The following is a 121,896-nucleotide window of genomic DNA, read 5'->3' on the forward strand; positions in this document are numbered from 1 at the left end:
TTAGAAAAATTTTCGTTTTGCTTCAGCAGCTTACTAGGCTTAATGCTATATCCAAAAAATTAGAAAAATATTAATTTCCAGCCACTGTCATCTTGTTTTCCGTACAAAGTATTTAAAATATTGAATACAAAAATCAGAGAATGTCCAAATACGGGACAAACTACGGGACACTTATACGTCCCGGGTTTCTTAAATAAAAAACCCGGGACAAGCTGTAGAAATACGGGTAAACCGGGACGGATGGTCACCGTACATATAGTTGATAAAAAAGTTTTGTGATTCCTAAAAAAAAAAATTGTTCGGTGTGAGGTATTCATTTGATATAATTCTTAGAGCTGTTAGCAATAGTCCAACTTGAAATGTGAAACGAACAAATTTTAATATTGTTAATAGAAAAATGTGAAAAATATCACATTGGTCAATATAATATAGATAAGGAAAAAAATTTATTTGACCCAGATTACACTTATTAACAAAGATTACTAGTTTTTTTCTTTTATAATATTTGTCAATAAATTTGTCACAGAATTATTAAATGATGAACTTTGCGCTTTGAAATTTAAATAATTTAAATGTGTGCGTTTTTTTTAAGAATCAGAACAGTCATTTAGTGCCAAACGAACAATTTTGAGAATTACTAGAAACTACTGAAGCATTGTATATGAATTTTCAACTGAAGATAGTTAAGCCAGAACTATAATTGACTGAAGCGCCGGATGAAACGGAGGGGAGCGCTGCAGCGCTCGCAACCGGACTCGACGAATAAAAACTTATAGAAAATACAAAGAAAACAACAACAATTGACAATCGACTATCGACGCCATGAATTATACCTTTTTTCCCATTTAATAATTTTTTATTTAAAATAAATTTCAATTAGCACATGTTTAGTTCATTTCCATTCTATCAATGCTAAAAAATTTAAGGCATGACGTCCCTCCCTGCATGCCCTGTATACGCCCCTGCACGAACATGTCCCGAATGTATCCCGAACGTGTCCCGAATGAGTCCCGAACGTGTCCCAAATGTGTCCCGAATGTGTTCCGAACGTGTCCCGATTGTGTCCCGAATGTGCCCCGAATGTGTCCCGAGTGTGTCCCAAATGTGTCCAAAACGTGTCCCAAATGTGTCCCGAATGTGTTCCAAACGTGTCCCAAATGTATCCCGAACGTGTCCCGAATGAGTCCCGAACGTGTCCCAAATGTGTCCCGAATGTGTTCCGAACGTGTCCCGAACGTGCCCCGAATGTGTCCCGAATGTGTCCCAAATGTGTCTCGAATGTATCCCGAATTTGTTCCGAATATGTTCCGAACGTGTCCCGAAGGTGTCCCGAACGTGTCGCGAACGTGTCCCAAACGTTTCCCGAATGGGTCCCTAACGTGTCCCGAATGAGTCCCGAATGTATCCCTAATGTGTCCCGAATGTGACCCGAACATGTCCGGAACGTGTCCCGATTGTTTCCCGAACGTGTCCTGAATTTGTCCCAAACGTGTCCCGAATGTGTCCCGAAGGTGTCCCAAACTTGCTCCAACTGTCCCGAATGTGTCTCGAAAGTCTCCTGAACGTGTCCCGAACGTGTCCCAAATGTGTCCCAAACGTGTCCTGAACGTTTCCCGAGTGTGTCCCGAATGTGTCCCGAATGTATCTCGAATGTGTCCCAAACGTGTCCCGAACGTGTCCCGAATGTGTCCCGAACGTATCCCGAAAGTGTCCCGAATGTATCTCGAATGTGTCCCGAACGTGTCCTGAATGTGTCCCAAACGTGTCCCGAATGTGTCCAAAACGTGTCCCCAACGTGTCCCAAATGTTTCCCAAATGTGTCCCGTACGTGCCCTAACGTGTCCCGAATGTGTCCCGAACGTGTCCCGTGTCCCGAATGTGTCCCAAACGTGCCCCAACGTGTCCCGAATGTGTCCCAAACGTGCCCCGAACGTGTCCCGAATGTTTCCCGAATTTGTCCCGAATGTATCTCGAATGTGTCCCGAACGTGTCCCGAATGTGTCCCAAACGTGTCCTGAACGTGTCCCGAATGAGTCCCGAATGAGTCCCGAATGTGTCCCGAATGCGTTCTGAATGTGTCCCGAACGTGTTCCGAATGTCTCCCGATCGTGTTCCGGGTGTGTCCCACATGTATCCCGAACATGTCCCGAACGTACTGCATACGCCTCTGCAAGTCTCCAAAGTTGACTGAAAAGATTTCATAAAAAATTACTTACTTATAATGGCGCCAGATCTTTTTGTTCATGCAGCCTAGGCCCTAAGGCCTATTTCTCGTCAAGCTATGCTCAAGTAGCACACTGGTGTATAAATTGGTGTAAATTCATTAATTTTGGTGTAAAATTGAGGAAATTGAAAAAATATGGTGTATTTCTCAAAATTAGTGGTATAAAAATTATACCACTGTCTTTTCTGTGAAAAATTTCAACATTTTTTTAAGATTCTGTGCAAAAAATACACCGATATTTAGCTGTTTTTATAATATACCATTAATGGTGAATAAAATTATTCGATTCTGAAATCAACCAAAACGGTATATTTTGTACACTCTCTTTGGTGTAGGAAGCACACCCTGTGGACATAAAATTCACCAGAATGCATAAATGGGAGACGCCATATTTTTCAATGGCCGGCATTTAAAAAAAGAAAACAGCAATAAATTTTTTTTACTATAATAGTATATTTATTGACCTAATTATCCCGTATTCTTGTTTTTTCCATTCGGTATATTATATTATAAAAGAACTCTTCTAAAAAAATGTAAAAACAACAACAAAATTATAATTTTTGAAAAAACTGATTTTTAAAATCGAACAAAAAAATCATTAATTCAGTGACATTTTTGAGGCGCTTGATTTTTAGAGGGGGTAGTATCTAAAATTAGTAGACAGAATGTGTTTCGTTTTTAAATTAGGCAAACAAATTCATATTTAACCATTAGTTTCTTATGGCAATATTATGAAAGTGAATAAAAGTTCATTTTCATTTATTTCATAAGAAATGGTGTGAATTAGAATTCATCAAACTGTTTGAGGTAAAAAATAAACTTTGGTTCAAATTTTAAATTAGAATAATTTAAATTGTGTATTTTATCCATAGATTTATTGTGTATTTTTCAATTTCAAAGGGATAATTTTCACCAAAAACGAGATCATTTAATATACCACTAGCGCCTTTTATACACCAAAATCGGTATATTTTTTTAACCACCGGAGTTTATTATATACGAGAAAATTGTGTATTTTTTATATTCAAAATGCATATCACGAAAGTGCAAAAAATACACCAAATATTTTGGTGTATTTTAGACTTTTGTGCTACTTGAGTGTAGATCAACTACATCAGCTACATTGACTACATCGACAACCATACATTGAATCTTGGGAATTATTGTTTGTGGTCGGAATAATCCAGAAATACTAAAATTTTATCCATGAGGTTCGATGGGACCAACATATTGAAGTTTAAAATTTTTGATGTAGCCAGCTGATGTAACTGATGTAGCTCGACGAGAAATAGTCTTCTAGCCCTAACACCGACACATGTTAAGTATTCCTATCTAGTATTCTCCTGTTAGATACGAAGGCTCATTGAGTTGATGCGTCGCGTCGGTGTTCATTTAATCTCCAAGTAACTCAGTCGCCTAGAGTATAGTCTCCATGTCAGTTGCTGCATTTTAAGGTCTCAGACCAGGTTTATGTCGCTTTTATATGTATACATAATAAAGATCGTCTTCTCCTCTCTCCACCGATGTACACTAGAGAGAAAATTACTCGAAGAAACTTACTCTAAAGATTATCATCCGCTTTCGCTTTTTTTTTGTCAAATGTGTTCTACCTTCGCAGAAAACCGGCATGGTTAGAGCCTTGTAAAGAGGTTTTCTGGAAATAGGGCATTAGTATTTAAGTTTCTTCTTTGCTCTTGTACATTCTTTGAATCAGTAAGCAAAACCAAAGTTTGCTTCAATCGCAACTTGGTCAATTTGGTTAATAGTTTGCTTACCTTGATTCCGCAAAGTCTCCATGTTAATATTGTGATGTAGGAATCGAGGAAATATTGCTTTTGCTTGAGTCATAAACATTTGGATCATCCATATCCAAGGCTTGTAGTAAGCTCATAATAAGCTTACTCGGATAGTTGCCCCAGGGAAAGGAGGCGCCAACTTCTAAGGTATTAAATGACAAGAGGTTGGTTTAACCATTTTACCAAAAAAAAACTTTTGAATGAAAAGCCTACGATACTAATGGTCACTATTACTCCAACAATCTCTTATAATATTTCAGAAACTCAAAACACCACAAAATTTGGTTAACCCAAATCTGAATAATTAAATTATAGAAACATAACTGTATATTATGCATAAAAAGTTAAAAAACCAAAACACAAACCTAGCTAAAAGGAACTTACATTATAGGGTTATCAACCCCCGTAATGTATAGTAGGGCTGATAATAATTTCGTGTTGTGTGGTACAGTTAAGCACCAGGCGGGTCTGTACAATTTACACAAATCTCTGTAACCCTTGACAAAAGTCATGACAAAATAAACGGATACATGTGTCAGCAATAGTTTTGGTTAGTCTGATAAACATCATCTATGTCCACTTGAATTGAGGTGCTACCTTTCTGTGAAAAAGCAATGTGGCACGACCCTCAAAACAAACCTCCCCGATTCTCGGTAAGGGTAGATATGAATCAGTACAAGTAGACTGATAAAATCATGATTCCGAATCAAATGAATGTCAAATTCGGTTTTCGTCAAACTCATTGAGTTGTCACCACTCAATGTGCAATGCGACTTACAATGCAATCATCCGCCAACTCAAGTAAAATATTATTTTTCCTGCTACTACACAAACTACTACCTTCCCTGGGTTGTTTATTGAAATGATTTTGAGTAAAAAAAACAACAACAAATAAATAATATTTGCTGACACATGTAATTCAATTAATCAGGGACAGGTAGCTATTATTGCCAGAAAGAGGATTTTGTAGTCGTGGGATAATGTGACATATGGGCAAAAGACAACAATAACATACGCCTTCATACCGGCACAATAACGTATTCGTTAATTGGTAAAGTAATCACCAAATCGATAAGAATCAGAATCAAAATATTCTAAATAAATGCGAAATGTAAATTTAAGTTTGAGTAGTTAAAAAATTATGAAACGTTTAATAGAGCAGGGAAAGCGTACTTTTCCTAAGCAAATCAAAAAAAATGAACGATTGATCTTCCTATCTAAGAACTGATAGCAGATTTCTTGCGCGAGATGTAACAGATTCATACAAATATTACAAGAAGGACCCAGTGGCGTATTGGGGGGGGGGCCTCAATCCCCCCTAAGCCTTCAAGATCATGTTATTATTTTGCTGATTTCATCATAATGTAAATGATTAACTGAAAATTTTTCGTAAATCTTAGAGATTTAGGGGCAGTTCAGATGCTCGGCCCCCTCCAAATACTTATATCTTAAACGGTTGTTTTTGTTTGAGTAAGAACCATAGCTGATGTTGAGGTTTGGGGTAAATTTTTGTTCGGATTTTAGTGCAATTCGGAATTTTTCACCTCAATTTTTTAGTGGGTTCGAGCCCTACCTCAGGCAACATTCTTTTCTTTAGCCACACGTGGGATTATATGAGACTGGTTTACAAGGGTTTTGTTGCCGAAACAAAAATATACTTTTCTGAAGGTTTTTGGTGTGCTGAACTCGAATCCGAAGCCAGAAACAACTAATCAGCTCCCGTTTTCGAGATATTACCGTTAGAAAATGCAAAAAACGTTTTTTTGAGTTCTTTGGACCTTATTTTTTTGTATAAGGAAAATTGTTTGAGCATGTTTAGTAATGGTTACTATAAGAACTTTCCATCTTTCTATACCTGTTTAAAATCTTTTCAATATCTTTTGTATTTCCCGAGATATCTTAAAATGAATAAAGTGGGTTTGGCTTCATATATCATAAAGGAGATAATGACGTTATAAAATTTATAAAATACCAAAAAACTGAGGATATCTCGGGCAGTTAAAAAGATATCGGAAAGATTTAAACAGATTTAAAAAGGTGAAAAATAGTTCTCATAAAAACCGTTACTAAATTTGATCAAACTATTTTCCTTATATAAAAGAATAAGGTCCGAAGTACTGCATTTTCTTACGGTAATATTTCAAAAACGGGAGCTGATTAATTTTTTTTGACTTCGGATTCAAGTTCAGCACACCAAAAATCTTCAGAAAAGTATATTTTTGTTTCGGCAACAAAAAAAAAAAGTTTAATTTTGTTAACCAGTGTAATCATCTTATTCTCACTGTACCAACAAAAAATTCTAGCTTTCTATTAATTCTAATAGCATCATGCATTTAAAAGACCTTAAGTCTTACAGGAATTTTCAATGAAACTGCAAATTTTGGGAAAAATATATACTATTAAAACTTATTAATCCAGTCAAATAAGGGTTTAACCTCGGAATGAATGTTAGTAGAAATTTTTTTTGCTCAATATCTTCCTTTTGCCATTCTATAACATATCTCAAAAGTCTATAAAAATCTCATGTCCGCTTGTCGCGATTTCAAGGTCAAATCGCGAAATGGAGATTTTCAAAATTAGCAAAAATAGGCTATGGTATTATATACACATATGATACATGATTTCAAGGTATTTTTTAATGCTGATTCCAAAAAATCTAAAATCAAGACAATCTGACGTCTCTGGAAAAAGTTATACGTGTTTTTCATCTGTCAACCCATATTATTATAACAGTTGCTAACTTACTACCGAAAAACCCTTAAAAGTAATGGTAGCGGAATCATATTTTGCATGAGGGTTTTCATATCCATTATCATTAAGAATCAAAACAATGCAATGCAAAAAAACATTTATATCTATGACAAAACGGTATTTTTTGAGAAAAGGGGAAATTTTGGGATGTGCACTAAAAAACATCCTGGTACAATCTTGGAATAAGTGCTAATAGGCTAATTTTTTTTGTTTCTATCTTTGTTTGGATATTCTAAAACTTATGTCAAAAATCTAAAAAAATCTCATGCAAGTTCTAATTTTCCAGGTTAAACTAAGTTAGGTGCAGATTTAAAAAAAATAATAAGAAAACTTTAGATTCTTATATGTATACCAACATAATCCATATCATTTCAAGGTATTTTTTAACGCTGATTCCAACAAAACTCACAAACAAATCAATATGACCATCCCTGAAAAGTAATGTACCTTATTCATGTTGATCTGACACAAATATCTGAAAAGTAGTTTTTCAAATTTGTCAAATCTGCACCTTATCTTCAAACCAAGAAAATTAGAACTTGCGGACATGAGATTTTTTTAGATTTTTGAGGGTAGTTAAAGAATATCCAAACAAAGATTAAAATGAAAAAATTAGCCTATTAGCACTTATTCCTAAGATGAACAAGAATCTTCTTTAGTGCATATCCTAAAATTTGCCCCTCCATCAAAAAATACCATTATTTCGTAGGTATATATATTTTTTTTGTAATGGATTGTTTTGATTTTTAATAATGATGGATTCTAAAATCTTCATGCAAAATTTGGTTCATCTACCATAACTTTTAAGGGTTTTTCGGTAGTAAGTTTGCAACTGTCATAATAATATGAGTTGACAGATGAAAAACAGGTATAACTTTTTCCAGAGACGATTGTCTTGATTTTAGATTTTTTGGAATCAGCATTAAAAAATACCTTGAAATCATGTATCATATGTGTATATAATACCATAGCCTATTTTTGCTAATTTTGAAAATCTCCATTTCGCGATTTGACCTTGAAATCGCGACAAGCGGACATGAGATTATTCTAGACTTTTGAGATGTTATAGAATGGCAAAAGGAAGATATTGAACAAAAAACAATTCTACTAACATTCATTCCGAGATTTACCCCTTTTTTCTCCTTATTTTACTGTATTATATATTTTTTTATTGTTTTGTAATATTTACTTGTTGATAATTTAATACAAAATACATAGTAAAATTAAAATTAAAAATTATTCATCACTGCCTCTTTTTTTGCAACCTCATTCGCTTAACGCTGTACCTAATTCATTTTTCTTTTAAAATTTGCAATAATGTCGCCCATGTTTTGCATTTCACTTACAAATTTGATTTGTCTCGCAATTGTCTTGTTATTTTTTCTTTTAACTTCTTCTTTTTTTCCATTAAAATTGCCAATAAAATTGCATCCATGTTCAAAGCAGAATTAATTTGACTTTAGAAACTAAACCAAAATGGATCCTTCAGTTTTGACAGTTGGAAGCAATTTCGAAGTTTTCAAAATCGATCGAAATGAAGACGTAATAGGAATAAATCTGTAAACTGTTTTGAATTCAGCACATGACAAAGTTCGAATAAAATAAAGTGTTTTTTAAGGATGACTCAACAACTTGTTTGGGATACGAGAACTTTAAAAAAACACTACTTTGAATGTTAAATGAGGAGACAGTAGTTCGAAGCTGTCGATCAAGCGTATTAAAATGCTACTTTACCTACGGTGATATTCCGTCCCGTTTTTCCCGGGACTGTCCCGTATTTCTATAGCTTTTGTCCCGGGTTTTTATTAAGGAACCAGGGACGTATAGGTGTCCCGTATTTTTTAATTTGTGCCGTGACTGTCCCGTATATCATCTTTCTCTGATTTTCGTATTAAAAATTTTAAATACTTTGTACGGAATACAGGAAAGCAGTGGTTGACAAAATAAAAGTTTTTCTAATTTCTAATTAGTTAAAAAAAAAAAAATCGACAATTATTTATTAATTTCCAGCTTGTGATTGTCTACACCAGAACAACATATCAAAGAGGAAAGAACCCAGCTAAATTTCAAAACTTTTAAGGACATTTATTAAAAGTTGAATTTATTGCAAGACTTCAAAATGCTTCAAATTAAAAAGTTAAGAAACAGCTTTCACAATTCCCTATTATAAACCCGTTTTCTTGATTTCTGACTTCCTCGTAAACGACTTAAATGATTTCAACAAAAATGTTAACATGAAATAGTTTAAGAAATCTTGATATCAAAATTAGGAAAAATAATAAAAAACTGTTTTTTTTTTTTTTGAAAAACCAATATTTTCAAAAATTTTCAAAATGATCCAACGAATTTTTTATTTGTCCTGGGGGGTCATTCCGTATCTCGATTATCGTCAGACGTTAACGTTTGGACGATAGAGTTGCTTCACGTTAAATGAAAAACGTCAATCGTTTTGACGATCACGTTTTCGCTATAATTTTTTTGCTTCACGGAAGACGAAAACCGTCTAAGCTTACACGCCAAAACGTTAACGTTTGGACGATAGCTAAATAGCTCACGTTTCTTTGACGTTCTGACTAACTTTTTGTATTTTTTTTCATTATACATATAGTTTGTAATGAACTGTAAATTGTAAATTTTGAGTATACACTGTAATTTGACCGCGTGTGTTCTTCTCCTACAAATTGAGTTCAAAATGTTTCGCCGCAATTATTTTTTAATTTTACAAAGTGAAAATGATAGGGAAAATTTAAGAAAACTACAAGTCCAGAGGATGCGAAGACAATTAAGAGATAAATCAAATCCTTTATCTCTTCCAAGCCACATGTAGGTAAGTACTACATTAACATATACCACATTTCAATTTATTAATATTCATTCAAACATTAAAGTTTTATTCAGCGTTTTCGATTGAATAAAGAAGCATTTATAATGGTGTTTGATACAATACATTTAAGCGAAGGTTCTCGGTCAACATATGTACCTCCAATTTTGCAATTATGCGCAACACTTGAGACCTTGGGTGGTGGTGGCTATCAATGGTTGACAGGTGATGGTTTTGGAGTCGCTCTAGCTCAAAGCACTCTTTCAAAAATTGTTACAAAAACCACAGCCATTTTAGAATCGCAGTTATGTCCTTTATGGGTCAAATGGAGCATTTAGTTAAAAGGTGTATCGGTGTGTATAAAGGTAATTAATGTTTTTTTCAATGAATGTGATTTTTGAACATTTATTTTATCTCGAGGTCGATGGAGAATCCTATTGGAGGAAAGGAAGAGTTGCTACGACCCCAAAAAAATAGCCATATTTGCAAATGCTTGTGCCGCCCTTCACAACATTTGTGTCCACTGCATATTGCATTACCAGAGGCAGAGGAACACTTTCCAAATTATAATTACAATGAGGGAGAATTGAACGCTAGGGGAAACAACCAAATAAAACAGCTAGCCATCAGAATTAGAAATGATATAAAAAACTCGCTTTCAAATTGAAAATTTTATTTAAAACAAAATATTTGTACTTTTGACTTAAGACTAAAAGGTACTTGAATGAACAAAAAAGTTACATAAACTATAAAGGAACTTCATATCTTTTAAAACGAAAAATTAACTAAAAATATAACATTTCACAAAAAAAACTCACATAATGTTCAAAAAATAACATTTAAAATTCTCTAAAAGAACTTATAACAATAAACAAAACAAAAAAATAGTATTTCACAAAAAAGAAAATATATCACAATATATACACATATATGCATATCATTTAAATTATCCCTTTTTGAGTTGTTGCTCCGCAATTTCATTCCTCCTTTGCAACAATCCCAAAACTTTGTTTTGGAATGAGAGCTCTTGCTTGTTTGTCTCTTGCAAAATCATTGCTATATTTTCCTGAAACTCCCTGTCGTGTTTTATTTGAGTTTTTAAAAGATCTTCAATGGAAGGTTCGTTTTCTTTTCTCAATTTTGGTGCTCCCGTTCCAACCAACTGAGCTGAAGTTCTAAATTCGAAATCAATCCATAATCATGATATTAAAAAAATTCAAGCAACTTACATTTTGCGGTTGGTGGTGAGGAGAACTTCGGGTTTTTCCAAAATTCTTTTTGGGCTGTCCATCACCTCCTGCAAAATTTGCTCTAAGTCATCTTCCTTCTCGTTGGTTACTGACGAAGATGGACCTGGGATATCTTTTGCCACAACCAAATTTGGTTTATCTGGAGCACCAAACACTTAAGATGTGCTTTCCGATACCGCGGACCGAATTGATGTAATTTGTATTATCTTTTCCTCGTCTTCCGTAATTGGAATTTCTTCGTTTGGTCCTCCACCGGTTTTGTTGATTGATAATAAATTCTGGCTTACTTTTTTTTTGCCCGGTACACAGTGTGTCGTCCCCTTATGATAAATCACTTTTTTTTTTGTTAAAAATTAATATTTTTGCTATTAAAATATAATTTAGAAGTGTCAACTCATATGAAAACATATTTATCTTACAAAATAACCCAGGTTATGTATTCAAAATAAGCTCCGAAACATGAGTACCTCGGAAATCGAAAATATTTTGAGGAATTTATGGGAATCTTTGAGAGTATATATTTCACGTTTGGTAATTGTTTGAAAAATTTTGTTAATGTTATTTTGTTTATTTGAGTGTTGTTGTAAAACGTATAACAAAAAAAAATTAAATTTATAAAATTATATATGAGTTATTAAAATTTCTTTGATAAATGGCCAAAAAAAAAAAAATTTAATTTTTAAACTTAATTTAAAAAAATACTTATTAAATCATATCGATAATTTTTTTATATTATTTTGCCATAGGCTTATACTTAATATTGGCAAAGTTTGGTCTGCTTCTGTTTGCGATTACCAGAGATATTCACATTTATGTGCTACGAGTCAAGTACTCAAAATAATTCATTTTTTGAGAAACATCTTCAAGGGGATCACAAAAATGAAAAAATCGATGTTTTTAATAATTTTTAGCCATACACAAGTAACAAAAAGCTGTTTATGTAATTAAAAATATTTTAAATATTGTTTTCAACAAGAAAAAAATTATATTTTTCTGCATACTAGATTTTTAATATAATTACTTGACCCGGCCACGCTCTACTGTGTATTATAGCGTATTTACCAACCTCGCCGATATAAGAATTTACGAAACGGCAAATAAAACGTTATTTCAAAATTTGAAAGCGATTGACAAAAAACTATTCGAGATTTGCTATGAAACGCAAATAAACATACGATTTTTTTGTATAGAGAATATAAACAAAACAAGTTGACTTCAACTTAAGATTTCTTAAGGTAGAAAAAAGATATTGAAAAGATTTAAACGGGCTTTAAAAGAAAACATTTAGTTCTTTTAGAAACTGTCACAAATTTATTTAAAATAAATCACCACGTTCAAGAACATAACCTCAAAAACTGTTAAAAAACGACATTTCAGATTTTCTAACGGGAATATTTCAAAAACGTGATATGATAGAATTTTTCTGAGTTCGGATTCGAGATCAGCACACCAAAAACCTTACGAAAAGTATATTTTTGTTTATATATAAAAAAAAAATTAATTTTGCTCACAAGTGGCTTCTTCAATAAATGTTAATTTCATAAATTATACTAAAAAAAAAAGTAATAGGTTGTTTAATTTGTTAACTTGTAATTTTTTTTTCTATTCCTGCCATAAAAACACAAAAAAAGATATTAAAACTCCAAAAACTTAGCTGCAAGTATTTATGATAAACTTTTGTATGGGCTCGACACACTGTGCGGTATTTGTAATCGGCCCACACCTTGAAAAGCACACAAATATACACTGAAAATAATAAATTTCGTAAAATTACGAAAATCGTTTCATACACTACATTTTCGTTGGCCCAACGAAACTTTCGTTGGCTCAACGAAAATATGTAATTTTTCGTAATATGAAAACCTTCATCAATTAATGAAAACGTTTCATACACTTTTTCTCCCTTTTTAGTGCCAAAAAATCCAATTCAATGAAAAGATTCATCAATTAACGAAAAATTTCATACTCATTTTAAAAAATAAAAATAAGAATTTTTTCCTTACTTTATTAAAGTTTTAATTAAGTAACGAAAAAAATCATTAACTTATGAAATTCAACATTAACTAACGAAAATCTTCATAAGCTTATGAAAATTCTTCATATATTAATGAAATATTACATTGGCTTATGAAAAAATACATCAGTTAACGAAAAAAATCGTTGCCTTACAAAAAAAACGTAGACTTGGGTGCATTTCTGTTTTAATGATTAAAAATTGAATCTTGCTTTATATAGTTCACATTAGGTTTTTGTTTAAAAATCTATGTAAGTTGAGCTGAATATAAAAAATATTTGCGTATTGACAAGGTGTCTCACGATAAGTCGGACTCATCAGTTGACTTAAGTGAGCTCCACCGGGTCGAAACGCCAATTTTTGGTTTGGACTATATTAAATTAATAATTTAACAAGTCCAATAAAAAAAAACAATTAATACAACGAAAAATTTCGTTAGCTAACAAATATTTTTTCGTAATTTAATTAAAATGTTCATTAAGTTTACGAAAAAATTCGTTAGCTAACGAAAGTTCTTTCATAAATTAATCAAAAAATACATTGACTAACGAAAAATATCACCGTGGTTAATTAAATTTTACGTTAATCGATGAACAATTTAGTAAAGTGATGTAAAAATTCATTAACTCTCGATCAAAAATTTTTATGAAAAATTTCATTAAAATACTACAGTTTTCGTTGATTGATGAAGTTCTTCATTAACGTATGAAAGCCATTTCGTTGAGCCAATTAAATTTTTCATCGGCTGAAAATTAATTAAATTTTCGTTGGCTCAACGAATTTTTTCGTTGTATTTACGTAAGGATTTGGTTCAGTGTATAAGGACCGGTATTAAATTGTAGATATAATTTATTACCTTTCGCCATGCGTTAACATTTTTGGTGGGCAACCCATGGGCATTAGGCATCTCAGCCAGTTGAGCCCATAATTTGTTCAAATGGGCTTTCCCTTCCAGCGAAATCGGTTTATACCCCTTTTCCAAATCGGGGTGCTCCTCCATGAAATTAATTAAAGTTTTTAGTTGGCTCGGCGTAACAGACCTATAAGTTATTAAATAATTAAGCAAATATCAAATATTATACAAATATGTAAAAAAAAAAAACTTACATTTTCCAAATTCTTGGTAATTTACTGGTACGAAACACAACACAGAATAAAAAAAAATCAAATTATCATTTTGACATTTTATATTTCAATTACAGTTTGAGAGTATGTAAAACCTACAAACCGCTCTCAAACTGCAATAAGAAATAAACGTAAGACGAAACGAATTTCGCTGAGTTACATGAAGCCCTTTTTTATGCCTTAGCGACCAAGCGACGACTTTTTATTCCAAGCGACCTTTTCACCAATTTCTTTATAGCGACTTTTTTTTTCTAAAAATTGTATTTCTTTTTTACCTCTCAACATTTAGAGCTTCAATTTCTTTTTTCGTTCTGAACGTATTCTGAACTTGTTCAGAGCGCGATCGATGGACTCAGAATAAGTTATCGCTCTCTGAGCAGACCGAGTTGAATGCTGAACAAGCATTTAGCAAATAGAAAAAAATTTCAAACAAATAAAATAATGGTACAAGAGTGCAGTAGTCGGTCTAGTTTTTTTATTTTAATTTTAAAAAATTTACTTAAGGGCTTGAGAAGATAAAAAAGATTGATATTTTTGCTTTTTTTTGATGAAAACTGATTGGGTTCAAAAAATTCTAGCTCTTTTCGTAGATGTCGTGCGGACATGGTTGATATGAATATTTACAGCGGAAACAATAGGCTTTCAGATGGTATAAAATTTATATAACAAAAATGGATTTTTTACCTTTTCGTTAGAAAAAATATTAAACTTTTTAATGGCGTAATTTTTTTGTAAGTTTTTCATATACAAAAATTGATATTTTAAGAAAAGAAAAAAAGGTTTTTGATTTAACTTTTGCTTGTAAATTATGATAGGATTTAAAAAGGTTATTCCGTTTTTTCACAAATCATAGAGTTATACACATATATGTTAGGTCTTAATCTTTAGTTTAAGTAGGTACTTTACTATAAGATTTATTATATCTTATAATTTTCCTTACAAGAAAGTTGGCAAATAAATAATTTTTAGATCTTAACAAAAGCACACGACCTGTTTTCTTATGACGTTATCATGCAAAATCATCGTCCGTAAACCAACTTTACAGACAACCACTTTTTAGTTTCTAATTTTGTTATTTTTTTTGTTGTTAACAAAAACTTTGTTTCAGGACAACTTGTGTTTATTTTTCTATTTAAAAACATATCAAAACGGTTTAGCGACCTTTTTTTTCTCATATAGCGACTTTTTCGACAAAAAAGCGACTTTTTTCAATTTTTTAGATTAGCGACCTTTTTTTTCTGAAAGCGACTTTTTTAGCGACCTTTCAAAAATTTTCAACGGTAACGCTGAATTGTGGACGTTCACGTTCACGATTAACGTTTTGACGATCAACGTTTTGGAAATTACGGAATGACTCCCCCTGGGTTTGGCTCCCAGAAATATGGTCACCGTAACAATACCACTTTCACTTCACTCTCGTTCAAAGATAAATGAAAAATAAAGAAAAAAATTTCGTAGGTTCATTTACCCTCTAAAAAATTTTTGAAAAATTTTCCAGCTACCTCCAAATTTTGTTTCCATTTTCGACAAAAAAAGAAAATCGTAAGTAGTGCAAAGCATTTCCACGGAGAATAATTGCTAAATAAATAAATGAGTTTTTTTTAATTTTTTTTCGTCTATTTTTAACTTTAAAATCGATTATTTCAAAAACAATTGGTTGACAATATTCATTTAAGAATTAGAATTAAATTTACAATTCTGCCTTTCGGAAATGGTATCACTTATAACTGTAAGTGTTGCCGTTGTTTTTTAATAATTTTTTTTTATTTTAGTATTTTTTGTTTACAAAATTAACCCTCCCTCCTAAAGGGGGGGGGGGAGATAGACCCCCCTCCCATAATAAAAAAATGATTGTATTGAACTTCTCTACAAAAAACCGTTATCAAATCTAAGCCAATTTCGAACTGATTTTCATAAAGAATACCTCGTTTCATTTGGAAATGAATATTATTCAAGAATATATTTTTAAAGCAGCATGTTGTTTTGAAAATATATCCTTTAAATTGATGTCGAAGTTGAGAAAATGACAAAAAAAAAATGGAATTTTTGAAATTTTACACAATCACATGTTTATACATTTTTGAAAAGGTATAATTATCTTCTATAAGAAACTATAAAAAAATCAAAAATGGGTAAAAATTTGACGAAGCTAGAATTTTTTCAATGGGTGAAGGTCAAAAAAACCCCTAACTCCAGATTTTGGGGGTATTGGGGACTTTTTAAATACCGTTTCGTAATCAGTGTGACTAGCTCTACAAAACGTGATATTTTGAAACCCGATTTTTGTAACACAGTGTAATTATAATTACTCTGAATTTTGGTTCCAATTACCTAGTTGCATTATGTTTTATAAATACCGTTTCAATGTTTCCACATACGAGCGGGTGGGTCAAAAAGTTCGCAAAATGAAGGGATTGGATTGGAGAAGCAGTGGAAGAATTTTTTTTTCGTTATATTGTTAGGACATTCATTACAAAAAAGAAAAAAATATACCAAGTTTGGCTTTGTACGCCTTCAGCAGTGAATGCACCTTCAAATCACTACTACTACTTCTACAGAGTCCTGAAACAAGATGGATCTTCTTTATGTATTTTCGTTTCCGTTGGTTTATTCAAAAAGTAAGAGATAAGATAAGTTGGCAGAGACCAAGTTCTTTACGATATTTTGTAGGCCAGTCGCCTTTTTCAAAATTCCAAAAAACCCTCTTTGCCTTGAAGAGTTAAATCCAAGAAATGTATTAGTATCCGTTTGGATTTATACCTACTTAAAACTAAATTTTTTCATTCGAAATTTTTTATGAAATGTTTCCTTTTCTACTTGTACATTCGTTTTTGTATTTATGATCATTAACAAAAGAAAAACTTAGGTTTCATAAATATAATAAGTTCAGTCATTTTAACCTTTTGGTAAGTTTGTTGAGCAATACAAAAAATTCACCCTGTTTATATTTTTGCACTTTGAATCAATCATCAAGGTAGGTATATGTCTCAATCTATTTCCGGGTACTTTGTGTACTTTCTTTTTTATGTTGGTTAGTTGGAGGATCATTGAAACTTATTCAAGTGGAAGTTTAATGATGCCGACACGTGACAAAACAATACGGACACGCCCTTAATTTGTTTACAAATCACTTCAAATCTGTTATACGCACGAGTACTTCATTAATGTACATAAACCATAAGTTTATACAGAGGGTTATAAAAAAAAACATACATAGAGAATATAAAGTAATAGGAGTAGAAAACAGTCAAGTTGGTTTTATTGCAGTGACATGCCTCGGGGATCAACCACCAAATCCTATAGTTGAATAGAATGCCCGTGGGAATACGCAATATTACCCTAATAAAATGATAATCGTGTGTGTAACGATTTTCTTTTATTTGATGGCCGATTTACACATTCATGAAATCCACTGGCATTGGTGACAAAAACCTTGAAGGTAAAACTTTTATGAAATTGTAAGCCTAGGTGGGCTAAAATTTCATTAGAAATTTTACTTTTAAAGCGATTTTTCTGAAACCTTTTTTTCGTTTATCAAGCACACTGATAGTTGAGAATAAAATTATAAAACATCAACTTCATTGACGTTGGCTCCGTGGCAGCGGTCAACGCAGATCACGAATTTGTGTTCTTGCTCCAAAAATACGCCGCTTATCACATTTCGTAGGCCTTACAAAACAGTTTTGTACAACTGCTTTAAATTGCGATCGCGTCTCGAATTACCTCTACGTGTCGGTCGCCAGCAGAAAGCATAAAAAAACCATGGCAAAATTGCTAATGAGCAATTAAACTAAAACTCGGGTTTGATGCAGATATAATCTTAAAGCTTAAAATTCGCGCCGCTGCGCTGCTGCAAAGAAGATCCTCCCAATGACCTCTACAAACGAAAAAGAACAGAGGGCTCCTCAAGAAATACAGTGATATGCAGTAGCAAGAATGAGGTTGGAAAGTTTTAAGCGAAGATTAACAGAACATCTCTCTTCAACGCGCCTTGGACCCTTTTTGGACGCGTTGTGGACGAGTTTTGGACGCGTTGTGGACGAGTTTTAGGCGTATTGGAAGCGTCTCAGACATTTTGAATGCGTCATGGACTTGTGTTGGACTCGTTTTGGACGTGTGTTCGACAGGTTTTGGACTTGTTCTGAAAGCGTTTTAGGCGCATTTTGGAAGCGTCTTCGTTATGTTTCAGCAGCGTTTTGGAAGCGTTTAAGACGCGTTTTGGACACTTGGTCATTTGAACTTTTTATTTGAATTACCTATAGGTATTCAATCACTCTGCTTGGAAATCAAGCGTCTTGGACAAGTTTTAGACGCATCTCGGACTTGTTTTAAAAGCGTTTTTCACGCGTTTTGGAAGAGTTTCAGACGCGTATTGAACGCGTCTTGGATGCTTTTTGGACGTGTTTAAGACGCGTTTTGGACGCGTGATTTATACGAGTTTTGGACACGTTTTGGTCGCGTTTTGGACGTGTCTTGGACAAGTTTTGGAAGCGTTTTGGACAGGTTTTGGCGGCGTTTTAATCACGTTTTAGACGTGTTTTGGATGCGTCTCGGACACGTTTTTGACGCTTTTCGGAAGCGTTCTGGACGCGTCTTGGATGCGTTTTGGACGCGTTTTGGACTCATCACTAAGATGCTTGAGCCCTCTGAGCCTCAACTTGAATACGCCACTGTTCAGGGTTTCAAAATGGAAAAAAAGGAGATTAACATAATAAAACCGTAGGACTCTAAAATGTTTAAGGCATTTTAACACTCGTCAACTACATCTTTTATTGAGTGGAAATTAGAATAAGTTTATTTTAATGAATATTTTTGAACGCACGTGAGGTGTTTTGTATCTCTGGGGCACCTATGTCTTTAGGTCGTGTACCATAAGTGCAGCTGATACAGTTACGCCGCCGCTATGTCGCCCCAACCTAGTTAGCAAGCTAAAGCTGATGGTGCGGATGGCCTATCATCTACCAACCGATGCTGTGTAAGTACGGTGACCATATTTTTAAATTTCAAATAATGAACTTAAACAAAATTTTAACCGAGTTTCTAACTACTGTTTTTTTTTTTATTTCAAAAAGTTACACAAAAACAAATCTTCCCAAAAATACAAGTTCCACATTTTTAAAATGTTGAAATTTTTGTTTAAAGCCTCCCGTCCAACTTGCAAGTTGCAACTGTTGTCCTCTGACTTATTTCAAATAGTGCAATTTTCACAAAAAAAAAAACAACAGTTTTGAATGCTCGAAAATCGTCAAAAGCCTCAGGTTCACAAGGGTTAAAATCGCATTACGATTTTTGTACATTCAGTATTCAGAAAAGTGGGACACGTTCGCATTATCATTTTGTTCCAAAATACTGAACAAAAAACGAACAGCTTTTGAAATAATGAACATTTTTAGGTAATTCATAATGAACATCCCCTTCAAATAATGAACAGTTCATTATTATAATGAACGGATGATCACCGTATGTATAAGAGAATAAGGCAAAGGTATTGACTGGACATTGACAAGAGCGAATGAAAATTTATTTGGAGAGACAAAATCTTCTAGTAGTGTTCGGTGAAGCTTTCATCGATCGGTGGATACTGGATACTGGACGAGAATACTCAACGACGAACAATACGCGCCTTACAGGGACATCGACCTGATCAGATAGCTGAAAATACAGGTGTCGAGCAGAAGTTGATAAAATCTTTTATCAGTCTGCTGTATACAACTGGACCCGTTGACGAGGTTTTTGGTTTAACCAAAGAAAACATTTTTTTTTGCTGCATACTTAGGCCCATTTCACACATAGCCGTGAACCGGTTAAACGGCCCAGATAGCCGGTTGCTAGATACACGTTCTTTTGAGTGCCTTCACACGAATAAATTGAAAACATATGAAGAAAAACCGGCTACCCGAGCCGGTTACCCGGTCGCAAGCTATGTGTGAAATAGGCCTTAGCCCGAATAGCACAAAATACGATTTGCAACAAGATTTTTGTTGCATTTGTATCATACTGAGGTTATCTGAAACGAATGCCGTTGTAACTCAGTTTTATTTTTGTACCCAAAAAATTGTTTGAAACTTTTTTATTCGAAATGCTGTTTATACACCGAAAAAAAAAACCAATATCAATTTAACATTTTTTAAATATCAAATTAACATTTCTTAAATATCAGCCAAAAATGCTCTATAAAATGTGTTTAATGATATTTAAAATGTTAAAACAACATTTTTATTATCAGGATGATATTTAAATGTCACATTTTGGAATTTTTTTTTGATATTTTATTATCATTTTTTCATATCAATTTCTCATTCCAAATTATTGAAAAATATTAAATACAAAATTTTTAATGTGTACTAATTTAAAGGCGCGTTGTGTTTTTTCGAAGTAAAATGTATGATTTACTGATAAAATTTGATCGGCACTAAGATTTTACTTCACATAGTTTGGGAGAAAATAACAAAACAATTATATCACCTATAATAGAAAAAATAATATGATCATTATTTTGTAAAGAATATTCCCTTTCAGTAATGTTTTGAAAAAAGAAAGAAAATTCTTTTAATAATAAAAATAATAAAAAAGAAAAAGAAAGAAATAGGTTTCATTATAATAAACTAAAACGTAAAATCTAGTCAACATTGATATTTTAATTGTCAAAGTGAAATTTTCACTGTCCACTTAAACGTAAAAAAATGTCAAAATGATATTTTAATTGTCAAAGTGAAATTTTCACCATCCCATCTGAAATTAAAAAATGTGAAAATGATATGATAAAATATCAAAATTGATATTTTAATTGTTGGACGACTTTTATCACTGAAAAATGTTAATTTGATAGCTGTTATTATCAATTTTTTTTTTCGGTGTAGGTTTTAATTAAATTCAAACTTGTTTCTTTAAAAAATCAGATGTTGTTTAGATATTATAAACAAGTCTCCAAGTTAAAAGTTGGTAAAAAGTTATATTTACTCTTATTCAATTTCGATTTTGGTTTCTTTCAACTAAAATGTTGATAAAACCTTTATGCAGCATTCTCTTATAACAAGTGAGTAACTCAATTAAAATCTTTAGTTTTGAATAATTTTAAATACATAAAAAACGATTTAAGAACATCACTCAAACTATGATACTAATTAGAATATTTAAGGATGGAACAAAATATTTAAATAACATTGGAATGGTTCAAGTAGTTGGTAAAAGACAAATTAAAATCATTTTTTGTACCAACACTACAATTTTTAAGAAAGCACTAACTTTTTTATTTCCCTTTACAATCTACATTTTATTCGATGTCTTTAATCAACAATTATACTTGAACTTCCTTATTGAGCGTTAGGGTGGGTCGATTTAACTTAAGTTTTTTTTTTTTTTTTTGACTTCGGTCATTTATAAAAAGTTGTCACTGAGTGTAAAATATGAAAGAAAAGTTATATTTGACTTTTAATTCTCACTCTAGGAAAAATCTGAACAAATGCGTTATGAATTAAAAAACATGAATTGTTTAGCTCTCCATTTCCATAATTAGTTAAGGTATTTGTTAACAAAAAAGAATTTAAAAGTTGATTGTTTTTTTTTTTTTTATTTTTCACTCAGTTAGACATACCTTTTTGATAACATTCTATCAATGGTTTATATCAAAATATTAAAAACAAAATCGATCCACCCTAGTATACAGGCATATCCCTTCTTAAGTGGTGTTTTTGTTTTATTTTAGTTATTGTTCCACAGTTTAATGAAACAAAACAACCAACATACAACAAATAAACGGTCATAGAATTAAGCACTTAATCGTTGTTGTAACATAATATGTAGTGTATACAATTTCATGTTTAAATGTATTTATTTTGTTTTTGTTTACCAATAGTTTGATTAAACATATGCCAAATCAAGAACTGATTCAAATATAACATTCAAACATCAATGTAACTTAATAGTAAATATGATTTTGTATCTTTGTCATTCAGGGATGTTTCTGTTTTATGCTGGTTTTTCAATAGTTTTGCTTAGCAAATGTCAAACTAAGAAAAGTTTTCAGATACAAGAATCAAACATCAATGTAACTCAGTCGATTCTATGTTTTGTTGTCTTCTTCTTTACCCAGTGTTTTTTGTTTTATTCTGGTTTATTAACAGTTTGGTGAAACCAAACTGTCAAGGAACCATTTTTTTTTCATCTACAACATTAAGATATACAGTCAGCGTCTAATGAAAGTTTCACATTAATTGGTTTTCAAAGAAAAAAAAAACCTTCCTAGCTATTTCAATTATTATTGGTACGTACATGAATTTATTTTATCATATTTGTTCAAAACAAAAAAAAAAAAAAACATATTGCAGAGCAATTCCTCTCAAATATAAGACTATTATAATAATAATTATTATCATGCGAAATCATTTAGCACGTTTTCATACAAATATTTAACCGGTTTAATGTTAAAAAAACCATTAAGTAGGAACACATGAATAAAACTTCCAAACTATTAAAATAAAATTAATGGACAAATCTAGACAAAAAAGTATTTTTTTTAACTTTTTACTGACACTGACTGTAGCTCAACTGTTTTGTTTTTCGTTCAAGAGTTTTTACTACACTTAAGTTTTTGAAAGTTTGGTTTAACAAATATAGAACTAGAATTACAACATTTTTGTATGTAGGTATTGAAGTTGAAACAACAACGAGTTCCAAATGATATTATAGTTATGTTTCTGGAGCTCCGAATTATAGTTTTTGTTAATTCCATTTTGACCGATGATGCTAGTTGTAGTACTAAGTTGTAAATCCATGGAAGCAAAACGAAATGTTATTATATGCCAGAGTTGCCTAAGACAATAAAACAAATTTACAGGCCAGAAAACAAAAATTGTAGATTTCTGGATGGAAAAACAAAAATATTTTAATATTATTACAAATACCAACATAATAAAAAATTCAATTTTCACATATAAAAGTCATATCTAATTTTGATATTTTTTAACAATTCGTTCCATATTTCAATAGATGCCTAGAAAGTCAGATGTTTTTTTAATCGAAAGTGATTGCAGCCATTTTGTTTTTTATTAATTTAATATTTATTGTGTTTTTAAAAAAGATGGCAATCAGCATTTGAAGGTTTAATGTGACTTAAAATAAAAACACACTTAAAGTGGAAAATAGGAAAAATGTAAACAAAAAATACCCATGGCAAGCCTGACAAAGTATAAACTATAAACTAGCATATTTCTCTGTTGCACCAAAATTGTTAAATGGTTGAAAGGGATTGTTTTGCAACATTAAGTTTCTATTTTGTTCAAGTTATATGTTTAATAACATGAAAGTTTTAATTTGAAATTCTCTTGTTTTAGTTTGTTTTCTTGCAACAAGCGCCATTTTGACTTCCATCAAAATTCGAAATGATTTAACGTGATGAATTTTAAAATGATTTTTTATATTCTTGTTGCTGTTTCATATTAAATTTCAGTGGAAAGGGATTTTTATTCCATTTTCTAACACTACCCAGTGTTTTTTCGACTTTTATACCTAAATACAAAAAATTATTTTTTGTTAATTTTCAATTTATTTCTCTAATTTTAATAATTTATGTGGCGCGTGAATTTTATAGAGTCAAAACATTAATCTTTATGATAAAAATAGTAATCGCATTACAATTTCCGTTCATAAACGACTAAAACCTTCATTTTCAATCATAATTATTATACGTATTATATTGATTTAATACTTTAGACTTTTATCTTTTTTATAACATCGTAAGACATAAACATTTTATGAGAATTAGAATAATAACTTTTGGGAAACTTTTTAGATGTTTTCGAAAACAAACACTTCATTTAATTATAACAAATCCTAACAAAAATAATAAAAGTCACTACTTTCTTTAACATTTCTACAACATAAGTAAAGCTGATGTTCGACTTCATTCTTAGTTGCACACTTATTAGGTTAACTTTCATGAAACAGTTTTTATTTCAGAAAACACAAATAAGACCAAGAAATAACAAAATTTAACCTTTATAAAACAGAATTGCCACAAATTTGTTGCAAATCAAGAGGGGAAATGCGGCTGTTTGGGTTACAATATTGTATAAGAATATGTTTCTGAAATTAATGGAAAACAATTTGATTGTTTTCCTGGAGTTACATCTGCTATATTAAAACCCATCTGTGCTATTCGGGAGGGAGCTTTTGAAAATTGTTGAAATACAAAAAATGTTAACCTTTCAAGTTTCAACCTATTTAATAGGTAGCTGCTATTTTCGGAGATTTCCGCCGCTTAGAATAATAAATGAGGTTTGTAAGTTCGCTAAAACTGTGTTAATTTGGCGGCATTATATGTAACACCATTCCACCCTTCAATACTTCCTTTATGTAATATGCAGATATATGTATGATGGTGGAGGTAATATAATATACATATATAAATATAGGTACATTCCTAACAAGGTACTTATCCTAACAAATAAAATCTGAAGGGTTTTGAGTAGGTACATTGATGGTACATACACACGAGTACAAAATTCTTATAGGTATCAAGGTAAATATAAACTTACCTAGATAGATATCTACCTAAGCTGGAAGATTTGCAATTTAAAGAAGAAACTCTGCATTTTTTCTTGAGATAAAAAAAAGAAACCACAGTGCTTCCTTGAGATAGAAAGGTATCCCCTACCCTAAAACTTGAAGTAACATTTTTGTGCAGATACCTACCAATCTTATATAAAAAAATAACAACAACAAAAAAATAGTAAGGAAGGTACCTACCTTAAAACATCTTAGGTAGGTACCTACCTATCTAAGGTTACAGGTACAGCATACCCTTCCAATCAGATAGCTGTCGGTTTCACTTATATATATCCATTCTTCCTTCCTCAGGCAGAGCATTTTAATCAATTAATAGCATCAAAGAAACTTTCATACATACCTATATAAGAATATTTTGTGAGCCAATCTTTTTTCGCTGAACAAACGCATAGGTCAATACCCAAGTATTTATCTATAGATATAAGTATCTTATAGTAGAATGTATGTATAAAAGCTAAAGGTACCTATACGAAAGTACGAGCGTATAAAACCGGCTATGCAAACAAACAGTTATTATTTGGGCTTCTTGACTTCGAGATGGAGCCAGAGCAACGAGATTCGAACCCGATGCATAGATGCGTGTTGGGAGAACCGTCCATATTCGAAGACATCATCGCCATCATCCCACCTCCCGCCCGCCCCACAACACCCTCGCACCCACCATCAGTCGTGTCGGCTGTGTTCACAAATACCGCGTGGAGCGGTAGCTGCGGTTCACCAATAACCATCTATAGACGCAGCTACATCAATTTATTTATTTTGTGTTTTATTCTTCTTTTTTTTTATGTGTGTTTTATTATTTATTTAGCTTAACAAGCACATTGTTCGCCATTGCTGTATGTGCTTTGTAAAAAGCAGTATCTACATGCACATGGATTCAAGTTACCAAGAAAAATGCAAATAAAACTGGATGTTGGCGAAATGCCCATTTTTGTAGCAGCTTTAACTACCATTTTCTTTCGTTCGCCCGTTTGCCCGTTTTCGTTCGTTTATTTGGCTTCCTTTTTGACTTTCTATCAATACACAGATCGAAATATGAAACATTGCAATACATTATCTACATGGTTTGTGTTTGTTGTTTTCTATATCTATCTTGCTCTCTCCTTGTCCTTCAGGTTAATTCTTTTTTTTTTTCTTTCTTTCCACTAACCACGCCTTAATTGCAATGAAGTATCCGCTAACCCACAGCGAATCACTTCAGGCAACCGCTACCAATCACCATCCACCTTAAATAGAACGAACCAACTATACTGATTAAACAGAGATAGCTATATGGTAGCCAAGCAAGTAGTTAGTACATAATCACACCGATGCGCGACGCCTCCCATTTTCATTCGCTTTCTCGCACCAAGTATTCGTCTTTGAAGTCCGGCGGAGAACGCATGCGTTTTATGTTGCTCTGTGATGCTCTCACCGAATTGAATTCGCAGTAAAAAAAAATACCCGTTAGTGAATCTTGGTTGCGAGTCGCGAAAAAGATACGTTGCTTGGTTTTGCTTTCAGCAATTTACTGTCGCGCCGTGATTGCAACTGTGAGAAGTGCTCTTTATAATCACAATCGCTGTCAAAAATATTTTCAGTGTAAATGTCAAAAAATATCTATATTTCAATTATTATTCTTCCAGTGTTAATGCAATGTTAATAGAAATAGAAATGAGAAAACAAAATATATGCTGTGTGTTTTGTTTGTGAAACGATGCGGTGGTGCTGGTTGCATGTTGTTGGGTGTATTTCACCTTCAGTTCAGAGTTAACCTATAAATTATTTTCTTATCAGAGAATCTTAAGAGGACGTCAGGAACCCTCAATTGACTGTTATCTCTGGTGGCATCTATTTAATGTTTTGTTTCACTTTCAACATATTCGGGGACTTCGATCCATTTTAAGTTTATATTATACTCTGCCATAAATTATAGTTTAACTATTGTCCTCGGTGTGCTTAGAAGCAATATAATTATAATAGTTTTGTTTTATTTTTTTGTTGAGACGTCAGTTTTTGTTTTTATTTTATGTTTTGTGAACTTTATACATGCCTACCTGCAGTCGGTGTCTGCAACGTAAAAAGGAATTAAAGAAGTAATAGGTCGTAAAGGTGTTTTCGTCGCAAAGTCTAAGGAGTTATCTTCTTACGTAGCCGATTTACTGAATTGTGTTGTATAAGTGCGATTTGATCTAGATCTGGATAGGTCAATGCCGAGTTCTCAATAAATAAAGTCGTTAATTAAAAAAAAAGTGTGTACCCACCTATCTTGATGAATGAAATATATTTCAACCGGGTAGTAATAATGGGATCATAAAAGTGCAAATAAAAAAAAATCGGTGTCTATTTTTGATAACTTATTTATAATCGGATGAAGATCAATTTAAACATAAACGAAGAGAAAATTGTTTTCAACGGATTGATAGCTGCAACTTATTTGGAATACGATTCGTTGATTAAGCAGTTGTTTAAACAAGAGAAGCAGTCGTGCACGCTCTTCAAAAAGAATCGTTGGGGGCTACAAAAGTTATACTTCAACAGACGCACATGGGCGTCTGTACTGAAGAGCGCCCTGTGATGCATTGGGTAAGCATTTTTAATTTTTTTTTTCAATTGATTATTAATGAAGGCTAGAACCATGATTATTCAATAACGAAGGGTTAAATAAAGGTTATTATTTAACCGTTAAAGATATTTGCCTGCTTAGTTTTTTTCCCGTTAAGCTAGTACGAGCTTGCGCTTGATATTCACCCTAATTCTGAATGAAAACTCCGGCGGAAATGTGTTCAAATGTGTTAAAACAAAAAGTTAAGCTTTAAATAAAAAGGGGCCATTTTGCTAATTTTTAAAGAAGTGGGGCCAAGGGGCCCGAACTTAAAAAAGGGGCCAAACGGCAACACTGATACCAAGCTCGACTTCAATTTGCTCAATTACAATATGGTTGGAAACTTGACTATTGGAGGCAAGTTGTAGAAGACTCTGCATGGTAGCGATCGTAAATGCTTAACATACAGAGAACCTGACAAGCAGTTTGCCCAACGATTTTTTTACGAAGCCATGGATTACGGGCGAGTATTTGATACAATTTATTTCACTTGAAGCCTTGAAGGTAAAAGCAAGTTCGTTTCGGTGCATGATCGTGAAGTATGCTTTAGTTCGTATGTACCGATCCGATAATTTGGTGGATCCCATCGTTTCGGTTAATAACAATATTTGGTTCTTTTGTACGTTAACGCTCGATACATACTCCTTTGGCATGTTGATATTCCCTCGATAAACTCCCAGCGTCTAACACAGACTTAAATCCTATGAAGTATGGAGATGAGCTTAAGCGAAGTGTTAGAGCCAGAAATCTTAAACTATCAACAGTACTTAAATGAACCTAAATATTAGGGACCAGTTTCAGCCAGCATAGAATACACGATAGAACCATCGTAATAATACCGTTAACGATGTCGAAAGAAAGAACATACACCATGCGATTGACTTGATTTCTTCAATTGTCAAAAAAGAGGAAAAATTTAGCACTGGAACTGTACTACCCTCAAAAAATTCAGTTCCCTTCGTGAGCATCTTCCCCTTCACTCCTCATCCCTCTTGCCTACAAACTCACTACTTAGGCAATTGAGAAATCACCGTGTAGCCAGGAACTTAGGTATTGACTTTTGGCAAAAACTGGCCTATGTAGTTATTGCTAAGCCTAGTACGCAGCTGTAGCGAAACGAAATTTTCCTTACAAAATTTCGTTAACGAAATCTTGAACGAAATAAAATTTTTGTTTTAAACTTATTTTCTGATGTTTTTTCTTGAATTTTTTTATTTGTATTTTTATTATTTTTACTTTGGTATAATACCCGATGGTATTTTTTCGTTAAAATGTTGGCTGTTGACTTTGGAGATTTCAAAATTTTTCGCTTCAGCTGCGTACAAGGCTTTAAGCTTTAACTGCCTGCCAAGTATTTGAGAGAGTATTTTTGAGATACCAAAAAAACACACCTTAAAATCAATGGGTTTTTAATTGGATGTGAAACGTATAAGTGTTTCCTAGCATAGTCCAGTGCATTTATGATGTTCATATATGGGCGATACAGCAGTTTGTACCACCTCCAAATTTTTTTTGCTCATTCGATAGAGCATTGGCTGGATATCATTACCCTGATTTTTCGCACTCGCGAAATTCACCTTTCGGCTTGGATTTTAGTTTTTGTTGAATATCTCGATTTCTATTTATTCTACATAAAAGTTGTGTATACAAGAATCGTAGGCAATTAAATTTCGCGTCTTTCATGTTGAGAACACTTTTTCGATGTTCTGAATAAAAAAGTTACAAGTCAAAAAAGTAAAAAAAAACAAAAAAAATGACAATTTTAAAGATTTGAGCACTTTTTATCAAAATTATGAAAAAACGTACCGAGACAAGATTATTCGCCTTAAAATTCTCTACAACTCTGCTATACAACAAATAAAAATATGAACGGGAAGAGTGAATTTTTAAACAAAAAATAAAAATATGAGCTGTAAATGGTTTTTAAACTCAAGGTGCCAAACACATGGGGAGTGGCAACAATAGACGAGTTTACCCTAAGTAATTTCTATCAATAGTTTTTTTGTTCTTTCAAATTAAATTAATTTTTTTTTTTATTTGTTTCTGAGTTGTATTTGCTTCGTCTTCTTTTTCCAAGTATTTTATTAAAGAGTCCAACTTATATTAATTTTGTTTGAATTTTTTTTTCAATTTTGTTTTATTTTTTTTCCTTGTCACAATTTTTGCCGGCAGAATAATGCTTCGAACATTATTTGTCCGCGCAAAATCAAGTGGAGACTTTTTCTTTACAGCGGCTCCAAATATTTAAATTTTGCGCGTGAACTGCGTACTGCTTGGAAAAATATTCAAGACAAAATTTGCCCCGAGAAAAAATTTGTATGAGAAATAAAATTTTTCCCGATCTCCGTACTAGGCTAAAGATATAGCATTCGCACTTTTATTTAAACTAAACACAAATTATTTAACCTTTTCACAAATATATTTCACCTTTTAGCAAATATATTTCACCTTTTAGCAAATATAATTAAACTAAAAGCAAATCAATTAAACCCAAAAGCAAATATAATTAAACTAAAGCAAACTATTTAAACTTTTAGCAAATCTATTTAAACTAAACGCAATCTGATTAAACCTTATCTAGAAAAAGCTTTTGGTATCGAGCTATGAAGAAGGGATTAGAATTTAGAAGCTGTCCGTAGCACTAAAATCAACGAAACACCCCAAAAACCACAATAAAACCCTATAAACAAAATGTGCATTTCAGTTAATATGGAAAAATCTAACAACAAAAGAAACTCCACCTAGGATTTGATGCAGTTTTGAAGAGGGGTTTATTTTCAGTGTAAATCTCAGTTTACTTAATTTTTTGTTAGACATCCGTGGGACATCCGCTATTTAAAAAATTGCGTTACTCTCAATATCTCGAAAACGACTTGTTGCACAGAAAATTTGCAGATTTTTTCGGTTCGAAAATACGATTATCTTTCTTTCTCCCATATCTCATTTCCTCATGCGAGCTATACTTTCTGAGTTACATCGCCGTAAAAACCTGTGTTTTTTAATGTTTTTTTTTTCCGAAAAAGTAATGTTGAAAAAAATTAAAAGTAACATGCTCTAACCCTTATAGTATAGCCCATTAAAGAAAAAAAGACATTTTCTTTAATCGAAACATAAGCACGACGGACGACTTAAAAGAAAGATTAACAGGGACCATAACTTGGTTTCAGTTATTGAAGTAAAATTGATAAAAGTAGATCACCCTAGCAATGTTATTGACATAATTCTACTTATTCCAATGCCAGCAAACTAGCTAACGTTGTTAAAAAATATTATCACTAGATATCATTTTTAATTTTAAAGGTGAAATAAATTTGTGTTTTGGTTAAATAGATTTGCTAAAAGTTTAAATAGTTTGCTTTAGTTTAATTATATTTGCTTTTGGGTTTGATTGATTTGCTTTTAGTTTAATTATATTTGCCAAAAGGTGAAATATATTTGCTAAAAGGTGAAATATATTTGTGAAAGGTGAAACTAATTTGTGTTTAGTTTAAATAAAAGTGCGAATGCTATATAGCATTCGCACTTTTATTTAAACTAAACACAAATTATTTAACCTTTTCACAAATATATTTCACCTTTTAGCAAATATATTTCACCTTTTAGCAAATATAATTAAACTAAAAGCAAATCAATTAAACCCAAAAGCAAATATAATTAAACTAAAGCAAACTATTTAAACTTTTAGCAAATCTATTTAAACTAAACGCAATCTGATTAAACCTTATCTAGAAAAAGCTTTTGGTATCGAGCTATGAAGAAGGGATTAGAATTTAGAAGCTGTCCGTAGCACTAAAATCAACGAAACACCCCAAAAACCACAATAAAACCCTATAAACAAAATGTGCATTTCAGTTAATATGGAAAAATCTAACAACAAAAGAAACTCCACCTAGGATTTGATGCAGTTTTGAAGAGGGGTTTATTTTCAGTGTAAATCTCAGTTTACTTAATTTTTTGTTAGACATCCGTGGGACATCCGCTATTTAAAAAATTGCGTTACTCTCAATATCTCGAAAACGACTTGTTGCACAGAAAATTTGCAGATTTTTTCGGTTCGAAAATACGATTATCTTTCTTTCTCCCATATCTCATTTCCTCATGCGAGCTATACTTTCTGAGTTACATCGCCGTAAAAACCTGTGTTTTTTAATGTTTTTTTTTTCCGAAAAAGTAATGTTGAAAAAAATTAAAAGTAACATGCTCTAACCCTTATAGTATAGCCCATTAAAGAAAAAAAGACATTTTCTTTAATCGAAACATAAGCACGACGGACGACTTAAAAGAAAGATTAACAGGGACCATAACTTGGTTTCAGTTATTGAAGTAAAATTGATAAAAGTAGATCACCCTAGCAATGTTATTGACATAATTCTACTTATTCCAATGCCAGCAAACTAGCTAACGTTGTTAAAAAATATTATCACTAGATATCATTTTTAATTTTAAAGGTGAAATAAATTTGTGTTTTGGTTAAATAGATTTGCTAAAAGTTTAAATAGTTTGCTTTAGTTTAATTATATTTGCTTTTGGGTTTGATTGATTTGCTTTTAGTTTAATTATATTTGCCAAAAGGTGAAATATATTTGCTAAAAGGTGAAATATATTTGTGAAAGGTGAAACTAATTTGTGTTTAGTTTAAATAAAAGTGCGAATGCTATATAGCATTCGCACTTTTATTTAAACTAAACACAAATTATTTAACCTTTTCACAAATATATTTCACCTTTTAGCAAATATATTTCACCTTTTAGCAAATATAATTAAACTAAAAGCAAATCAATTAAACCCAAAAGCAAATATAATTAAACTAAAGCAAACTATTTAAACTTTTAGCAAATCTATTTAAACTAAACGCAATCTGATTAAACCTTATCTAGAAAAAGCTTTTGGTATCGAGCTATGAAGAAGGGATTAGAATTTAGAAGCTGTCCGTAGCACTAAAATCAACGAAACACCCCAAAAACCACAATAAAACCCTATAAACAAAATGTGCATTTCAGTTAATATGGAAAAATCTAACAACAAAAGAAACTCCACCTAGGATTTGATGCAGTTTTGAAGAGGGGTTTATTTTCAGTGTAAATCTCAGTTTACTTAATTTTTTGTTAGACATCCGTGGGACATCCGCTATTTAAAAAATTGCGTTACTCTCAATATCTCGAAAACGACTTGTTGCACAGAAAATTTGCAGATTTTTTCGGTTCGAAAATACGATTATCTTTCTTTCTCCCATATCTCATTTCCTCATGCGAGCTATACTTTCTGAGTTACATCGCCGTAAAAACCTGTGTTTTTTAATGTTTTTTTTTTCCGAAAAAGTAATGTTGAAAAAAATTAAAAGTAACATGCTCTAACCCTTATAGTATAGCCCATTAAAGAAAAAAAGACATTTTCTTTAATCGAAACATAAGCACGACGGACGACTTAAAAGAAAGATTAACAGGGACCATAACTTGGTTTCAGTTATTGAAGTAAAATTGATAAAAGTAGATCACCCTAGCAATGTTATTGACATAATTCTACTTATTCCAATGCCAGCAAACTAGCTAACGTTGTTAAAAAATATTATCACTAGATATCATTTTTAATTTTAAAGGTGAAATAAATTTGTGTTTTGGTTAAATAGATTTGCTAAAAGTTTAAATAGTTTGCTTTAGTTTAATTATATTTGCTTTTGGGTTTGATTGATTTGCTTTTAGTTTAATTATATTTGCCAAAAGGTGAAATATATTTGCTAAAAGTAGAAATATATTTGTGAAAGGTGAAACTAATTTGTGTTTAGTTTAAATAAAAGTGCGAATGCTATATATCTCGAAAACGACTTGTTGCACAGAAAATTTGCTGATTTTTTCGGTTCGAAAATACGATTTATCTTTCTTTCTCCCATATCTCATTTCCTCATGCGAGCTATACTTTCTGAGTTACATCGCCGTAAAAACCTGTGTTTTTTAATGTTTTTTTTTTTCCGAAAAAGTAATGTTGGAAAAAATTGAAAGTAACATGCTCTAACCTTTATAGTATAGCCCATTAAAGAAAAAAAGACATTTTCTTTAATCGAAACATAAGAAACTTAAAAGAAAGATTAACAGGGACCATAACTTGGTTGCAGTTATTGAAGTTAAATTGATAAAAGTAAATTGCCCTAGCAATGTTATTGACATTATTCTCAGCAAACTAACTTACGTTATTAAAAAAAATATTATCACTATCATTTTTAATTTTAAAGGTGAAATAAATGTGTGTTTTGGCTAAATAGATTTGCTAAAAGTTTAAATAGTTTGCTTTAGTTTAATTATATTTGCTTTTGGGTTTAATTGATTTGCTTTTAGTTTAATTATATTTGCTAAAAGGTGAAATATATTTGCTAAATGTGAAATATATTTGTGGAAAGGTGAAACTAATTTGTGTTTAGTTTAAATAAAAGTGCGAATGCTATATTAATTTCAAGAATTAATATTTTGTATTTTTGCATGTAACTTTCCGCCATGGTACCTACACTATCTCCAAAATAGCTATGAAAGAAAAATCCTGAGGATTTGTAGCGACACTTTTCTTTTACTGTCAGTGGCAAAAATACTACAGTAGAAAGAAACATCATTAATATCTACTGCATCAGCATAGAAAGTGAAGAATTCAAAACAGTGTCTGTATTATAGAGGCCCATAGCTACGGTGACCATACACAGAGAAAAATATGACCCGCTAAAAACTAACAGATTGCCATATTGTTTTACCGTCCATACATTTCATAAGGAAATCTTATTAAAATCAACGATTAATAAGGTTTTTTTAAGGAGATTTCTTATTATTTTTATAGAGAAAATCTTATTAAAATTTGACTGAAAAGTTGATTTTTTTTGCAACTTAGCACTAGAACAAAAATCGCGATCAATATTTTCATGGCAGGTTGGTTCAGGTGGTAAGGTGGGCGACTAATAGTTTGAAGTCTCCAGTTCGATTCCCAGCCTGGTCATCGTTTTTTTTATTTTTTTGCAGATTTTAAAACAATAAGGAAAACCCGATTGTTTTAATAAGGTTTCCTTCTTGGATGAAAACCATAGAGAAATCTTATTGTTTTTGTTCTATTTTATGTGGTCTATTTTTCTCTGTGTATTTCTAGAAGCGAAACCCGGGACAGATAAAAAATTCGTTGGATCGTTTTGAAAATATTGATTTTTCACAACAAAAAAAAAATAAAAATTTTATTTTTTTAAAATGAGTTTTGTTAATTTCCTTATTTTGATATGAAGATTTCTTAAATTATTTGATGGTAGCATTTTCATTGAAATTTTTCAATAAAAAAATTTTTTCCTGATATAGCTTTTCAACTCGACAAATACAAGCTGGAACTAAACAAAATGACAAAAAAATTTTAAAACTAAAGCCTAGTCTTGAAGTGAAACGAAAATTTTCATATAAAACCAGCACGACGAAATACGAAAATATAGTTTTTCGATGCACATTTACGCAGCTTAACCACCGAAATTCTTTACTGTGCTAGAATATTTGGAGAGTTTTCAATCGTTTTTCACTGACATTTAGCTGTCCAAGTAATTTTTCTTACTCTAAAAGAGTTTTTTGACTTTGGAGACTTATTAGAAAAACTTTTATTTAAACCAACCAAAGACTGTTTTTTCTTGTTTTCCGTACAAAGTTTTTAAAATTTTGAATAAATAATCATTTTTATCAAAAAAAAAAAAAAACCGGCTTCCATGGATCGAAACTAGGTTTTATCGTTTTCTCATAGATTCTATAGCCAGAACTGGACCACACTGCAAGCACCTCCTCCTTTTTGGAAGTCGGTAAAAAAAATGAGAAAATGTGGAAATACGGGACAATCACGGGACAAATTCCAAAATACGGGACACTTATACGTCCCGGGTTTCTTAAATAAAAACCCGGGACAAGCTGTTGAAATACGGGACAGTCCCGGGTAAACCGGGACGGATGGTCACCGTACCCATAGCCAAAATAAAAAAAAATTAACGAATTGGTAAAGTATATGTAGGTACATTATCCACCCATGAGGACCCGAAGTATCTCTCAAAGTAAACAAATTAACCAGGAAATGGGAATTAACATCCGAGGTTGACATTAAAGCCTAGTACGCAGATCGGGTTAAATTTTAGCTGAGGTTTTCCCCCGTTTTTCTTGACTTATTTTTTGTTAGATAAATAATAACAGACAAAAAAAGTGCTGCTGTTACTTAATATGTGATATTCTAGCTGAATCTGCGGAAAACTCGGCTAAAACTCTTAAATAAATTTAAGCCTGACTAAATCTTCTGTATAATTTTGTATGGGAGGTAAAATGAATCTCTTTTTAAACTTTATTCAGGTTCTATGTAAAATGATCTTCAAATGCGACTTGATTTTTTGTATTAACAAAATATCGAAAACCACAGCAATTTGATGAGCCCCCACGTTAATCATGTCTTCGAACAAATTTCGTCAACAACGAAAAAATTGGTATAAATGATTGAAATGATTCATAATTTATGCTAATGGAAAAAAACAACAAAGTTAAAACAAAACACATTTTTTCGAATTTTTGATTTTTTATTGCAATAAACAAAATTAAGAGCGATTAACCTTATCTTATTGATGTCATTTAGCAACATAATCAGTCTTCAAATATACATGCGTCAGCAATTCATTCTCGATCATTATCTACCTTCCTAGATCTCTTCATTTTAATATTATTTAAATTTTCTAATTTCTTAGTCAAAAAATTAGTTGAAAGCGTGAATGTTGTTTCGGCTATTAGAATGCGCATAATAAAATTAGAAACAGTAATAATTTTCTTGCTAAATCTTTACGAGTAGTTAAAAATTTAACTTGAACTTAAATTGGCAATTTGCTATGTCACTAGAATCAGCGTTGCCACAAAGTGCCCGATCGGGCCATTTGGCCCTTTATTTAATATTTTGGCCCTTTGCCCGGGCCAATTAGAAATGGCCCACGAATCCAAATTTAAGTAGATTTATCTTCATATCGTGCTTAGTAATAATTTGAAGGTTTTACAAAAGTAAATATAAATCATCGCGATGCATCGCAACTACAATGTGTTTCCACCACAAATAAATAGGTATGTATACTGAATTCATTAATTTATCGCGTTTAGTAATTTGATTTTTCTCACGTCAGTTCTTTTTATTTAATTTTAAAAAGTGGTTCAAAGCTAAAAGATGTCTTTGAACTAAAAGTTTAAAATGTACATCTGTAATTTTTTTTTAATTTCTTTTATAAACTAATAAGATTTAACATATTTGTGGCCAATAAAGCCCTTTTAAATATTTATCAGGCTTTTACATCCTAAAATGACGTTTGTCCCATACAAAAAACGTCATTTAAAATTTTAAAAGCCTGTGAAATGTTTATGAAATGCATTAAACAAATAAAACAGAATAAATACAATTTTTAATAAATTGCAATTTTATGTATTAAGGAAAAGTTTGTTAGTTAAATATTTGGCCCAAACTTTTGTCAAATGGCCCTCAAAAAATTTCGAAATGGCCCTCTCTGCTTTTTTCTTCGCGGCAACGCTGTTATCTTCACTTGAATATTATTTTAATAAAATAACCTTTAAATTACAAGCTAAAAGCTTGAATGGTAGAAATAAGAGAAGTATGAACGACAGAATTAGTTTCACTAAATGTTTGTTTAAGTACCTACTAATAATTCTTCCAATAGGAAGTAAATTTATTTTACGCTAGTTTTGTCACATTGATCTTGAATTAGAATGGCAAATTATGACGAAAAGACCCAATTACCATGGGAAGATTATTATTTGACTCCCAATTATACTTTTTTTTACCATTTAATCCTTCCTCATGTGTATCTTATTAAATAATAATCTACAATATTTACATCCACAAAAACAAATTTATTTTAAAAAATAATAAATTATGGAAAAATCTGTTGATTTACTTTATTTATTTCACATTGAATAACATTTACCGTTATCATTATATTAACGAAAAATTATTCATCGCACTCCATTTCCGACGCTACATCGTGTGTCGCCCAAGAATTGGTTTTTCGTATTTACAATACATAGGTTAACAACGGCATATGCGGCAAACAAACATTGAATAAGAAGTACAGGAAGGGGTGTTTATCCAAATAAGTGAAGCCGCTTTTTATTAGTGTGAGTTGTACAGATGCACATGTATTGGTAAAGGGTCGGAGTGCAGATATATTGTTCACTCAAGGGGCGCCAACAGAAATGTAACTGGTCTCGTGAGAAACTTCCGTATAAATGCTATTTTTCATCATAATTATATACGAATTTTAAACTGTTTTGTTCCTCAACTAAAAACAGACTGAAAATTCTTTTAAAATCATCAAGAGTAGCAGAAACATTGGCGGTCAATGATTGCATCGCCTTGTCATCACCAATAAGAGTGAGTTCGCCCCTGGAAAACGAGCTCTAAATTTGACAGATTATATAAAATTTTTGACAGTTTATATAAATTTGTTTTTTTTTTTTAATTTTTTTGTGGCTTCACTCGCCAACTCTATAGGTGTGATATACACCCCTTCCTGTACTTCTTATTCAATGCAAACAAATCTAAGGGCGACAATATGGACAATAACATAGCCACACGGCTACTGCCCACCCGCATATTAGGTGAGTTTGTTGGTAAGAGGATCAATGAGTGAAGAAGGATGGTAGTCGCCTGAAAATCTTAAGTTTTTAGAAGGTTCAGTGCCGGTTTGTTCATGTCGAATAGCGTGGCATTTGTGCTTGAAATTGCGCGAAATTCCCCAAATTATCGTTTTGATTTTTTTTCCCGGATTCGACCGATAAGACCAAAATTAAAGCAGTCATAACTAGGGATCGGATTTCCATGCGAATGCATGTTTTTTAGGAACACCTTGGAAGCATGGCAACGAATTATGTATACGAATCAGAAGATTTCCTTTAAAATGACATTCAATCGTTAGTGCATATTTTTGCATATTATACTATAAATGCATATTTTGCATTTATTTTGCATATTTTGGAAATAAATGAATGTATTTAGTGCATATTTTTGCAAAAATTGGCAAAAATAACGAAATTACACGCTCGAAATTTTTGACTAAAAGTGACTGAAAGTCAATTGAAAAAAAAAATCAAAAACGTAAGCAAATGATGTGCAAAACTGACAAACCAACGTTGTCCAAACTCATAAAAAACACGACCAAATGATAAATTGTGCATTTTTTCTATTTTTAAGAACATATTTTAAGCGCATATTTTTCGATTTTAAGTGCATGAAAATCTTATCCCTGGTCATAACTAAGGAGCGCTCATAAAATTATTCACAAGTGGTCTCAACCACTCCTTAATTGTATAAATGTGTGGTGAGCAATCTTATTATGAGCGCTTGAAGAATACCAGCCTTAGCCTCTAAAGCAGGTGTAGATACAAAGTTCCCCTAAAACTCATTTGACCCTTTTGTAAAAATTTTTGATTGGAAAAATTGGTGTGACTAGTGGTTAACTAGTGCTTTTCTTGATGAATAAGGCCCAAAATTGTTTTTCGTAGGTCTCCTGGGAATCTTTGCTTTCCGAGGAAGAATTCTTCCCTAGAGATTTCATTTCCAGCTCCATGATATAAGGGTTCAATCTAGGATTCAAAGTGAACTACGCAAAAAAAAATAGTCTTTTTTTTGTGTATTTTTTCGTTTTGTACAGATTCATGGCTGATTCTACTCAGTACTCGTACTCTTGTGTTTCTTTATTAGCTAAGACATAATTTGACGCAAACAAATCAGTTCTCCATTGATTTGTTTAATAGGTAACGGGAATTTCAACTTTTAACAATAAATGCCCTTATTTCAATATTTATTTGCGAAATGTTTCCAATTTTTTTTATGAATCTGAGCCTTAACATGTTCAACAGCTTGATACATGCTTAAAATAAGCAAAAGGTATTACTTTACCTTACCAAAATTGAAAAAGAATGCTGGTCAAAATACTTATGCCGCTCAAAAAATAGCACTTCTAATACAAAAAAAAGCTGCCTGAAAGCCAAATTTCACTCATATGACTTACTTTGACCACCATGAGATTCACTATAACATACTTAATAAAAATAACCACTAACTTTACCTATATTAAGTTTAACCGTAAGAAATTATTCTTATCAGATCGAGAATTGTAAAGTAGTCAAAATAATTATGCCGACGACTGTATACATATGTGAGTAAGAGTAAAAAACTCTTTTTTAGTAAAATTCAACTTTTAGCGAATTATATCAAATTACTATATTAAACCGAGTACCAAGATCACCAGGGAGACTGTCAAGACCATTGCACATACATTTTTGATGGTAAAAATGAGCACTAATGGTATAGATCAGGGGAAAATTGTTTTGATCACAGCAGATGACAGGAAGGGTGGAGAAGAGAAAAAAGAGTTGGTTTGGAAACAAAACCGGATTTTTAACAATTTTGGCAAAAGTAGGTACCACTCTTTTCGAAAAAGTTATATTCATATATAAATAAAAGATTTAAAACTTCTATTTCGACCACTTTTTAACATAGCCCCAAAAATATTGAGAAAAAAGTCGAATAGAATTTTTGGGATCTATTTTTCAGTAAATGCCAGTAAAACTAGTTTGCCGTCGCGATGCGTTGGGGTTTTTTCTACCTTTAGCTATTGCAAAAATTATAACTTCGTCGGCAATTTTTACCCGATAAAAAAAGACACTCAGAATTTTCTTTGCAAAAAATATTCTTATACTTAGTGATTTCATGTCGAATAGCGTGGCATTTGTGCTTGAAATTGCGCGAAATTCCCCAAATTATCGTTTTGATTTTTTTTTCCTGATTCGACCGATAAGACCAAAATTAAGATATTGAATACCTTATTTTTTGAAAAAAAAAAATGCTTTAAAGAATTTGTTACAAGTTTTGTGTTTACTATCGTAAATTCGTGCTTCCACTTAAATCTGAGTTTGTAAGCGATTCAATTGATTTCAAGGAATTTTTTTTTATAGAAGCAATATCTTACTTAGAACTTCTGAGGACACATTTTCAAGTTATTAAAAAAATATAACTCAGTTTTAATTTTTTGAAAAATATTCAAAGTTTATTTCTTAACTCGCCAATCACCAATGGTGCGCCCGCCCCAGGTCTCACAGACCGGGTTTTTCAACAGAAGATTTTTCAGAACGTGTTCATATTTTTTCTTATAAATATATGCTCCTTGACTATAAAACAACGATATTAAGCCAACATAACCTCATTTGTATTAATAGCTGTGTTTTATTTTCCTAGTGATCCAGATCAGATCATGAATTTATTTGCGAAACAAAAACAAAACAAAATCCTACTTTTGTTGTAAAGCTAATAAAAACAATGATCTGATCTGGATCACGAGGAAAATAAAACACAGCTAGTATAGGCACAAATTCACAAATTTGTTTTCTTAGAGCAGTCAAAATAACAAATCTACATTTTTTTTTATTTAGTAAAAAAATAAAATATTGATTAATGAGAATTAGGTTTTTTTGTCTCTCGAAATTAGGAAGTTTAATAAAATAAACTTCTGAAAAATGAAAAATCGTCTAAAATGCTCAAATTTTGAGATAGACCAACTGCAATCGTTTGTTCACCTCGAGTCCTATGTATATACGTTTTCAATTTTTGCCCTGAAAATCCCCAAAAATAATTATTTTTTCAAAAATTCAAACTGACGTTTGTCGACCTTGAGTTCTTCGCGTATACCAAAAATCATTGTTTTACCACCCTCCGTTTAGGAGATATTTCAAAAATAATTTTTTTATAGCAACTCTCATACAAAATATCATATATTCTAAAATCTTCAAAAAACAATTTTTTTCAAAAATTCAAAAGACAATCGTTTGTCTAGCGGAAAAATGAATACAAATCAAAAATCATCGTTTGTCCACCCTATGTTTAGGAGATATTCAAAAAATAAATTTTGAACTGAAAAAATTAAAAGTCCCCTAAAACCCCCAAAAATTACCTTTCTTCAAAAATTCAAATTTCTGTCGTTTGTCCACCTCGAGTTGTTTACATTTACATACGTTTAGGAGGTATTTAAAAAAACAAAATTTGTAATAAAAAATTCAGTCCCATAAAATACCCAAAAAAAATTCCAAAAATTTTAGCACTAAATCTTATTCAAAAAACTTAGCACTCCCATTACTAGATAAACTTAAACTATTTACCAAATTTTCTACAAACAAGTTAAGTCTACATTTAAAAAAAAAGTTCTTACAGACAAATTAAAAATTAAAAAAAAATCATCCATAAATGGTATGAAAAGCCAAAAATTTGTTTAAAAATTTTTAATTTTTCTGTAAGCTTTATTTTTTTTTATAGAAAATTAAACGGAGATTTCAAATGTATCCTTGCATATTTTTTTAATTGATCCGTTGTTGAGGTATGGATATTGGCTAGTTAAAGTCAAAAGTATGGTTTTTTGTTTGATGACTGATAATATGCAGTCTATACAAATGTAGAAGAGTCAAATAAAAAGAAACTTTAAGGTAAACGAATAGCTTTTAAAAAAATAATAATAATTTTATCAAAATTAGACCACTTCTAATGATTTTTCCATTTCACCATTTGAAAAAAAATATTAAGTTCTAAAATCGTTAAAAAAGAAAAAGTGCTAACATTTTTGGAAAAAAAATTTTGGGTTTAATTTTCAGAAGGTACACTGTGGTGTATGCGTAACTTTTTCTTGGAATTTTGAAAATTCGATGATTTTTGGTTATGTATCCATTTCTCGAGGTAGAGGGGCGTTTGAATTTTTGAAAAAAAAATATTTTTTGGGGATTTAAGAAACAAAGACATTTTTATTGAGAGTTGTTATTAAAAAAAATTCTTTTTGAAACATCTGATAAACGGAAATTTTTTGGGTATTTTAGGGGACTTTGAATTTTTCAGTGCAAAATTTGTTTTTTTGAATACCTTCTCAACGGAGGGTTGAAAAATGATAAACGATATGTATATAGAACAAATGCTTTTATTAGCTTTTTTCAATGAAATATCGAAAATCCTTAAAAAAAATGTCTTTTCAATATAATGCATTAATACTTTTAGTGTAGTAAAATAAAAAAAATTAAAAGTCAATATCATTCTACTACTCTACGTGGAGGTCAACCCGACAAACCCCACAGGCGGATCACAAGTAGTGTGAAGTGAAGCAGAATGTAAAAGAGTTGCAAACTTATATGCGATGCTACCAATTGTTCTCAAATGATTTGCAACCATATGCTAATTGTCCTAATAGGGTGATTAGACTGTATATGGAACCAATAAATTGCAACTGGTTAACTGATTTGATATTTGAATTTAAAAAAGATTGATAACACAAACGCGTGAGAGCATTCGTGCGTGAAATGAACAATGAACATCATTATAAGTAAAGTATGTGTTTGTACGTCCATATACTGATGGATCAAACTGTAAAAAACAAAGGCTGAAACGTGAAAAGGGTAATAAAATCACTTGATCCTTGTCAATGCGAATTTGAGCTTTTTGACTTTTGACCATGTTAAAGTTAGCATAACAAAAGCAAACTAGGGGTTCTTAAAATATCCTTGGACAAGATTGTAATAATAAGTAGGTACCTAATAAAACTTGAAAACTATTTTATATTTCCTATTAGATTTTCGATGTAAAGCTTTGAAACACGCGCGTGGCTTCATCAAATAAAAAGATGCATTGATCAATTCTCTCAGAAGCAGATTACATTTATATCTTTGTTTACTAGTATTTTACAAAAATTATCAGGGACTTTAGTTCTTGTTTTTTACTATTAGGTTTTTTAGAAACTGAATATAAAGTCATCTAAAATAAATATGTATTGACTTCAATATTCTTTTGTTTTCAAAAAAAAAAAAAAAAAAATTGATGGAACGATCTTTCCTTTTGTTTTAAGCCCTACATGAGATAACACAATCAAAAGATAAGAACTTAGCATCGAATAAAAAAGTTTATTCGTTCCGAGTGATTTCAAATTTGAATTCATTGCGGTTGGATTCGTAGGTTATCTTGAAAAGTCAAAGAGTTTTTGATAAGATGATGTTTGTGTACTTATAATTTTTTTTTATTAATTTTGGAGATTTATTTAATGACTTGTATGCATGTTTTGGAAAATGAAAATTGACAAAGCATCATGAGAGTCATGAGTAGATTACAACAAGCAATGCAAGTTGAAATAAAAATTATCATTACACTTTTTTTCCTCAACTGCATTAGGTACCTATAAATCTCTCATCGAAATATTTTAGGTACTAATCAATCGTATAGTAGAAGTTAGTATAATGCGAAATCTAGGTATAAATCATCGCGACGCGTCGGCGGCGTAGAGCAAAATTGTGCTAAGTCCACTTTTTACCGAAAATGAGATAATGATGCATAGTTTTACTAATTTGAGGGGGCTCTTTCCGAATTTGAAAAGGGTTTTTGTCTAATTCCCATGTCCCATTTTGGGTTTTTAGTTTTAAAAAATATTTAAAAATAGTATCCACCTACTAATGAGGCAAACTTGTATGGTTTATTCAGGAGAAAGGAACAAACTTTATAAAAAAAATACCTTGAATGGCGAATGAGCATAAACCAATTTGAAACTTTAAAAATTCTCCCCTGTAAATTTTGCTTTTTGTGACTTGAAACAATTTTGCTTTACGCCGACGAAATGTGTCGTAAAATCAAGAAAAATAAGTTCGTATATATCTGTTAAAAATTGTCGGTGTTTAACGGTTTTTTTATAATCAGCTTAAATCTGATCTTCCAACAATCACCACTGATCATAATTTGGTGCGTCTGGTGTTATGTATTTCAATGCGCTTAAACCGAGTCCGAGATCCGTTTGGTCCCATCAGGTCCTGAGTAAAGTGCAAAATACCAAATGCTAAATTGCTAATTTTTTAGTGGTTTCTTGCACTTTTTTCAAAATCAGGGTTTGATTATGACCTCGGATTCGGGGCATCGAAATTCATAAGTCTAAGTGGGTCTAGCTCTGAAAAACTTATTTCAATGACGCTTTGCGCTTCACGTTACGTTCCGGAGATTATTAGTTTGTACATAGGTACACAAACCAACGTTATATGAAGCGAGCTCAAAGCAAAAGTCCAAATATTTCAACTTTTGCTCGTGTTTGGCGTTAGGATTTGCTATATTTTGGTTTAACAAAAAAAAAAAAAAAAAAACAGCAACAAAGCCAATAGTTGAAGTCAAATTGTTGTTTATTATAATTTGTTTCTTCAGGATTTCTGATTTGAATTATTTTTTTTTTAAACAGCTGTCAAAACTTAGATTTGTTCGACGAACTGCAAATTTTATGGAATTACTTATTATTTTAGTTGTGTGAATATGACGCTTAAAATTGCCGAATTTCGCAGTTGAGAAACAAGGCTTTTTATGTCATTTTGAAGCGCCCGTAAAGCTAGTTCAACGTAGCGTACGCGAATCTGAGGTCAAAGCGGTATTGTGAAGCAGGCATACCTAATAGTTTTTTTTTTATCATTTTTGACTTTTAATTTTTCAGTACAAAGTTTTTTATTGAATATCTTCTTAACGTAGGGTGAGTGACCATGCAATTTGGTTTTGTAAAAGGAAGATCATTTTTAGCGCCGTCCGTCACCACCGGCAATTTTGTTTGTATCTTAATTATTATTATTATTTAATACCATATACATACAAATACCACATATTATGTTGTATGTACAATTGTACATACATACATACCTATATCAATCATATTCATTTAGCTATAACACCATAAAAGTCTACCTAAGCCAAAAATCAGAGCTTACGAATGGTGACCGATTTTAAGTAAGTATTGCGCAAGAATCAGGAAATACTCTAGTTCTACTTCAATTGCTCGTCGCACAGTGGCCCTTTAGGCAAAAGTGCTTGCAATATTCATTTTTCGGGTGGGTCTATAATGAAAAACTTTTTGTTTTTTTCGAGTTTGGAGCTCGAGTATTCGAAAAAAATTTTCAATTTGGGTTATTGGTGTGCCTTATAGAGCAGGCCAAAAATAATAATTTTTTATTATGAAAAAAAATCTGTTTTTTTATTTTTTTTCTTAACTTTGAGTGTTAAAACTAGGAAGAGGACTTCTAAAACGTTTTGATTTTTATTTTTTTTCATATGCTGTGTAATTATTTAAACCAACAATTGAAAAAAAAATAAAACATTTATTTTTTAATTGTTTAATTTAATGTTTTTTGAAACACCGTTTTTTGCACACTTTTTCGACTTCAAATTGCATAGAAAAAAAAAGATTCCTACGTAATCAAACCAAGCTCAGCTAATTCAAAATCCTTATATATTTCTTAATAAAAATCCAAAAGCTCAGCTGCGTCATTTTGCATCCAACTGAGCTAGAGCGATTTGATAAAGTCAGTCATTTTTTGGACTTTTTTTTTCTCATGTGTAAAAATAAAATCTTGGAAAATTAGAGTTCTTTGTTTTGTATGTGATGGATTCCAATAACATGACTTTTATTTAAAAGGAAAAACATATTTTATGTATATTTACTACCTTATTTGTTTGAAAGGGTTTTATAGCTTATTTCTTTTAAACCTCTAATAAAACTTTTAATTAATATCATTAAATTCCATTCAGGTACTTTAATTTGATAAGTGCTTTTTACCGGATTAACGAATTTTCTAATATTTAAGTATAAAGACAGACAGGTAGTTTTCATGGGATTTCATAAAATTATAAGAAATAAAAGGATTAGAATATTTTTTGGTGCTGGTATTTAAGAGTGATATAATTAAGGCAACATCTCTTTTTAAACACTTCGTGTTAAAAGAGTCAAAGGAAGCTTTCCCACTCCACAACAAAATCCCATTAAATATACTAATGAGAACGCGTTAGCTTTGTTTATGGATTTGGGTCTCTCCAAAGAAAAATACAAAATCCTGCGAACTTCGTTGAGACAGCACAACATAGATGTTTTGCCATCCTATAGTGCAATAACAACTTCACTCAGATTACTTCAGAAATTGATTTCGACGATTGTATATCAATATACCATAGTGTTTATCACCTTATCTAAAACTTCTTAATTTAACACCAAATTCTGAAACACCCTGTAAAGTTTTTTTTTGAAACTCACAATTTTCATAGCCTTGGAAATTTCCTTCAAGATGAAAAAAAATTGTGGCGATATCTTTATTTGTTTAGAAGATATTAATTTTGCAAGCAAAAAAGTCAAAACGGGCCACTGTGCGTCGTTATTCTAATATTGATGTTGAAGAGGCCATTCAAGATATCTGCCTCACTCTTGTGCATTAGAACTTGTTTTCTATTTAAATTTCCATTAATTAATTATGCAATTGCCTATTTTTCAACAAAAAAAAAATGTTCTAAACGTTGTTTTACTTTTTATTTTCTTTACGAGAATATGCATAATTATTCTTATAATAGTATCCAATAAGGCAATAAGTGATAAAGTTAGCAGAGCAAACTTGTGAAGAATATAGATTTTCTTATTGCACATCTAAGTGCTAATTCGATGCTAATTAAGTGTTCTATGAATAAAGTAAAAAAAGCCCAGCACCCTATAAAATGAGACCTACATAACAAATATGAATTTTTTTTCTCAAAAAACCATCCCCGGAAGTTGCTGATAAATGCTGAAATTTAGGATTTTTAAACCTAATTTATAGGAAACCTGGTCAACTTTTTAATGGAATTTTGTTATTAGATTTCATTTAATAACGGTAAGGACCATTATCTGCTTTCAAAACTTTTTTTTAATTAAGTAATATGATATCGAAATTTGATTTTTATCAACTATCGATTGATAGTTGCGAATCGCAATAAGGCTGTATATAAAGTGTTTTTTATTGCAAAGCTATTTTCAGGGAAGTCTGATTGACTTGGTCTTAGTTCCATGAGCAACGATCAACGATGTGCCATCTGCCATAACCTAAGTTTATTTTTTAAATTTTATGCAAAATGCACGACCCACAGTATCTGAGAAGTTACATAAAATGATTGATAACTTTGATGGGTCTTTGATTTGGATGTATAAGATGTGAAATTCTTGCAGAGCCTAGTGAGCTAATTCCAAAATAAAGTGCACTAACAATACATTTTCTTAAATGACTTTTTCAATTAACAAAAAATGAATCAATACAACACAACTTAAATGAAATTTTTTTCGCTTAAAAAAAATTAATCAAACGAAGTAGAAATAAGTTGGTACGTAGCAGATACGGGTCAAAATCATGGAGGTGGGAAATTTCGATGACCGAATTCTTAAAAAAATCAACTTTTGTTTTATGATACAAATTTCATGCTCATGAATTCTTAGATAAAAATACCCAAAAAATACAAAATTATGAATGTTAGACTACATTATTTATTCAGATTCTAATAGTGTTCCCGGAAATGACGTTTTGACCTTAATTTATTTTCATTTTGTATGTAACAAAGTAAAACAAAATATTTTTGAGATTATATTGTAGTGGGGAGACGGACAAAATCCCGAAATCCAAAATCCAGAAAGACCAAAATCCAGAAAACCCTAAATCCCGAAAACCCCAAATCCCGAAAACCCAAAATCCAGAAAACCTAAGATCCCGAAAACCCAAAATCCCGAAAACCTAGAATCCCGAAAACCCAAAATCCCGAAAACCCAGAATCCCGAAAAACCAAAATCCCGAAAACCCAAAATCCAGAAAGGCCAAAATCCCGAGAAAAAAAACAGAAAAAATAAAAAACTCTTGAAAACTGTGTTTACTGAAATTTTAACTGAAACATAAAATTAAAACCAATTAAAAACAATTTAAACATACAATTATTATAAGTTAAATATTAAAACTAATAATTCTTTTGACTTTAGTTCAACGATTTTCCAACTTAACTCAATCATTACAAAGCATTGCTGAAATCACAATAAGAACTTGAAATCATGTAAAAAAGAGATATTAACGGAATCATAAACTTATATTGTTTTTTACGTAATAACACCTTAATATCACACTTAGGATTGTTTTCGAAACCGAAATGAAAAATTTGCGCAAATTTTTCATTTTATATAATTTTTCGGGATTTCGGGATCCCATTCGGGATTTTGGGTTTTCGGGATTCTGGGTTTTCGGGATTCTGGGTTTTCGGGATTTTGTGTTTTCGGGATTTTGGGTTTTCGGGATTCTGGGTTTTCGGGATTTTGTGTTTTCGGGATTTTGGGTTTTCGGGATTTTGGGTTTTCGGGATTTGGGGTTTTCGGGATTTTGGGTTTTCGGGATTTCGGTTTTCGGGATTTTGTCCCCAATCCATATAAAATCAATTTTAAAAACTGCTTGCAGCACCCTTTTGTACGTTAGATGATTAAAATATTGATACATTAATAAATGTTGGTATTATGCGTCATTTTTCTTGGGACAACTTTTATCAATGTATAAAAAATAACAAAACTTAATTTTTTTGTAAGAGATGTACCAATTTATGGACATGTATGGGAACGCTTTTTTTTGGGTATATTAGATTCAATAAAAAAGAAATGGAAACATTTCTAACCGAAACAAATATATTCTTAGATGCGTGTCTACAATTTTAATTGGTAAATGAGAAAAAAAAATTAAATAAATGTTATTATGATTTTGACCCATACATAAAAATAAATTAGTGATGTAGATCTGCTAAATATGAAGTAAATACTAATCTCTGCTATGAATCCAATCAAAACAATTTAGCTTTGAAAACAAGACTTTTAATGCAATATGCTTTCATTTAGCAAAATGGTGATTTCAAGACTTTATCTTGAAAACTACCAATACGTGATCCGACGTGAAACTGGGATTCGTTAACCAGAAAAAATCAAGCAAAATTTAAAACTAGCGCAATTGTGTATCAACTCAGGTGCGTGGTTGTCATTTGAGTGATCAATTTGTATAAGAGCTTTTAATGAAAACAGAGTTATTTTTTCATTCAATTTTTTTTTAAATAATTAATTCAGCACTGAAAAGGATAAACAAGTTGAGATAAGAACAAAAATGTGTCAATGTAATAACAACTTTGCATCCAGAAATCTAAGAAAAACTTAATATTCAAGATACATACCTATATCACACAATTTTTTTTTTGTTCTCTATTCAAAATAAATAAATAAACACCTATTTAAAATTTTTTTTAGCTTAAAATATTATGGACAGTTTTTTTGTTTTGTTTTTCTTTGAATAAAATGCGGAGCTATTATCTATTGACCCATATATTACATATTCATGTTTTTATATGTATATTTCTAAATCCATGACTTCAAAACAAAAAAAAAAAAAAAAAACTAAAAAGTTAGCATTTTCTAAAATGACATTTTCGTACACGATGCATCTCATATATAAAACTAATTAATCAACTCAAAGTAAAATCTTACACCAAACTGTTTCAAAAATATTTTCAAAAACAATTAACATGCGAATACTCTCACCACTTATATTTTTGAATTTTATTAATTTATTTTTAAATGCCTGTATAAAGAACATATATTTGTTGATGCATTTATGTATGTTTGTTTGAATGGGAGGTACTATTTGTGCAAATAATTTTGAAGAAAATTATCTAGGTATATATCTACAACTCATATGACTTTCTATTTTGGTGCAAGAGTGCAAGGATATGAAGTATATCGCATAAATATCAAAGATGACGCCCAACAATAGAATAAAATTCTATACAGTCTGGGTAAATTGAATAAGCACTAATCGGTTGACGATTTTATGAAGGTACTTGAATTTTTTATAAATATAAGATTTAATTAATTTTGATTGTAAAAGTCGGTATATGTATTATGTAGGTAATTCTATGGCATTGATTATGTTTCCAAAATACCAAACTCTACTTTTCCAAAGGTTTTTGCTGAACTCAATAATTTCTGAAATTCAATTTCATAGAAAAATTTGTACGATTAGTCATGATGGCATTTGTATGCTTCTGAGATTTGTAAGACGAAGTATTATGTTAAGAAACCTTCAGTCAGAGATGATAATAACAATACTAATCGTTCTAGAGTGCTACTCCTCCGTCTCGCTATGGACTATGACGCTAGGTGTCTTGGTTCGATTCCCAGCCTTCACCAGCTAAAATAAAAGGAATGAAGAAAAAATAATAAAAATTATTTTTATTTTAAGTGGAGCGATTGAATATAATTTAATTTTAAAGTTCAAGTGACCACTGTCGTACGTGGGAAAAACGCTTTGGAGTTGAGGTCACTTGAACTTTAAAATTGTAAAATAAAAAGATTTTTTTACATCTCTTGTGGGGAATTGACAAATTGTATCTGGGCTTAAAGCAGCAGAAACATTATTGACGGATAAGCAGGATTTATTTTTGTTGGGAATTAAACGTTCTACAAAAAAGGTTCTCAGTACTAAATCAATTGCTTTAACCGTGAAAAAGTTATTCGTATCCAAATCCCAATGCACACTAATTTTAATTAGTGATACAAAAAATATTGATATCCGTAGGTTTTAGGAATTGCATAAACCACTTTTCTGGTCACTTCAGAAATCTAAGTCAATTTTTTTAAATTTAAAAATTCGTATTTTTAAAAGAATTTTTTGATAAAACCAATTTTTGACTGAAAGAAAAATTCAAAATCTTTTGAACCCACGAATTTTTAAATTTTCGCTTCCATTAGTTTGGAAAACAATATTCTTTTATATCTAAATAAGGTAAAAAAAATGTGACCGTTTTTTTAAAGATTAACAATTTTTGAAAAGTAAGTCGAATTTGAAAATTTTTCTTAACCCTTCGTTGCACTGAGTTGCAGATCTGCAACTGTTTAAAACATGCATATTTCACTGTTTAAAACATGCATAATATGCCCTTAATTATGAAAGTGGACTAAGTCACCCCTAAAAATGGCCTCAAATCTAGCCTTAAAATAATTATTATTTAAGGGGTAAAGTTTATTTGAAAGCGAAATTGCAGTTAATAAACTTCTTTATTGCTCCTCTAGTGATTTCATAAAAGAAACATAATTAAAGCGTTATAAGAAAATTATTAAAAGTTTTTCTTTAAACAATGCAAACTTTCATAATCATGGGCACATATAATAGCCAAGGTTCTGGAGCCAGACAAAAACCATGAAAAATCAGTAAAATAATCTGTTTTTCAAAAATTGTTTTTAATTCAGGGATAATTAGTGGCTAAGTTTTTAATATTTATTTAAAAATTATTATTTTTAAGCTTTAAAATGCCGTTTCAAGCAAAAGAATATCTTCAATAGACGCAAAACTACACCGAAAAAAAAATTTGATAATAACAGCTATCAAATTAACATTTTTCAGTGACAAAAGTCGTCCAACAATTAAAATATCAATTTCGATATTTTATCATATCATTTTGACATTTTTTAATTTCAGGTGGGATAGTGAAAATTTCACTTTGACAATTAACATATCATTTTGACATTTTTTTAAGTTTAAGTGGATAGTGAAAATTTCACTTTGACAACTAAAATATCAATGTTGACTAGATTTTACGTTTTAGTTTATTATAATGAAACCTATTTCTTTCCTTTTCATTTTTATTATTTTTATTATTTTAAGAATTTTCTTTCTTTTTTCAAAACATTACTGATAGGGAATATTCTTTACAAAATAATGGTGATATTATTTTTTCTATTATAGGTGATATATGTAATTGTTTTGTTATTTTCTCCCAAACTATGTGAAGTAAAATCTTAGTGCCGATCAAATTTTCTCAGTAAATCATACATTTTACTTCGAAAAAACACAAAGCGCCTTTAAATTAGTACACATTAAGAATTTTTTATTTAATATTTTTCAATAATTTGGAATGAGAAATTGATATGAAAAAATGATAATAAAATATCAAAAAAAATTTCCAAAATGTGACATTTAAATATCATCCTGATAATAAAAATGTTGTTTCAACATTTTAAATATCATAAAACACATTTTATAGAGCATTTTTGGCTGATATTTAAAAAATGTTAAATTGATATTGGTTTTTTTTTTCGGTGTATAGTAACGTGAAAATGACGTCTTGCAAAAGTTCGAAGGCAAGTAGCGGGGAAACCACGCAACTTAAAATTAAATAATCATGGATTTGCTTCCTTACAGTGCTAGAGAACATCCTGACAAAGTTTGAGCAAAATCTAAAACGACACAGCAATCCCGATTGAACGGAATGACATATTTTTACCTACTTCCAAAAAGGAGGAGGTATTCAATTCGCCTGTTTTTTTTTTTTTTTTTTGTTTAGGTTTGTTACCTCATAAGTCATAACTTTGGACTGAGTGAACCAATTTTGATAATTCTTTTTGTATTTGAAAGCTGGTGGCTGCAATGTGGTCCCATTTCAATTTCGTTCAGTTAAAGCCATAGGAACTATTAGAAAAACCATAAAACCTAGTTTTGATCCATGGAAGTCGGTTTTGTTTTTTGATAAAAAAGATTATTCAGTAAACAGTCCTTAAAAATTTTTGTAATCGAGAACGGTGGAATTTTTTTTTAAGTTTCTTTTGACCTCTTAATAATGCAGCCCTATACTTGTTTTACAGATTCATCGACTTTCCCTGGATTCCGAGATTTTACAAATTTTATGCTTAATTTTACTCGACTATATAATATTATTCTTTCTTAATTTTGTTTTGTTTATTTTTGTTTTTTGTTCCCTAGTTTTAAGTATAAAACTCTACCAATGTAAAATATTTAAGCCTAGTACATACTTGTGAAGCAAGTCGTGAAGTGAGTTCATACAATTTTTGTTTTTTTTTCAATTTTCAAATAATTTTTTTTCGAAAAATATATAGAAAGCGTCTTTCACGAGTGAAAGCAACGGCGTATACAAGGGGGGGGTCACGGGGTCATGACCCCCCCCCAAGAACTCAGAACTTAAAAAAGAATTTTTTATGTGATACTGAAATCTCTTGAGTAAGATTACACCGGCACACAAAATAAAAAAAGTGTCATGTACCAGGAACCAGACCTATGTTTCTATATGTTTTTAGGCACGCTGAATCCGAATTTCAAGTCCGTTTGGCCCGGTCACCCTCCAGTTTTGAGCTGTGACTGCATTTTGTTTGGATTTTTATGACTTTTTTGGAGTTTTTTGCATTTTTCTCAAAACTGAAGGGTGTTCGGGCAAAACGGACTTGAAATTCGAATTCAGCGGGTCCAAAAACATATAGAAAGATATGTCTGGTTCCTGGTACATGGAACTTTTTTTTTGTGTGCCGGGGATGTAAGCGACATTTCGCGACAGTGAAAGCACACCAAAAAAAAAGTTGTATGTACCAGGAACAAGACCCATCTTTCTATATGTTTTTGGACCTGCTGAATCCGAATTTCAAGTCCGTTTTGCCCGGTCACCCTCCAGTTTTGAGAAAAATGTAAAAAAGACCCCAAAAAAGGCAAAAAACTTCCTTTTTTTGAGTTTTTTGCATTTTACTCAAAACTGGAGGGTGACAGGGTCAAACGGACTTGAAATTCGGATTCAGCGTGCCCCAAAAAAATATATAGAAAGATAGGTCTGGTTCCTGGTACATGACACTTTTTTTATTTTGTGTGCCGGTGTTATTTTCAAAATGTTGAAATTTTAGAACACGAACGAAAATTAAAAGAAAAAAAAGTTTTTGGTATTCAAACAAACTATTTTACCATATTTTGGGGATGTGGTCATATTTTTAGCGAACGCTATGCTGGATTAGGATTATTTTGATTCGTTCGATAATATTAGTTGAGCTGTGCTGTAGAGTTTTGTATGGAAACAAAATCCGGATACGTACCTATTATATTCAAAGCTTTTTAAAAGAAATTGAATCTGGTAGGTACACAAAAATAATATCTTAAGGGCAAGACACTGCTTACCAGCAAATAAAAGAAGCAGCCATTTCTTCTATTTTTTTATATGATGAAGTGAATAAAATATGTTTTAAATAGGGAAGCTTTCTGTGGCCTTGCTGTGTGGAGGTCAATTCTGTTGATAAAATTCGTCATCGGCAAAATGTTAAAGAAGGATATCATTTCTCAAATCTTTTTAGTTTTTTGCAATGTTCCAGTTCAATACATTCGTCTGATAAAATTTGGTGAATTTTGTTTGCTTACAGAATATGACAGTATTTTGTACATACTAAATTTGCTAGATCTGTTGAATTTTTTGAAACAACGATCGATTTGTTAATCATCAATGGCCAGCCAATTATAGAAGCAATGTAAGCAACATTATCTAAGGCAATTTAAATATTATTATTAAATATCACTTAGGGCTAATTTTTTGAATAGTTAGATAAACCTTAGTTAGAGCTTATTCCTAGGAATAAAAGTTTTTTTTTTATAGTGACATTTATTCTTCTGATAGTCTATCTGACGATTGAAAAAGCAGGGCTTAATCTAATAAATACAACTGAATGTTTTTTATATTGTAAATCGCTGATTAATACCTGAAAACGGACGAATTCGAAAATATCGCCAAAATAATTTTTTTTGTCTTTACTATTTTAATAGAGGTATTTTAAATTCCCATTCAATTTTAAAACAAAATTTAAAAAAAATTATATTTTCAAATGCAATTTTTTTTACAAAACTTTGCGATTCGTTTGCCTGAGGTTAGGAAGACTTTTAATTCAAAAGTTAAAACTGTTATTAAGTAAAAACGATTTTTATTTTAACTTTCTGGGCTAGCGGAAAACAATGAACAGTTGTTTTAAGGCAAATTATTCAATCGAATTATTAAATTCTCCATTTAAATTTTTTTAGATTTCTATCACAACACTTCGATATCGCATATAGAATAACACTTACCAAATTACTTCGCATTCAAATAAAAATGAGGTGGATGTAACAGTTAACTTTGAACTCGTTTTTTAAAATGAGCAGCATATTGACACATGTTTATTTTGCACCCACTTTGCCAAACTTTTTGGTGTCAATTTTGATTTTCAGAAAATCGACTTATGACCAGGTTTTTACTGCAAATACTCCTATGTGCGTCGTGAAGCAAAACTCTCAATAAAATGTATTCATTCATTCGTTCATTTGCCTTGACATGGTGTCACCATTGAACCCATGTCATGAGGGTAGGTCGTCCTATGGCGGGATCTTCTACTATTGGTATTGTAACAATAAATCGCAGGTAACACGAGTTAACTATTCCTCGAAATATTGCAAACATGTTGGTTTTGTCACTAATTTTGAATGCGTTTAATTTTGTTTGTATGGAATCTTCATTAAAAATAAATAAATATATTTTTTTTGACAGAAATAAATTTCTTTGAAAAAAAAAAAAAAAACAATTTGGAAAAAGGTTTTAATTAATTAAGCTTGTGAAGTGGCCCTGTTCTTCTTGCTTATTAATTCAGCACTCAGGTGCGCAGGTCATTTAGTTATTACTCAAAATATAGCCCAACTATACTAGAATGCTTGGAAATAAAACGCTAAAAACTTTTCTCATTATTTTCATTATAACCTAACACTTATCTACTGCCAACAGTGAATTAAAATTTCTCTTTATTTTTTAACTTTTACAGCAGCAGAGCGCAAGGTTCTTAGGGCCGGCAAGGGACAGAAGTCCAACACCACCTGGAACGCACATTGGCCGCCAGTGTGGAGGACCTTCCAACAACAATCACATACTATATCGTTCCTGTTCCTCTTGCCCTGAAACATGTGATCACAGTACTAAGACCTTTGAATCCGCACCAATATACAACGATTCGTTTAGAAGGTAATATTATATTTGTAAACACTGCCGCAATTCAGAATTTATTTACATATATACAAACGCAAATGAAAATACTCTTAGCTATGATGCACCGGATAGAGCTCCTTTTGACGAATCATTGATAAAATATTCCGTCAGTGGGAGATTAGACTGTCCAGATGGAAGCGATGATCAAATATCTGGAGTATCACTCAAAACCGAACCCTATGGCCCACCCAGCAGTCCAGAATCCTCCAGTGAGACTACAATTCCTGGTCCTGAAGACTGCGCCGGGTGTGGCCGATATATTCAGGTAATGCAGCTTAGCATTTAAAACTTTTATTTTTATTTAACGAAATTATAGCATTAGCTCAAATAAAAAACAAAACAAAAAAAAAACTTCATATCTTTAACTGGGCATATTGTTAGGACCGATTCTACCTCTCAGCTGTTGAAAAACGATGGCATGCTGGCTGCCTGCAATGCTGTACATGCCAACAACCATTGGAAGGAGAGTCATCGTGTTTCTCTAAGGATGGAAAAATTTACTGCAAAAGTGATTACTATAGGTGAGTTTTGAATAATAAAATTTCCGGACGTATTATAAAATGTATCTAAGAAGTTTATATGTGTGTCTATCCTGTATGTACAATTGTACATCTGTATTACATACACATGTTAAGCATGCTATCATAGAAAATAATCTACACTTTTATAGTTGAATGTTGTTCTATCTACTCGTACATTTACATTTACATCACTTTTCCTTCCTGATTTGAAAAAGACGACTTTTGGTGTGGTGCAGTGCATCGCACAAGAAGTGCCAAGAAATCCCCCTAACATGTCGTACTAATTACACATTTTTTCATGGCTATTTCGCTTCGCAAGAATACATGCATAATGTGTGCAATGTTCAAGTCTACGAAGCACAGAAAATAGTTTTCTGACACGCAACTCTGAAACGATCTAAAAGATCTTAGACAAAGCTGTTGGGAATCTACTGTTTCGCGCTCTTGCATCACCTCTGATACATTTTGATTTGAAATTGCATTCTCGTCCGGCACGCTATATAATTGCAATATTTTTATTCAAGAAGGTAGGTAGGTATTATCATTGTCTTGAATTATACACCATTGTTTTAGCAATTAAAAACTCAAATCGAGGTCATTTTTATCATCCTCAGTAAAAATAAGTAGATATTTTAAAGGTGAATACCACCAGCGGCATTTATTAGGTGATAGCAATTATTGAGACTTGCCAAAATGCGGATATCCTAACTATTAAGGAAGACATTGGTGGTGGGCTTTTTGTGAAGGTACCAATATACTTAATATGCACTTATTTTATATCCTGGTCGCGTTAAAGGGGTACAAAATCCCTTAAAAAAGATTATTCACCATAAAAAGAAAATGCAAATTGGTTTAAAATGCCTGAACTTCGTGATAGGAGGGAAATTAGAAACGGGTATAGCATTAAATGTTTGTGTTGTTCAGTTTAATAAGGTATTTCGGGACTTAACAAGTACGTCTGAAGTTGGCCTTAAGGATAAATTGATATAGGTATTCCAATCCAAGCGGTGAGTGAATTGAGAGGCAATAAAGAGGAACAGATGGGAAGCTTTCCAACGGCTAGTATGTTTAAGAGAAATGGTTATTTCCCTTATGTTAGGCTACTATCCATTACACTTTTTAACGTTTGACTCTTAATGAAAAGATAGATAGATTTCTTTATTTCGTTATAATTTTTTTTCAAGGATTGCCACCGCTTAATTATTTGCAAACGTGATTCCAGATACCAATAATATTTATTTTCAGCCAGGATCAGCTTAATAAACGTATTCCTATGCCATCAAGAAACCCAACCGCTTCGTCATTTTTGGCGCCGCGCCGCCGCCGGTAAATGTACATAAAGGTATCGTTCCACAAAAGATCACAAGGAAGATCCCTTTTGAAAAATGATGTCTGAAAACATAGAAATATGTATCTAGATTAAAAAATTTAAAACAATATTAAGAGCCAAGCTAACGTAAAACTTTACTTTCCTTTACGGACGCTAAACGGAGCCTGCACTCCAACATTATTTGGGTGCATTTTGTACCGAAATTTTAACGCTTGCAAACAAAGGGAAAGTTTTAAATCATATACATAAGTTAGAAATTCAGCTAACCTAACTGATATCAAAAAGGTGTTTAGGCTTTGACATAATTTTTTATGAGTAGAATAATCAGCAAAAATCGATACAACATTTTGTAAGTTTTGGTACGAAATGTGACCAAACAAGAACACTTTTTGGGGTTTTTAATATTTCTTATGTTTCATTTTTAATTAACAATAAATTTTGCACAATTTCAAAAAATCAAACGACAATCGTTTGTCCACCTCGAGAAATGTATTCATCAAAAATCATCGTTTGTCCATCGTTATAACGCTTTTTTAATAGTTATGTGTAAGAAGAATAATTGTAAAATATGACTGATTAAAAAAACTGATGGAATCCATGCATTTGTGGCAGCAATGTGAAAAACTTAAGATTTTACAGTTAAAATAATTTATTAAATTAATAGGCTTTTTTGTACTTTGGTACCAATAACTTCCTAGTAACTCTAGATTTGATAAAAACTTTTACCATTCTGCAATCCCCTTTGGCCGCGCATATTTTTAAAAAAGTTGGCCACCTACGTTCCTATGGATTTTTTTTATACCACAGGTGTTTGAAAATTTTCATAAAATATTTTTTTTTACATTTTGCATCGAAAAACTAATTTCAAATTTTTTTTAAAGAAAAGATGCAACAGTTGTAAAAACTTTTAACTTCTTATGTAGTGAGCCAATTATTGTAGAAAATTATAAAAATAAGAAATTTATAAAATTCATTCATTCGTGGTTGTGGTTAAAGAAAACGTAAGATGATGAAATTTAAAGTACACTGAACGAAAAAAAGCTAATATTTTCTAAACTGGTTGCGATAGAAACTTTTTCTATTCGGTTTCAGAACAGTCAAAAGTGCACCTATCAGCCATTTTAGGCTTATCCATTTTCTACCGGACACCCTGTATAATACCATAGCCAATTTTTGCTAATTTTGAAAATCTCCATTTCGCGATTTGACCTTGAAATCGCGACAAGCGGACATGAGACTTTTTTAGACTTTTGAGATATGTTATAAAATGGTAAAAGGAAGATATTGAGCAAAAAAAAATTTCCACTAACATTCATTCCGAGATTTACCCCTTTTTTCTCCTTATTTTACTGTATTATTCCAAGAAAATTGAGAACAAGTGAATAAAAAACTCAATTTTATTGGCTCATTACGAAAAATCAAGTCAAAAATAACAACAAATCATGCTTGTTTGAATGAAAGAAATACTACAGAAAACAATAAACAAACGGAAAATCTGAATTTGTTTATTAATGATTTCTATGGTGATGGCTCCAAAATATTTGAAAAATACTATAAAAATAACTTCGGTTAAGTTATCCTAACTGCTTTCAAATGATAAATGTAATCAAATGGAACGATGCAAGCCCGGGAGACTTGCATCCGCTTTCTGAGGCTAACCCAGCGAATCTCACAGACAGATCAACTAATTAAAAAAGCGATATCAAGAACTGTTCTTTATTATTTTATCGTAATTTTAGAAAAAGTTCAGCTGTCTCATAAATGCTTTCTTCCAGTGAGCGAATGAGTTTTTTTATTTTTGCTCAGTTTTCCATGGGAGTTTTGATTTGAAACGACCTGTAGAGCAAAGTAAGTGCTGTATACTTAAATGTATGACTGACTGTACAGACTGTAATCTAACGTGAAAAAAATTACTTGTCTACAAAAGTAATTTTTTAAACAAGTGGTATGAAATGTCAAAACTTCAACATAAGTATAGTTGATAGCCACCATTATAATTAAATTTGAATCAATATTTTCTTCGACAACATTTTTATGTTTAAATTTAAGTTTATTTTTAATATAAGTATTAAGGTAAGGTGTTAAAATATTGTGACAAACAAACCTAAATTTAACGGTGGCGTTTATTTAATTCATTGAGTTTGTTTGTTTGTTTGTTTGTTTAGAAAGTCAAACTTAAAAAAAAAATCAGCTGATTAAAAAAAGTTTATTTCAATAATATTAATAACACAATTTCGAAAAACAAAAAAACAACATCTTTGCGAAGACTCCTTCAAAATTGTACATAATGTATTTCTAACATGTTTGTTTTTTTTTTTTACAATGAAACAACAAAATGTACTTGGGGCTTCCAGTTCAATATTACACATAAATAATATGCCCTCAAAGGCATTTGGGTCGCAGGACAAAACTCTTAACTAAATTTAGCCGTACGCGCTTGAACTGTGTGATCTGTGTACAGTGTACTGGTATGCTGCCCCAGCCAATGATTTATGTTTGGTATGTCACATATGACATTGTGTCGTGTAAATTTATGTTAGAAATTCATTGCAAAGTACAGAAGATAATTGATGTGATGTTTAGTATCTTCGTATGTTATGAAGAGAAAGGTGGCACATATAGAAAACAAAAAAATGTAATTCCTTTTCGGAAAGTTCATTTAAAACAAAAAAGCAAAAACAACAAAAATATAAATGTACACAAGTTAAAAGGAAACGACAACATCCACAACTGTTTTAGGTTAGGTATGTAGTAGAACTCACGCATAATGATTTTTGTCGTCGTGGATGCAGCATAGGGATGGGGAGCTAATTAAAAACGCAAACTGGAAATGATGCTTGTTCATCTGGGTATTTTTTTTTTTTGTGCAAGACTCTTACATTTATCTACAACTTGATTTATGGGAAATGGGTATCGAAAACGTTTGGTCCTTATGTATACCTATACACTCCAAATACTTCAAAATATGTTACTACTGAATTTATGATTCATTTCTTATTCCTTTCAAGAGATAGAAACATATTAAGTAGCTGGTTGGTGGAATTGGATAGATTTTGAATGTTATAAGAAAGCTTTATTTACTACTATTTTTAATACGAGAAGAAGAATCCTAATCCACTTATTAGTTTTACTACTTAAATATTTTGTTTGTCTTTTTTTTTTTTGCGTATCTCAAATAAGGTACCTACATAGCTACATATATCTTGATTCAGAAATTTAATAAAGGGCAGATTTTTTGAACTGAGTTTGTAATAAAATAACTTTCCCAGCTTTTGGGCTATGTTTAGACCAATCTTTTGGAAATTCCGTAAACACGTTTATATGAAATGTTTAAATAATGTTGCAAACTAAAAATTTGCAAAAGTTTTTTGATTTCCTTGATTTTTTTAGAAGGAAATTAAACCACTCTTGAAAACTTGAGACGTTTCTGAAAAATCTAGAAAAGATGTTACATACGTAATAGTATATAATAATTATTCAATGGTAATAGGGTAGAGTCGCCTAAATCCGAACACACCCAGTAGTCGAACACTTTTTGAAAAAAAACCATTTAAACTGTGTAATTTTCTAGATTTTCAACTTATGTAAATGCAATAGCCTAAACCTTGAGAAATTTTCAACTAGTACAATTCATGTCAACGTTTATAAGATTGGTAGTTTGCGTTAAGCCTTCAGAGAGTGCCATCGTTTAAGGGTTTTGTAGAAAAAAAAAAAGTGTTGCGAGTGTTGTGGTAAACTGTTTGTATTGTGTGAAAATTGAGGTCAATACACATTCTTAAAAGTTTTTTCTTTATTTTAAATTTATTATTATTAATCCAGTCAAATAAGGGTTTAACCTCGGAATGAATGTTAGTAGAAATTTTTTTTGCTCAATATCTTCCTTTTGCCATTCTATAACATATCTCAAAAGTCTAGAAAAATCTCATGTCCGCTTGTCGCGATTTCAAGGTCAAATCGCGAAATGGAGATTTTCAAAATTAGCAAAAATAGGCTATGGTATTATATACACATATGATACATGATTTCGAGGTATTTTTTAATGCTGATTCCAAAAAATCTAAAATCAAGACAATCTGACGTCTCTGGAAAAAGTTATACCAGTTTTTCATCTGTCAACTCATACACTGAACCAAATCCTTACGTAAATACAACGAAAAAATTCGTTGAGCCAACGAAAATTTAATTAATTTTCAGCCGGTGAAAAATTTAATTGGCTCAACGAAGTGGCTTTCATACGTTAATGAAGAACTTCATCAACTAACGAAAACTGTAGTATTTTAATGAAATTTTTCATAAAAATTTTTGATCGCGAATTAATGAATTTTTACATCACTTTACGAAAGTTTTTCATCAATTAATGTAAAATTTAATTAAACACGGTGATATTTTTCATTAGTCAATGTATTTTTTGATTAAAGAACTTTCGTAAGCTAACGAATTTTTTCGTAAATTTTATGAATATTTTTATTAAATTACGAAAAAATATTCGTTAGCTAACGAAACTTTTCATTGAATTTATGAATATTTTCATAAATCAACGTAATTTTTTGTCAGCTTACGAAACTTTTCGTTCCTTTAGAAGATTATACTTACTTTATTTTCGTAAATCTACGAATTTTTTCGTCCATTTTTCTTCCCTAAATTCTGGAATAAAAAACCTGAAATTCAAAAAAAGTGGAGCGGAGCGAAAATTTTTTTACCATAGAAACAAAAAGAAAATTGTAATTTTGAATTTGAATTTTTAATCATTCTAAATGAAAAGCATGGAATACAAAAATTAAATTAATTACATTAAAAACTTTAAACCCCTCTAAGGAAGGAGGTAAACAAATACTTTATACCGGCGATATGAAGAGTTCTATCAGGGATTTGATGTCGGCTTGATGATCGGCTTTTGAGATGTTCCACGTACCTATATAGGAAAGCTTCATAAAAGTTTTATATGTAATTGTCCTTTAGAACCAGTACCATGTATAAGGTGCATTAGGATGACATCTTTGGAATCTGAAATAAAACATAAAGAGAAAAACAAAAGAGATAAAAATATTGTTTTTTTTTATCAAATATAAGAAGCAATAATCGAATGATACTTACTATCTCATCGTTAATCCACTCTTCCGCTCTTTGAGAACGGTGACAAAATCCTTTTTTTCTTGATGAAACATAATCAAAAGTATTGGGAGTTAGGTAGTTTCAAATTTTTATCGTACCTGTATAATTCTCGAGTAAATGGTCCAAGTTCCAGCTAAAAGGAGTTTTTTTTAAAATCTTGGTAAGGATGCGCTTCTTGATGGCTTCCTATTATAAACAGAAACACTACTTATTTTCTTTATTGTTCGTTTCTGTTGTTTGTTGTTCCTTTTCTAATACATAATTATTTTAAACTTTTTCACACACAATATTTTTCGTATTTATATTATTCCGCGAGATAGGTCTTCGCACTTTGGGGGTTGAATATACAATACACTGTTACTACCAGAAATGAACACAATAAACGAAAATACAGCGTGCTCTGTATATACGTTAGTCTATTTTCGTTAACTGATGTATTTTTTCATAAGCCGATGTAAAATTTCATTAGTCTATGAAGAATTTTCATAAACTGATGAAGATTTTCGTTAGTTAATGTTGAACTTCGTAAGTTGATGAATTTTTTCGTTACTCAATTAAAATTGTGATCAAGTAAGGATCGAATTCATTTTTTTAATCTCTATAATGAGTATGAAATTTTTCGTTAAATGATGAACATTTTCATTAAAATGGATTTTTCGACTCTAAAAGGGGAGAAAAAATGTATGAAACGTTTTCATTAATTGATGAAGGTTTTCATATTACGAAAAATTACATATTTTCGTTGAGACAACGAAAGTTTCGTTGGGCCAACGAAAATGTAGTGTATGAAACGATTTTCGTAATTTTACGAAATTTATTATTTTCAGTGTATTATTATAACAGTTGCAAACTTACTGCCGAAAAACCCTTAAAAGTTATGGTAGATGAACCAAATTTTGCATGAAGATTTTAGAATCCATCATTATTAAAAATCAAAACAATCCATTACAAAAAATATATATACCTACGAAATAATGGTATTTTTTGATGGAGTGGCAAATTTTAGGATATGCACTAAAGAAGATTCTTGTTCATCTTAGGAATAAGTGCTAATAGGCTAATTTTTTCATTGTAATCTTTGTTTGGATATTCTTTAACTACCCTCAAAAATCTAAAAAAATCTAATGTCCGCAAGTCCTAATTTTCTTGGTTTGAAAATAAGGTGCAGATTTTAATATGAGTTGACAGATGAAAAACAGGTATAACTTTTTCCAGAGACGTCAGATTGTCTTGATTTTAGATTTTTTGGAATCAGCATTAAGAAATACCTCGAAATCATGTGTATATAATATCATAGCCTATTTTTGCTAATTTTGAAAATCTCCATTTCGCGATTTGACCTTGAAATCGCGACAAGCGGACATGAGATTTTTCTAGACTTTTGAGATATGTTATAGAATGGCAAAAGGAAGATATTGAGCAAAAAAAATTTCTACTAACATTCATTCCGAGATTTACCCCTTTTTCTCCTTATTTGACTGTATTATATTTAAAAACATACAATTTGTATCCAAAAAGTTAATAATTATTTAATATTTTAACTGTTCGAACATAGGAAGCTTAATTTGAACGAGTTTTCTATTCGAACACTTGTGTTCGAATGTAGGTAACCTCGTCAAAATAGTTTTCGTTCGCTCAAGCTTGAAATATTATAGGAAAATAAATCATTCTCACGATTTTCTTACGATAAAGATAGCAAAATCTTAAGGGCCAGTATTCGAACACATTTTTATCGGGTGGGCCAGTATTCGAACCCATTTTTATCGGGTGTTCGGATCAAGGAAACTTACTATTTTTGGTTTCCTTTGTTCGAATAGTTGCTAAATTTAGTCGTTTCTTGCCTTGAATTTGAAAACTAAAAAATCTTTCAGACAAAATGAAACGAAAATATCAAACATATAGTGAAGCCTCCCTAAAAAATGCATTGAATAGTATTCGTGACAACCATATGAGCATTCGAGGAGCAAGTAGGGAGTTCGTTGTTCCCATAACTACCCTCCATGATAGGATTAATGGGAAATTTGCAGATGCGCTTAAGCGCATGGGTCCTTCTACAGTCCTTACAGAAGATGAGGAACGTAAGGTCGCAGATTGGCTCATAAACTTACCGTGAAAAAAACTGAATTATGTTTTTATAACTTTTTGTATTTATTTTACTATATTTAATTTACTTTTATTACCTAGTATGTACCACTATACATTACATTGCATTTAAAAAAAAATTTCAAAAATTACTTTGCTGAAGAATATTGCTATTTATGTTTTTTTTTGTTTTATGTTTGTAAGGTTTATTTATTACTTTCGTACCTATTTCAATTAAATTGAATAAAAACTACATAATACTATGAATTTGTTCGTTAAAACTGAAATAAAAATTCCAAAAATTAGTTTTAACATTTTTTTATGTTTAACCTGTGCCCGAAATCTTACGTTCGAAATTAGGAAACTCTATGTTCGACTTCAGGAAACAAGTGTTCGACTACTGGGAAATTTGGCTTTTTTTCATTTATTATTTTTTTATAAAAAAACAATAAAAGTAAATACAAGAAACTTAAATTTAATAAAAACAATTTGAGTTCCAGCAATTAATTAACTTAATATAACGAATTTAAGTTGAACGATTTCCTCACAGTTGAGGATTACTTTTTTGTAAGCTAGTAGGTGTTCGATTATAGGGGAAATGACCCTAGGTACTAAACAAATTAATTTCTTTTTGAATTTTTTTTGTGTTCGAGAATATATTTTTAATAATATCTTAGAATGCAATATTACTAAGGATAATGTTTAGTATAATTTAGTAAAATCGATCAAGCAGAGAATACATTGGAATAATTCAAAAACCACACGCAAACTTCCAAGCTCCAAGTGCAATAATTTTAATTCGATACAGGGCGAGTAACTTTTAAAGATGAAATTCTGATTTTTTTTATTTATTTGGAGACGATTGAGCTGATGACTTCATTAATTTCCGAAACTTCGGACAGTGAACAAAGTACTCTTTCGATTTGATGATTCAGTTGGTCGCAATGTAACTTGTAGGAAATCGTGTGCTAAATCGTTTTTGTTTTTTCAACCAAAAATTCTTAAGGGCTTAAATTAGGTACCGAGGATTTGAAAACCTGGGTATTTTCTGTATTTTATGCATTTTTGACTATCATGGGTTTGACACTTTCGTCCAAAAACTAAGAATGTTCATTGGGCAGTCATAAAAACTCTGCAATTTTTTTTTGACAACATCAAGTGCATGTTCAGCACCCCAAAATACCTTAATTTGGCCACCAAATGTTGTAACTACATACTACCAAATAGCAGAACGAACTTTAATAAGAAAAAAAAATATGTACATATGTAAGTCTTCGTAGTTTTGTATGTTTTACACCTGAGTGTGTAAACTTATCAATACTACTATAGATTCACAAGGGAAGAAAAGTAATAAGAAAAGTAATAGGTACCTACCGATTTTAATCAAGTCTAGAGTTTTACATTTTTTGCCTTTAATTCCGACTAAAGGTAGTTGCTAGTAAATACTTTAAACCCTTTTGTACTGTACCCACCTGCGAACACGTTTTCTATGGTGGTACCGAGGTCGTTGAGGGATAGCCTTTACCTTACATTTACATTTACAATTTCGAAATAACAACAGAATGTCCATACAATTCCGTTTTATTCCTTAACGATGGGTTTTTTTTTTTGCTATTAATGTAACATAATTAAAACAAAATCAAAATGGTCGTAAATGAAGTTTAAGGAATTTTACTACTTTCGTATGTTTTCTTTTTTATTTCATGGCTGAATAAGGCAGGTACCTAAATACTTTAATGATTTTTAAAACACAGAAACATACCACAAACTCAAACTACAAAAAGAAAAAAACTTTTCCGCACATAAATAATGTTTTCCAAAGACACCACTTTCCATCCCCCTTAAACAAAAAAGAAACAAAAAAATATGTTCAAACATTCTTTGACTCTTCTCTGGTTTCAAAATTAGATGTGGTTACTTGAAAAAAGAGACATAGCTATTCGGATGATATACACCATGTGCATATGATGATAGATGGATGGGTATGCGCCACTACCCTATACCAAGCGTGAAACTCAATTCCTCAAACATGATAAATTCGATACCTACACCGGAATCTTTTATGTGATGCAGTTATTAATTTTAATTACACTAGCGTCATATTCAAAGAAGAATTTCCTCACTTAAATTTTTTAAATTCTTTGGTAAAGCTTTGAGATTTTTCTCCGATTCTAAGAATTTTTTTGTAAAAAAAAAAAAAGTTCACTCATGCATGCGAGTGGAACAGCAGAAAAAAGTCTTTGAATTTTTTATTTGTTGGTATGAGTACAGGGTGGCTCTTTCTTCGCAGCAAATTATAAAAAAAAAATCTGAAACATTAAACTACCCTCGCTCGTCTGGAACTGTTTACATCCCTCCGTACTTTTGATCATTTCCGATACTAAAACAATCTTGATATACATACATTAAAGCAAAAAATAAAAAAACCATCCTTTATAGTAATTATCCACAAAACTGGAACTATCCAAAACTGGGAGGCTTGTCGCTGCCTTCTGAGGTCAGCCCGTGTCGAACTCCACATGTGGATCGTTAGTGTGAAGCAGACACGTGGGAGATTTATGATCACCTTGACATCAAGATCATAACAGCACCGAAAAAAGAAAGATGAAGTAAAGAATGTAGCTTTTAATAGGTGTATCTAGCATATGAGGCTGACATAGTAGAGAAGCTTTTATATATTAATAGCCCAGTCGGGATGTACAAAAAATTAGGCTGAAATGGAAATAATTAGATCGTGCAATTTTTTTTTCATAGGACGGTAGAGGGGATCACTGAGAGCTTAAAACCAGTTTTTCGGGAAAATCGACCTTGTGCTTAAGCCGCCATCTTGGTTTAAAGGTAAAACACGTTTTAGTGCATAACTCGGCCATTTTTAATTTTTGACAAGAATTATATATGTAAAACTTGTAGAAAATTTTATTTTCTATAACTTTTATCTTAATAAATTTTTCTATATGACCCATATTTTTCAAGTTAATTTGAAAAAAACTATACCCCTACTCAGCTTAAACTTTATACCCGCTTTGAATATAGATTTTAGGATTAACGCAATATGGGAGTGTTTTTATATGTTTTTGGGGATAATAAATCTAGCTGCAATGTTAGTTTTTGCAAATTCCTGAAATTTTATAAACAAAAGGAACTATCTCAAAAGCTCTCAAGCTCTCAGTGATCCCTTCTACCGTCCTATGAAAAAAATTGCACGATCTAATTTTTTCCATTTGAAATGTTTAATTCAACTGGGCTATAAGAATTCAAGTTTTTTATTGAGAATTCAACAAAAAAATTAAAATGTTCAATACTGCCGCCGATGTTTTTATAGTTAAGAAATATGTGAATATAAAGATTTTTTTTTTAATTTTTAAAAATAAATCTATACATATTAGAGAGAACAGAACGATGAATTTATCGTTTTAGCGAATGTAAACTTATTGCATTTTATATTTCATAAAATTTTGGATCATTTTTACTATTGAACTCTGTTTAAGATCGAATAATTTTATCAAATGATTACATTTTACACAAAGATTGAAGGAGGTAAACAGAAGTTTTATTGTTGACCTTTTTTATGCAATTTTATTTATTTAAAAGACAGCATCACTGAAAAATCTTAAGCATTTAAACAAAGCAAAGAATAATTTTTCATTGAAACAAATTAAATGTATTCTTTCATTTGCGACAATAATCTCATACGCAATTATTTTAAAAGAAGAAGACACGTTTTGGCCACTAGCTTTTGACTTGATCGCGTTGTTTTCAATACAAAACAAGGGAATACTGTAGCAAATGAGAATTGTAATTACTATAAGTAATTTTTTCAGGTTTCACTTTAATTGCATGTAATTAGTAATTACAACTAGTGTAATAACTAAAGCCTAAAAATTGGCACACTACTAGTATATCTATATATACTATACTAACGGTGACTATATTTCTAAACGTGAAACCCGGGAATAGTAACAAATTTGTTGGATTGCTTTGAAAACATTGGTTTTTCAAAAAAAAAAAAAAAAATAAATAAATAAAATAAAGTTAGATTTCTTAAACGAACATTTTCGTTAAAATCATTTAAGCCGTTTACGAGGAAGTCAAAAATCAAGAAAACGGTTTTATAATAGGAACTGTTAATAACTTCTGAAAAAAATTGTTTTATCAAAATTGTGAGATATGTTTTTTAACATTTTAATTTTATTTTAAATGATTTTGAAATTTTGTAATATTGAATTCAACTGTCCTTAAAAGTTTTGAAATTTAGCTGGATTCTTTCTCTTTCATATCTTGTTCATTATTCGAAAAAAAATTTTTTCTGGTGTAGATTTCCAAACAAAAACAAGCTGGAATTAAATTATAATTGACGAAGAATTTTTGAAAACTAATGCTTTTATTCAAAAAATGAAAAAAAAACTTTTATTTTCCAACCACTGTTATCTTGTTCTTCGTACAAAGTAATTAAAATTTTGAATACAAAAATCAGAGAATGTTGAAATACGGGACAAATTACAAAGTACGGGAAACTTACATATATGTCCCGGGTTTCCTAAATAAAAACCAGGGACAAGCTATACAAATACGGGACAGTCCCGGGTAAACCGAGACGGATGGTCACCGTAACTATTCTACGCTAAAAACCCTAGTATCCATCCATACCACGGTGTTTGCCCGATACTAGCATGGTTATCTCTGACACACATGTGGTATGAATTTATTCAATCGTAGGTATCTATCACGGGTGTTAGGCAAGTCTGCCGAAAACCTCCCATTTTACAATTTTTTTTAAACGTCATAAAAAATACTTTTAGATTAAAATTTTCATCTGTTGCCGTATTATTTTTTAAAATTTAAATTAAGATTTTTTAGAACAAAAATATATTTTTTTGTTTTCAACAAAATTAATTTAAAATTAATAATAATTATTATAAAGTTATATTTTATTACAAAAAAACTTGAAAAAAGGCAGGTTAATTTTTTTTACAAAATTCTGAGTTTCCGAAATTCACTAGTATAAGACACTACTAATGCCCTGAGTATAAACTTTGAAAAAGGTACGTTACGGTCACCAAACGGATATTTTTGCAGTTTTTGACCGCAAAATATCTCTCCATATCTGAATTGAATGACAAGAATATTGATAACTAGTGTCCGACCGAAGCTTCGGATTCGGCCAAAAAAACAACATTCGGCCGAAGTTTTGGCCGAAGCCGAAGAATCTGTTTATTATATATGGAGCATCGTACTAGGCACCGGAAAAAATTTTAATTTTTGAAATTTTTAAATACCGAAGAAAAAATTGCAATTTTTTCTTAGGTAGGTATTCAAAAATTTTAAAACACATGTGTGTCATCATAAATAAATAAATAAAAATAATATTTTTTTCCATTTGGTAAGGAGAATTCTTGACTTTTTTCAACCTTAGGCTTAGGCTTTGGCCGAAGATTTTCTTTCAGCCTAATAATTCGGCTTAGGCTTCGGCTAAAAGTCGACCTTCGGTCGGACACTATTGATAACTTTATAGACAGCCAGACATGGCAGTCAAACCCATTTCCTCAAATGTCATGAAGCCCAAACCTAGTTGACCTATCTCGTAATGAACTTAGAGATCGTAGCAGTAAGCGATTTTTGCAATGTTAAGCGTCGTTTGGGCCCATAGTGCGCCTGTGCAATGTTTGAACGCTATAGTTTTATAAAACAACTACATACTCTATACCTACTACCTATATTAATAAACAACTTTGCGATACAAGACGAAAATGACTAAAGCAAAATTGTTCAATTCTTGTTTTGGCTTTGGTATATGTACTTACAAAGTAGTTATAAAGCGAAATACCCTCATTTGGTTTGATATTACTTGTTTTCATGTTAACGGCATGTTTGATGATTTGTCTAACCATAAACAAATCAATATAATAGCAGAAGCTTAAGACGAATGAATGATAATAATGTCAATTATAACACATTGTACCTAATGTGAAAAAAACGAGAACTTTAAATTTGTTTTCAATAGCCTTTAATTTTATTGTACCAAAAACCCAAACTGATTACATCACATTTTAAATAGACGATTGAGAAAAGATGAATCACTATCATTCATGCCGCCAAAAAAAACTGAATTTTTGTTTCACCTGCATTTATCTCCGACGGCCGGCAGTGCACCAAACAAGTCTTCCTATATCTTTAACTTTATACCCGTCCATATCTCATAAAGGTACAAAAGCCAGAGAAATAAAGCCTCTGTATAGATCATTTTCTTTACGACCGGTCGCGACCTGAGAAAATTCATCCCACCAATTCAATAATTTAATTGCAGAATTCTTAAGGCGATATAAGGTAGTCTTCCTCCAGATATTTATAAAAAAAATACCATAGCTATACACATAAATAGATACAACTTAATATCGAAACGTATGAAACAAGCCTTTTATTTTTCTTTTCACGACAGCCACCTAAAGACATCTCTATAGCTGCTGGTGAAATAATAATGTGTCCTCAAGAGATGTGTGATAAACATGCATCCGTACAGCGGAAGAGTCCAGTCTCGACTTTGACTCAGGTGAAACATCTCTTATGAGAAGGAAGTCAAGTTGGAATAAAAAAAAAAAAAATAAATAAATAAAAAAAAAAAAACGATAAATACTAAAATGTATTCAGAAGTATACAGCAGAATCATAATAAAAGAACATGGGGTCTCTCTCTTTATTTGGGATTGTTATCTGCGATGAAATAAAAAGATGCCTTTAATTCGTAAATGTGATGAAACGTTATCAGGAGCGATCTTAATTTTAAACTTCTTGTGGAGCAATCAAAGATTCTAAAACATGGCTATAATTTTATTTTTATTATATAGGCAGGTAGATACTATGAATATATGTTGGGTATAAGATGTCTGGGCTATTCAAAGTCTCCAGACGATACCTATTCCATTGCTTTGACATGCGTTTATTTTCTCAAATATTTTCTAGGTGGCAATGGGATAGTTTTGTTAAGAAAGATACTTAAGAAATTAATGATCCAAAATTCTATTAGCTATAGCGAAAAGAAAAATTGAAGAAAGACAAAAAGTGGAATTGTTTGTTGCGGTTTTATATTTTTAAAGTCGAGAAGGTCTTTATTCTGATATTTGTAAGCTATGTTTAATGCTTTTCTATCTTTGACTTGCACTATGAACAATAAATATTAAAATAAATAAAGCAATGAAAATACTTCTGACTTGCTTTCACATTTAATATGTTTGCGTTCACGAAATTACTTACTAAAACACTATATTTCTCAAAGCCAACAACACCTGACACTGGATATTACAAGTCAAATTGTTTGGCTTGATATGAAATATTACTCTCAATCTCCAAACAGCAGTTCCAAGCTAAAACCACAAAAACGAGTGAAATCAAACACTTCGGTGTCAGAAGAATGCAAACATAACCCCTGTGGCGTTCACAATATTCTCACATACATTTCCGGGCGCCATGCTGTTAAAAGTCACATTTTTATTTGTAGATTTGTCAAGTATTTCACGCTATCCATAAAGCCAACCCTTCATACAAGTGTGTTGAGATTTGCAACATGCGCTTTTTAAACTATTTTTGTTTTTATAACTTTGAAGGTATAGATGCATATAAATTGTTGGTTTTTCTTTTAATATAAACCATTTGAAACATCTAACAGCTTGTCTTATTTTTTTTTTTTCAATTCATAGAGCTGTGTAAAGACACCTCTATTCAATGAATATTATGTAACCTATCATTATATGGTCTTTTGTGTAAAAAAAAAGAAAAACAAATATGTAACTACAAATTATCGCTGCAGGAATTCATATACAACGTTTAAGTGCAAGGGTCTCATCAGTTCAATTTCCCATGGTTCTTCTGAAATATTTACCTATGGATAGGTATTGCTTGGGGGGTTGGAAATGTTAATAGTGTTTACGAGTATTAATCCCTAAATCCCAGCTTATAACAAAAGAATTGCATGAATGTAAAGCATGTGACAGTTCTATAGAATATATGGATTTGATATTTTGTGAAAGCTGAAATGTGGTATTATCTGTTGGTTTAAATATCTTTTCAAATATTCAAATTTTTCTAACTGACCACACAAATTTTTCTCAAAGAAATGGACCATAATGATCACTGAGAGCAGAAAAAAATAAAAACATCTTGAATGAAAATGAAAAAAAATGTAGAAATATGTCAAAACACGAAAAACAGTGTTCTTGAGTAGATTAGCAGAATTTTTTTTAAATATATACCTTTGTAGTGTGGATTGTGGCGGGTTAAGCAGTTGTAAAGCTATGGCCGGCACATTTAATCGAATCCAATGATGTATAAAATAATTACATATATTATAATGTATTCGAAGATTTCTTAAAAAATGAATATGTAGTGATCTCAAATCACAAATTTTGAATCTGGAAATCTAAAATACTTAACTAAGAGGAAGCAATCCAAAGACTGATGGAAAAGTATAGACCTCAAGATTACAATAGAAACATTCTTTAAAAAAAAAAATATTGAAAAAAGATAGGCCCATTCTTTGTGATAAGATTTGTATTCAAAATTTAAATTTCAATGAAAATCGGCTTTGAATTTAAAGTTTAAACCATACTTAAGTATTTTCGTGTGCTGATTCTATGATACAAAGTCATTTAACACTGGCTCGTCGCATATTTGAAATACTTACTTAAAATAAATACAAACAGGTCAAAAACGAAGTTTTTGTGTACTTTTAACATCGAATTACAACTTATATGTAATCTGAAAAGGCCATATTTCATCTACTAAAATAATATCTATTTCTTTTTAAACTTTATTTTTCTCTCAAAAGATATTGGCAATAGAAATTTCTGATATTTCACAATATTAGTAGGTATAGGCCTTTCAAAGAAAAAAAGAAAATAATTTGCCTTTTCGAGGCAAATTAGTTGCCATCATGTAATTAAATATTTCTTTTTATTTATTTGCAATTGAGGTATAATTTTTGCTGAATAGGTTGGCGACGCTGACTGTGAGTTTCTTTAAATCATTCTTCGCCTAACAAATTTCATAAGTATGAAAATTGCTTGATAACACAAATCAAGGTTTTTAACAATGTAAATAATAAAAATTTTGGAATTTCGAAATTTCTCTTGTTTTTTTTTATAAAAAAATGACTTAAAACGCAAGTAAAAATTATAGAAAATTGTAGACCTGTTTTACAAGGCAAACGTTTTAGATCCGATTATTTTTTAATTTATTTTTATTATTTTATTAAAATAAAAAATAAAATTGACCCCCTCATGTATCGCAAAAGATTGTTTAAAACAAAGAAAGGTTTTGTGGAATCGACGTGAAACCTTGCAGCATATTTGTGGATATAGCCATCTATAAAAATGATACCTACTCAAAATTATCCATTAAATAGAGCGCGTCATTTTGTTTCAAAATTTAAAAATATACATACATATGTGGTGTTTTGAAGAAGACAGAAGTGTCATTTTCTTTTCGAAGTCCGATAAATAAGTTAAAAATAGGCATCTTTACAAATGTTTTTTTTTATCTCAAAAAATAGTAAATTAAAGCTGAACGTAAAGCCTTTTGAATCTTCATAAAGGATAAGCTCAAAAAAAAAAACTTTTAGATGCGGGATATTTTTTATTTTTATGTTTTCTATTAGATAAAAGATCTTAGAATGTTTGAGCTTTCAAATACTATTGGCGTTTTCGATTGGCAGTCCGGAAGCGTCCGGAATCATTCTGAAAGCGTTTTATTCGTACAAAACTGACAGTTTTGTGTGAATAAAATTTTTTCAGAATGATTCCGGACGCTTCCGGACTGCCAATCGAAAACGCCATATGTTTGAGTTCTCAATACGAAAATTATTTACGAAAATTTTTTACATTGATAAGTGGATTTTTCTTACTATGCCTGCTTTTTAATAATTTGTATTAGTCTTCTTTTTTTGAAAAATGGGGGAGAGGAGGAATAGAAGTACCTCTTCAGTCTACATACATGGGCGTAGCTAGAGATTTTGTCTAGGGTGGGCCAGATGATATCGTCCACCTGAAGCCATGCATTTTTATTTTACTTTGCTCCCTACAATGGCAAATTATTCGCCAAGCTCTGTTGTTTTAAATAACTTAAAATTTGTCAAAAATAATGGTTGTGTGTGTAAAGGCTTGGCCACACTGGAGGGTATGCGGTAGCGGTACGGGTAGCGGTGAGGGTACTTGTATGAAAAAAATTCCAAACTGACACATCAACGTTCAGGTGTGGAATTTTTTTAGTACAAATATCGTTACCGCTATACCGCATACCCTCCGGTGTGGCCAAGCCTTAACTAAATTTTTTTGAAAAAAGGTGTTTTTTGATTAATGGTATCGTATTTTGTTAATATCATTCAAAAGGAATCAACTTCAATTACACAATATATCTTTGATAGTTACTGTTTTTGTTTTTATATTGTGTGGTGTTAGGTATATGGAATTCCTTTTTTTAAAAGCTTGTTATCTCGAAATGCAATTGGATGGAGTTACAGGGTTACAGCACTTTTATTTTGATAGACACACATGTTGAATTCATTTAAAATATATGACAGCGATTGGCTTTAAAAACTGACCTTACCAAGCTTTCAATTTTATTTTATTTGCTTTATATTTTTACTTAAGGTGTTCTTGAAACCTAAGCCGAAATGTAGGAAATTAAATTTTGGGCATTGGGTTAAGTTAAGAAATTTGAATGTCTGGTTAGTAAAAAAAATTATCTTTGGCTTAATTTACCTGTGTGAATTTGAATAAATTTTTAACGTAGATATATTTTTTTTTTTTTGCAAAACTAAAGAATTAATGATGTTAAATTTTATAAATATTAACATAAGCTTCAAACACACATTGTCCTGTGAATTTTATTTTTGTGTTGCCATTCACTAACAATTTTTTTCATCATCAATAAAATAAAATATGTATATTGAAAAATATTAATTTTCCCTAATACACACTCATAATGTTTCTTTCTTTATTTTCAGTTCTTGATTAGATATTGAAAAAAATACATAAAATAAAATATTCTGCAAAATATTTAACCTCTGAAGATAAAAATTAAAATTTAAGCAAGATAAATTTTTGACAACTGAAATTATCTTTTCACCTCAAAAGTGTCAAAAATGTATTCTCGTCTAAATATTTTACGCGATTCACACACGGCCTAAATATCAAAATAAAGTCTTGTGCCAAAATTTTAAGTTGACAAAGCTAATTATTGAATCCGGCCTTTGAGGGCCAGTTGTACAAATATTTAATCCATGGTTCAGCAACTTTTATCATCTGAATTCGGTGGTAAATTTGACTTTTAGCGCTGGTTCTAGGTCCATATAGGTTGAAATAGCTAGATATATTCTTTAACCAAAGTTGATCCACTGCTAATTCGCCGAAATCGGCGTGTTAAATTCCTGATCCGAAGCTGAACCACGTTTGTACAACTGGCCCTGAGTCTGCTCATATAAACGAGGTATGTACTTATACTAGGTATAGCTACGGTGACCATATTTCTAAAAGTGAAACCCGGGACCAGTAAAAAAATTGTTGGATCGTTTTAAAATTGATGAAGAATTTTTAAAAACTAATGCTTAATTCGAAAAATTAAAAAAAACTTTTATTTTCCAACCACTGTTTTCTTGTTTTTCGAACAAAGTATTTTAAATTTTGAATACAAAAATCAGAGAATGTGGAAATACGGGACAATCACGGGACAAATTACAAAATGCGGGACACTAATACGTCCCGGGTTTCCTAAATAAAAACCAGGGACAAGCTATAGAAATACGGGACAGTCCCGGGTAAACCGGGACGGATGGTCACCGTAACTATAGCAGACAACCTTATAATTCTCAGCAAGCGATGTTATGAAAAAAAAAAACTGTCAGTGGGAGCTAATACCAGACTAAAGCAAGAACTATAATTGTCGGATGAACATGAAACGGACGGCAACAGCGCTCGCAACCGCACTCGCGGGATGAAAACTTATCAAAAAGACAAAGAAAACAACAACAAAAACGTGAATTTGACATAAGTTTCCGACTGCTTCCTCCAATTATAGTTCTGGCTTAAAAGTTTCATAGTACTGTCAATTTTTCTAGAGTGGGCCATGGATTTTCTAGGGTGGGCCTGGCCCACCCAGGACCCCCCCTTCCTACGCGCATGTCTACATAATATCCTTGCAAATCTTTCACTTTACACTTGTGTCCGGAATTTATTAGAAAAATACTTTTACTTGAAATTAGAAAATAATTTCCTAAAATATACAAATACTCAAGTGAATATGCTAACCGAAACCTTAAGAAAGGTATTCAATATTTTTAACTCCATTAAATATTTAAATGTACATAATATGTAGGTACCTACTTTACATTATGTACATCATGCCCCTAGAATTTCCGAAGCGTGAACTTGAAACCAAAAAAAGACCAACATTTATTTTTAAGGTTAAAAACCAAAAAAAAAAAAAGATTCATATACGCCTATAAAATCAGAATTTGTATCCATGCAACCGTGTTCCTCGACACAATCTACAAGATAAAAAATGTGATGAATACAGGAAGGAGCAAAAGAAAAACACATAAAAAAAAATAAAACACTAGAATACGCACTGCCTTCTGCACTCTATGATAAATCGGTTAAGAAAAAGATAATAAACATGTGACCGTATCAGATTTCGAGCCCACAAAAACATAATCATATATTAAAACATGTCTCTTTGACATTTCGCTTGCTCTTTTACATGGTAATAATCATAATTCATTTTTCTTCGCGTCTGCTGCTTGTTTGGAATTTTAGTACAATCGTGAAAATTACGATCTCGACTGGAGATTTTGTCTGAAGTTAAGAAATTTTGTGCCCAGAAAGAGAAATATAAGCAAACCGAAAATAATATTTTACAAAATTCATTATTTATATCATATTTATTTCAGCAGAATATAATTTTATAAATTATTTTTTTTTTAAATTTATTTCTGCTGAAAGGAATTTTGAGGTGGTAGGTTATTATAATGTTGTATGTGGAAATAAAAACTGAAAACATTGAACTTGAACTTTAAAAAATACAAATAGCTAGATAAATTTAAACGAGATTGACAAATTCTGTATCAAGAAGGTAACAAAAGAATATACTATTATGTATACTTAGAGGTAATTTATTATTTTTATTATTTTTTCTTTGTTATTAGGTACTTAGAGGTAAGCTATTCAAATTTAATAGAGTTTCCAATAAAATGTCACTGTGTTGAATTCGCCCAAATAAGAACTGTTAGATTTCACTGGCCTATAAAATTAAACTTTTTTTTTGGTATTCAGAACCAAAATATACTTTTCTGGAGGTTTTAAGGGTGCTGAACACGAATCTGAGGTGGGAAAATTTAAGCTAGTATTAAATAAGTGCAATTAAAAGCATCCAGGTGAAAAAATCAATGAAACTAATAGGGAGCAGAACTTGAACTTCAAGTCAGGAGAAAAAATTCATGCAAAAAACAAATGGAATATATATTCATTTAAGTAAATTTTTACATGGTTTTTCCCGAAGACTGGCGTCCTAAAATAAGTGGATAAATCTTCTTAGTTACTTGCATCTACCTACGCCTACGGTGCAAAATGCAAAAAAAAAATTCTTTTATTTTTGTTAAATCTTTAAATTTTAATAAGCATGTACATAAAATTAATGAGAAATCATTTTATTTTTAGTCATAACTTAAATCCTTTTAAAAACAAAATTTTTATTAAAATAAAATTAATGTTCAAAACCACTTCAGCACGGGTCTGATAGTTTAAAATAAACATTTAATAGAATGTGTGAAAATGTTTTGAGGCGACCTTGACTAATAGAAAAAAAAAAAAAAACAATTTAAAAAGAAACCAGCAAATGACATTAGTCACATATTAGTTTCAGAATAAATACCTAATAAACAATAATTGATATTTCTACTTCTTACTATTTAAAATAGGTACTCTATATAATTACATAATTTTTTTTTGTGATAAAACTTAAAAAGTGAAGCGAATTAGACTAAAAAACGAAGTAGATTTCCAAAAATCATAACAGATAATGAAACAATATTAGAAACTTTTCTATTTTTATTTTCATCAATAAATACAAGTTTTTGCATGTATTTCAGTATCCCTCCTCATTATAAAAAAAAAAAAAAACAATTTAATGGGACGATCGGGACATAAGAAGAGCCGCCCAATGTTGGAAAAGTAGTTGATTCGGGTTTCTTGTAGGTACACCCTGTAGAATTATTATTTAGCAAAAAAATATGGTAGATAAATATTGCTACATTAAGAAACTCATATGTATAACATTTTTTTGTAGTCATATAGTATAGAGATTTTTTCTTTAGTCGTACTACGAGAATGTGGAATGCATTACCCGCTTCAGTTTTTCCCTCCCATTTTAATGTTCTGAACTTTAAAACCAATGTGCATCGGCATCTGCTTTTAAATACTTTCCCCTTTCGCTAAAGCTCGTACTGTGTACATATTAAGGGTACCCAAAACCCCTATAGTATGCGCAAATTATAAAAAAAAAATTAGAAGTTAATTCAATTTTATTTTGTTTATTTCATGATTTTTAAAAATCGTGAAATGGTCATCACGCTGATTGACGTTTGATGCGGTTACTCTGTCCGATAAAAATTGGCAGTACAGGGAAGATAGGACATTTGCATCTCACTCTGCTTCACGCCTTCTGGATATGTCTATCAGATCAAAAAGCTCACACAGCGATGCCATACTATCCAGAAAAAATGTTTCGAAAAGGTACCAGCGTTACCATCTTGGCGGTAAAATTTCACAAAAACGAATAAAAAAAATTAATTTTTCTTTTTACACCACAATAACAAACAAAAATTCACTCATATAAGACACAGCCCAACCCCACTCATGCGTAACAAATTTTTTCTGTTAAAATGTTGAAATGCGTGTTAAAATATTGACATTAACTGTTTTCCTACATACACAAAAGAAAAAAAAACAGCCCCAGCACCACGTCAACACATATGCTTTTTTTCGTTTTAAAAGCTTGAAAAAAGCATTAATCCTGAAAGCTCTTTCAAAAAAATAATAGAAAAGGGAGTAGTTTATGAAGGAAGTTTACTAATGGTAACTCTTATGTATTGTGAATACTTTTAAAAAGCAACTTTGATGATTAAATTTCATTCTGCCACATAGTGATGGGTAGGACACGAATTTAAAATGAGTTTGTATGAGGTACTCATTTTTCGAAATGAGGTGGTACTTTGTCCCACCTCAAATGTCCCATGGGACAAACCAATTTTAGTGGACAATTTCGATTACAAAAAAAAAAAAAAAATTAAAAATAACAATAACAAACCTCATTCAATTTACAACTCTTTCTTATTCTTCTTTTTCTTTTTTTTCTTTCTTTTCTTTCTTATCTTTTTTTTTCTTTCTTTTCTTTCCTTTCTTTCTTTTCATTCTTCTCTTTTTCATTTTTTTATTATTGGTTTCATTTTAGTACATTGTCGTATGTCCTCCTCGTTTTCTTAAAAAAAAAAAAAACAAACGTCACGTCCTCCTCCTCATTACTTCTAATTTTCTCCCCTCAAAATACGTACCTACTTCAAATGTCCCATAACACAAAACCTCATACATTTATTTATTTTTCATTTTAAAACATTGGTACTCTTAACTCTTCATGCATTTCTTCATACACATACATTATGCACACACATTTCGTGGCGCGGTAGATTAGATTAGATTCTTCCTTTATTCATTAGATAAATTACAATTTTTTTTTTCTATTGGAAATACGGACATGACAATGCTGCCGTCTGCCGGAAATGACATTTCAGTATAATAAATAAAATTATATAAAGAGAAGATGTATCAAAAAGATTTACAATACATTTGAAATAGTAAATTAAATAAATAAATATTACACAAAATATTAGACAAAAGTTTATATTAACATAGATATGAGGACTAAATTTGTATATAATTTTAAATTTTAATTATTAAATATTAATTTTTTAATTTTAAAATTTTAATTTTTTTAAATTTTCAATTATTTTAAATTTTTAATATTTTTTAAAATTTTTTTAAGTTTTTTTTTTTTAAATAAATGTTTTTTTTTTTTTTTTTTTTTAAATTAAATTATGGGAGAGCGAGAAACGTTTGAGCAATTTTAATGATTTGCAACATAAAAACTAGTAATTTTAATGATTTAAAACATAAAAAGAATATCAATTTTAATGATTTGAAACATAAAGATTTGATTAAAAGCAATAATTTGCAGCCCTTAAATTGAATAGAGACTTGTTGTGAGAACTAATTTAACAAAAAACTATTACGATAAGTCATAGCATGATTGCAATATTTGTACAAGGTGAGCCAACCACGGGCGCCATTCAATATTTCGTAAATATGGCGCGGTACATTCATGATTTTCCTTTTCCTCATACACTCAATTTCATTCCTCATCTGCTCATCATCATGAGAAGAGACAGAGAGAAATACGAATAAGTTTTTTTCTGGAGACGAAAGAGTAAAGAGATATTTTTTTGTTTTTGTGGTGAGGTGTGAGGTAATACATTTTTTTGCTTTGAGGTGATGGGACATTTCAGAGTGGTGTATGGGACATTTGTATTGCCTCATGTACGAGGTACCCATCACTACTGCCACAGATCGTGTGGCAGATCGGTTATAGGGGTATGTACGTCGTTTGGTAAAGAAATTACAACAACAATGCCATGGCGCGCCTGTGGTTTTCTTGTGTGTTTCAGGGGCATATTTTTCGTTTGGCAACTGTTAGGTCCCACTGATTTTAAAAAAGCTCTCCCATAAGGCCTGTACTGCCAATTTTTATCGGACAGAGTAACACCACACACTCTGGTGTTAAGAATCAATTCATATTCAAAATTTGAGCGATTCGAAAAGTGAGTCATTAATCATTCCGGTAAATTGATTCAGCTTGACAGCTTGATTCTAAGACAGTGGAAAGTGATCGAAACGACTTAAACAATAGTCGATAATACTATTTAAATATTTTATTCTTCTATACAGAATTTAATTAGTAAACTTAAAAATTCTGATTACGACGAAGAGTAAGGTAGATAAAAGTTAAGCTGACATATATTCAAACACAGTGATTGGAATGACTTAGACAACGAATCCTTAGCCTCTTTTATCAATCATTTTGTCTATATAAAAGTAATCAGTTTTATGGTTTTTCACTATTAAGCCGAAGGATTTAAATAATTTGTTTTAAATAAATTCGTAGATACAGTATTACATACTTTAACTCCAAATCTCTTCTTTTTTTAAACCACTCATGACAGTAGAATATACCATGTCTACTCTCAAAAATAATTAAGTTGGCTTATATTAGGGTGCTTTTTTTTAAGAGACATTCGATTTTTGTCACTCACATTTCAAAATATTGTTGGAAAAATTAAGATTTAGCACTTACTCTCCATGTTTGAAGATTTCCGATACAAAATATGCAAGTCTATTGATGTGAATTCGCTAAACCAGAATTTTGTTACTCTTCCACATTTATCGGGTGTAATACCATCACCATCTATTGTAAACTTACCTGTTGAAAATATCGCTGGAACAAATCAGAAGTTCGGATTTAACGGAATTGATCAGTCTCAAGTAGTTGAAAGCATACTCTCCATCAAATCGAACGCTGTTGGAACCGATGGTGTCCATCCTAAGTTTTTAAAAATTTTACTACCCATAGTGCTGCCCTACATTACTTTCGCTTTCAACAGTATTTTAACAACCAGTGTTTTCCCTACAGCTTGGAAACGATCGAAAATCATACCGGTTCCTAAAAATTCAAGTGGAAAGGATTTCCGGCCCATATCCACACTCCCGTATCTGTCGAAAGCTTTCGAAAAAATAATGAAAATTCAAATTAATTCTTTTTTATACACTACTCATGCCCTATCACCGTTGCAATCTGGTTTTCAGGAAAAACATAGTTGCATTACCGCTTTGCTGACAGTAGTAGATGAAATTAGACAAAACATTGATAATGATCAAATAACTTTTCTCTTACTGCTAGATTTTTCTCGTGCTTTTGATACTGTTGATCACAATATTCTGTGCAATAAGCTCTTAAATTGTTTTGATTTTTCTGCCACTGCCACAAAGCTTCTTAGTTCCTATCTTTCCGGTCGGGAACAAGCGGTTTATGCAAACAACCTACTGTCCAATTTTATAGCCGTGCCTACAGGAGTACCTCAAGGCTCTATTTTGGGGCCCTTGCTCTTTTCCTTGTATATCAATGAACTTCCATCCGTCATTAGTAACTCTAACATTCAGCTCTATGCCGGTCTTATTGAAGATTGTGTAAGTCGCATTAATGCTGATCTTGAAAACATAGCTAATTGGGCAAAGAAAAATCTGCTCTCAATTAATTCAGCTAAATCTAAGTGTATTGTCATCTCTAAGAAAAGTACCTCAACATCTTATTTTCCCACGATCATCCTTAACAATGACCCCATCGAATATGTTTCCACAGCCAAGAACTAAGGTATGACTTTCAACAAAACACTAACTTGGAGTAACCACATCAGTGTAGCAGTAGGGAAAGTATATGGTGTATTACGTTCCTTATGGGCGTCACAGTATTTTACTCCAATAAAAACCAGAATTGTGTTGGTCAAATCACTAATAATTCCTATTCTTACATATGGATGTGAGGTATACGGCAAATGCGATGCAATATGCAAAAGAAAACTAAATGTTGCGTACAATAATGCAGTAAGATACGTTTTCGGACTCCGGGGATTTGATAGAGTATCTAATTTCTCCAACAAAATTTCAACGCTCACCTTCGATAAGCTTTTGCAATTAAGATCATTAACTATGCTATATAACATTGTACAAAATCATCAACCTCCGAATCTGTTCAACAAAATAACTTTCTGTGCTTCCACTAGAACAGCGCAGATCCTTCAGCCGCGTTTTTCATGTTTGACGTCTGAACGTCAGTTCTTCGTTTACGCCGTTCGGCTTTGGAACTCTCTACCACGACATTTTATTAACATTGGAGATAGGAAGGGATTTCAAAGGGAACTAAAGGCATATTATTTAATAAATTAAATAAAATTATTTAGTTAACTGGTACAAATGTAGGGGAGAGGTGCGGACAGTGAGACACCCTTTTTTTAAATTGGTATATCTTAGAATGTTTTCAAGATAGCTTAACAAAACTTTGAAGACAGTTAAAGACATATTTTATCTTAATGTTGCAAAAAAACTTGTAGTTAAAGAATGAATGAGAGCATCACATTGGACTTAAATGTAGAAAAAGTCAAAACGTCTCACTGTTTGCAAGGGGTGCGATCAGTGAGACATTCTTAGGTGAAACAAAAAATTTACGAAAACTTCAAATAATTCGGTAATTGACAAGTATATAAATAATTAATTTATGTTACTTTAACCCATTTTTTCAAATAAAAATAACGAAAAGACCAAAAAAAAAACGAAAGAAAAAACACTTCGAAATCATATTGAACATTCTAAAATAATAGATTTTTTTAAAAACTATATGTCTCACTGTTTGCTTTTTAAAAATCTTATGTCTCACTGTTTGCTTTTACATAATGTCTCACTGTTTACTTTTTGTCATTTTTCGGAAAAATATAAAATTATAAAAAACGAGAAGGAATTCTAATTACATGATATTTTTTTATGAAAGAACATATAAATATAATACATATGTAAAAAAAGTTCTCTCCACTAACCAGATTTTTTTGTGTTATACTCTCTTTTTATAACATTCCAAAAACTACTTTCACCTGATTTTGTGTGATATTTTACGGTGTAGGGAAATGGACAGCTTTAATTAAGTCGGGACAAAATTAAAAGACGCAGACGGGGAATAAACGTTTTGACCCAAACTAGCGTTACTGTGCTTATTTTCAGAAAAGAGAAAAATGGATTGTCTCACTGTTTGCACTGTCTCACTGTCCGCACCTTTCCCCTACATATATTTTACTCAAATTTTGAATTATTTAAGCCTCTATGAGTTGTTATCATGATTAAAATTATTTTTTTTTCTATACAGGGTGTCCCAAAAGTAATGGATCAAACGAAATATGCTGATAGGCCAACTTTAGGGCTCTCAGAATTTGGTAACTTGTTCATCCCAAATCCTTACGGTTTTCGATTTAATGCAGTTTTTGTGAAATTTCGAAAAATCCCGACTTGGCAATAGTATTTTGCTTCCTCTGCCCATAATTGATTTTTGTTTTTTACAATTCTTTCACTAAAATATTGCCTAATAATAAGAAATAACTAATTAATCAAAATATTTTTTATTTCATATGCCATTTTGCTGCAAATTAATTAACAGTTCCATGTTTTATAAAAACTCAATTTTTTACTTTTATTTTAGAGCATCATCCCGAAAAAAATTTGTATGGTGTGACACTGGTTTATTATTTTAAAAACTTGCCGTGTTATTGCAGTTTTCAAAAATGTATAAAAGTCTCCAAAGTTGAAATTAGAACGAAAGATATTACAATTTGAATGCAACAAAACAGGGGTTTTCAGAGCAAAATAACAAACAAAAATCGAGTCTTTTATTCAAAAATAAATAAACAAACAACAGTCGAGAAAATGTGTTTGTTTTTCTTTGTTATTTTTCTCTGAAAAGCCCTGTTTTGTTGTATTCAAATTGTAATATCTTTCGTTCTAATTTCAACTTTATAAACTTTTTTACATTTTTGAAAACTGCAATAACACGGCAAGTTTTTAAAATAATAAACCAGTGTCACACCATACAAATTTTTTTCGGGATGATGCTCTGAAATAAAAGTAAGAAATTGAGTTTTTATTAAACATGGAACTGTTAATTAATTTGCAGCAAAATGGCATATGAAATAAAAAATATTTTGATTAATTAGTTATTTCTTATATTATTAGGCAATGTTTTAGTGAAAGAATTGTAAAAAACAAAAATCAATTATGGGCAGAGGAAGCAAAATACTGTTGCCAAGTCGGGATTTTTTGAAATTTCACAAAAACTGCATTAAATCGAAAACCGTAAGGATTTGGGATGAACAAGTTACCAAATTCTGAGAGCTCTTAAGTTGGCCTATCAGCATATTTCGTTTGATCCATTACTTTTGGGACACCCTGTATATAACTTTGCACTAGTTTATAAGATTTTTGTATCTTAATGTGTAAAATTCCATATATAAATAAATAAATATTGAAATACCCGTTAGTTTGAAAGAAATTTAAAATGTATACAGCTCAGCTGAATTTTATGCTATTTTAACGAGTCAAAAAGCAAATTACTCAGATCAGAATTGAATTTACTATTCAAGTGCCCCATCCGTGACGATGAATTGTCTCAGATATGATCAGAAGAAATTGCCTCAATTGTTCTTAAGCAAACAATTATTGCCTTAATTGAAATAATTGGAAAACTTTGTGTTTAGTGAAGACAATCTTAAATTAGAACAAACTGATTTTGTAACATTTAATCAATATATTTTTGTAATTTGGAATTCAACAACAAAAATGACAATTATTTGCTTCGAGACATTATTTTCTTTATTATAAAATCAAGAATTGATTCATGTTTGACAACATCACTACATCACACTCAAGTCTTACTTACTAACAAAAAAAAAAAAAAAAAAGATAATAACAGCCTTGACCGATTACCATTTTTGTGTTTTCTTGTGAGGATTTTCAAAATTATCGAATCGTTTTCATTGTTCCTTGGCTTCTGTATGCACACAATGATACAAATTTTGTAACGCGAAGATAAATTTAAAAGAAAAAAAAACAACTCGAGATTCGATTCAAATTATAATGACTGCAGTAGCGCTCACCCACTAAATTATATTTCGATCGAACCATTATTAGCAGTGCACTATAATTTTTTCTGATTTGGACGACTTTTGAAGAATCATGCGATTTGATAGATACGTATGTAGTAGGTAGTTTATTTTTGTTTTTAATAATAAAATCTGAGTGTGGTAACTTTTTTCAAAACATTTAAAGCAATCAAAAAGTGTTATTTTCTTTTATCTAAATGCAAACTTTATTTTGTTTATTGTATTTTTCAGACTTTTTGGAACCAGAAGATGTTCCCGATGCCTAGCATCTATAAGTTCATCCGAACTAGTGATGCGTGCAAGAGATTTAGTATTCCATGTTAATTGTTTCAGCTGCGCTATGTGCAATACACCGTTAAATAAAGGTGACCAATTCGGAATAAGAGATTCCGTGATATTTTGCAGGTAAGTTTTAAATAGTTATAATGCGAAAAAAATGTCAATATATTTGTTTTGTTTAATATTTTAGACTACATTATGGAATTTCCTTAGAGGCACAGGCAGCTTCAACACCTTTAGCCAATTCATGCTCATATGGTTCGCAATTTGGGTCACCTCCAAACGATTCGTCAAGTCCTAATGATCCAAATAGAATTGTTCCTGCCGGTTTGTACATGCCAGCTTCACACGTTATATCGGGGCTTCCTCAAGCGCCACGACAAAAAGGCCGGCCAAGAAAAAGAAAGCCAAAAGACATCGACTCGTTAACAGCAAACATTGGTATGTAACATTAAACTTATAACTGAGTTTTGTATTTCCCATCAGTAAAGTGTCCAAAATTCATTACTACCTTCTTTTTAATTTAATTAAGTTCGTAAGCAATTTAATCTTTCATAAACTTAGTACGTTTATGGCTTTGAATCATCTCGGTGCGCAAGCTCGTTGGTAAATTATTCCCACGATGGAGTTAAATTACAAGCTACAACTCATTAAGATAAAGTTGTTTTATTCGAAATAAAAGATGCTAGCTGAAATAAGTTATGTGAATATGAGTGAAAGAAAATTGTAATGTTTAATGCATAATGGATTTAATGTGTGATTTTTTACCACTTTTTTTTAAACCACTTAGATTTCAGAATTCAAAAGAAAATATTGTTTTTTTTTTGTGTTAGAGGTAAATGTTTTACTTTTATGAGGGTTTTGTTCGCTTCAAGATGTTAACGATCAATATGATTCTCTGCAGATCATTTTGGTACGCATAAAGACTTCTGCTTTAGGGCGAAAATTTCTTAGCTGCAAGTTTATGATTTTTGCGCATCATGGCGCCAGTATTTTCTACCAGCAATACACAGTTTGAGTTTTAAAAATAAAACAGCTATAAAACAGCTATAAACCTTTTTTCAGATGTCCTATACGAAGATCAAGCATTACATACCTATGAGAATAACTTTACGATGCATAACATAGCCAGGCTAACAACATTCATTGGATAACTACACTACTTCACATCATGCAGTTTCTTTCAGTGTTGTCATAAAAAAAACCTCTCTAAATCAGTTTTATAGCTTTTAACAGACATTATAAAATTTAATATATTCTGAATTTGAACTAAATTTATGAGAAAATGTTTCTTCGTGATTTTATATTAAGTCATCGCGTTTATGCTAAGGAAATACTGGAGAATTTCGCGGTATTCAATATGTCAGAAACGCGAAATAATTCACTGTACACAGAACAAATGTGACAGGAAATGAAGAATTATAATGTATCTAAGAAAAATAACAAAACAAGATTTTTTGCACTCAAGGACTCAAGTTCTTATTAAAATTTTGGACTTTGTATTTACTCTCTAAATTCCAACAATAATTTTTTTCGGCATTGCTGTCATGATCATGACGTCAAGGGGATCATAACTTTACGTATTTGCTTCACACTAGTGATCCGCCTGTTGGGTTTGCGGGGTTGGCCACAGAAATTGGCAGCAGGCTCCCGGTTTTGTATTACTCGATTTCTGAGGCCTTTTGCATTTTCTTGTACTAGTAGTTTTCAGACCTACCTTTGTTCTTACTTCGTACTGGAACCTTGTATGCTTGTATGCCATTTTGACGGGCTTCTCAGGATCCCTTCTTTGAACATCACAATACCAACTGAGTCGGTCGTGTTTATTTTTTTTCTCACAAAAGCTTGTGAATAGTGATCGTCAGAAAGGAGAAAATAGCACCTGAAGTCAATTCATTTATGTTATTTATTAATTTAAATATTCAAAATATTGTAAGGTTAATATAACCAGCATTTATTGTTTAATAAATAGCATTTACGGATCAATAAAGAGAATTGATTGTAAAAACAATCAAAATTTCAAAATTTTAAAGATCCCGATTTCTAATATATTTAAGAGCGATGATAGAATGTTAAGAATATAGTATTTTAAAGACGATTTTTTAGATACATTTTTCGGGATTTTTGAAAAAAAAAAAAACATCGTACGCACATTTCATTATATAAAGTATAGGAATTAAGAACAAAATGAGTACATCTCTTCCTCCATCATGGAAAAGTAATTCCTCACTCCAGTTTTCAAGATGGTGTATAAGACAGATATAAAGAATTATAGGCTTGTTTCGGAACTATCATGCATTCCATAGCTTTTTGAACAAGCAGCATGGATTTTAAAGAAAAAGATCTTCAACGTCTAACCTTCTTACCTTCTAACATTAATGTCCAATGGCATTTAAAATGCAATCAATGAAGTTGACTGTATTTACACTGACTTTTTAAAGGCTTTTGATAAACTTTGTCATAAATAATTACCTTCAAATTAAAAGCTTTTGATTTTCCACCTATTATTATTATTGCCTGGTTAGAATCATACCTTAACTAAAGATTTTATCAGGTCAAATTTAGAAACTGTTTTTCAGATCTTTTCATTGCCAACTCAGGAGTCCCTTAGGGAGTACCACCTAGGCCCCTTTTTTTTAATTTTAGCTGTAAATTACGTAAGTTTGACCTTTTGCAAAGCGATATTAGTGTTTGGTGTGTTAAAAATGGTCTTGCGCTAAATCCAGCTGAATGCCAACCAATTACATTCTAGAAAAAAAGGAGTCACTAATATTTTTGATTATTATTACAAATTGCAACACCAGCTGTGTCAATTATTTAGCTTCAAATATTATGGTATCCAGTTTAGTTCAAATTTAAAATTTTCTGAACAAAAGAATTTAATTTATTGACTAGGCTTACTACTAAGGTCCTCAAAAATTGTTTCCATCAGATTGTATATCCATATCATTGTTTTTCTTACAGATTTAAACTCCGAATATCTTGACTTTGGACGTGGCTCACATATGAGCTCATCATCACGCACAAAACGAATGAGAACATCGTTTAAACATCATCAACTACGAACAATGAAATCCTATTTTGCTATTAATCATAATCCTGATGCAAAAGATTTAAAACAACTTTCTCAAAAAACTGGTTTACCCAAAAGAGTACTTCAGGTGAAATTTATTTATTTTTAAATAATTGAACATTTTATTAAAATTTAATTATTGTTAATTAGGTTTGGTTTCAAAATGCAAGAGCAAAATGGCGCCGTATGATGATGAAACAAGATGGCTCAACTATGAATGATAAAGGCGATGGGCCTTTAGATCTAGACAGTTTCTCTGCACACAGTCCATCTTTTATTCTGGGAGGAACATCAAGTCCACACAATTTGGATTAAAAACACAAACCAACCAGTTTTACCTCAGCATTATTTTCAATATGATTGTGCAACATTTATCATAGATATGCTTAATTTAACAATACTATGAGTAAAAAATCAAATAAAGACTTATAGAAATCAATGTGAACAAGGAAAAATATTAGGAATATGGCAGCAAAATGTGAAACTTAACCATAAACAAAATTAATTGAAAGTCCCAATAGATTAAACAAAAAAATATTATTATTGAAACTCCATTAAATTAATTATTCTTTTTCGATACGAAAGCATTTAAAAAAAGTTTCTTTGAATCGATTTTTCTGTTCCTTATGTTTAATAATATGACTTAAAATAAATTAGCTGTACATAAATACACATAAATCTACCATAATTAAATTTTGTCATGGGTCTCTTAATTAATTTAACCTTAACTCTACGATCTCTTTTTTTATTATTATTTTTATCAGGCCACAGGAAAATCAATTTTTGAGAAAAAAAAAAATTAAAATAAATCAATTTAACTTTCTTTAGGTTTTTAAAGTTTAAAACTCATAATAAATTATTGTTTTAAGAAATTAATTTATTATTTTAGCCGTATTTTCTTTAAGTAATGTTTATTTAATGTTCTGTATCAGATGCTATTTTGAGTACATAATTCAGAAACTAATTATCGGATTTGCTTTAAAAACTCTTAAATAAAAAAAAAATGTGAATAAATCCACTAAATTGAACTGTGTGTAAAATGTAGAATTGTTGGAACCCTCAACACCCCCAATATTAGTTTAAAAAATAAAATTATGTAAGTATTTACAATCATGTATTATAAAATTATTAAAAGCATATTGTTTTAAGTTGTGTAATTTTAGGCTAATAAATTATTTACAATAGTTGTAAAACGTTTGTACTTATGGATTATTTATAATCGTTTTAGAAATAAAAAAAATCAATCTTAAGCATTATGAATCAATATTTCTTGTTTTTTAATATCAAACAATTTAATGAATTGACATTTTCAGGAATTGCTTGCTAGGTGATATTGTCCGGCTTTTTACAGGTACTCTTTTGCCAATATCGAAAAAATTAAGTTTTTCCACCTTAACAAACACGTAAGTAACTTGAGTTTTTTTTAATAACGTACATAAATTTTAAGGTGAGAAAGAATTGTTACCGGGTAAACTTAAAAACTTACGGAATTCTTACAACTTACGCAGTTGACATTTGTAGGAAATCAAGGGCCACAGGATTACCTAATGGGCTCAAGATAAATTTAAGTGGGGTATATCTTCAATAAGATGTTAAATAGATTCATTGCTAAATCGAATGCATGTAAAATAGTCTAAAAAAAATGAATGTGTTTCAACTTTAAAAGAGTATACCTATCTTGCTTAAAACGACGACCAAACGCAAATAAACGACTTTGGCTATTTAAATGTCTTGTTTTTGATAATTAAACTAAGTGTTCCTATTTTATTGACCAGCTTATATTATAAACATTTTGTATCTACCAACAAAATCGGACATTGAACTGAAAAGGGTCACTATGGTGTATACGTAACATTTTGTATGGACATTTTAATTGATTGTTCATGCTACGTTGTGCATAAAGGATGCAGTATGTGAGGGCCATTTAGAAATCACATATCTGTCAAAGATCTGGATTTTTATTTTATTTTTTAATTTTTTAAAAAATATGAAACAAAAGAATTGAAGTGATTAGGGTCCAAGCACTAAATTATCAAATAAAAACTTTTCAAACTGATAGCTATTAATTATGACGCAAAGTGGTGTTAGTAAAAGAGGAATAGATCTGAAAAATTGATTTACAGTTAAAAAAAAATCAATTTTTTTGCCATACGTAGTAGGTAAACATTGTTGAAATCAGTCTTTTAAAAATAAATTCATAGTATTGCCAGAACATTTTGGAGGCGAGGAGCCTAATTTGAAAAATCTTTGAGCCAAAAATAGCCGGTTTCAAAAATAGGCCAAAAAACGAAATGATTCAATTTTTTTTGTACAGTAGTCCCCCAATAATGTGAATTAACGATAATGCGAATTTCTCTAAAATGTGAATCGCCAAAAATTTTCATTGTCATCTCTGTAATGTCAATTTCGAAAATTTTTAGACTCTATAATGTGAATTTCCTTTGCAAAACCTTGCATGTTTTTCTCGTTCATGCATGCAGGCTGCAGATTTTTGTGCTAACATTTTACATCTTTTTATGTGAAGTTTTTTTTTTACGTTTTTTATGAAGAATTGATTTTAAAGATTCTAATGATTTTTTTTAGTTATTTTGAATGGAGTGTACTTAGAGATTGCAATCCCGGGATCCCGACCCATTTTTTGATCCCGAAAATCCCGGGATTATAGCTCTCCAGTCCCGGGATTTTCGGGATTAGTGGCTAAATATTCGCATACAAAAAATGACACAACTCTGCAAAAATATGTAAAAATGGAACATGGGAAATCCTTATTACTTTATTGCAAAACAAGGAGGAATAGCCTTTGCGATGATTGAACGCTTTCAAAAATCGCTTATCGATCTGAATCACCCTATAAGGTTTGAAGAAACAGATTTTGATTTAATAAATGAGACTGTTGAAGTACCGGATCCAAAAAAATTAACAGTTGAATCACTTTGCCCTTTCTTATTCTAATTTGTGTACAGCTGGCTGACAGTGGCGTATTGAGGGGGGGCTCAGGGGGCTCAAGCCTTCATGATCATGTTATTTTTAAGCTAATTTCATCATAATGTATATGATTGACTGAAACTTGTTCGTAAATCTTACATATTTAGAGGCAGCTCAGATGCTCGAGCCCCCTCCAAATTCTGAAACGGCTTTTTGTGTTTGTTTGAGTAAGAGCCTTAAATGACGTTGAGGGTTGGGGTATTTTTGTTCGGATTTTCGTCCAATTCGGAATTCTAAAGATCATTTTTTTAGTATAATACGTACGTTGAATAACATCACCGTTTAATTTTGCAAAACTTCTTATGCAATCTCAAAACACTTTTTATTCAAAAATAATATATTTCTCAAAGCTATTGGAAATATAAATTTTTGATATCTCAAAATCTTAGTGGTCAACATAATTAGTGGCTTCTTTCAGCAGATTCCAGTTTGCACCTCAAATTTGGATTAAAAAAGCAACATATTACGAAAAAATATATACATATTTCGGATTAAACATAAAAAATTATTTCATTGAAAATTAGTTTTGCCGAAAGTGAAATTAGAAATTATCGAATTCAATTAACTTTGTTGCAAACACCTGTGTTTGCAGTTCTCCAGGAACACTGGGGAATGCACACTGCCTGTTTGTTTCCAACCTCATTCGCTTTACACTATACCTTATTAATTTATCTTTTAAAATTTGAAATAATACATTTTTGATTTTTCTCGAAAAATGTGTCTTCTTTTTTTTTCTTTTAAATTCTGCTTTTTTTCCATTACACTTGCCGATAAAATATCATCCATGTTCAAAGCAGCAATTTTTTAACTTCAGAAAAAAAATAAAAAATGATCATTTTTTTTTTGACAGTTCGAAGCAATTTCCAAATCTTTCGAAACAATATACATATGTACCTATTATTTTATTTCACGTAAAATTGAAAAGTAATTTCAATTCACTTTCGGTCAAATTGTGGAACATGGAAAATAGGGATGAGTATAGTTCAAAAACTAAACAGTTTTGAATTCAGTAAGGCCCAATTTATTCACTCTCCATTATTTTTAAAGGCTCCATTAAAAATTATAAAACTGTCAAATCGCATACAAATTTTAAAATTTCCCTTTTTTAATGGCGACTTTAAATTTAATGGAGTGTGAATAAATTGGACCTAAATGACAAAGTTCGAACAATATAAAGTGTTTTTTTAAGGATGACTCAACTTCTTGCTGTTTTTGTAAAATGTTTAGGACACAAGAACTTTGAAAACCAGGAGACACTAGTACGAAGCTGTCGACACGTCGAGAGCAGTTATATGCTACTATACCACTTTCAGTACCGCATCACAGCGCTTCACTCTGGATCAAAGATGAATAAATTAGAGAAAGAAATTTTTCGTACATTTATACTCTACCTAAAACATTTTTGAAAAATTTTCCAGCCCCCTCCAAAATTTTTTCTGGATACGCTACTGCTGGTTGATGGTGCTCTTAAATTTCTTTTAGCAGTTAGAGTCAAAAACTTCAATAATAAGTAGAAGACAGCTTTAATTAATCGCTTGAGCTTGCGGCAGCGAGTAGAGTTATTTGGTGTTCTTGCTTACCTACCCAAATAAAAAGTAATTTTCGAAAACTCAAGCCCAGAAGTAAGACATTTATTTTTGAGTCCTAACAAATTAAAATAAAGCAAATTACATCAAATTTAAAACGTGTGGGTGCTGTCAGTATTCAAGAAAATTTGCTGTTCCAAGCTGCGAAGACCATCTTTCCTTGAAAGAAAAATTAGAAAATGAAATAAAAATAGTCTCAAAAACACAGGGCCCCACCAAAATGTAGAAGCAGCTGATAAAACGAGAGATGCTGCTTTTTGAAGATGGGATAACAGGAAAATACTAAGATCCGGCACATAAATATTTAATTAACGAATATTGAAACCGAGCGTGCATTTTCAGCTGCTTCAAGTTTTGGAACAAAATTTAGAAGCTGGATTGCAGAAAAAACATTGGATGCTTTGCTTTTTATTCCATTTTATTATAAAAATAATTCCAAATGTGATTTATTAACACTAAATAGTTAATAGGTATGTTATTTAATGTTAATTTAATATTTATTTATTCTTTTAAATACTTCTTAACTAAACTTCATTCAGTTTGTACTTTGTACACTGAATTATAATGTTTGGAGTATATATTTCATTCCATTAGGAAATTTTTTTAGTTTTAGCTAACATAATTAACATAACATAATTACTGGATTTCAATAGGTTACCATTATTCTTTCTCGTTTTTTTTTTACAATAAGCCCACAACTTTTCTGTGTAACTGCATTTTACAAAATTTTAAAGGAGACCAAACACAAACTTCCTATTTATAAAGCAAGTCGTATTATTTTCTATTTTCCTTAAAAATTTAATCAAAGAATAATTTTAGCTATAAATAAAATGGAAATTCTTGGTTTGATGAATTGTAGTATTCGATCAAATCTAACAGATGGTATCAAAATCTTAATTTCGAAAAAATTGGAGTTTTGGACACTTTTCGACTTATTTTATTTGTAATTCTTATGACAACGGCAACATTTTCAATAAAATTTATTAGTTTACCATTTAGGTATACCATTGATGTTTTTGTTACTTTTTGGCGGTTTTTTTTTTTAGATTTTATTTATTTTTTATTTATTTTTCAGATGTTACTTTTGGTAGAATCCGCCCACTGCTACGACCATTTTTCTCATACATATATGCCTAAATAAATATGCCTACAGTATTGGTAAAATAATATTTTTTTGTCTTCAGCTATTTGTCTAAGATGTTGGGCGAAACCAACGAAACGCTCAGACTCCCTTTCAAAGCATTCTATTTCGAAAAATTGAGTTATATTTTGCGTCAACTGAATAAGCACAAAATCGTTATCTTTGATGTTTGTACCTATATTCTGAAGTAATTTGCACTTTAAACTACATGATTCCCATAAAATCGGTAAGTTTTTGGGTCAAAAGTTATTGAGCTTTCGTTACTGAGCTTCAAGTTCGCAAGTGAATCGGAAAGACAAAATTAATTTATGAATATCTACCATGTTTTTTTTTCTAGCTGTGATTAAGGACTTGTCTAGAAAAAGACAAAACCATGCAGATTTTGAAGAGATGTCATCTACTAATGGGGAAAACAATTTTGTATTAGTGGCATTGTGGGTTTAAATAAGCCAGAGACATTGGAAGATGATTTTCTCTGGAAATATCATGTCTTCAAGTTTGAGATACGGCCAAAAGGGGATCTGGTTTTGCAAGTCAAGACTTCAATTCTCAAGATTCCTTATGCGAAGACTACCTTACAGAGGATTTCGATAAATATAGAAAGTAAAAGTGGCACATAAATAGCTGTCATTCCCAAATAATAATAAAAAGGTGATCGTCACTTTGATAATCACCTTACGTGGATCAAAAGTACTTAATGTGATGATCAACAATTAACAATCACCTTAGCCGATTCCACCTCTGATTATGTTTTATTCCCAAAACTGAAAAAAAACTGTAAAGAAAAAAAATGTTTGAAGTCGGAAATTTCCACCTTTTTTGAAGAGCTTGGCAAAAGAAATTTGTACACCATATTTGTATTCTTTTCTACCAATGTTGCAAATGAATTAGGCTTAAGAGAGAATATACATAATGTAAGGGAAAAATAAAAACAAATTGAATTTCCTTCAATTTCCCTGCCATTCCCCGAACATTTTGATCCACCTACCATGGAAATTTCACATACATATCTACATATTTTGCGAAGTTTTCAAAACTTTTCGAAACAAAAAGAAAGATCTTCCTAGTTCCTACCATAAGGTACCTACGGAAAACTGGCTATGTGAAGTTAGCACCCCCAAATTTTTTTTCAAACCTGTCTGGTTCGATTGCCCAAGTTTAGTCCAGGATAGCCCAAGTTTGCTTTCGCTAGCCTACCCTTAGTTCTAAAATTATATCGGAATTATTTTTTGTCACCTGAAAAATCAAAAACAATTTTATTTTTATTCAGTGTAAAAATTGTTGTTTTGGTTCGTTTGCCCAACTTTGCCCAGGATAGCCCAACTTTTTTTTAAACATACAATAACAATCTGTTTTTCATATCAGAAACCGAAAAATATATGACTTGTTTCCTGTGAAAAAATCGTTTATTTAAAACCGTGGTTTGTTTGCCCAAGGTTAGTTCAAAATAGCCCAACTTTTATTTTCGCTATCCTACCCTTAGTTTAAAAATTAAAGAAGCATTATTTTTATTCACCTCAAAAAAAATAGTAGGTATGAATACACCACAGTGATCTTGTTTAATTTAAAATTAAGAATAAATAAATTCCCTTGTGTCGACACTTGTGCAGTGTCGTTATTTATTTCACTTAGGTCCATTTTCTTCACTCGGAGTTGAACAAAACTTGAGAATTTTTAAATTAAAAATTCTCGAGTTATGTTCAACTCCGAGTGAAGAAAATGGACCTTAGTATTCTTACTTGGTTGAATGTAGTCCAATAACATTTCTGTTAAGAAGCACAAAATACAAATATTTTTTCAAGTATAAAAATCATTAATTTTTTTGGTTTACCATATGAGCACCTAGAAAAGCTAAATGCTTAGTATAATTTATCCAAACTTTTTTCAAAAGTAACAGCAAATATGAAATGGGGTGAGGTTATTTCTTTTTCCGTACGCGAATAGTACTTTTTAAACCTTTCTCAACTTACCATGGTAATGGTAGTTCCGAAAAATTCCATTACTTTTTTTCGTTAGCCCAGCCTTAGTTCTGAAAACTGAAACTTAACTTTTCTAAGTGCTCATATGGCAAACCAAAAGAAACTACATTCAATCAAGTAAGAATTCTAAGTCAAATAAATAACTTTTGAGGCGCAGTGCCCAAACCAGTGGATTCACTTATTCTAAATTATAAATTTAAAAAAGGTCACTGTGGTGTATGCGTACTTTTTTTTTAGGTGAATAAAAAATAATGCTTCTATAATTTATAAACTAAGGGTAGGATAGCGAAAAAAATAATGGCTATCGTGTGCTAACCTTGTGCAATCGAACCAGGCAGGTTTGAAAAAAAAAAAAAAAATAGCATTTGGGGGTACCAACTGAACATAGCCCGAAAAACTCAAGTTTAACTAGGGGTGCTTTCATAATTGCATGGTTGCTTTGTTTACATGCGGTCATTTGCGATCAGACTAATGTCAGAAAAACTATTTGCGCATGTATTTTACTTTGAATTTATGAACACTTTTTCTGATTTGCGTCATTTGGCAAAATTTTTAAGTTTCAATTCACCCTCTTCTCCAAAACAAACATATCTTCTTTAAGAAGAAAAAAAAACTTTTTTTAACATTTCTCTAAATATTAACAAATTTATTATATCCAAGAAATTCGCGGCTATTTTTGTTATTTTGCCTTGAACTTTGAATTTCCAATCAATATTTTGACGAATTTGAGAAATAAAGAAAAGCTGTATCATTTTTACCGCATTTTGCTTCTTTCTTTGTGTTTAAATTCATTGCGCATGGAAATTTTTTCATTTGCACATTTGCGATGCAAATATTTGCGTTTTACATTTATGAACACCTGACATTTGTCATTTGCATTAATGAAAGCTTTGCATTCGTTAGACTTGCGCAACCATGCATTTATGAAAGCACGGGTGTTTTCATAAACGTCTGCCTAACTTAGGCCTGCATTAGTCGTGTTCATAAAGTCAGATCTGCGATCGGACTAACTTAGTCCAACTGCAGTTCTGCTGTTCATAAACGTCAGTATGTCGTCAACATCGGGCAGATTGCGCAGCCAAAATTTTATTGCTGCAGAACTCAAGAAGAAATTTATTTGACTCCTGATTCGATTTTTTTTTGTTAATAAATTTAAATATTGTTAAAAAAAATGAAAAGCAAGCATATTAATTAGGGTGGTGCAAAAAATGTTTCTTTTTTCATTTTTTCGAAATCGTGTTTTTTGAGATAATGAGTTTATATTAAATTTTTTTTCGTATTAGGGTGGCTCTAAAAAATGTTATCTTCTACAGTTGCTTGAAGAATTCCAAAAAAATCAACGTGGATATTGTTTTGACTGAATTATTGAAGAAAAAAAAAATTTCCATTAGGGTGGTTCAAACTTTTTTTTTTTTTAATTAATTACAAAAATTATTTTTCACTGCAGATAAAGTTTGTAAAACATGGTTTATGAAATATAATGTAAAATTGGGGCAGGTATTTTCGAATTAGGGGGCTCAGAAAAATGGTATATTTAACATTTACGCTTGGAATTCAACCAAATTCAATTTAATTAATTCGGCATGAATTTAATATTACTATAGCAAAAACGCACTTAACAAACTTTCTGTGCACTAAAAATCATTTTTTTTTTTTTTTTCAAACGCATAAAAAAACTTTCTTGAACACCCTAATTAAAAATATTTTTTCCATAGATAATTTGTTTTAAATGTGAACTACTCTGTGTTTTTATTATTTTTTTTTTTTGAAGAAAGTATTTTTTTTTAGCCACCCTAATGTAACACGGTTTACAAATTTTTCGTGTTATTAAAAACAATATTTTCGGGAACTGAAAAAGAAATATTTTTTTGCTTAAACAAAACTCATTCTGTGGTAATTTTTTTATATTTTTTTTCCGACGTTTATGAACACTCAGTGACTGCTGAAAATTGTACCAACGCAGGCCTGCAAACATTCTGCAGAATTGGTGTGTTCATTAATGCAGCAAAGCAGAAAGACGATTGTACTGACGCAGATTTCCGACCCCACCCTAGGTTTGATTAAAAAAAAAATTGTTTGATTTTTGAAAACCTTGTTAGACAATTTTAGATTCGTGTTCAGTTGACCCAAAAAAATCAAAGCTAGCCCTCAAAAACAATTATACCAGAATTTTCCACTTTAAATACAATTTGAATGGGCTCATTTGAAGACAATTTTCTTGATAGATGACGGGAAATATGAAACAAAAAATTTTTTAGGATTTTGTTTTTCTGTTTCAAAAATGCTAACTCATATTTAAATTCGTGTTCAGTTGACCCAAAAAAATTATAGGCTAGCCCTCAAAAACAATTATACCAGAATTTTCCACTTTAAATACAATTTGAATGGGCTCATTTGAAGACAATTTTCTTGATAGACGACGGGGAATATGAAACAAAATTTTTTTTACGATTTTGTTTTTCTGTTTCATCAGTATTCGGTATTGGCTAAGACCCTGATCTCAATTTATGTGGAAACGTATCTCAACCTGGCGGAATACCAAAATCCGCAGTACTCGGTCATTCATCAACGGTAGTAGTTGGTAAGATCGATTTTTGTTTTATACCTTGGTTGGACATTACTGTTGGCTTACTATATATTTCAAGATGGGTTTGACTTATACTAAATTTAAATTCGGCAGACAAATGATTCGTTATCTATTCCATTATCAGGCCACAAGTTTTTTTTCCAAGCTTTTAAACAAAGAAAGAGTAGAAAGCAACTTTTACTACTTAGCAACATTAAAACAAATAAATGGTTAGGAAGATTTTATTTTCTGATGTTAACAAAATGTATATAATGTAACATATTGAATTATTTTAACTTTATTGTACAAAATATAAAACGTAACAACATATCAGTAATTAGTGATGTGACATGTGAGTCAACAGATAGAGAGAACAAATTACAATAAATTTAGTCTAGTAGTGAGATTTTTTAGTTCCATTTTTTTTAGTTACCTAATAATATTTGAATTCAATTTTGAAAACTGTCCCAAAAGAACCCGTTTTTTTAACTAATTTCCATAATAGAAAAAAATGTCTTTTCTAGCTTCATTGCATTAATTCGAATTGATATTTATAATTAATTTTTTTTTGTTTACCTATATTGTCATTAAAAGTGTGCTGTTGCAATTTTCGTGTTAAGAAGCCTAATTTTACTGGTATATTATTAAAAGCAAATGTGTCCTTACAACAGACTAGCAATAATTTAGATTATCATAATTTTTAATGAATAAACTAAATAAAACAATCAGCTGTTGTTTTCGTTGACAAAAATCTCTATAGCATTTGCTGTATTAGGCTGAGGTTTATCTGTTCCCAATGCCATTTTGTTCTTCCTTTTCATCTCCAAAAACTGCTTTCTTTGGGCTTCACGCTTGAGTGCAGCAGCTGAAGAATTCACGCCTCCATTGTTAACTTTTTGGAGATTGGAGCCATTAAGTGCAGTCTTTTGTTTAGGACCAGTTGGTTTAGAAACTTTACTTGATTTCACGGACAAAATCGTTGGTTGTTTCTCTTCTATAGGTTTCTATAAAAAAAAGAAAAATAAATAAGTTGTCGGTACTTTGTTAAGAATATAATTTAAAAAAAAAAATGCTCACCAACTTCCAGTCGTTTCTCTTTAGTTCTTCAATTTCTTCGAATATAGAGTCTATATGAGCCACTTGAAGATAGACCATATCCCAAAAACCTTGTAAGTCTTCTAAAGTCGTAGGAAATGCATCTTCTGGCGATCGATTCATGTGGTTATGACATAAGCCTATAAAATAAAAACAAAAATTAATGGAAGACTCTTTTACAAGTGTTTTTGACTTTACCTTCAAATTGTTTCATTTTTTGTGAAACCAAGAGGCGTGCTTTACCAGATGCCGACCTAAGGAGCCCAAACACTTCTTCTGAAATATCTTCATTGTTCTGAAAAGAAACTCACATTAGCTTTGAATAAAATCTACTTATTCCTTCATACAGTTAAAGAACACAGATATTTCTCAGCTCTATGAGCCAACTCTAACAATCGGTTCTGTTCTTGTTTTAAAATTTCAAGAAATTGATTTCCATCCTTTTCCTCTGTGTTTTCACGCCTATCGATTTCTCCGCTGTTGCATTTATCTAAATTTAACAATAATGATTCCGCTGATGTTTCGGTAGAGCTTTTATTTTCGTGTTCAACTTCATTATTGTGAAGTTCTGTGTCGTTTGTATTGCTACCACTGTTGGGGGAGATGTTGTTTGAATTTGCTGTATTTTGTTTGATATATGAACGTTTAGGTGAAATAGAAGGCAACTGTGCCCGAAATTCCTGACTTAAATGCCTCAAAACAGGAAGATCAACTGTATTTTTGGCCACGTGATCTGTGACATCAGTGGCAGGTGTGATACTGGTGACAATTACATCGTTTGAAGGTTTATTACACTGGTTAAAATATCTACTCTTAGAAAGCTGCTGATATTTTTTACAGAATTCGGATTGGGTATTTGTTGATCTCTCATTGAGAATCAAATTATTGGAATTTTTTGATTTAATTTTCTTGGGGCTGTAGAAAACTTGAGCAAGAGCACCAGGGCCGTAAAGCCTTTCTACTCGTTGCTGAATAAAACTCTGTTGCGGTGAATACTGCACATCAACAACATCGGCCATATTGACTGTGTCGTTGCTTCCAATGCTGTCATTTAAATACTGATTTGATGTCATTGTAATTTTGCAATTTTGTGTTGTTTTTATAGATGAAGAAACAAAAACTGGTGGGGCCAGTGAGTTATTCTTTTTACAATGCTGAATACTGTTCGTTGATGGTCTTATGGGGGACACTTCTCGGGATTTGTTAATATCTTGCCTTATTTTTGAATCATAAGTTGTCAAGTTAGAATATCCATTGACACAGCAAGCAAGGTTTAAATAGCTAGGTTTTTTACTGGGACTTGTAGCTGGGTTTTCGGTAGGCGTAACGATGGTATGAATTTGGCCGGAAAATGGGTCAAGATAAGTTGTTGTATTTTGCGATAGCTGACAACGTTCTTTAATTTTTGCTGTAAATTCTCTGGTTATATCTTTTGCTGACAATGGAGTTGCAAAATTTAAACTTCCACTGGTATCTAAAATTCAAAAGAAAACAGTTGGTTAGTTCAAAATAATCATACGATTTTTGATACCACAAAAATGTAAGAAGATACTTTTTACACTAAATATTTTAAAAGTTGAAACCTACATATGTATCTACATTTTGAAACAAAAACTCAAAATCGTACCACCAACTTCACGTAGTGCTCCTTCGTACAGGAATTTTAGCTCCCTTATTATAATAAGATACTGCAGTTTCTTTTTCCTATTTTTTTTAATTAAAAAAAAAATCAGCTGCTGTTAAAATATCGCAGTATCCCAATCGAAAATAACATTAGTTTTTAGAATTTTCTTTGTTGGTAAAAATTAAAGTAAAAAAAAATATATATGTATATATTTTGTTGATAAAAAAAATTTTTTAAAAAATTTAATTTAGTGCGTACAAAATGTGTAGGACTTGAATTTTTCATCAATTCTTTTAATTCACAGAAACAAAAACAAAAAGTGTAATACAAAATGTGCATATGCATATATTTTTTTTGGATAACACTAGAAATTGCCATAATAGTTTTTGCAAACTTAGAAAAAGGAGAGAAGCGTCAAATCTTCCAAAATTGTTTGAAATAGTCATAAAAATGGTAAACAATAAAATTTTGTAACTTGATAGGTGACAATATTAACACCCAATTTCTAGAGCTAGAGCAAGTACTAGAGCTAGAGCAAGTACTAGAGCTAGAGCAAGTACTAGAGCTAGAGCAAGTACTAGACCTAGAGCAAGTACTAGAGCTAGAGCAAGTACTAGAGCTAGAGCAGGTACTAGCTTTGATACACGTTTCTAACAAACAGTTAGTACTTGAGCATTACTTCACATTTATAGATCCCGATCTAAAACTAGTCTAATCTTTGAATTGGGTAATATTTTGACATTTTAAATAGGTTACACCGCGCGTAAGTTTAACGCGCGACTCTTGTTATTTGCTTTTGAACATTCATAGAAAAAATCAATTTTGATCGTAAACATGGAAACCGAAGATCTAACAAATTTACTAGACACGTTTGTAGTAAACAAGCGGAATGATTGAATATAATTCAATCAAAAAGTTCAAGTAACCTCAGCTCTACATGCTTTTCGCCTAGGTATGGCAGTAGGCATCAGTTGTAATTATTGTTTGATTAATTGACGTTAAATCCTTGCTCCATTTGAATTCCTCAACTATTTCAATTTGTGTTCCTGTTCATTTATCAACATCGAAAATGAAATAAGGGAAATTCAAAAAGTAGAAAGAGACGCATGCATTTTTATTTTCACGCCTCAAAATTAATTCTCCCGTGGGGAAATTTAAATTTTTTTGCGCTTTGCGTATGGGTTGTGAAAATTAAATAGATTCTCATGTGAGCAAATTTTTTTCCGCTTCGCCTAACAGGTCAGGTTAAATAATGTTTCATCTTTGCGTGATACTTAATTTTCCCGCTTTGTTTTCGATATCGTTCCCAAATCACACGCGCTCATCACAACAAGACTCCGAATTAATCGTCTTCTTAGTAAAACTTTGTTCTACTGTTTTTTCGCGAATTTTAAATACAGAAACGTTCATTGCGTGAACTAGGGAAATGAAAAAATCGCTCCAGGCTACAACCCGAGTAAAAATGGAATTTCGCTGAACCACCATCGCTGCACAGCGCAGCAAACTGCTGTGCTTCGGTGGTCATTTTTACTCAGATACTTTTTTAACGACACATTTTGTTTTACCTTATGGCTCTTTATGAAACCAAGCCGATTTTTTTTTAGGTAAAAGCGCAAAACACTTTTATTTTAGTTTACCTGTGATTTTAAGAGATTCAAAGAAATTTTGTTGATGTTGGGGAAGAGCCGACATTTAGGGCAAAATTTTGTTAAATAATTTTTCATTTGCAATTTGACATTTTTGAGGAATTTTAAAAATGCAGTTTTATTGCAATTGCTTTGAATATTACATCTGCAAAATTTAATCAAAATCTTTAGAGCTGTTTTCGAGTTATTTGGTATAACTTGAAAAATTTGTATGGGAGGTACACTTTCTAAGTGATATACAGGGTGTCATAAAATTTAACGTCGAAACGAAAACGGTAGATAGCGTAGGTGGTGACAGTTACCAGAAAAATAATTTAAAAAATCGCAGCCATATATTTTGTGAGTTATGGTCACCCTGTTACGGTTTTTCATGTGCCGTGACTACAAATCTTAAGTTTTCTCAATTTTTTCTTTTGCTACGGAACCTCGAATAACCCACCAAATGCATTCAATATTCTCAACAATGTTATACCATTTTGAAAAGAGAATTGAACACACCAACTTTTAAGGTAACTTGCCGAAACATCGTATTGCATTTTTTTAACACTACGGTTCATTAAATTAGGGTCATGTAAATTTGTTTAGTATTTAGTTGGGCAAAAAAGTGATATTGGCTTTAAAACTGATGCAGCTGAGTTTTCTTTTTTAATGCATTTGGTAGCAAGCTTATTCGAGGTTCCGTAGCAAAAGAAAAAATTGAGAAAACTTAAGATTTGTAGTCACGGCACATGAAAAACCGTCACAGGGTGACCATTTTTTCGATTTTTTTTTTCGTATGCCCAAAATATATGGCTGCGATTTTTTAAATTATTTTTCTGGTAACTTTCACCACCTACGCTATCTACCGTTTTCGTTTCGACGTTAAATTTTGGGACACCCTGTATAAAAAAAAAAAAAAAAAAAAAAAAACAACTTTCAGAATTCTATAAAAATCATCTGTACCAAATTTGAAGAAAATCCGTCCAAGCGTTTAGGCTGTGAAAAAGTGTACAGGTGGACGCACAGACGGAGTTGCGAGACCCACTTTTTTGGAATCCTCCATCATCATCAATTTTTTTTCGACACGAAGCCAATACTTGCCCTGTAGAGCAAGTAAAAATAACCACATTTAAATAGCGCCAACGGTTTACAGCGCCTTACCCTCAGAAGAAAATAAATACTTCCTTTTTTGTGGGATCTCTAATTTGACAGTTCTGACTCTAGTAACATATATGTACATTAGAGTGACCGCAACTCCCATAGAAAAAAATTTTTGTCGAATTTTTTTCGGGGGAACCCCATAAAATGTTCCGCCTTTGCAGATTTTTAGATAGCCAAAATTTCAGCTCGATTGGATAACTCTAAATGGTGCCGACACTCGCTCAAAGTATCAAAAATCTCTGTTTTTTCACTGTTTTTCGAAGAAAATTAGCTCTAGCTCCCAAACAAATCGGGTTATTTTCACTTTTTATATATTAAATTAAAGGTAGTGTTGTTACACATAATTCAAATGCTAAATTTGTTTAGTTTTACTAAAAACGAAAAATATTGTCATCAATTTAAATTTTCAGTACTTACCTCAAAAAGAGCTGAAGTGCAAACTCGATTTAAAATTAAATTTTTTTTAACTGTTTTATTCTGCGGATTGGGATAGAATGGATGTTTCTCTATCTCTGGGCCCTCGGGTAGCAAAAGTATGAGGTATAGTCGTGGGGTGAAAGAGCTTTTAACAATGCAACTTTCTATGTTATTGGATCGATGTAAGGCATCTGATAGAAATGCTTCTCGCATAATTATAGCTACAATAGAAGCACTAGGGCAAAATCTAATTGACTTTGTAGTTTCAAAATCAAACTTACATTCAACAAGAAAAAACTTTTGCTTGGTTTAATGCCCCAAGAGCTTATCTGGCTCCTAAACAAGATCTTGATCTTTTGCATAATTGCATTGAATACCGCAAGATAGACAAAGATATTTCAGAGAAGGCTCTTGCTAAATTCTCAAACCATTTATGGTATTTGAGTTCAGAGCTGGCAGGTCTGGCGTTCTTTGACCTAACTTTACGAGATGGCGAAAAATTAGAAACGGCCAACATAATTTTGAAAACCAGTGAAACGTAAACCAACAGAATAGTAAATCCAAAGCTACAGACACATGAAGATGAACAATTTGTCACAGCAGGGTTAAAAAATATTGTGAACAAAAAAACATTGAACTTTTTCAGCCGATTGAAAATAGACACAAGTTTTCTCAAAGAACCTCCAAATCTTTGGCCCGAAAACCCGCATTTTAAAGAAGGCTTTAAAAAAGTGCAATAACTTAAAGTCGTAAATGACATGACAGAAAGAGGAGTCAAATTAATAACCGATTTTAATAACCTTTTTAAGTAAAGATGAGGAACAAAAACAATATGTACTTCAAGTAGTCAGTGAGGGCCGAAAATTGTATCCTGATGCTTCCAAAACTACTTTGTAAATCTCTTGATTAAATTTTTTTAGTATTTACTTCAATAATTATGTATAAGAAATGTAACACGATGTTATTTTTTTTGTTTTTTAGGCCTATGTGAATTGCGTAAAAAAGTTGACATAGTGTAAAATTTTTGACACTATTGAGGTGAATAAAAAAATGTCAGCTGTTAAAAATTTATTGGGCTCTGGGATCTGGTTAAATTTGAGTTAATTTTTTTTTGCAGATGGTTTTGTTTTGTATTTTTTTTATTAAAAAGGAGTTTCATAGCAGAAAAGAAGCAGAGAAAAATATTAAACAATAAGCCATACAGCTGAAATTTTTTTGTTCACCTCAATAGTGTCAAAAATTTTACACGGTGTTAACTATTTAACGCAATTCACACACAGCCTTAGAATTCTGTTAAATGTTTCGTTTTTTTAAATAAAACAGTTTAAAAAAAAGTTTCATTTTAAATCGAGTTTGCACTTCAGCTCTTTTTGAGGTAAGTACTGAAAATTTAAATTGATGACAAAATTTTTCTGTTTTAGTAAAACTAAACAAATTTAGCATCTGAATTATGTGTAGCAACACTACCCTTAATTTAATATATAAAAAGTGAAAATAACCCGATCTCTTTGGGAGCTAGAGCTAATTTTCTTCGAAAAACAGTGAAAAAACAGAGATTTTTGATACTTTGGACGAGTGTCGGCACCATTTAAAGTTATCCAATCGAGCTGAAATTTTGGCTATCTAAAAATCTGCAAAGGCGGAACATTTTATGGGGTTCCCCCGACCAAATTTCGAAAATCGATTTCTTGCGGTCACTCTAATGTACATCCACACGGCATGTGTAATACATAAACGCACATATACACCACAGTACACATAATAAGGTAATATCTTCCGAACGTTGTCAAAATTTGTTTGTCAAAAATGGGCACCAATCTGTCAGGTCACCCTTAAATTTTTATTTTTCAATCGCAGTAAACAGGAAATTTGTTTTTGTTTTAATTTATAAAATGTCATTTGAAAAAATTATAAATTGAAAAATAACAAATTTTCTTCGTGTTTCAACGCGGAAAATGGTCAATATTTGTTTAAAAATTAGTGGTGTGCGTGGTTTATCGGTTTTTGTGCGTTTTCGTCGGTAATTTAAACAATTAAGAATTCGGTAGCTGACATTGGTCGCCAATTTGTCATGTGTTGACAATCTGGCGACCAATGTCAATTCGGAATATATTACCTTTTTATGTGTACTGTGCATATACACAGCAGAATGACAGTTCTGGATCTAATTTTGAAACTTGTTATGCCACACTACCAAACACACCTATTCCTGTACCAAATGTAGAGACTTAAAAATAAAAAAAATGCATGTCTTGAATTTTCTCTTGTAACACAAAGCTACTCGTATAAAATACTAACTAAGCTAAGAATTGAAGATTTGGTTGAAAAAAAAATTAAGAAATAAGTAAGAAAGAAAAAAAAAAACAGACAAGAAAGCAGAGATACCCAAAAGAGATGAGAAACTTCTGACGTCATACGGGTTTGCCTACAAGCTGCGGTAGACATTTTTGGATAAGTATGCGTGAAAAAATATACATTTTTGGCTAAGTATGCGTGAAAAATCGTACATTTTTGCTTAGGTGTGCGTAAAAACACCGTGGCTACACTATGTGTGTTTTTCACATTTATTCACGAATACAAAAGAGATTACAACAAGACGAAATAAACAAATGGGTTTTGGGGGGTAAAACGTACGAAAGTTTCCCATCTCCTTTGGGTATCTCTGCAAGAAAGGGTATTAAAAAAAGTACCTATTAATAACTTTTGTATTTTATTCGGTTAACAATTCTTTAAAGACATGGCAAAAGCCGTCTGCCAGATTGACAGGTTTATGATTTCAATAATAAAAAAAGTATTGAATAGGTGCACTAGGTTTGCAATATTATTTTTTCTTTTGGTTACAAATTTAATTGAAACGCTTCTCTTAAGATTTGGTTACGATATCATAATGCTGATTTCACAAAGTTGTAAAGAGTTCGTAACTAGCTTTTCCCAAGTGTAGTTTTCTCAATTCTTTAATTATGGGGCAGACGCCTTAAAGTGCATGATATCTTCACGGGTTTTCAAGTTACACAAGGAGCATGTGATAGGCAAATCTGGTCGGTAGGGTATGTAGTTCAATGGCAGGAACTCTCCTCTCACCTTAAATATGGTTGAGATTTTTTCTGCATCAACATTATTTCTTAAATAGCTAATCGAGCTTAGATCGTGTTCAAGTTTCGAATAGTACATTCTATAAATTGATGATTGAGCTTCTGCAATAAAGGTTTTATGCAGTTTTTCTTCAAGATTCTGGAGTATATTGTAAAGTTCGATACTGGACTATAATGCCGGATTTACACGACTGACAACTTGCCAGTATTTTTGCCATTTAATTACCATTTTTATTTTCGTTGTATACCTGTACGTTCCACCATTTTTTTAAAATAATGGCAAGAAGCCATAAAAAATGAACCAGCTCATTTTTTACCAATGTACTTTTTTTTTCTTGTAACTTTTTTAATATTTACAATATCGAAAAAAATGTTCAACATAAAAGACGCGAAATTTAACTGTATAGTTTTTTGTATCACCAACTTTTAACTAGGATGAATAGAAATCGAGAACACCATAAATGCACTGTACTTTTAGTGGGTTTTACAAAACGATCAATATTTTGTGTGCATATATTGCCGTAGTTTATTATTTATAATATTTGATTAAAAATAAGAAAAATATTAGGTATAAAGCGAGTGTAAAATTGCTATTGACAGGGTAACTACTTTTCCTTTTCGATGGGACGTGCAGAACTTCCTGAAGAATTCTAAAATTACCTCTTTAACCCTGATAACCTTCTTAGAGCTCGAGTTAATAGCAAATTCGCTTTCGGTTTTATTGTTTTAACCCTGTTCGGAATAAAATAGATTAAGACTAATTGTCCCAGAGCTAGTGAACCATCCGAGTAAGGTATTGTCTGTACGGCTAGAAATTTTTATAGTGGTGATTCATACCATGGTAAGTAAAATAATCATGGTCTGGCGGATATCAGCCCTGCATTCTGTCGTCTCATATAGGTGGTATAGGTGGCTTGGAGTGTTTTTATAAACGTCTGCCTAACTTAGGCCTGCTTTAGACGTGTTCATAAAGTCAAATCTGCGACCGTACACACTCAGTTCAACTGCAGTAACTGCTGTTCAAAAACTTCATTATGTCGTCAACATATTTTTTCTTTTTAACAGATTTTGTTTTTTTTTTTTTGCGTCAAGTAGCAAAATCGAAAATAACAAAACCCGGGTGCGCTGCTCGTGTAGAAATTCAAATTACTTAGACGATAATTTGCAATGTAAATACTTCCGTGTACCATTTAGTTTTATAAAAATAATCAAGGTAGATTCTCAGACTTAGCCGAAATGCACACAAAATTTAATAAAAAAATCGTTAAAAAAAAAAAAAATTAAAAACAAAATTTTGAGTGGACCAACCTAACCAATTCAATTCAAAGATTAATTTATTTCATGTTATTATTACATTTATAAAAGTTTTTATGAATTTTTAAGCATTGGCTTAGCCGTCAGCTCGACTGGTAAAAAAAGCAGCAATATTTTCCCATGTCCTCAGCCACCAGTCTTTATTTGGAATTTCGTAGAGCATCATAATTTTGCATATGCGAGTTTCCTGGAGATTGAAGACTTTAGTTAAGTAGTCAGCTTGTAGCTTAAGGGTGAAGGTAAAAAGTTCAGGCAGTCCTGTTTCCAAATAAATTGAATAGTTTGGTGCGTTTAAGGGAATATTAAATCTTTCTTTTAAGAAATTTCTTTGTAGCTTTTCAATTTCCTTGAACTCTTGCATTCCCCATACTTGTGCAGTAGGGTGGGTCAAAAAAATCGAAATTCTTTTTTTGAGTTTGTACTCCGAAAAATAGATTGCTAGACACCTCTAGAATACACACAACAAATATGAGCTCTTTATATTAATAGGAAGGTCCTCCGCTTCGCAATTTTCTATTTTTACATCAAGCTTCTACTAAAAAAAAAATTATTTTTTTATAAATCGACTTTTTTTGAAAATTTCTTTACATATTCTTGTAGGAAATTGAACGCTCTACAAAAATCAAACGCGCAACACATATTCTTGTAGGAAATAGATTGTTCCGCAAAAAAGGTCTTATTAACTTTTTTCATTAATCTAATTATTCTAAAGATATTCGAGGTCAAAGTTAAAAAATATTATAAGAACATTTTTTACTTTTAAACATTTTCTCATTCACTAAAAATTCATTATTTTCAAAAAAGCAAGATACAGTGGATTCTCGCTATCTTGAACATACGATTACTTGAACAATCCAATAACTTGAACATGCTATTTTCTTGAACTTTTTTATTGCTGATTCTATAAGTTCAGTAATTAAAATATTTGAAGTTCTATAACTTGAACAAATAAATTGTTTTTCAACAGAAATTTGAATTTCCTCAATAAAGTTTATTACGTATGTAATTGTGTTTTGTGTCATTTACATTAATTTATAGTAACAAATTGAATTCATACAAAACGAAGACTTTTTATATGTTCCAGTCACTTGAACAATCCAATAACTTGAACAAGCCTGGTTTCGTATGTGTTCAAGCTAGCGAGATTCCACTGTATATTCTTGTAGGGGCTGAAACGTTCTACAAAGAAGTCATCGGCATCAAATTAACTGCTTAAACCGTTTAGTAGATATTCGTATCCAAATCGCAATGCATACGAGTCATAAGAAAACTATCTTTTAATGGTTGCAAAAAAAGTCAATTTATAAAAAAATAATTTTTTTTTTAGTAGAAGCTTGATAAAAAAAATAGAAAATTGCGAAGCGCAGAACCTTCCCATTAATATGAAGAGCTCATATTTGGTGTGTATTCTAAAGGTGTCTAGCAAAAGCAATCTATTTTCGGAGTACAAACTCAAAAAAAAGAATTTCGATTTTTTTGACCCACCCTACTGCACAAGTATGGGGAATGCAAGAGTTCAAGGAAATTGAAAAGCTACAAAGAAATTTCTTAAAAGAAAGATTTAATATTCCCTTAAACGCACCAAACTATTCAATTTATTTGGAAACAGGACTGCCTGAACTTAAATTTTGTTAAATGATTTATATGATTGCTTGAAAAAATCTTTTTCCAAGACATATTTTTCAAGCTTTGTGAGGTTTTGGCTTTTTCTGCTTGTTATAATCCAGTGTTGGATTGAGCAAAAATCCCAAATACTTGTACTCTTTTGATACTTCTAAACGACAACCATTAAGTACCCTATTGTTTCCAACTGCACCTCGAGATGAACGCGAGAAGAACATGACTTTAGATTTTTAATTTTTGATTACTAAACCCCACTTATTACAGAAGTCCGTTAAACGATTTACCATCAATTATAGGGTTTATGGTGATTCGGATAACAAAAGAAGGTCATCAGCATAGAGTAATACAGCTATATCATTTAACCAACCTAACCATTTAGTGGTATGAAAATAGATGTTTGTTGATTCTTAGACTTACCCGATATGCACACAAAATTTCATAAAAATCGTTCCAAAAATATATAAAAAAAATTTTGTTTCAACCACGCTAACCATTTAGTGGTATGAAAATTCATGTGGGCCGATTATCAGACCTACCCGACATACACGAAAAATTTCGTAAAGTTCGTTCCAAAAAGATATAAAAAAATTTCGCTGGACCACCTAAAAACACTGGTCTGCAAGGAAATCCTCCTTTTAATAAAACTATACTTTTCTAAAGGATTACGAATCCGAAGTCAAAATTGCACTAGCACCTCACGTTTTAAGGATATTTCCGTTAGAAAATCTCGAAAAACCATTTTTTTGCTGTTTTCGAAGCAATATTTTGGCGTAGTGTAAACTTTTTCAACTTAACTTGTCACGGTTTATAAAAAAGTATCAATCTCCTCAATATCTCTTTTCTTATCCGAGATATCTCAATTTAAGAAAGAGTATAATTGGCTTATCTTACCATAAAGAAACTGTTATTTAAAAATTCATATTTCTTTCTCCCAAGAACAAAAGTATACTTTTCTAATAGATTCTAGTATGTATGCTGATTTTGAATCCGATATAGTAGTTTTTTTAGATTTTCTAACAAAAAACTTGTATTTTGTGATTCTCTAATGTCGTTTTCGATTGGTTTCACTCAAGAATTGACACATTCTAAAATCGAATGGAACAGGTCAAATCGCTTCCACGCAATTCTATTTTTATTTTATTTCTGTGAAATTTCAAATATTTTTAATTTTATTATTTTTTTTTTTTTCTTGCAAATGAAAATCATGGCGTTAGAGTTGGAAAATTATAAACTAATGTTCGAAAAAAGTGGTCATTTATCCATTATTGTATGAATTTTTGATTTATAATTAATTTAAATTTCAGAAAACAATAAATTGTTGAATCAAAAACAAAAAACATTGATTGAGTGTTTTTTTTTTTGACATGTCACTGTGGTTTCGCCCATATGACAAAAATAAAAAAAAATAAAGTTCGTTTTTTCTGTCCCAAGTGACTTATTCTAATAAATAATAGTTCATTATTTACTGCTGCATACATTTTTTCTTACAAGTCACGTGATATCTATTTTGTTTTAGCTTTCGAAGTGAACTGATTATTCAATTTTCGTTGAAAACAGGTGTTAATAAATTTGATAAAATTCAAGTATTTTTATTTTTTATAAAAGTGAAATTATCAATATTTTTTTGAAATGGAATTACAAAAGGAAGGTGTGTAGATTATTTTATTTATTTTTTCGTCATATTTGAACGCTTAATTTTATATTTATGTGGATAGAGTCATATACCATTTACGCGTTTTTTCTATTTTTGTCAATCTTCAAGTAAACTTTTAAAATAGTTCTTAACCTAACTTAAGCAAAAAAAGATGTTTGTTATAAAGAATGATATGTCAGAAAAACATAATCTTAGCACCCACAATCGACCACAAGTAGCGCAATTGAGGTTTAAGTGTTGTATGTTTTGAGCCTTTTTGAGCCGTTTTGATTTTTTGTTTTTATATTAATTTTCCTTAGGTACGATCTATTTTTGCCTGTAGTGTGTAAAAAACGTCTATGACATTTGGGTAGTAAAAAGTGGCGAGATAGTTGAGAAAAAATTACAAAATTTCAATTCCGTCATAGAAAATATAAGTTCTCCAGAAAAAAAGGTTAAATTTTGCCTTTTTGAAATTTGGTATTTATAATAATTGATTGTATTTTTTTTAACATGAGAATTACTTTTTCGAGTTTGATTTTGAAATAAAAATTGAATATACTATCAAAAAAAATTAATAAAACAAAAAAAAAACAGAAAAAAATTTTGTGAGTGGGCGTGTCAGTGGGCGGAAATTTGGTGTGGTGAATTCTTTTGAGACTTTACATCATGCTAGAAAGTTTCATCCCTATTGAACAAGTAGTTCAGAAGTTATTGAATTATGACGCCATCTCCATACAACCCAAACCACTGTGCATGTGAGTGAATTCCGATTTGAATTCTGTTTTGAAATCGAGAAGAGAATTTCTCTTCTCAGAAGCGTTCTAGCTGTCAAATTCGAGCGGATAAAACACTATCAGAAGGCTTCTGAATGATTCCGGACGCTTCCGGAGAGCCAATCGAAAACGACATATCGCTTATATCTCAAGCTCCTGACGTACTAGATTCTTTTTGACTTCGGATTCGAACTCAGCACATCAAAAACCGTAAAAAAAATTATACTTTTGTTCCTAGAACATACAAATTTTAAGATTTAGAAGGCAGTGTATCGAATGGTTTATCACAAATAAGATATTTATAAATAGAAAAATCGTATATAAAATTACAAAACATGTATAAATTTGTTTTAATGTATTTTATTATAGTTTTCTTTACATATTTGACTTTTGTATATTAGCCCGATCATCCTAGACGAAATTTCACTATATATCAAAGTTAATTTAAGTACAAGATTTTTTGATGCAGTTAGGTTCCTTTGATGGAATAGAATATGAAACCACAGTTTTACACCAAAATTTGATATGGCGTATCCCCGAAAATGACCTCTGAACCCTAGGACGTTCGAAAAAGTGATTTCAGTCGAATTTAACAGAAATTTTATCAAAGTTAATGGAAGTACACGATTTTTTGATGCAGTTAGGTTCCTTTGATGGAGGAGAATATGAAATCACAGTTTTACACCAAAATTTGATATGGCGTATCCCCGAAAATGACCCCTGACCCCTAGGTAGTACGGAAAAAGTGATTTCACGATTTTTTGATGCAGTTAGGTTCCTTTGATGGAGGAGAATATGAAATCACAGTTTTACACCAAAATTTGATATGGCGTATCCCCGAAAATGACCCCTGACCCCTAGGTAGTGCGGAAAAAGTGATTTCACGATTTTTTGATGCAGTTAGGTTCCTTTGATGGAGGAGAATATAAAACCACAGTTTTACACCAAAATTTGATATGGCGTATCCCCGAAAATGACCCCTGACCCCTAGGTAGTACGGAAAAAGTGATTTCACGATTTTTTGATGCAGTTAGGTTCCTTTGATGGAATAGAATATGAAACCACAGTTTTACACCAAAATTTGATATGGCGTGTTCCCTAAAATGACCTCTGAACCCTAGTAAGTTCGAAAAAGTGATTTCAGTCGAATATAATAAAATTTTAGTATGTTGAAGTTCACATCATGCTCATAAAAACTCTCTATGGGAGCAACCCCATTGCACCAATTATACCCCTTTTTAAACTCCCTTCTTTACCATTTTTTACCCCAATTTTACTCTTTAAACGGGGAGAGTTAGGGCCAAGAATTGATAATTTAGTAGAGGGGTTGATTACAATAATTTTTTTTATGGGAGGGGGATCTATCTTCCCCCGTTTAGGGGAAAATTCCACAGCTTTTTCTGTTGTTCTGAAATGATGATAATATTATTTTAATTGAAAAAGAACACATTTTTTTATTTTCATCACATGGGCCGACCAGGAATCGATCCCACGTACCTCTGCATACCTAGCCAGCACCTTACCAGTAGACCATACTCGAATATTAAAGATGAGTTGAAAAAAGGGAGCTAATTGAAACCTCACATAAAAATGCAATGTTTTTTTCTAAAGCGTTACAAACATTGCATATCTGCAGGATAAAAGCTTTGCATACTTATTGGTGAAAAACATTGCATACTTGAGAGATGAAAACATTTCATACTTACAAGAACCTCTTGAAACAGGTCTTATGAAAGCCTTCGACTGAAATCACTTTTTTCGAACTTCCTAGGGTCAGAGGTCATTTTCGGGAACACGCCATATCAAATTTTGGTGTAAAACTGTGATTTCATATTCTCCTCCATCAAAGGAACCTAACTGCATCAAAAAATCGTGAAATCACTTTTTCCGTACTACCTAGGGGTCAGGGGTCATTTTCGTGGATACGCCATATCAAATTTTGGTGTAAAACTGTGGTTTTATATTCTCCTCCATCAAAGGAACCTAACTGCATCAAAAAATCGTGAAATCACTTTTTCCGTACTACCTAGGGGTCAGGGGTCATTTTCGGGGATACGCCATATTAAATTTTGGTGTAAAACTGTGGTTTTATATTCTCCTCCATCAAAGGAACCTAACTGCATCAAAAAATCTTGTACTTAAATTAACTTTGATAAAATGTCTAGATTGATCGGGCTATATGTATATAACGGGCGTTGAGATTTTACATTTTTATTAATTAAGGTGTTTTTGTACATGTGGGATTTATCTAAAAACTGCTGGATTTCAATATTTTTGCTATTTTTGTCAATTGGTATCTTAAAATGTGTGTAAACTTTAATTAATAAATACAATTTTTTTTTCATATAATAGATCATGTTATGAGTTAAAAGTCCTCCAAATTTCAGCTCAATACGAATATTACAGCCTTATTACGGTTGTCAAATTTCAATACGATATTTGACTATTATCAACAAAATTGATAAATCGGTATTATGGTTTTTAACTATCAATTTTTTTGATAAAAGTTCAGATTTAAGAACTATTGTGAATGGGCCCATCGACAAATTCGGTATTACGTTTGTCAAAAAAATTGGTATTTGTCAATTTTTCAGTCAATCACAAATTCCTTGTTGATACAATATTTTTAAGAGTCGCGAAAGTCAGAGCAATGTCTATTTTTCCGTGAAAATGAAATTGATGAAGAAAATACTTTGGAGCAAGCAAAGATTCGAAGAAAATTACGCGATGCTTCAAACCCGCTGGATTTGGCAGAACATATGAATAATTTTTTTTTTTCATTACTCTAATTAAATTTTGGTTTATTTTTTAGATTTATCAAAAACTTCAGACTTTTGAAGGAAGCCTTCCTTAATGTATTTTTAGATACATATCTCTTTACGAAAAGTTAAAACCAATAAAAAAAACACCATTGCGAGCGTATTAAAATTTGCAGCTGTCTCAATATCCCTTCTGGCAAGCTGTTTTTGTCACTTACAATCTTTCTCCTACGTTGAGAAAACACTTAAAATAAGTGGAAACATTTATTTTGTACTCAATATCCACATTTTTCAATATAATAAGCTAAATAAAATAACAACGACGGCGACGCACGTGTGATGGAAAAACGAAAATGATTTAATCCATAAAATTGAAACATTAAACGTCAAAATCAAAAGTCGATTTGCATCATGGTATAAAAAGACAAGGTATGATCATTAGAGCCGCCATCTTACAAAATGAGGTAATAAGGTTTTGACGTTTAATTTGGCAAAGTCAAAAGCAACAACAATTTCCAAGACAAATTTGTTTACAACAACAATTTCAATGGGCTGGGCTGTCAAAACCTGAAGTAGCCATAAGTTTTGACAGTTCTCGATACTGAGTTTTTTCTAATGATCATACCTTCTCTTTTTATACCATGGATTTGCACCATTCACAATAAATTTTTGATCTTTGTTCACAATGGATCAAAAATTTGTCAACTCGCGTTTATAATACCAATTTATCAATTGATTGACAAATTTGTTCAATTGTGAATAAATTGATCTTTGACAACCGTAATAAGGCTGTTAGTTTTATTTTTGTACTAGGTCAACCGAATCTAAAAGGGTTATTTTCTACAAACTACTCATATTTTTCAAAAATAATTTTTTTTAAATGGTACGTACTAGAATTTTTCTGAAACCAGATTTAGATTTAGGAAAGTCAAATCTTTCATAATTTCAAAAAATTATTTGAAGGAGAAAAAAAAGATAAATTTTGCAGACCAGTGAAATCGGTCCAGCCGTTTGGGAGGAGTTTGGAAGTAAACCCTGCGACACGAGAATTTTATATATTAGATAAAATCTAAAAAAAATCTAAAAAAAAAGTTGTTCCTGTAAGGTAAGATGATGTATAGTTCGTTTGACGCCAAATAAAACCGGATATCGATATCTCTAAAAATATTCAAATGAATCCAATTAATTTAAAAAAGAGGTGATAACCGAGAGATGGATTTGAATTCATTAAAAAAAATGGAAAAACAATTTTTTTTCTAATAAAAAAATATACCAATATTTGAAATAGTGTGTTGTTGTTCATTATTTATTTGAAGATATTTTTGCATCACAACAAAATATAAAAACGGGATAAATTGTCGTCTCGTCACACAAATAAATACGAAGAAATCCAAGCAAACATTAGAATATTAAAATACAAACAAGTACCTGAGACATCTGAAGAATCAGCATCAACATCAAGTGAACAGCTTCCAATAGAGTCCACGCTTCGATCCATGTTAAAGATTTTGTTTTTCCACAAGTTAAAAAATCTAACGTGTGGGTGGGGTGTTGTTTACTCTTTTTTTATTTAAACTTTTATGTTGACATTCAAAAAAAGGACAATTTCTTGGTCTATAAGGAAAAATTGTATTTTATATAATAAAATCGATATTGTTGTTCTAAACCACGGTTTTTAGTTTGTTTTTTTAGGTTAAAACGATTAGCAACAACAACACAACAATATTTATTATTATTTTTTTTTTTTTTGTGACTAGTTTAGCTAAATTAAAATATAATGAATATTCAACAGTGTGCTCAGTGCTAAAACTTGGATTTGGATACGGGTATGTGTGTGAAACATGCAAAAGAACTAACTCGTGGAATCATGTTTACGCCAGCAAAACTACCATGGAAAAATATATACAAATTTATTGCTAATTGGGTGGGTAAGTAAAGTATAATAGTTATAGTTTTTTTGAACAAATATAAAAGTCTCATTTGGGGATTATAATGGGCGTTTAACTATGTACACTTTATCTCGTTATACTTATAAATACACAAAGGAAAACAACACAACAAAACCTGAATAAGTTTGTAGCAAAATTTTGGATGCAAATTGGAGCAAAAATCGAGTGTTAGGTGGAAAGAAAAAAAAAAAAAAAGATCTTCACAATTATACGCAACCAATGACGACATTTTGGGATTTGCAATTTATATATTACACTTACCAGTAAGTGATAATTAAAAAGTTGTAACAAGAATAACAAAAGAAATTCTATACTAATTGGGTTCTTCCTTCTGCAGTTCTTCCATGCAAATGGGAAATGAAAAAAACTCGACAACCGAAAAATACTTTTTACTTTCTCGCTAATCTTTGTGATTAGTGAGTGATATTTTGGATTAGATTTATAATTTAACTATTAAATTTTTATAAAATTCTAAAATTAATTTGTTACTAACTAGGGTATTATGTGTAATAATTTTAATTAAATGTTCATAACAAAAATTCCAAGATTCTGAAATGTTTCACAGTTTTAACTTGTCGAGTATCGAGCGAGAGCAAGAGCATATCCCGTCGATTTTCGATAAAAACCGAAATGTCGATATCATTCGATAATTTTGTTTTGCTCAGTTGGGTATGTTCGGTGAGGTTGTTTCGTAGTGCTCGGTGACTGAAAGAGCGAAAATTTTTGAAGAACTGTTCAGTGAGCAGGTTAAAAGCCAAACTCCAACGCATGTGCTTTGTATATAAAATCTATAGTACTATCATGAAGTGAAATTTTTTAGCTTGTTCGCTACCTGAGTGGTCGCGAGGGCGCTTAGATCGAATTCAATAATGGGAGTAAGGAGATGAGATATACATTTCTGTTTGAAATTTGACATAGTTTTTAGTTCGTTCGCTAGCTTAAGCCTGGTACGCTGCTCGCGCTAAATTTTAGCCGAGATAAAATTCAAATACAAGTTATCGATAACTTGTATGGGACCCATTTTATCTCGGCTAAAAATTTTCGATAATTTGTATGGAAGCTAAAATTTAAGCCTGGTACGCTGCTCTCGCTAAATTTTAGCCGAGATAAAATTCCCATACAAGTTATCGATAATTTGTATGGGATCCATTTTAGCTCAGATAAAATTTTTCGATAATTTGTATGGGAGCTAAGATTTAGCGCGAGCAGCGTACCAGGCTTTAGCGCGAGCAGCGTACCAGGCTTTACTATTTTGGTGCACTGTTTTTTTCATGATAGTACTATAGATTTTATATACAAAGCGAATGTGGTTTTCGCAAAAGCCTGGTACGCAGATCGAGCTAAATTTTAGCCAAGATCGGGGCCGGCTTTAGGGGGGGCAGCCTGGGCCGTCGCACAGTGGGGCAGAATGCCTTAAAATGGAAATGGTAACGGAGTTACGAATAACAGAGTTACGCGCGACAGAGTTACGGCCGTCAAAGTTACGCGAAACCGAAGTTACGAAAAACTAGAGTTACGAATTCTAAAGTTATGTTAAGCTATGACATGTGATTTTTGGGTTGGCAACAATTGCTAGGAACAATATGGAATTATGAAAACATAAATAAGAGAATATCGATACGTAGGTGCAATATTAGTTGGACAAATAAGAAGTTAATTTCAATTATGTCCCCCAAACATACATAAGTATACTTATGTTTTTTTTTCTATTTGAACGTTTTTGCGATCTTCTCACAAAAACAAAACCATATATGTATATCTATACCTATCCAATAAAAATTTTACAAGATTAAATTACACCCATTTTCGCTTTAAGCCTGGTACGCTGCTCGCGCTAAATTTTAGCTCCCATACAAATTATCGAAAATTTTTATCTGAGCTAAAATGGATCCCATACAAATTATCGATAACTTGTATGGGAATTTTATCTCAGCTAAAATTTAGCGCGAGCAGCGTACCAGGCTTTAAGCCTGGTACGCTGCTTGCGCTAAATTTTAGCTCCCATACAAATTATCGAAACATTTTAGCCGGGATAAAATGAGTCCCATACAAACTATCGATAACTTGTATGGGAATTTTATCTCGGCTAAAATTTAGCTCGAGCAGCGTACCAGGCTTTATTAGCTGTGTTTTTTTGTTTATCTATATAGATTTTGTGCAAAAAAACGACATCGAGATTTTTGAAATCCATGCAAACATTTGGCACCTCTGTACATATACTTTGGCAGCTGTCTGTCAAAAATTTTGCTTTTGTTTTTTTTTTATTTTAAAGCCTGGTACGCTGCTCGCGCTAAATTTTAGCTCCCATACAAATTATCGAACATTTTTAGCCGATATAAAATGGATCCCATACAAGTTATCGATAACTTGTATGGGAATTTTATCTCAGCTAAAATTTAGCGCGAGCAGCGTACCAGGCTTAACTCCGAAGTGGGAAGGCCATTACATCCATGTTGGATGCAAACAAAAATTTTCATATAGCCATGGCATCCA

General features: G+C 31.2%; 2 protein-coding genes and 1 long non-coding RNA gene across 5 annotated transcripts; 1 reads left to right on the forward strand and 2 right to left on the reverse strand.

The window, feature by feature from the left end:
* Positions 1-12,537: 12,537 nt before the first annotated feature.
* LOC129920999 (uncharacterized) lies at positions 12,538-14,736 on the reverse strand. The gene is made up of 3 exons (XR_008773449.1): positions 13,964-14,736; positions 13,713-13,896; positions 12,538-12,565 (listed from the first exon to the last, which is right to left on the reverse strand). It is a non-coding gene; the product is annotated as an uncharacterized LOC129920999 (long non-coding RNA).
* An 11,162-nt stretch (positions 14,737-25,898) lies between these two features.
* On the forward strand, positions 25,899-91,344 carry LOC129920996 (protein apterous). 3 transcript variants are annotated; one of them, XM_056002592.1, is made up of 8 exons: positions 25,899-27,112; positions 55,618-55,814; positions 55,893-56,103; positions 56,220-56,359; positions 86,958-87,131; positions 87,196-87,446; positions 89,970-90,166; positions 90,229-91,344. In XM_056002592.1, the coding sequence occupies exons 1-8, from the start codon at positions 27,074-27,076 to the stop codon at positions 90,391-90,393; spliced, it is 1,374 nt and encodes a 457-aa protein (XP_055858567.1). In that variant the 5' UTR covers positions 25,899-27,073; the 3' UTR covers positions 90,394-91,344. The 3 variants fall into 3 exon arrangements, with proteins under 3 accessions (XP_055858567.1, XP_055858568.1, XP_055858569.1); XM_056002593.1 differs by lacking the exons at positions 25,899-27,112; positions 55,618-55,814 and having other exon boundaries at positions 55,989-56,103; positions 56,155-56,359; XM_056002594.1 differs by lacking the exons at positions 25,899-27,112; positions 55,618-55,814 and having other exon boundaries at positions 55,991-56,103; positions 56,161-56,359.
* A 9,213-nt stretch (positions 91,345-100,557) lies between these two features.
* Positions 100,558-119,998, reverse strand: LOC129920993 (uncharacterized). The gene is made up of 6 exons (XM_056002588.1): positions 119,665-119,998; positions 118,883-119,068; positions 101,778-102,904; positions 101,629-101,725; positions 101,413-101,570; positions 100,558-101,339 (listed from the first exon to the last, which is right to left on the reverse strand). The coding sequence occupies exons 2-6, from the start codon at positions 118,950-118,952 to the stop codon at positions 101,061-101,063; spliced, it is 1,731 nt and encodes a 576-aa protein (XP_055858563.1). The 5' UTR covers positions 118,953-119,068; positions 119,665-119,998; the 3' UTR covers positions 100,558-101,060.
* Between the last annotated feature and the right edge of the window lie 1,898 nt (positions 119,999-121,896).

Source organism: Episyrphus balteatus, chromosome 1 (genome assembly GCF_945859705.1).
Source record: "Episyrphus balteatus chromosome 1, idEpiBalt1.1, whole genome shotgun sequence".
NCBI lineage: Eukaryota > Metazoa > Arthropoda > Insecta > Diptera > Syrphidae > Episyrphus > Episyrphus balteatus.

What these genes read in the sequence shown, in the direction of transcription:
- LOC129920993 (XM_056002588.1), bottom strand. Translation starts at nt 118,952, where the DNA reads ATGGATCGAAGCGTGGACTCTATTGGAAGCTGTTCACTTGATGTTGAT. An exon ending in TGATTCTTCAGATGTCTCAG is followed by an intron (nt 102,905 to 118,882) that starts GTACTTGTTTGT and finishes TTTGAATTTTAG; the next exon opens with ATACCAGTGGAAGTTTAAAT. An exon ending in AATATCTGTGTTCTTTAACT is followed by an intron (nt 101,726 to 101,777) that starts GTATGAAGGAAT and finishes GTTTCTTTTCAG; the next exon opens with AACAATGAAGATATTTCAGA.
- LOC129920996 (XM_056002592.1), top strand. Translation starts at nt 27,074, where the DNA reads ATGGGCGTCTGTACTGAAGAGCGCCCTGTGATGCATTGG. An exon ending in TACAACGATTCGTTTAGAAG is followed by an intron (nt 55,815 to 55,892) that starts GTAATATTATAT and finishes AAATACTCTTAG; the next exon opens with CTATGATGCACCGGATAGAG. An exon ending in GATTCCGTGATATTTTGCAG is followed by an intron (nt 87,132 to 87,195) that starts GTAAGTTTTAAA and finishes TTAATATTTTAG; the next exon opens with ACTACATTATGGAATTTCCT.